Below are 125,567 nucleotides of genomic sequence, written 5' to 3' on the forward strand. Positions count from 1 at the left end.
CGGGGGAGGGGGCGGCCGTGGGGTGACACAGCTGGACGGCGCTGTGGCCGTCGGGGGAGGGGGCGGCCGTGGGGATGACACAGCTGGAAGGCGCTGTGGCCGTTGGAGGAGGGGGAAGCCCTGGGGGTGACACAGCTGGACGGCGCTGTGGCCGTCGGGGGAGGGGGCGGCCGTGGGGTTGACACAGCTGGAAGGCGTTGTGGCCGTCGGGGGAGGGGGCGGCCGTGGGGTTGACACAGCTGGAAGGCGTTGTGGCCGTCGGGGGAGGGGGTGGCCGTGGGGTGACACAGCTGGAAGGCGTTGTGGCCGTCGGGGGAGGGGGCGGCCGTGGGGATGACACAGCTGGAAGGCGCTGTGGCCATCGGGGGAGGGGGCGGCCGTGGGGATGACACAGCTGGAAGGCGCTGTGGCCGTCGGGGGAGGGGGCGGCCGTGGGGTGACACAGCTGGACGGCTCTGTGGCCAGCAGGGGAGGGGGCGGCCGTGGGGTGACACAGCTGGAAGGCGCTGTGGCCGTCGGGGGAGGGGGCGGCCGTGGGGATGACACAGCTGGAAGGCGCTGTGGCCGTCGGGGGAGGGGGCGGCCGTGGGGTGACACAGCTGGACGGCGCTGTGGCCGTCGGGGGAGGGGGCGGCCGTGGGGATGACACAGCTGGACGGCGCTGTGGCCGTCGGGGGAGGGGGCGGCCGTGGGGATGACACAGCTGGAAGGCGCTGTGGCCGTCGGGGGAGGGGGCGGCCCTGGGGTGACACAGCTGGAAGGCGCTGTGGCCGTCGGGGGAGGGGGCGGCCGTGGGGTGACACAGCTGGACGGCGCTGTGGCCGTCGGGGGAGGTGGCGGCCGTTGGGTGACACAGCTGGACGGCGCTGTGGCCGTCGGGGGAGGGGGCGGCCGTGGGAATGACACAGCTGGACGGCGCTGTGGCCGTCGGGGGAGGGGGCGGCTGTGGGGATGACACAGCTGGAAGGCGCTGTGGCCGTCGGGGGAGGGGGCGGCCGTGGGGATGACACAGCTGGACGGCGCTGTGGCCGTCGGGGGAGGGGGCGGCCGTGGGGATGACACAGCTGGAAGGCGCTGTGGCCGTCGGGGGAGGGGCGGCCGTGGGGATGACACAGCTGGAAGGCGCTGTGGCCGTCGGGGGAGGGGGCGGCCGTGGGGTGACACAGCTGGACGGCGCTGTGGCCGTCGGGGGAGGGGGCGGCCGTGGGGATGACACAGCTGGAAGGCGCTGTGGCCGTTGGAGGAGGGGGAAGCCCTGGGGGTGACACAGCTGGAAGGCGTTGTGGCCGTCGGGGGAGGGGGCGGCCGTGGGGTGACACAGCTGGACGGCGCTGTGGCCGTCGGGGGAGGGGGCGGCCGTGGGGATGACACAGCTGGAAGGCGCTGTGGCCGTTGGAGGAGGGGGAAGCCCTGGGGGTGACACAGCTGGACGGCGCTGTGGCCGTCGGGGGAGGGGGCGGCCGTGGGGTTGACACAGCTGGAAGGCGTTGTGGCCGTCGGGGGAGGGGGCGGCCGTGGGGTTGACACAGCTGGAAGGCGTTGTGGCCGTCGGGGGAGGGGGTGGCCGTGGGGTGACACAGCTGGAAGGCGTTGTGGCCGTCGGGGGAGGGGGCGGCCGTGGGGATGACACAGCTGGAAGGCGCTGTGGCCATCGGGGGAGGGGGCGGCCGTGGGGATGACACAGCTGGAAGGCGCTGTGGCCGTCGGGGGAGGGGGCGGCCGTGGGGTGACACAGCTGGACGGCTCTGTGGCCAGCAGGGGAGGGGGCGGCCGTGGGGTGACACAGCTGGACGGCGTTGTGGCCGTCGGGGGAGGGGGCGGCCGTGGGGATGACACAGCTGGAAGGCGCTGTGGCCGTTGGAGGAGGGGGAAGCCCTGGGGGTGACACAGCTGGAAGGCGTTGTGGCCATCGGGGGAGGGGGCGGCCGTGGGGTGACACAGCTGGACGGCGTTGTGGCCGTTGGGGAAGGGGGCGGCCGTGGCGTGACACAGCTGGAAGGCGCTGTGGCCTTTGGTGGAGGGGCCGGCCCTGGGGATGACACAGCTGGAAGGCGCTGTGGCCGTTGGGGGAGGGGGAAACCCTGGGGATGACACAGCTGGACGGCTCTGTGGCCAGCAGGGGAGGGGGCGGCCGTGGAGTGACACAGCTGGACGGCGCTGTGGCCGTCGGGGGAGGGGGCGGCCGTGGGGATGACACAGCTGGAAGGCACTCTGGCCGTCGGGATACGGGGAAGCCCTGGGGATGACACAGCTGGACAGCTTTGTGGCTGTCGGGGGAGGGGGCGGCCGTGGGGTGACACAGCTGGAAGGCGATGTGGCAGTCAGGGGGATAGGGAGGGAAGGGGGCGGCAGTGGGGGTCGCACAGCCAGATGGTGCTACAGTCGTTGGGGGTGGCAGGAGGGAAGGAGGTGGCCACGGGGATGACCCAGGAAGCACTTTGTGCCCACTGGCAGGGGGCACAAGGGAGGCATAAATTTGTACAGGGATCCCCATGGTCAGGTAAATACATATTAGCCCAACAAACGGTGGCATGTGAAGTATCTATTGGGAGCCAGTAGTCATCATAATCATTCAAAAATGTACGCTAAGATGGTCATTTCTGTATCTGTACTGGCAATGATGTTCTTAAAGCCAAGGAGATAAGGCAGGACACCCAGAGGTGACATCTCCCTCGCTGGGCCTTATGTTCACTTCAGAAATGTGGTTTGTTCGCATTACGGAGCTTGATACCCGGCATAAGGTTGTGAGTTCTGCAAGAGAGAAAACTTACAAGAAAAACAGTGGGGATGCTGTTTGACTAAGATGAAAAGACTAGTCGTGTATATTTGGGAATGCCAAGGTGCCCCCTGGATCCATTACCTTGTGGAAAAGCTGGCAGCATATTTCATTCCATGAGAAATGCATGGCCCAGCAGAACAATGCTGGAAGGCCTTTGTGCTGAGTTGTGCTCCAAAAGACATGAAAGTATCTAGTTAAATAAGTCTAGGCCAGGGGCAGTCAGTTATTTTTTCTCCAGGTCCACATTTCTTGGGAAAGGTATAGTCCAGGTCCGGGTTCGAGAAAAACATTTTTCACGCTGCAAATGCTTCTATTCAATGAACACATACAATGCTGTGTAATATACCCAGGGTAGTCAATAGGTGGACTGCAGGCAGTGGGCAGTTAGTGCTAGGGGGTGGGGGCTAGTGCGGGTAGAGCAGTGACGGGCCAGGTGCTGGCAGGCTTGGAGGAGCTGGCACCCGGAGCTGACATAAATCAGGGTGGCAGATTTACCCCCTGCCCTTCCTAAATGGATCTCCACCCCTGAGGGACTGACAGTGGGACCCCTAGCAGGCACCAGGGCTGACTTGTAACTCGGGGTGGGGCAGGTGTCCCCGCAGTCCTCCCTAAATGGAGCCCTGTCAGGTGCGGGGAGCACAGGGGCTCGGGGCTTCACCTCCGCGGAGCACACCGGAGCTTGGGGCTTCAGCCCCATGGAGGTCGGTGGGGCCTGGGGCTTCAGCCCCTACCAGGCATGCCTGGACTCAGGGCTTCAGCCCTGACACCAGCATGCCTGGCAGTGGCTGAAGCCCCAAGCCCCAGCACCTTTGGCATGCCTTGCAGGACAGCCAGGGCTCCATTTAGGGAGGGCTGAGGGGACACCTTCCCCCCCAGTTATTAGTTAGCCCCAGGCACCAGCTTCCCCAAGCCTGTCAGCATGCAGCCAATCACTCCTCTACCCACACTAGACCCCACAGCCCATTCACAGGCGCTGCCCCCACAACTCCCATTGGCTACGGTTCCCAGCCTATGGGAGCTGCGGAGCTGGTGTTGCGAGGGGGAGGGGGCAGGGCAACACGCCCTTGGCCACCCCTGTGCCTAGGAGCCAGAGGGACATGCCGGTTGCTGCTAGGAGCTGGCCGCTGCAGCCAACCAGACTTTTAAGAGCCCGGTCGGCGGTGCTGACCGGAGCCACCAGGGTCCCTTTGCAACCAGGCGTTAGGGTCGAAAACCGGACACCTGGCAACCCTAGCTGTTCTCTGCGGTCACTCAGCCCATTTCAATAAAAAGGCCTGGTTTGATTCCTTGTTTGTGGGTGTAACCCAAAAGCTTTGCCTTTGAATGGCTGCTGCTGGGGGGTTGCCCAGGAGCCAAGTAAAACCAGGGGCTCAATTTGAAACAAGCCCCCTCAGTCCCCCCGGCTGTGTAACACTGGCGAGGGAGAGAGTTTCCAAACCCCTTGGACCCTCTAGGCCTGAGAGACCATCAGCAGCAGTGTTTGGGAGGACAGGCTGAGGGTGGGGCAGGGCAGGGGGAGGATGGGGGTTTGAGGGGAGATGGTCTGAGGCTGGGGCAGGGGGGTGGGGTGATTAGATGGGAGATGGGGGGGGACAATGAATGGAGAGGGAATGGGATGGGGGATCTCCACACTCACAGAGTCGGGGTCGGCAGATGGGGTGTGGGGGGTATTTGTTTTCCTGCCAAAATTCTGGCTGAGCTGGGGCACCTCTGGCTGGCTGGGGGTGGGAGAACGAAGGGCAGGTGCAGCCCCCCAGCACCAACCATGGCCATGGGGCAGATTCACCCTGAAAAGCTCATGAGGAGGGAACCCAGGTGCTCCCCGACCGCTTGGGGCAGCTTTCGTTGTGCCCCCTTCACTCTCCCCCCCCTGCACTGCTCTGCCCACCCAGCTCCTAACACCTCAACCCCCCTGGCCCTCAATGTTTCTCCCATATTCTTCCCCCCCCCCCCCCCGGTATTCCCCTGCCCCCCACACTGCCCCCCTCCAGCCCAGGTGGCCGCCATTTCCCAGAGGGCAGCCTGGTGCCAAGCCCATTGGGGACACTGGGAGATGGTGGCCATCTTAACTGAGGGGGGGATGGGCATTTGAGGGGAAATGGGGCTGGGGGTCAGGTGATGGGGTTGTGAGGGGGGATGAGTGGGGGATGGGCGGTGGTGGTAGGGAGGGTTTCAGGGGGTCCAGTCCAGCAGACCCCTCCTTCCAGCTGATCACCCTATATCACCTTCCCCAACAGGCCCTCCCTGGGCAGCGCGTGAACCCCCCCCTTCAGGGAGGTCAGCCCCACCATCCCCCCCTTCTGCCTGAGGCCCCTCCACCCTCCTTACCCACTGGAGTCCAAGCGTCTCCCCCCAGAACCCCACTGTGGCCGGAGAAGCACCGGCCCACCCACCCCAGCTGCCCTGACCCCCAGGCCAGCCCAAGCACTGGCCTGAGCTGAGCCCCCGCTGGCCTCGGGGGAGACAGGGAGTATGGGCTGAGCCCCAGGGCGGAGCGTGGGCAGGGCCACAGGCTGCGTTAGGGAGGCTTAGCCTCCCCTGGCCTATTTAACCCTCCGCCCCCTGAGCCCCTCCCCCGTCCTTTGTTCCCCCACTGGCTGGTCAGGCCACCGGGGTCCTCTCTCCTCAGCCCTTTGTCCTCCCACTGGTCAGAACCGGCTGCCTGCCAAGCTGGGTGGGGGGCCTCCCAGTCACCAGGTCGTTGTCCGGGGTCCCAGCTCCTAGGCGAGCTCACACCTGGTCTCTGCAACAACAAACCCTCTCCCACCACCTCCTCCCAAGCACAGCACACAGGGGAAACTGAGGCACACACTGTAGTCATGCAAACCATTAAGAAAATCTCCCCTCCCTTCGTCACATGGGGTGACTCTGCTAGGCAGCAAATCTGCTGCTGGTCCCCCTCCTGCTCCATGCAGCTGGAAGCAACCTAGGGGGAACGCTCCAGAGTGGTTCTGGAGTAGCTGGTGAGAAGTGGGGTCAGGGATTTAAGAAGGTCCATCGGGACCATCCAGCCAGACGGCTGAAGCACCTTTAATGCTGCCCACAAGTCACACTGCCCCTGGTGTTATCCAGTGCTGTGTTCCCCCCCCCCATGCTCTAACCACTAGAATGCACTCCCCTCCCCAGGCTAGGAATAGAGTCCCCTGATCCACAACTTTCTATTGCCCTCTATCCCAGTGGTTTTCAAACTGCAGGTCACGACCCAGTACTGAATCGCGGTGCCTCTGGTCCGTATCGCCGATCAGGATGTTGAAAGTCCCATCTGTGATGCTGCCCAGCTAAGGCAAGCTCGTTCCTATCTGTTCTGACACCCCGCTATGCACCGGAAATGGCCAGCAGCAGGTCCGGCTCCTAGGCAGGAGGGCCACGGGGCTCCGAGCGCTGCACCCGTCCTGAGCACCAGCTCCGTACTCCCATTGGCCGTGTGCCCGTGTGGGGAGGGATCTGAGACCAGGGCATGTGTCCATGTGGGGAGGGATCTGAGACCAGGGCGTGTGTCCATGGGGGGATCTAAGACCAGGGCGTGTGTCCATGTGGGGAGGGATATGAGACCAGGGCCTGTGTCCATGGGGGGATCTGAGACCAGGGAGTGTGTCCATGGAGGGATCTGAGACCAGGGCGTGTGTCCATGGGGGGATCTGAGACCAGGGTGTAGGATCCAGTTGCTCTAGGATCTGGTCCCCAATGAGTCATTTCCTTTCCAGGCTGCTGGCTGGCTGGGTGAAGCAGGGTGTCAGGCTGTGAATGTCTGTGGGACTGGGGAAACTTTACTGTTAAGGACAGGGTAGGTGGGGAGGAGGAGGGGAAAAGAAGCACTGAGCCCTGAATCTTCACCCCAAAATTCACTTCAGCCTCCTGGTATTGCCCTCAGTGCAGTCAGGGGTGACTCCGGAGTGACCCCGGGGGCTGAGATCAGAACCGAGCCCACAGGTTCCCTGTGGATGCAGTGAGGTGTCTGTTAGTCCCGGCGCTGTCCCTGGAGCTGGGCACTAAGGGCAGGTTACAGACACACAGGGAGGGGTTTGTGTCTCTCTTTCTCACTCCTGTTTGTGTGTGAATGCAGTGCTCCCTGCACCCAGACCCTCCATCTCCATCAGCCCCAGCAGTGTGGGGGGAGCTGTTACCCTCCGCTGTCAGTACCAGTGCGAGGCCAGGAGGTTATTTCTGTATAAAGATGGAATCCAAATCTGGGGACCTGGATGCTGCTGGGGACGGGGGTGAATTCACCATCCCCAGCGCCACATGGGCAGACGCAAGGTTCTACGACTGCTGATCTCGCTCCAGATCGGAGCCGCCCAACTGGTCGGATCCCAATGATTCTGTGGAGATCATTGTAGAAGATTTGGGGCCCGGCTCAGCATCCCTGCTCCCAGCCCCACACCCAGCCAGACCCACAGAGGGTCTTCATTCCAATGGGACGCTCAGAGCCAGGCTCTGCCCTGAGCCCTAGGCCCAGCAGAGGAACAGGGATGGAGCCACTGGGGGGTTCCCAGCTGCTGGAGATTCAGGGCCGAGGGGAAGGGATCCCTGCCCCCAGGGGACCTTGGGGTGTCACTTAACCTGCCTGTGTCTCCATTTCCCCTTGTATGAAGGGTGGATAATCATACTCCCTTGAGTCTGGTTAGAGAGTCAGGGTTGGCTTTAAGCCGTCAGCTTTTTCTCACCGTGTCTGTGCAGCACCCAGCACTCTCACTCCCAGCCCCCGTCCCCACGCTCTAACCACTAGACCCCAGTCCCATCCCAGAGCCAGAGACAGAACCCAGTAATCCTGGCTCCCAGGCTGTGGTGCCTCATTAAATGGATAGATGGGTACAGAGTGCTGTGGATTTACGTCCTCGGGCAGTTTCAGTCGTAGCTCCCAGGAATCTCTGGGATCTCGGAGAGGTTCCTCTGGCTGGGTTTTCTCCCAGGGGCCCCGTGTCTGGGACCATGCGGTGAGGACAGGGCACAGTGACTGTGCCGGGGTCTGTCCCACGGCCTGTCTCCTCATTACAGAGCTCAGCTACCCCAAACCATGCCAGGGTATTGCTTTGGGGTACACAGTCACAACCCCCCATTCCTGGGGTATCAGGATTGTCTGCTCAGGGGATCCCCACCCAAGGAGCAGGGGATGGGGGTTCTGGACCCAGTAAAACCCAATCTGCCTTGCAGGCTGCCAGCTGGGAGCCAGGCTTGACGAGATGCTGCCCGTGGGGACCCAGCACCTCCAGGGACGATGTGAAACCCCCGACGCACAGATAGAGATGGGAGACCCAGACGCATGGACAGAGACGTGAGGCTCCAGGATGCTCAGAAGCTTTATTGGCGGCAATCGCACATCAGAGAATCAGCAAAAAGCATCACCTGCAGACTGGAACAACCCCAAAGCAGCCCCCCACTGACGGAGCCCCATGCTCCGAGATCCCCACTGCCCCACTCTGGCTATGGCTCATACCCAGGAATCCCCCCACCACCACCTGTGTAAGGGGCTTCCCCCTCTAATCCAGCCCCATCATACTGTCACCAGGCACAGTGTGCCCTGCTCCCATCCACTGCCCCCTCCCCCGGGCCTTGTGCAGGGATGGAGGCTGGGTTCTAGATCAGAGTTCTGGGCTCACTGGGTGAATGTGGGTTCTAGACTGCAGCTCAGAGACACCCAGGGATGGGGGCCATGTTCTCGACTGGAGCTTGACGCACTGTGGGGGATGAAGGTTTAGAACAGAGCTTGAGGCCCACTGTGGGGGTGGCAATTCTGGGTTGGTGCACACTTGGGGCGAGGGACGGGCTTCTAGATCACAGATTGGAGCACACCCAGGGATGGAGTTCTACGCTGGAGCATAACCAGAGATGGGAATGGGGTACTGCATTGGAGCACACCCAGCAATGGGGCTCTAAATGGCTGATTTTAGCACATCCATGCATGGGGTTCTAGATGGGAACACACTCTGGAAGGGGTTCTAGGTTGGCACATACCTGTGAATCACGTTCTATACCAGTGCATGCCTGGGAATAGGGTTCTAGATTGGAGCACTCCTGTGGGTTGGGGTTCTAGATTGGAGAACACATTGGAATGGGGTTCTGGATTGCAGCTTAGTGCCCGGTTGGGACGTGTTTCTGTTACGCTCAGCGAGCCAGAAGCGCATGGGCAGCGAGGGAGGCCAGTGGCACAAAGAGCCACATGCGACTCCCGGCTCCGCTCTGTCATCTACCTCTTCCCAGCCAGGCAGGGGTTGTTTCGGGGGTCCACCGGAGCACAGTCCTGGCAGCCGTTGTTGTCGCAGCGCAGCAGGGGCACATCGCACAGCCGGTGCCAGGCCTGCAGCAGGTCCTGGCGGGTCACGACAGGCCTCAAGTCATGATGAAAGATCTTCTGGAACACGAAGGCCTTGTAGTTGTTGTCGATGGCCGAGAAGGCAGCACTGGTCATCCCCACGATGTTGGAGCGCCCGGCCTCACGCAGACACTTGGTGGAGCAGGGCGAGTTGAAGGTGAATAAGATCAGGCAGCTGTTCTGGCCGTAGGTCCTGGCCGTGAGCTGGGCCACAAGGCTGTTTGGGCCGGAGAGAAGACGCCACTCGCTGTGCTCCGTGTATTTCCTACTCTGTGTAATCACTTCCTTTGGCCGGGCGGCCACGATGTTCCCGCTGGGCGGGTTATACAAGGCACCAAAAGGTCCAATCGTCTCTCTCATGTCTGCTAGCTGGGTCATGGGCAGATAGGTGGCCACGTCGTGGGGGTTGCTGCAGGTGGCATGGGGCAGAGTGGCGGCAAAGGCGTATTGCCTGTTGACTCCGCCGTTACTGAAAGAGGGCAGGAGACAGAGGGGTCAGGGGGCACCAGGCTCCTGGGACTGAGCCAAGAGATGCCAAGTGAAAGGGAGAGAAAGGGGAATAGGCCTGAAAAACCAACCCAGCTCTGGACTCCACCTACCCCGGAAGCCCCAGAATCGCCCCTCCCAGCTGTGGGCTCCGTCACCCCCCTTGCCCCCAGAATCGCCCCTAGCATCGACCCGGTGTGTGATCTAATGCAGGGGTCAGTGCATCCCTGGCATGCTGGGTGCTCTCTGCCCTCAGTTCGGTGTCTCTAGTGCCTGGCACAATAGCAGACCCCGGCTCTCAGGTGGGGTCTGGGCAGAGCCGGGCCCACTGGGGCCCCCCGACCTGCTGGGTGTCCCTACGAACCGGTGGGATTGAACCAGGGCCATTCTCTGCTGCCCTTCGCAGCTGGGCTACAGAGGCAGGGAAGGACAGAGACAAACCCCAGGCTGGTCACTCACTTGTTCACATGATCCACGATTTTTTTGAGCACGGCCGGGTCAATGCTCCTGGCGGTCTCTGGCCCGAAGCAGAGGAGAAGGGGCAGCAGCAGGAGTCCAGCCCTGGGCATCTGTCCCTGCACCTGAACAGAACCCCACAGCGTCAGCACCCCCGAGCCCTGGGCACAACCCAGAGCCCCTTGACCCACATCCACTAGCCCCTGCTGGGCTACTGACAGGAGAGGGGGCAAGGGATACCCCCATGGGGCTCAATAGGTCAGTAAACAGTGGGGCTCGGGGGGAGTCATCAGGGTTTCCATGGGCAGGAGAAGGTGGGGGGAGGGAGGACTCCCCTGGGGCTTCATGGGGCAGGGAAGGTGGGTAGCAGAGGAGACTCCCCCGGGGCTCTATGGGGCAGGAGTGTTGGAGGAAGGGGGTGCTCATCTGGGGGTCCAAGGGGAAGGGGTAGTTAGAGGGCAGAGGGGGGACTCCCCTGAGGCTCCATGGGCTGGGGTAGGTGTGGGTCAGGGGGCTCCCCTGGGCTCTATGGGACAGGGGTGATGGGGGAAAGGTGGGGCTCACCTGGGGCTCCATGGTAGGCGGTGAAGGGTCCGTGTCTCTGCTGACAGATGCTCACACCCGCTCCCGGTGCGACAGGCTCCCAGCCCTGCTCTGTTTGGCCCCTGGCAGACCAGGAGGGGCTGTAGGGCGGGAGCTGCTGGCCACAGACACTGGGATCTGGGGGCAGAGAACAGGGTGGGGAGCTGAACAGGGGCTTTGAGAACTTCCTCCTGCTCCCGGCCAGACAGCAGTGTGGGGCAGGTGAGTCACTGCTCGGCTCAAACCTGGGCAAGTTACCTCCCTGGACTGGCACGTCTCACACCACCCTGAGGAAACTTTAAGAGGTCTCTGCGGTCAGTGCCCAGATAAATACATGTCCCCATCAAGGAAATGTGGGGCCAGACCCCCACATGGTGTAAAGCAGGATCGCTGCATTGCAGTCAGTTGGCCCTGCTCTATTGGAGAGGGAATTTTGGTAATATGTGTAGGCATTCCTCAGTTTCCCTCTTTGCTTTATATTGCTCTGTAATGTACACGGCCTATAAACAGTTCTTGGGGCAGAGCCAGAGACTCGGGGTGTCAGGTCATGCCGCTGTCTGGGATGGAACCAATGGGTCAGTAAAAGCCTGGCTGAAACCGACCCAGATCAATGAAGAAGCTGGAAAGACAACGGGCTAGCAACCAACAAGCAAGAGGAAGTGGATTTTTTCCCATGTCTCTGCAGGGAAGTTGGGCAAAGGCCCCACCTGGAGAACCGAGGGGAAAGGTGCCAGCTGGCTGGGTGAAGAACCGGCCTTTGCAGAGAGAGACACACGCACCGGGAACTCAGGGCAAAGGGACAGAGACAGAGCCAAGGTGGTTTCTAGGGTCACATGGTTCAAAGCAGGGTTGGCCAGGCAGAACTCTCCCTTATCTCTGCCTCTGACAGCCTGAACAGTGATTACACTGACCGGGTTGTGTATTGGGGGGTGACCTGCCCCTATCACAAATGGCAGGTCCTTGTCCTGGGCGGCTACTTTATAGTTTCAGAGTAACAGCCATGTTAGTCTGTATCCGCAAAAAGAACAGGAGTCCTTGTGGCACCTTAGAGACTAACCAGTTTATTAGAGCATAAACTTTCGTGGGCTACAGCCCTCTTTATCGGACGCATAGAATGGAACATATAGTAAGAAGATATATATATATACACATACAGAGAAGGTGGAAGTTGCCATACAAACTGTAAGAGGTTTCAGAGTAGCAGCCGTGTTAGTCTGTATTCGCAAAAAGAACATTAGTCCTTGTGGCACCTTAGAGACTAACCAATTTATTAGAGAATAAGCTTCTCTGTATACAGAGAAGGTGGAAGTTGCCATACATAAAAAAAAAAACTTTTGTAGTGATAATCAAGTTGGCTACAGAAGTTTTTTTCTCCTGCTGATAACAGCTCATCTTAATTAGCCTCTTGCATCCGATGAAGTGAGCCGCAGCCCACGAAAGCTCATGCTCAAATAAATTTGTAGGTCTCTAAGGTGCCACAAGGACTAATGTTCTTTTTGCGAATACAGACTAACACGGCTGCTACTCTGAAACCTCTTACAGTTTGTATGGCAACTTCCACCTTCTCTGTATGTGTATATATGTATGTATCTTCTTGCTATATGTTCCATTCTATGCATCCGATGAAGTAGCTGTAGCCCACGAAAGCTTATGCTCAAATAAATTTGTTAGTTTCTAAGGTGCCACAAGGACTCCTGTTCTTCTTACTTTACAGTTAACTGAGAAGATGGCAGCTGGTGAAACACACCCAGAAACGGTATTTAATACACACAATATCCTGGGCAAGGATCTATACACAGAACGGTTAGAATAAGCACAGTAAAGTAGGTTCTGGCATGGCTCATACTTCCCGTCCTGCATTGCGCATACTTACAGCTTACGGGGACCGCTGGAAGCAGAGATGGAAGGGGAAGAAAGCGGTGCCAACCAGAAGGAAGGTCCTGATTCCGTTTACACTGTCTCTGGGATCTGACGAAGCCAAAGAAATGGGAAGTGGGGGTGGTATTTTATACCCTTCCCTGTGGTAACAGCATGGCTATGAACCATATTTGATCCTTAACCCTGATTATAATAAGGTCATTAGGTGACTTGATCCATATGAAGCTTTTGCGAAGTCCACAATATTAAGCGTTAATATTCATGATTTGCATCACATATTTCTTAATTCCTGTATGTAAATGCGGTCTAACCGCTTAGCCATTGCATGGCAACTTAATTGCTAAAGGCCCCCAACACTCCCGTCTTGCAGAATCCTGTGGTGTACTGGAGCACTTCATGGTTATCTGCTGGTAGATGATGAGGAGAGTGCAAAATATCTGACCTAGGACAGGTCATCTCCTTAGATTTACAGTATTCAGCTACCTCCCAGCCTTCAGCATAACTTCCCTTCCCTCCCCCGCCCCGCCCCTCCCCCTCCCCGCCGCCACCGGGCCTTGTGCTAACATGACAAGCCTTTAATCCTAGCAAGCTTAAGAACCATTTCCTTAAATCAGCCCCCGCGCCAGGATCCTCTTGTGCTCAGCACTGTACATTAGGCTCTAGAACAGGGGAAGGCAAAGTATTTGGCCCAAGGGCCATGAATGCTCACGAAATTGGGGTTGGGGTGTGGGAGGGGTGAGGTCTCTGGCTAGGGGTGCAGGCTCTGGGGTGGGGCCAGAAATGAGGAGTTCAGGGTGCAGGAGGGGGCTCCGGGCTTGGGCAGGGGCTTGGGGGCAGGAGATGGATCAGGGCTGGGGCAGGGGGTTGGGTCACAGGAGGGGGTCAGGGGTGCAGGCTCCAGGCGGCGCTTACCTCAAGCAGCTCCTGGAAGCAGCGGCATGTCCTTCCTCCGGCTCCTACGCAGGGGTGCAGTCAGGCGGCTCTGTGCACTGCCCTGTCCGCAGGGACCACCCCTGCAGCTCCCAGCCAAAGGTCAGACGACAGGACACTGGGCTAGATGGACTGTTAGTCTCACCCGGTATGGCTGTTCTTATGTTCTTATAAATAGACTAGTGAATAATAGTAAGGTATGAGTTGTTGACTGAGAGATAGTTACTTTGTATATTTTGACATGTGATGTTGATAACTTGTCTTTTAATGGTTTCTAAAGCATTAACTTTTTGAATCTCAGCATGTACTGATGTTAAGTAATAGTCTGACTCTCTCCCCCACCCCCACCCCATCATAATTTCCTGCAACTCTGAACATTCAAACAAATAAAAATCTAAAACTAGTTTAAAATAAACATGGATCTCTGTCAAAACTGTAACCAAAAAAATCAAATGGTTTGGGGCATCTCTAGCCAACCCCAATAGTAGCCCGTCTTGTGTGTTACCTTTTAGGACATTGATCCTCTCACCAGGTTTCAGTATCCAGCTGGTGAGGCGCAGAATTTCCTGCTTACTTCTGTGTCTGTCCCTTGTTGCTTTAAAGCAGTCCATGAGTCAGTCCTTTGGGCACCTCCCTGAGAGCCACCTCTCCCCTGCCCTGTTTTTCCTGAAAGGCTGTATGGTTTGTGACCAGGGAAATGGCATCTGATTAACTGAGACAGGATCAGATTTGGTTTTAGGCTGTTTGAAACCTTGGATTGTTTTTCACTAAACACTCATTTAACTCAAACACCTGAGCCACCATAGGGAGAAAAGATGTCTTTGTTAAAGGTTCTTTGTAAAGCTTTAACTTGCAGATCCCCCAGCCCTTGCTCCTTGGCTGAAGGGCTAAGAAAATATCTGCTTCCGTAGCTCTTCCAAGGGCGGCTTCAAGAAAAGCAAGGAAGAAAAGACCCATTAAGCCTGATATTTCTAAAACAAAACCAAGCTGTGAAATGGTCATGCTCTCTGTAACCTAAGCCCTCCTGCAGGGCGGAGAGTCCAGCACTCATTCTGCGGGCATTGCTCCGGGCGCAGGGACACACACACACTCTGATCTCATTCATGGAGACTCAGCTTTGGGTCTCGCTTAGTTTATCCTTTCTTTTCCTGCAAGGCACAGTGCTTCACCGAGCATCTCCATTGCTGCAGTGGAGGCCAAGGAATACTGGGACAGCACAGAACTTGGAAGCACTGTGACGGGTTGGGTCACAGAGATGCCCTTGTGACTGCCACCTGATGTGCTGGGACTACCTCTGAGCCCGTTTTCCCTGCCAGCTTGGGACTTCAGTACCTTGCCTTGTTGAGCCAGACACAGTAGCCTGGTACAAACACAGACCCAGGTCTGAACCACGTCTCCCACAAGCTGCAGGCTTAACTGAAAACAGCTTAAGGAGTGTTCCTGTCTCCAGCGCTCAAATACACAGCTCCCCATGGGGTCCAAACACCAAATAAATCTGTTTTACTCTGTATAAAGCTTATACAGGGTAAACTCATAAATTGTTCACCCTCTATAACACTGATAGAGAGATATGCACAGCTGTTCACTCCCCCAGATATTAATATTTGCTCCGGGTTAATTAATAAGTAAAAAGTGATTTTATTAAGTATATCAAGAGTAGGATTTAAGTGGTTCCAAGTAATAACAGACAGAACAAAGTAAATTACCAAGCAAAATAAAACAAAAACACGCAAGTCTAAGCCTAATACAGTAGGAAACTAAATGCAGGTAAATCTCACCATCAGAGATGTTCCAATAAACTTCTTTGACAGACTAGCCTCCTTCCTAGTCTGGGTCCAGCAATCACTCACAACCCCGTAGATACTGTCCTTTGTTCCAGTTTCTTTCAGGCATCTCTTTGGGGTGGAGAGGCTATCTCTTGAACGAGCTGAAGACAAAATGGAGGGGTTTCCAGGGGCTTATATAGTCTCTCTCTTGTGGGTGGAAACCCCTCTCTTCTCCTGTGTAAAATCTCATCAACAAGATGGAGTTTTGCAGTCACCTGGGCAAGTCACATGTCTATGAATGATTCAGCTTTTTGCAGGCCAATGCCATTGTTTCATGTTAGTTTGAGCGTTCCCAGGAAAGCTCAGATGTGGATTGGCCTCTCCCAAGGTCCATTGTTAGCTAAGTACTCCCCATTACTTGAATAAGCCTTCACAAGCTGTTAACCAAATCTGCCTTATGTGCTTCCTACAGCAAACACTTTAAATGCAAGCATAGATCTCATAACTTCAGATATAAAAATGATCCATGCGTACGAATAGGATGGATACAGTCAGGAGAACATAACCTTTGCAAAGATATGTTACATGGCATGTCTAGCATAAAACATATTCCAGTTATGTCATATTTGCACTCATAAGCATATTTCTATAAAGCATTATGGGGTGCAACGTCACAAGCACCATCTAGGACAGGGGTCTCAAACTCAAATGACCACGAGGGCAACATGAGGACTAGTACATTGGCCTGAGGGCCGCATCACTGACCCCCCGCCCCCACTGCCCTGGCCCTGCCCCATTCCAACCCCTTCCCCGAAATCCCCACCCCAACTCCACCCCCTCCCTGCCCCCAGGGGTGCAGGGTGCAGCAGGGGGCTCAGGGCAGCGGGTTGGGGTGCAGGAGGGGTGCGGGGTGCAGCAGGGGGTCGGGGTGCGGGGTGTGGCAGGGGGTTCAGGGCAGGGGGTCGGGGTGCAGGAGGGGTGCGGGGTGTGGCAGGGGGTCGGGGTGCAGGAGGGGTGCAGGGTGCAGCAGGGGGCTCAGGGCAGGGGGTTGGGGTGCAGGAGGGCTGTGGGGTGCGACAGGGTATCAGGTTGCAGGAGGGGTGCAGCAGGGGGCTCAGGGCAGGAGGTTCGGGGGGTGGGCTCCGGCCTGGCGCACACCAGGGGCAGGGCAGGCTCCCCACTTGCCTGCCCTGCCCCCGCGCCACTCCGGGAAGTGGCTGGAACGGGGGGGGGGGGGGTCTATGTGTTAGAATCATAGAATCATAGAATATCAGGGTTGGAAGGGACCTCAGGAGGTCATCTAGTCCAACCCCCTGCTCAAAGCCGGACCAATCCCCATTTAAATCATCCCAGCCAGGGCTTTGTCAAGCCTGACCTTAAAAACTTCTAAGGAAGGAGATTCTACCACCTCCCTAGGTAACGCATTCCAGTGTTTCACCACCCTCTTGGTGAAAAAGTTTTTCCTAATATCCAACCTAAACCTCCCCCACTGCAACTTGAGACCATTACTTCTTGTCTTGTCCTCTTCTACCACTGAGAATAGTCTAGAACCATCCTCTCTGGAACCACCTCTCAGGTAGTTGAAAGTAGCTATCAAATCCCCCCTCATTCTTCTCTTCTGCAGACTAAACAATCCCAGTTCCCTCAGCCTCTCCTCATAAGTCATGTGTTCCAGACCCCTAATCATTTTTGTTGCCCTTCGCTGGACTCTCTCCAATTTATCCACATCCTTCTTGTAGTGTGGGGCCCAAAACTGGACACAGTACTCCAGATGAGGCCTCACCAATGTTCAATAGAGAGGAACGATCACGTCCCTCGATCTGCTCGCTATGCCCCTACTTATACATCCCAAAATGCCATTGGCCTTCTTGGCAACAAGGGCACACTGCTGACTCATATCCAGCTTCTCGTCCACTGTCACCCCTAGGTCCTTTTCCGCAGAACTGCTGCCTAGCCATTTGGTCCCTAGTCTGTAGCGGTGCATTGGGTTCTTCCGTCCTAAGTGCAGGACCCTGCACTTATCCTTATTGAACCTCATCAGATTTCTTTTGGCCCAATCCTCCAATTTGTCTAGGTCCCTCTGTATCCTATCCCTGCCCTCCAGCGTATCTACCACTCCTCCTAGTTTAGTATCATCCGCAAATTTGCTGAGGGTGCAATCCACACCATCCTCCAGATCATTTATGAAGATATTGAACAAAACCGGCCCCAGGACCGACCCCTGGGGCACTCCACTTGACACCGGCTGCCAACTAGACATGGAGCCATTGATCACTACCCGTTGAGCCCGACAATCTAGCCAACTTTCTACCCACCTTATAGTGCATTCATCCAGCCCATACTTCTTTAACTTGCTGACAAGAATACTGTGGGAGACCGTGTCAAAAGCTTTGCTAAAGTCAAGAAACAATACATCCACTGCTTTCCCTTCATCCACAGAACCAGTAATCTCATCATAGAAGGCGATTAGATTAGTCAGGCATGACCTTCCCTTGGTGAATCCATGCTGACTGTTCCTGATCACTTTCTTCTCATGTAAGTGCTTCAAGATTGATTCTTTGAGGACCTGCTCCATGATTTTTCCGGGGACTGAGGTGAGGCTGACTGGCCTGTAGTTCCCAGGATCCTCCTTCTTCCCTTTTTTAAAGATGAGCACTATGTTTGCCTTTTTCCAATCGTCTGGGACCTCCCCTGATCGCCACGAGTTTTCAAAGATAATGGCCAATGGCTCTGCAATCACAGCCGCCAATTCCTTTAGCACTCTCAGATGCAACTTGTCCGGCCCCATGGACTTGTGCACGTCCAGCTTTTCTAAATAGTCCCTAACCACCTCTTTCTCCCCTGAGGGCTGGCCATCTACTCCCCATGCTGTGATGCCCAGCGCAGCAGTCTGGGAGCTGACCTTGTTCGTGAAGACAGAGGCAAAAAAAGCATTGAGTACATTAGCTTTTTCCACATCCTCTGTCGCTAGGTTGCCTCCCTCATTCAGTAAGGGGCCCACACTTTCCTTGGCTTTCTTCTTGTTGCCAACATACCTGAAGAAACCCTTCTTGTTACTCTTAACATCTCTTGCTAGCTGCAGCTCCAGGTGCGATTTGGCCCTCCTGATTTCATTCCTACATGCCCGAGCAATATTTTTATACTCATCCCTGGTCATATGTCCAACCTTCCACTTCTTGTAGGCTTCTTTTTTATGTTTAAGATCCGCTAGGATTTCACTGTTAAGCCAAGCTGGTCGCCTGCCATATTTACTATTCTTTCGACTCATCGGGATGGTTTGTCCCTGTAACCTCAACAGGGATTCCTTGAAATACAGCTAGCTCTCCTGGACTCCTTTCCCCTTCATGTTAGTCCCCCAGGGGATCCTACCCATCCGTTCCCTGAGGGAGTCGAAGACTGCTTTCCTGAAGTCCAGGGTCCGTATCCTGCTGCTTACCTTTCTTCCCTGTGTCAGGATCCTGAACTCAACCAGCTCATGGTCACTGCCCCCCAGATTCCCATCCACTTTTACTTCCCCCACTAATTCTTCCCGGTTTGTGAGCAGCAGGTCAAGAAAAGCTCCCCCCCAGTTGGCTCCTCTAGCACTTGCACCAGGAAATTGTCCCCTACACTTTCCAAAAATTCCAAGCACCGCCCCCGCAGCTCCCATTGGCTGGGAACAGGGAACCGCGGCCAATGGGAGCTTCAGGGGAGGTACCTGGAGGCACGGCCAGGGCAACACACAGACCCCTGTGCCCCTCCCTCCCCCAGGTTCTGGCCGCTTTCCGGTGCGGGGGCAGGGCAGGCAGGCAGGGAGCCTGCCCTGCCCCTGGTGCACACCAGGCTGGAGCTGCTCTAGGTAAGCACTAGGGGGGGGCGGGGGGGCCGCGGGGAGCTGGCGTGCCACAGAAAATAACCCCATGGGCCACATGTTTGAGACCCCTGATCTAGGACCTCAGGAGGCCTGTAAATTTACTGGTGTCCATTTTCTGGGGCCTAGCCCCATCCGCGCGCACAGCAGGACAGTCGTTTCCCTAGCTTTATCTTGGAGATCTGTAGAGTTTAAGGCTAAAAGGAACCATTAGCCCATCCAGTCTGACTTCCTGTATAGCACAGGATCATTCCCCTGCGTTCAGCCCAATCACTTGTGATTGACTAAAGATAGAGACTTCACCACGGCCCTTGGGAGTTTGCTCCGATGGTCAATTACCTGCTAAAAAATTTCTTCCTAAGTCGAATTTGTCTGGCTTCAGCTTCCAGCCATTGGTCGCTTTTCTCTGCTAGCTTCAAGAGCCAGTTAGCCCCTGGGATTTTCCTCCAGTGCTTATCCACCGTACTCACAGCCCCTCTCGAGCTTTCTGATCAGCGACACTGAGTGAGCCCTGTAAATCCAATGGGAGTTGGGTACCTCTGAGGATCGGTGCCTCACAGTCTTTGTAACAGGATGGCTGCTACCTGAGCACCTTCTCTCGGCAGGATCCCCCCGTTTTTCCTCTCCTCAGGTCCCTTTAAAACCCCCAGAGGCTTTCCCTGGTGAACAATACCCCAGCCGGGGGCTGGTTTAATATCGGGACCAGCTTAGGAGAACCCAGAGTCCCAAGCTCAATCCATGCCAATGACACAAAAAGTCCACGCTTAGCTCTGGCATTGGCTTCTTCCACACCAGCATCCGTTGTCCATTTCCCACCTTCCCCAAACCCCCAGGGGTTCTGTGTGTCCCATCCTCCCCATTCACACCTCACCCGGACCTGGCTCTCCCAGCCTCCATGGCCCAGTGGCTGACGCTGCCACTCGTCGTGGAACAACCCTGGAGGGAGGTCGACCCCCTCGCTCCACATTTGGGCCAATCAAAATGTTTCCTTCTGATTTCGACCCTTTTAAAGAGTGTGTTTAAAACTCCAGTTAAAGCTTCAAGTGAAACGTTGCTGGCGAGCGGCCCGGCCGACGTTAGCCTTTGGAACACGCCCCCAGGCCCCATTTCCACCCAAAAGTTGTTTTAAAAGGCTTCCAGTTGAGAAAGGGGCCGAACCCGCCGCGTTCCTGGCGAAGGCTCCGCTTTCCCCGTGGTGCCGGTTCCCCGTTTAAAAACGGTTAGTTGGGAAAATGACCAGCCCCTCCCCCAGCCTTGACATAGACTCACAGACTTTAAGGCCAGAAGGGTCCATGGTGATCACCCAGTCTGACCTCCTGCATCGTCGCAGGCCACAGAACCTCACCCACTCACTCCTGTAACAGACCTCACCTCTGGCTGAGTTACCGAAGTCCTCAAATCAGGGTTTAAAGACGTCAAGTTACAGAGAATCCACCATTTGCACTCATTTAAAGCGCCTCTTCCCAGTCCTGCTCCTGTTCTGGGAAGGGAAGCCTGCTGAGGCTGGGGCAGCTGGGACATGGGGTAGCTGGGGCTGCCCAGTGGTGGTGGTGGTGGGGGGGGCTCTTGGCACTGGGGCCACGCTGCCCAGTGCTCCCAGGCAGGGGGGACTGCGAGCTACCAGCCACTCCAGTGCTGGGAAGGGAGAGTGTCATAAATATAAAGGGAAGGGTAAACCCTTTAAAATCCCTCCTGGCCAGGGGAAAAATCCTCTCACCTGTAAAGGGTTAAGAAGCTAAAGGTAACCTCCCTGGCACCTGACCAAAATGACCAATGAAGGGACAAGATACTTTCAAAAGCTGGGAGGAGGGAGAAAAACAAAGGGTCTGTGTCTGTCTGTGTGATGCTTTGGCCGGGGACAGAACAGGAATGGAGTCTTAGAACTTAGTAAGTAATCTAGCTAGTTATGCGTTAGATTATGATTTCTTTAAATGGCTGAGAAAATAGCTGTGCTGAATAGAATGAATATTCCTGTCTGTGTGTCTTTTTTGTAACTTAAGGTTTTGCCTAGAGGGATTCTCTATGTTTTGAATCTAATTACCCTGTAAGGTGTCTACCATCCATTTAAGATTAAACTTAATAAGTTTATGGAGGAGATGGTATAATGGGATAACATGGTTTTGGTAATTAAATATTCATGGTAAATAGGCCCAATGGCCTGTGATGTGATATTAGATGGGATGGGATCTGAGTTACCCAGGAAAGAATTTTCTGTAGTATCTGGCTGATGAATCTTGCCCACATGCTCAGGGTTTAGCTGATCGCCATATTTGGGGTCGGGAAGGAATTTTCCTCCAGGGCAGATTGGAAGAGGCCCTGGAGGTTTTTCGCCTTCCTCTGTAGCACGGGGCACGGGTCACTTGCTGGAGGATTCTCTGCTCCTTGAAGTCTTTAAACCACGATTTGAGGACTTCAATAGCACAGACATAGGTGAGAGGTTTTTTGCAGGAGTGGTGGGTGAAATTCTGTGGCCTGCGTTGTGCAGGAGGTCAGACTAGATGATCATAATGGTCCCTTCTGACCTTAATATCTATGAATCCTGATTTTACAGAGGTGATTCCTTTTTACTTCTATTAAAAGTCTTCTTGTAAGGAAATTGAATGCTTTTTCATTGTTCTAAGATCCAAGGGTTTGGGTCTGTGGTCACCTATGCAAATTGGTGAGGATTTTTACCAAACTTTCCCCAGGAAGTGGGGTGCAAGGGTTGGGAGGATTTTGGGGGGAAAGACGTTTCCAAACTATGTTTTTTCAGGAACCCAGAAAAAGTTCGGTGGTGGCAGTGGAAGTCCAAGGGCAAAGGGTAAAATAGTTTGTACCTTGGGGAAGTTTTAACCTAAGCTGGTAAAAGTAAGCTGAGGAGGTTTTCATGCAGGTCCCCACATCTGTACCCTAGAGTTCAGAGTGGGGAAGGAACCTTGACAGAGGGTCTGCGTGCCACCCGCCTGCCTGCCCTGTGCTCTGCGGCTGAGGGCCACATGCCTGCCCGATGCTCTGAGGAGCGGGGGAAGGCCACGCGCTGCCCACGAGCCCAGTGCTGCAGGGGGCCGCCCGCCCGGTGCTCTGGGGTTGGGGGCGGGGGGCTGGCTGCTGCGCGGGAGTCGGGGTTTGGAGGGGAAGGGTGTGGGAGGGGCAGCACCTCAGCAGGAAGGGGTGGACCAGGCCTGGGACTAGCCTCCCCAAGCCAGTGGTTCACCCACCGCCTGTGTCCCACCACTTACTGTACGCCACTGAACATCTGATCGCGGCGGGCAGGAGGCGCTGGGGGGAGCGGGGGAGGAGCTGATTGGCAGGTGGAAGGAGCTGGGAGGGAAGGGGAGGAGCTGATCGGGGGTGGGAGGAGCTGGGAAGGAGTGGGAGGAATTGATCGGTGGGCGGGAGGCACGGGGGGAGGGGGAGGAGCTGATCGGCGGGTGAGAGGAGCTGGGAGGGAAGGGGAGGAGCTGATCGGTGGGTGGGAGGCACTGGGAGGGAAGGGGAGGAGCTGATAGGGGGTGGGAGGAGCTGGGAGGGAGTGGGAGGGGCTGATCAGTGGGTGGGAGGCACTGGGAGGGAAGGGGAGGAGCTGATCTGTGGGTGGGAGGGGCTGATCAGTGGGTGGGAGGCACTGGGAGGGAAGGGAAGAAGCTGATAGAGGGTGGGAGGAGCTGGGAGGGGGTGGGAGGGGCTGATCAGTGGGTGGGAAGAGCTGGGAGGGAGGGGAAGGAGCTCATCGGCAGGTAAGAGGAGCTGGGAGTGGGAGGGGCTGATAGGTGGGCGGGAGGCACTGGGAGGGAAGAGGAGGAGCTGATAGGGGGTGGGAGAAGCTGGGAGGGAAGGGGAGGAGCTGATCGGTGCAGCTGCTGGTGGGTGCTGAGCACCCACTATTTTTTCCCCGTGGGAGCTCCAGCCTCAGAGCACTGAGGGGGTCGGTGCCTGTGACCTGTGCCCCAGTCAGGAGGCTTTCTTGGCACCACCCAGTGAGGTGTTGGTAGCAAACTTAGTTAATAGTCCCAAGAAAACATAAACAAAAGTTCTTTTCCCTTTCCTGGGCTCCAGGGTCAGTTCTTTCCCACTCTCCTACAGAGGCCGCTGACTCTCGGGGCTTTTCCCCTCTGGGACTCTCCCTTCTTCAAGGGCCAGTCACAGGGGCCAGCGGGACTCCCTGCCCTCTACTCAGTCCTCCTCTGGACCATCTGCCAGGGAGTTCCCCTTCTCCAGTCTACCAGAGAAACAAGACCATCTGGTTCCTAGTCGATCACCTGGGAGGGCCCCTGATCTGTCACAGGGCCCAAGTCCTCAAGGGTTAGCTAGCCTGTGACAAGCTCCCATAGGTCTTCTCCGTGTGGTTTTGGTTTCGAGTTCTCTGTGATGCCTGATCTCAGTTGGATAAAACACGAGAGGTTCTGTGTAACTGGACATGTGACCCAGCTGTGCAGCGTGACTTTCTGGCCCTCTCCGGAGGTCTGGTCAGAGGTGGCAGACGCTGCACTGAAGAAGTTAGCCCCGTCGGTCGTGCACTAGCAGGTTGTGCTTTTAGACCTGGGGAGCACCAGGGTTCGATCCTGCAGCCAGCATTGGTGGTTGTGCGGAAGGAGTGAGAGCAGAAGGACCGGGTGGGGCCTCTGCTCGGTCTGTGACACTATGGACAATGCCTCTCGGTAACCTGTAGCTTTCGAGCTTTGCTCTCAGAGACCCCTCATGGGTGCTGCCTGCCAGCTCCCAGGCTCTTTGGCTTCTTGATTCAATCTTGCCACGGGAGTGGGGGTAGCAGGAGGAGACAGCAGACATGGGGGAGATTGTGTAAATGCCGGGGCGGGGAGGAGATGAAGGAAGCAGGAGGCCAAGGGAAGAGACAATTATTACTTGTATTACAGAGCCCCAATCCTTGATCAGGACCCCGGGATGCTAGGCACTGTACTTTATTAGGTGTATTACAGTAGTGTGAGGTGCCCCACTCATGGCCCAGGAGCAGGGGCGCCGGAACCAGGAGGCTGGGACGGGGCAGGGTGAACCCTCCATTGTGGGTTGACGAAGCCAAGCCCCCTTTGCTCTATTGGGCATGCTCCAGGTGCACTGGTATAAAAGGGAGCAGCTCAGCTCAGTTGGGGCTGACCGCCGGGGAGGAAGGACGTGCTCTGTTGGCTCCAGATCAGCCCAAGCCCGAGGCCATGGAAAATGGAGACACTGTAACCCAAGCAGACGCTAAGGTTCCCCCGAGACCCTGCTGCGTCAGGAGTCGCCAGGGACAGCACAGACTGGGGAACCCGCAGACAGCAGAGACGGGAAATACCGTAGGAAGAAGCCCAAAGGAATTAGACAGTGGCCTGGTTAGGGAACCGGAGTTTGGAGTCAGGGTGTTTCAATCGGAACTGCCTCCCCGCTGACTCAGCAGCAGGGGCCTATGCCCCTACCAGGGTCCTGGGCTGGGGTCCAGTGGAGAGGGAGAGCCTGGACCGCCCCCTACCAGGGCTGCCACCCCTTCCTTGTGTGTGGCAGCCCCCGTCCCGACTGACTTCGGCCACTAGGCCTCACTGCCCTGCCAAGAAGGGCGAATCTGCGGACTCTGGCTGCTAGGCCTCACTGTCTTGTCATCCTGGGCGAACACACTGATTGGGGCTACGAGGCCTTACTCCACTGCTAACAGGGACGAATCTATTGATGCTGGCCATTGGGCCGTATTACCCTGTCTCACTGGAGTGAACTTACGGACTGTAGCCACTGGGCCTTACTGCCCTGCCGGCTGGGGCCCATTTATTGACTCTGGCCATTGGGCCACACTCCCCTACTAAGAAGGGAAAGCATATAGACTGGGGTCAGGAGCGTGATGGGGTGCACTCGCCCTGCACTGGACGGGGCTTTACCCAACCCTGTCACAGAGGGCCACATGCGCCCGCTGTTCTACTTGGGTGTAGAAGCCTCCGGCAGGGGCTGCGCTTTGTGGTGGGGGAGCTGGCTGATCAGGTGATCAGCTCCCCCATTGTGAAGTGCAGCCCCTGCCAGCGGTGCCAGGCTTTTCCCAGTGGAGGGTGGCTGAGGTGGCCCTTAGCCCCCCTTTGCCATGGGGCCCCACCCCTTGGCCAAGCCGGAAGCCAGAGCTGGGCTGTGGTAAGAGTGGTCCTGGGAGCCCTGGACCATCCACCTGCCCTGGGGGGCAGGCTGGGAGCTGCTCTCGGGCCCCCTGGTCCCCCATCCCAGGGAAGCTGGAGGGTCCAGTGCTCCCTAGAGCACCCTGGACATCCTGGGTGGCTCTAACCATGACCTGGCTCTAGCTTCTGGCCTGACCAGGGGGCAGGGCCTCAGGGGGAGAGGTGGAGTGGGGGTGGAATCACGGTTCCAGCACCGGTGGCCCCCCCACTTCTACACAGGTTCTGGCGCTCCTGCCCAGGACCCAGATGTGCTAGGTACAGTACAAACACAGAACAAAGAGATGGTCCCTGCCCCAAAAAGCCGACAATCTGAGTATAAGCCAAGAGACACCAGGTGGAGACAGGCAGACGGGAGGGACAGGGAGACAATATTGGTCCGCGTGGCGGGCAGGGGTCTCAGCTCATCAGCCCCCTACCTGGTGTTGAATTATCTGTCGACACAGCAGCAAAGGGGAGTTTTAGGGTGGGGTTGGGCGGCGGATAATGAGGCGGCTTTGTGGGGGTTCAGGGAGAGCTCCTCCCAAGTGTGATGGGCAGTGGGGAGACAGCACCCCAGGGGGGGAGCGCCCCTAGTGACCCCTGGAGTGGTGCTGCCATGGCGCGGTGCGCTCCCCTACGGGTACTGCTAGGGGAAAAACTTCCGGCACCGGTGCACGTGGCGAACACGCACACCTATTCTGGAATGGACATGAGCAACACATCTCAAAGAACACCAGTTACGGAAAAGGTAACTGTCTTATCCCCACCCGAGCGACCCTCTCTCATTTCCTATCGAGATGTCGGCTCCCGCCTCCAGCCGGCCTGTGATCCCAGCCTGCATCACCCCCTTGGCACCTTTCTTCTTTGAGTGATTGCTCATGTGTATTCCACAAAGGTGATTTCAAGCTATATCTGTTGGAGGTGGGTAGGAGTTCACAGACTCTCTGGACGGAGCACAGCCCTGCCGAACCCGGCGTCCTCCCTGGTCTGGGAGACGGTCGCATAGCATGAGGTGAACGTGAGAACCGAAGACCATGTGGCAGCCCTACAAATGTCCTGGATAGGGACATGGGCTACAAACGCAGCCGACGAGGCTTGCGCCCTAGTAGAGTGCACCCTCACAATTGGCAGGGGGGGACTCCCGCCAGGTCGTAACAGGTACAAATACACAAGGTGATCCAATTGGAGAGCCGCCAAGCAGAGATCAGCCGACCTCTCGTGCTCGGCTGAGGCGATGAACAGCTGCAAAGACTGCCTGAATGGCTTAGTACCGTCCAGATAAAAGGTCAGAGCTCGTCTCACATCCAGCATGTGGAGACGGCGCTCCTCACTGGACCCACTGGGTGTGGGACAGAGCACCGGCAGGAAAATGTCCTGACCCATGTGGTAGGCAGAGACCACTTTGGGGAGGAACAAAGGATGTGGTTGGAGCTGGACCTTATCCTTATGGAATATCGTGTACGGGGACTCAGAGGTCAAGGCCTGGAGCTCCGAGACCCGCCTCGCCAACGTGATCGCCACCAGGAAGGCTACCTTCCATGAGAGGTGCGACCAGGAGCATGTAGCTAGCGGCTCAAACTGGGGGCCCATCAACCTGGTCAGCACCAAGTTCAGGTCCCACTGAAGGACTGGGGGCCTAACGTATAGGAAGAGACTATCCAATCCCTTAAGGAATCAGCCAGTCATAGCATGGGAGAACACTGTGCGGCCCTGCACCGGCGGGTGGAAGGCTGATATGGCCGCCAAGTGCACCTTGGCGGACGAGGGTGCTAGGCCTTGGGCTCTAAGGTGAAGGAGGTAGTCTAAAATTAGCTGAATTGGAGAAGCCACAGGCGAAACGCCCCGATCAGCCGCCCAGCCAGAAAACCGAGATCACTTAGCCAGATAGGCCCGACGTGTGGAGGGGCATCTACTTTCCACCAGGATACGCTGAACCCCTTCCGAGCACGTCCTTTCCTCCTGACCTAACCACTGAGCAGCCACTCTGTGAGTTGGAGTGCCGCTAGGTTGGGGTGGAGGAGGCAGCCCTGCTCCTGGAAAAGCAGGTCTGGGTGGGACGGTAACAGCCATGGCAGGGCAACTGCCAGGCTCGTCAGAGTCCCGTACTAATGTTGCCTGGGCCATGCCGGGCCAATCAGGAGGATCTGGGCCCTGTCTGTTTTTATCTTCTCCGAGACCTTGCCGATCAGCGGGATCGGGGGAAAGGCATAGAGCACCTGGCCCTACCAGGGTAGGAGGAAGGCATCAGAGATGGCGCCCACGCCCAATGCCCCCCTGGAGCAGAAGCAGGGACACTGGCAGTTCTGCCGTGTCGCGAACAGGTCCACCTGGGGAGTGCCCCACTTTTGGGAAATCCACCTCTGGGTGTAGTGACCACTCGGGCTGAGAGGAGAAGGCACCCGGTAAGTGGTGGTAAATGTCGTGGGCTATGCAGAAGTCCCACAGCCTAAGGGCTTCCTGGCAGAGGGCTGAGGAACGGGCCCCGCCCTGCCTGTCGATGTAGAACAGCGAGGCCGTGTTGTCCGTGAGAATTCTGACCACCCAGCCCTCCAGGTGTGAGCGGAAGGCCATGCATGCCAGCCGTACCGCCTGAGCTCCTAGGTGTTTATATGCAGGGCAAGTTCCTATACGGACCACAGACCTTGAGTCTGAACGTCTCCTATATGGGCTCCCCACCCCAGGTCCGAAGCATCGGACACCAGCTCCATGGATGGGGGCCTGCCCCTGAATGGGACCCCATGGAGCATGTTCCCCAGGGAGGACCACCATCACAGAGAGGACTTTGTCCATCCGGTCTCTGGACTGGGAGAATACCGAGGCCAACCAGAGCTGGAGGGGCCGCATCCTGAGTCTGGTGTGACGAACCACATATGTGCACGCCTACATATGACCCAGGAGCTGGAGGCATGCTCTGGCTGTGGTCATGGGGAACCTTGTGACTGTGCTGATGAGCTCCCTCAGGGTCTCGAACCTGTCTGGTGGGAGGGACGCCCTGGCCCATACCGTGTCCAGAACTGCCCCGATAAACTCTATGCACTGCACGGGGACTAACGGGGACTTGGTGGTGTTTACCAACAGGCCCAGAGTGGTGCACATGGACAGAAGGAGTGCCACATAGTCCTGCACCTGCAACCTGAAGCTGCCCTTGACCAGCCAGTCATCAAGATAGGGGAAGATCTGGACCCCCACCCCCCCGACATCTGAGGTAAGCTGCCACCACAGACATACACTTTGTGAATACCCTGGGAGCCGCGGACAGGCCAAACGGGAGGACTGTAAACTGGTGTTCCTGCCCAACAGTGAAACGGATGAAACGTCTGTGTCCCTCGAATATATGAATATGGAAGTACGCATCCTGCAGATTGAGGGCGGCGTACCAGTCCCTGGGATCCAGGGAGAGGATGTTGGAGGCCAGAGAGACCATGCGAAACTTGAGCTTTAAAGTGTACTGGTTCAGGCCTCGCAGGTCCAGGATGGTCCTGAGCCCCCCCTTTGGCCTTCGGGATAAGGAGGTAGCGGGAGTAGAAACCCTTCTGTCTGAACTCCACTGGTACCACCTCCACCGCTCCTAAGCGTTTCTTATAGGCCCTTGACTTTTTATAAGGGGGCTCATATTTGGAGTGGGTGACTTTGGTGGGAGCCTGCTGAGGCTAAAACTTCGTCCTGGCCAGGGCTGGGACATAGAGGCCGAGGGTCTTTAGCATTGTACGGGAATCTTTCAGGCTGTGCAATTTCACATCCGTCTGTTCCGCAAACAGGGCCTTGCCCTCAGACGGAAGGTCCTGTAACGAGTTCTGCGCCTCGCTGAACAACCCAGACAGCAGGAGCTACGATGCCCTCCTCATGGATACTGCAGAGGCCATGGACCTTGCAGCCGAATCTGCAGCATTGGAGGCTGCCTGAAGGGCTGCCCTGGCAGCAGCCGTACCCTCTTCCACCACAGCCCTGAACTCCTTTTTGTCATGCTCTTGGAGGGAGTCCTCAAATTTGGGCAGACAGCCCCACAAACTGAACTCATACCTCCCCAGGAGGGCCTGGTGGTTTGCCACCCTTAATTGGAAATTGGAGGATGAATAAACTTTTCTGCCAAATAGATCCAGCCTCCGTGTGTCCTTATTTTTGGGAGTAGGGGCTGGTTGCCCTTGCCTCTCCCTGTGGTTGACCAACTCCACCACTAGGGAGCGGTGCCGCGGTGGGGACCTCAAGTGAAGGGGACAGTATCTATGCCAGTACCGCGATGGGCTACAGTAGCCTCTAGGAGATGAGAACCTCCAGTGCCGACTGTCCCGGTGTCGACGGGACATGTTCTTCTCGTGAGGTCTATGGTCCCTTGAGGCAGAGTGATGCTTGGAACCCCTGCCAGTTGGTACTCAGCCAGACAACCTGGTGGGGGTTGACAGTGACAGGCGCGAACTGTACACGGGGTGGTTGCTGAGCGGGGAATGGCATCAGGAACCTTCCCTAGACCGTGACCGGTACTGTCCAGATGGCGACTGTGGGGATCCAAGCAGCGGCTTACCTCTGGACCAGGGAGCCAACGGTGGCGGTGCCTCTGGTACCGGCAGAGACATAAAGTCCCAGGCCGCCTGCAGGGCCTCCAGCATGGAGGGCATCCGGCCGGCCGGGGAGGCAGGCTCGGAGTGGGCCGGGCTACTCCGCTCAACTTGAGTCAGAGGCTGGGAGGCCGATGGAGACCTAGAACTGCCCAACGCGGGCCTAGTCTCTCCCCTAGTCTTGCTCTGGTGTCTTGGCGGAGACTATTTCTTCTTAGCCTTCTTGGAGCGTCCCGTGGACAGGGAGCAGTGCCGGCTGGTGGAGGGCACCGAAGGGTTGCCGCGCACTGACGCTGCGGTGCTCGGTGCCAACTCGGAGCGGCGCAATGGTGCCGGGGTCAAGGCCGACTCCATCAAAATGACTCAGAGCCGAATGCCCCTTTTGGTCCGAGGCTTGAAGGATCTGCAAATCTTGCAGCGATCGCTGAGATGGGTCTCTCCCAGACAGCGAAAACAGTCTGCGGGCGGATTACTCACTGGCATCAGCTGCTTGCAAGTGTCACACGACTTAAAGCTTGGGGCACGGGGCTGCCCCGACCCGGGTGCACTAACTAAAACTACACCTACTACTAGCTATGAACTAACAAAGCCCAAGAGGGAAGCTACAGCAAAGCTGGAGCAGAGCAGTTCCGATTCACCTTCACTAACAGCAAGAAGGAACCGAGGGTGGGGGGAGCACAGCCCCTCCTTATACCGCGCCACGGTGGTGCCACTCCTGGGGGGGCTCCCCCCTATGGGTACTGCTAGGGGAAAAACTTCCCGCAGTGGTGCACGTGGCGAGCACGCACACCTATTGTGGAATACACATGAGCAATCACTTGAAGATCTTAGGGGAGCTGATATGGGGGGTGCCGGCCCACCCTGGTTCCAAGCCCCCACCAGCTCGCTCCAACAGGCTGCTCTTCCTGCAAGCAGTGGACAAAGCAGGCGGCTGCCTGACAAGTTATAAGGGAGCATGGTGCAACTTTAAATGAGCCTGTTCCCTAATTGATCAGCAACGTAACAATGAAACATTAACCGAATGATGTTTTAAGTGAGGAGTTACTGTATCAGGTCCATTATGGTAGTTCTAGGCCCCCTCCTCTCACTCATGGCACTAGACCCCATTGTGCTAGGCTAGAGCAAAGAGACAGGTGGTCAGCTCTTTGGGGGCAGGGACTAAGCGCAAGGAGAAAGGACTCCCTGGTCCTTCCTGTTGAGCTAGACATCTCTGTCACCAGCACCCCACAGAGCCCTGGCAACCAGGGGGTGCAGCCAGCAGCATGGGGAGCCCACTGTGGCCAAAGGAAACATCCCAGATTGCTCTACCCTGAGAAATCTAGTGTTTGGCTAATTACCTACTCATGGTTGTGACACTGCTTCCCGTATTTTTCATAGTAATATTATAATATGATTGTGTCAATCAATGTCTTTTATGCAAGATGAGTCATGTGAGGTATCATTGAAATGGTTATGAGTTGCTGGATTTGATTATCCTATTCATACGCATGTATCATTTTTGCATCTAAAGTTAGGAATATTAACTATACATCTGTACTGCAAGCATTTGCACTTGGGGAACGCCCACCAGACAGAATGCAATCAGACTAACTGGGAACCATCAATGGACCATTTGGGAGAATAGGTCTTTGAAGATGCTAATCTCTCAGCTTCCTGTGGATGCTGCAAATAAACTTTTCAGTTATGGTTGCAGGGTCATGTGATCAAGTCCCCTGGTACTGGAATCCATATTGGAATACCAGTGTTTTTCCATTGACTGGCATGGGAACTAAGTTTGAAAACAAAAGGTTCCTGCCCCATGCAAAACCTATTTAAGGCTGGGGAGTGACATAATCAGGATCATTCTTCACTGAATCCCCACCCAGGATGACTGGAAAAATCAGAAACAAAGACTGGGGGGAGGAGAAGATAAAGAGCTGAGCCCAGGCTGGAAGGGCATCAGGTCTGTGAAAGAAATATGTGGAGTTTTAAGCTGCAAGCAAGAGCAGCTCGCTTCCAAGAATCTGCAATCTGCCTAAAACAGCATTTAGGATGAGAATTTGCTACGTGTATCGCTTTCTGTAGTACCTTGAGCTTAGTTTACGTGTTTTATTTGCTCCGTAATCGACTTGGATTTGTTTACTATCCCTTTATTACAATGTACAATCTAGCTTGTGTAGCTGTTAAACTTTTTGTTTTCTCAAACAGGTTGTAGAATTCATAACTGGGGCACAAAGCTGTGTATATCTTCCTCCACCTTGAGGGAGGAGGAAAATTTCATATGCTTACGCTGTAGTTCTCTGTGCACCACAAGACAATACAATTTTGGGTTTACACTCCATGGAAGGGGTGCACTTGAGCGCTGGCCAATTGCTTAGCTGAGCACTCCCACGCAGAGCTGATCTTAGCATCTGTGTGAAACTGCAACTGGGCGTGTCCCTACCTGTGTGTGCGCTAGAAGGCTGGTGAGTCGGGGGAGCTCAGTGGTACCCCAGTTTTAAGTGGCAGCCTAGGGGGAACCCATCACAATGGTCTCTGGGGCTCAGAGAGCCACACTGGGTAAAAGAGGGAGCCAGCCATGCAGCAGGATGCTTGTTCCAAGCCAAGGCCTGGATGAACATGTAACCACAGAAAAACTCCCTGGTGGGGGTTGGGGGACTGACCACCCCAGACAGAGCCCTTGCTGATCTCTAGTAAGAGGTCCGGTTGTAGGTTCTTTGGTTTAAAATGTTTTGTGCAATGCTTTCACCTTAAGAATAAATATATTTGCTTAGAAAGAGCTGGGCGGTAGCTAACTGCTTTCTCCTCAGAGGCTATAAACACAAAGTGCAGGCACTGGGCCGTTAGGCCATCCGACTTGCTGGGGAATTCACAGTGGAGCCCGGTAACTGTGCAGCCTAGAAATACTCTGGCCAGGAGGGAGAGACCGCATGGTCTGGTGAAGAGCAGGGAGCCTGACAGGAGCAGCAGGCCTGAACCAATACACACCCTTGTAAGCTCTCTGGAGAAGGCTCCAGTTCTTTGCTATACAGACAGCACCAAGTCGTGGGGGACTGCAGTACAGCTGATTACAGCCCCAAAGCCCAATTTGAAGTTCTGGCCTAAAGCATGAATATGGTGTCCTGCCTTTCCCATCACCAGCAGGGGGCATCCACTGAGCCCACTTATGGCAGCTGTAGGAAATCACCATTAAACCTGCACAGATTGGAGCTAGACATTTACACTCTCCATTGTACCATCAGCCACCCTGACACCAGAGTATCATGCAACTGGTAGGGGTAGATGCAGGCAAAGTAGAGACAGCTGCTATGAGGGGGAAAGTGGTGAAGGGGAAATTGGGGCCCATGGCAGGATCATTCATGCCCCAAGACCCAGAACTATGCCAGGGTGAGGGGAGCATGGCAGACGCTCCAGAGCTCTACTTAGACATTCACAGAGGGGATCATTGAATTCAGGGGACCATGCTCTTAAGAGGAGCCAGTTTAAATCCTCTTCAAAATCCTGTCTGCATTTGTCCTTTCTGCTACCTGTAACTCCTAAAACTAAAATCCCTAAGTTACCTATTTCTACACCAGCACGCTCTTAATTTCACTCTTTCCCTGCTACAGAATTACTCATTTTGGGAAGGTCTGTCCAGCAGCAGCTTAGGGGTTTGAAACATTTCAACAGATTAGAGCCAGCATGCTTCCCCAGCACCATGGCCTGTTTACACAGCATAGCTTTGGCCATGGCTGGTGTGCACACCGACCCTGTTTAGGAGGGATTTCAATCCTTCACACACTGCATTATGGCAGAGCTGGCTGCAAAATTAAAAAATCCTCCCCTCTATTTCTGTCAATGTCTAAAATTCCCATGGAGAAAGTTTTAGTGTGGTAGCCATTAGTCTGTATCAGCAAAGACAACGGGGAGTCCTTGTGGCACCTTAAAGACTAACAAATTTATTTGGGCATAAGCTTTTGTGGGCTAGAATCCACTTCATCAGATGCATGGCGTGGAAAATACAAGAGCAGGTATGAAAATAGGAGAGTTGCCTTACCAAATTGAGGTCAGTCTAACTAGACAATTAACAGCAGGATACCAAGGGAGGAAAAACAACTTTTGAAGTGGTAATGAGAGTGGCCCATTACAGACAGTTAACAAGAAGGAGAGAGTAACAGCAGGGAGAAATTAGTACTGGGGAAATTAGGTTTAGGTTTTGTAATGACCCAACCACTCCGTGTCTTTATTCAGGCCTAATCTGATGGTGTCCAGTTTGCAAATTAATTCCAGTTCTGCAGTTTCACATTGGGTCTGTTTTTGAAGTTTTTTTGTTGAAGAATTTCCTGATGTCAGATGTGTGTCTACTTAGTCTTTTGTGTAGAGACTGTCCGGTTTGGCCAACGTACATGGCAGAGGGGCATTGCATACGTGCTCCTGTATTTTCCACTCCATGTATCTGATGAAGTGGGTTCTAGCCCACGAAAGCTTATGCCCGAATAAATTTGTTAGTCTCTAGGGTGCCACAAGGACTTTTTTTTTAGCAAATTGTTTCAGCAGAAGATTGGACTCTGGGACACTCACCCCCAGACCCAGATGGGAGTTGTAGATCAGTTGGCATTTTCCACTACACTTCTGTTCTGAGGTGACTGAAGTTCTGGACACTTCACAACCACAGCGGTTTCAACAGAATATTGTGGACCAGTTTCAGCTGCTGCACAACTTGTGGGGGGGGGGGGAGGGAAAGTGTTTCAGAGGAGTGGGTTTAAAAATGGTATTTGGGTGCCTCAACTCCAGCCCCAGAGCACCCAACAATTACTAGTTCTTTGCAGCCAATCTGAGCACTTGACCAAGGTCCTCACTGCACAGCTGGGGAAACTGAGGCAGGGGGCTGGACACTCAGCAGGTAAAGAACAGGCCCCACCATTCTACCACTAGACCAACTGCCCCCCTCCCCCAGCTATGGTTGGGAGCCAGGGCCACAGTTGGGGCCAGGAGTAGAGCTGCAGCTATGGGTGGGACTGGGAGTAGAGCCACTGTTGGGGGCCCAAGGCCGGGGGCAGGACAAAAAGTGGAGCCACAGCCAGGGGCTGGGGCAGAGGAGGGCTGGATGGGGCTCCCTCCTCTGCACCCCATGTGGGCTGGCCCAGGCTCCTCCATGCTCCCCTAGGGGGCACACACCAACATTTTGGGGGCCACTGCACTAGGTCACACTGCCTCACTGGGCACACCCGCAATACAAGTGTTCTGTTTGCGGTACAGCCCTTGGGGGAAAGGACAGGGGATGGTACCTTGTCAGCAGGGAGCATGTACAAGCCATGGGCCAGCCCCGGGAAGGATGAGGCATCAGGCAGAACAGTACATAAAACAAGATTTATTCCGTTCTCAGAGAAACAAGTTTCCATCGCACAGGTTGCAAACAGTTATCGGGGACATGAAAGAAGCCATCTAAAATATACAAGCAAAGCCCAGCCTGGGATCCCGTTGCACGCTGGAGAGAGACAAAGAACCAGGCCAGAAAGCGGCTGCCCTGCAGGACAAATAGAGGAGTCGGAATGGCCCCGCCTCGGGCATCAGTTACAAAACCACTGAACCGCAGCTTCCCCTGGCATGGGTGAGGGGAGGGAGCACACCGGCATTGCAAGCAGGGGGACAGGAGAGAAGGGACACAGCTAGAGCGCTGACAGTGGCTTGGAATAGCTTTGAAGGGAAAGGCTTGTGCAGGGGATGTTGAGATGAACATGGGGGCAAACCCAGGGAGCTTCCCAACAGGACAAACTGTTGGGAACCAACGCCGCCAGCCTTTTCCTCACTGAGCCACCTGCCCCCACAGAGCCCAGAGAGCCCCCCTACAATTGCCCCAAGATCCCATGCGCATGGCAGCAGAGAGCAGCACCTCTGCCAAGGACCCCACAATCAGGGCAGGCGAGCCCTGGCGCTGGGCTAGGTCCCCAGCGCGGGCAGGAATGAGGGCCCAATGCCTAGCGCTCCACTAAACCCAGTCAAGACACCCTGGCCTGACCCTGCCTGCAGACAGCTCCCCCCACCCACCCTGGACTGAAAGAGGAAAGATGGGGGAGCCTCTGCACACGCCGCCCACCTGCAGTCAAGGCAGAGGGCAGCGCCGGAGCAGGAGGTGTGTGTGTGACCCTCAATGCAAACCGTGTGTGAAGACTTCGTGGCAAAGAGGAACGGGCATGGGGAGCAGAGGGCTCCCCATCAACAAAACAATTTCAACTGGAGTGGGGGGCAGGACATCCCGCTGCCGCCATGCGACCAGGGGCAATGGGCGAGTCCCAGGCGCTTTTGGTCATTGCCTGTGGGACGCCGGGCGGCTGCTCTGGTCAATGCAGGCCAGCCCCTCACTCCTCCTCCCCAGCGCCTGCCGAGGCAGCAGGGGCCTCGCCCAGGGAGCCGGCAGGGGAGCTGCGGTGGGTGAAGCTGCTGCCGCTCTCACTCCGCTGCTCATCCAGCGGGATGGGCTCCACCAGCGCAGAGGAGAACTTCCGGTCACCGAAGGAGGCGCTCCACTTGGCCTCAAAGAAGCGCTGCAGCCCGATGATGGACTGGACATCTTCCTTGTCCTGGTGGAGGGGAGCACAGAGAGGCTGGGGGTCAAGAACCACAGCTGGAGACACCCACCATCACCTCCAGATCTGGGATATGGCCCCCATTATCCAAAATGGCCTGTGGCCAGTCTCCCCCAGAACCAGGACACTCCTCTACTGTGACCCAGGAACTGGCTAGTGCTAACTAGCAGAGAGCAGAGTTTGACAGGATCCCCTGGGGCACAGGCACAACAATTCACCCATGGGTGGGGTCTCTACCAAGAGGCAGTAGCCCCAGCAGCCTGCTGGCCCCTGGTCACAGTGAAATGTATATATGGGGTTGTGTCTACGGTGGAAACTGTGCACTCAAGGTTTGGGGGTGAAGGTAGGTCACCAGAAGGGGGTGAACATGCTCCCCTCAGGTAGGAGAGGAGAGATGCTGCTTCTCTCCTGCCCACCAGCTGGCCGCGTGCTTCACTGCTGAGGCCCAGCTACCATCTGGGCTGAAAGCCAATGGAGACGGGGAAAGTTACAGGAAGAAATAAAACAGCAGGAAGGGAGGCCGTTTCGGGGTAAAGGTGAAGGATTGTAGTGCACCCTCACTCCCCACTTGCAGGGGGCATGAACAGAAGATCACAGCCAAGCCAGGCTGTAATACACTCGAAGGACTTTGGAGGAGAGACTTGCTCTTATAAGAATGGACAGGAACTAGTTGAGTCCAGGCTCTACTAGGAAACACTGTTCCCAACATTTTCACCTGCTCTCATTTGAAGCCCTTCTCTGTCCATGATCCTGGCAGCCTTGTGGTGTGCAACAAACCGGAGGGTGATCTGTGGCTGGCTGGGGGTGCCAGCGGCAGATCTGAGAACCATGGGTATTCAGGGGGACACTGGCCTGAAGAGAGCTAGCAGGGCCCACATAGGCAGAGAGAGGAGAGCTGGGGTGGCCTGTGGAGTTGGGGAGCTGAGCCACACTCAGGTACACACTAAGCACAGGTGGTAGCAAGGTGCCCAGCTCTGGCCACCCCCGGGGTGCACCTCATACCCACCCTGCCCGATGCTTTACGATCAGGGCGTACCCCTGCCTGCCCCCTGGCCCAGCCTGAGAAGGGACATGCCTCTCCCCCCACTGCCAACAGGGGAAGGAGGGTCCCAGGTCACCCCTCACCTCCGTCAGCTTGTTGAACTGCTTGATCATCCGCCAGACATCCTGGGCAAACTCCTCAGAGGAGCTGTAGGGTGGGGAGAGCTTCTCCTGCAGCTTGGCTCGGATCAGGGTCAGGTCGATGGTGTCCTGACCCTCCTGGGGGAAAAACGGCAGGGGTCAGGCCTGGCCCCACCAGCCAGAGGCCCCTGCCTTCCCTGAGCCCCACCCTGTCTCCCATGGACCCTCTCCCCGCCAGCCTCCATGCCAGAAACCTTCTCCCCAGAACAGGGTCCCAGCACTCAAGTACTAGTGAGACTGCCTCATGCCTGGGGTTCTCCACAACCCATGCATCAAGGGAAGCTCCTCACCTTCAGCACCTCCCACATGCCTCATGAAGTGAGCATACCCAAACACAGCATCAAGTGCCCCTCCAACCCCCAGTGAATCAAGCACAGCCCCCCACCCCGACTCACCGTGGCGGTCGAAAGCCGGTGGAGAGGCCGACACGGCTCATGGCACAGCAGCTCCAGAAGGACACGCTCACACTTCTGCCAGGTGAGGGGGACACAGCAGAGTTAGGAGCAGAGACCCCATGACCTCCCCTCCCACTCAGGCCAGGCCAGATGTCCCCCAGCACCCCAACCCTGGCTGTGGCTCCATGGAATCAAACAAGAGCAAGGCCTGGCCCAGCCATGTGACCCCACAGACAGCACAGGGCTGGCCAGCTCAGAGAGCAGAGGATGAGCGCTCTGCCCATATGCCTGCACCCTGCATGGTGCTCTGAGGAAGGGAGAGACACTCTCCCCAAACAAATCCCTGTCACTTGGACCCCAGCCCGACACACAAACCCTCTGCTCCAAGGGGGAGAGTTTATTGGGGCCCTCGTCATCTTCCGAGGTGGAGAAGTTGGTGCCGTCCTCCTCACCAGGCGCCGGCAGTTCCTGGCACAGCAGGCACTTCCACTCCTGACTGGGGAACAAATGAGAGTGAGCACTGCCCCCCACACTCCCAGCCAGACAGCAGGTGACTCCAGTTCCGAGAGGACATCTGCTCTCTCAGTACATCAATAGTAGAGCTGGGGACAGAACCCCGGAGTCCTGGCTCCCAGCCCCTCCCTTCCCCAACCACTAGACCTCACTCCTCTTCCAGGGCTGGGGAAGTGGATAGGTACCTGGGGATCTCCTGCAGCACTGGGAGGTGGCAGTCCAAATGGTAGCACTGCTCACACTGGTTACACATCACAACAGAGCCCGCCTTCCGGCACACTCTGCAGTGGGCAGCATTGGCTGACTCCAGCGCCCCCTCCTGGCTCTGGCCTGGCGTCACATCCAGACTGGAGCCAATGCTGCCACTGGGGGAGATGAGGCGGGACACGGAGCCCTCGGCGGCCAGGACATCCTGGGGCAGGATAATGGGCTTGGTGTCTCTGGGCTCCTCTGCTGGATAGTCGATCGCTGCCTCCATCTGCTCCTCCTGGGGGGACAGCAGGGTTTAGCGTTAGCTCCCAGCAGCCCGGCCACACACTCCCAGTGGGACAGGGACACCCCCAGGGCTGGTGTCCATATGGCCAGGAGCGCAGCACCACCCACCAGGACATTGCCCCACCCTGGCCCCCTAGAGCAGGCCGACCGGGTACCCCAAAGCAGCACCTACCTTGACTATGGCTCCGGGCAGGGTGGTGCTGGGGGGCTGGGCAGCAGCCTGCTGGGCCCCACGCTCAATGACGATCAGGTTGTAGTCCTCGTTACTGTTGCCGGGGAAGACCTTGAAGACAGGTGGCTGGCTGTCGGCCGTCAGGTCCAGGTCCAGCCGCTCCAGGCTCACCCGCGGCACCTTGCGCATGACGTTGCCGTCCGAAGGCCTGGGCCTGCAATGCAGCACAGTGGGCTCCAGGTATGACCACTGCCCCACACCTGGGTGGAGCGGGTCACAGCAACAGAGGATCCACAGGAAGAGGGACAGACAGCATGCAGCAGGCTGACAAATACAGCCCCACTCCCCCAGTCATGACAAGGACCCCACTCCTTCCCCAGACACCAGGGCAAGGACTCAGCTGACTTACCTCTTCATTCCCGATACGTGGGCCTCAGTGCTGTCTGCTGAGGAGAGAAAAGCCAGACATGAGTCAGGCAGCCTCTCCCCCCAGCCTGGTGCCCCCCCATCTCCCGGGGGGGTGGATGCCCATATCCAGCCATGCTGCCAAGGGAAATCCCAAAGGATCCAGAAGAGGCAGCCTGTTTCTAGCCCTGGCATGGGTGGAAAGGCAGCCTTCCAGCAGCATGCCACCTGCCTGAGTCTGCAGAGAATGATGGCTGGTGGGTTTCTCCAATGCTCAGCCCTGATGAGCATCACTTTAACCGCATCCCTGTGGAGGGTGTGGGCCACTGGAAGGGCAACAGGACTGGCAGCTGCCTGTGGGGGAGCTACTCCCACGATGCCATGCCACACCCTCTGACGAGCCCCCAGCACCTTGCTCTAGGGCCAGCCAGGAGATCCAAGGGCAGGGTGATACTCTGCTCCCCCCATCTCCCCCCCAAGCACTCCCTGGCCCTGGGCTTCCCAGAGCCTCTTACCCAGGTCTCCAATGCCTTCCTCCTGGGTGTCCATGGGCTGCAAAGGAATGAAAAGGGGGACACGTCAAGGGGAACTCAACCAGACCCCCCCCCACCCTGGGAGACCCCCAATCCCCCCCATTCCCAGCTGCCGGCCCGCCTCTACCCAGAGGCGCTTAATGCCAACTGACAAGGAGGTGCAGAGGGGTGGTGTGAGTCTGGTGCATGCATCTGAGGTCTCAAATGAAAAATGGTGTCAGCACTGGTGCTCAATATCTCAGTGAACAAATGCACAAGTACTATGAATGCCTGCTGAAAATATATTCCTGAAGTCTGCACGGAGATATCAGTCTGCAGAAAAAAGTGACAAACAGGTTGTCTCAGTCAAGTAGTATATCTAGCTGTCTGTTTAAATGTAAATTAAGTATTGTGTATTTCACAACAGTCTGGACTGGATGCAAGTGAAGGCTTGTGAGAATTCCAAAGAGAAACTAAACAGGAAGCAAGCAGCTGCCAGGGTTTCCCCTGTCTACAGGCGTACATCAAAAGTTTGTGATCTCTGGGAGGCAGAGAAGACACTTCCAAGAGGCGGGTAGCTACAACAGCAGAAGCCCTCCCATAGCACCCTGTTGATATGGAGGGGTTAGGTTGGTATAACTACATCACTCAGTTGTGTGTATTTTTCACACCCGAGTAACGTAGTTATATGGATACAGATCTGTAGTGTAGACCCGGCCTACATGCCATGATGGTAAACAAAGGGCTGGCCCTGAGAGCTGCATCTTACAAGCTGGTGGATGGTACTAGCAGGCCTGGTGATTTGATGAGTGTTCAGTGGATAAAGGGCTGAACATGCCCAGCGTCTGGGAGTTGGTGTGAGCCCATCGCTATCTGGATAGCAGTAGGTTACCAAAGGCTAGTGGTTACAGGGCGTGATCTATAGCAAGCACAGAAAACTCCCTCACTCTTGACAAGTAGTGCCAAGGGGCCACACAACCCTGGGTACTGGCATATACCCATCTTCAGCACCCCACAGGGAGTGGACAAGTTACAGGAATCTCCTGGGTCTGGTATCTATACACTATCTTGCCAGAGTCATGTCAGGTTAATACTGGGAGCCTGTCTCCCAGTGCTCAACTTGTCGTATGCAGTGCTGCTATAGCAGTGTTGGTGTCCCAGGATATCAGAAACTCAAGCTGGGTGAGGTCATATCTGATTGGACAAACTTGTTAGAGAAACAGACCAGCTTACAAGCAGCGTTGTTTATTGGACAAGAGATTATCTCTATCATCTTGTCTCATCTTAAATGAGATGATAGCTATATGCACATGTGAAGAGTTGTCTGTAGACTGAAATTACTCCCTGTGGGAAATTATGCACATCTGAGGATGCACAGAATTAATGTGTCTTGCATAATTGTGATTTTCCCACCTAAAATTTTTTGCCTAAGTGCTGCAGTTCCACCTTTTGCCCATCAGAGGCCGATGTGGCGCCAGACCAGCCAGTGCATTCATGCCAGCTGTACTAACACTACAGTGGCCTCTGGTGAGCAAAAGGCAGAACTGCAGCCCTTAGGCAAAAAATTTTATGCGGGAAAATACAAAATTCTATGCCCAGCGCCGCAGAATTCCCCAGCAGTAAAAGTTCATCCCAGCACCCTGCCCATGAAGCCAGTTTAGGACAGAGTGGGCAAGACAGGGCTGCTTGGGGGTGTCAGACTGGGGTTCAGAATGGATAGTGGGGGGGACAGACGGGAGCATGGTCTCAGGAGTTAGTGGGGTGACAGCGTTGAGCCTGGGGATGAGGGCTGCAGAGACCCATGGGGAAGAGGGGTACAGGGACAGGGGCAGACGTGCCTGACAATGGGAGAGGCTTGGGTCAACCAGGGACTGCCTGGGGGAGGTCTCCCAACACCCTAACAATCCCCCTTCTTCCCACAAGAAAAACCTCCCACCCACCCCCAACACCTTCCAGGTTCACTCCTAGGCTCCTTCCCTCTCTCAGCTCCTGTCACCCCTGCCCCCCCAAGCCCTTACACTGCTTCTGACAGGTGCAGGAAGAGGTTACTCACCTTGTGCAGTAATTGAGGTTCGAGATGGCTGTCCCTGTGGGTGCTCCACTTTAGGTGTTTGTGCGCCCCTGGACTTCTAGTCGGAGATTTGTAGCAGCAGTGTCCCGGTAGGCCGTGTACACGCAGCCGCCATCTCACACCGCTCAGAACAGCTACCCCGCACGCACAGCCACCCACCCCCCAGTTCCTTCTCTACCCGAGAGGATTGAAGAGAAACTCAAAACGCACAGGGGAGGAGAAGGGTAGTGGAGCACCCACAAGAACAACAATCTTGAAGAACCTCAGTTACTGCACAAGGTGAGTAACCTTTTCTTCTTCGAGGAGCGTCCCTGTGAGACTTCCACTTTAGGTGACGTAGAGCGGTGCCCCTCTTTGGAGGGGAGGGGCTTCAGAGTTACTGAATGTTAAAGCGAGCATCAGCAGGTGAATGTTGCTCTAAAGCGTAACGTTTGGTAAATGTTCTGGGACTGATGCCCAGGTAGCTGCTTTACAAATGTCAATGATAGGTATGTCTTTGAGAAAAGCTATTGATGTGGATATAGCTCTGGTAGAGAGTGTGCGCGTGAAGTCCGGAAGGAGGTTCCAGATCGTGTTTTTGATAGGATAATCTGATACAGTCAGAAATCCAAGAGTCGCTGTCTGGAAACGGTTTGGCCTTGGGAACGTTCTGTTGTGGATATAAATTGGGATGATTTTCTGAATGTCTGTTCTTTCTATATAAAACGCAAGCGCTCTACGAACATCCAGCGTGTGAAGGAACACTTCCCTGTTGTCGGCGTGCGGCTTTGGGAAGAATACAGATAAGTAGATGGGTTGGTCGAGACGAAACAAGGTGGCAACCTTGATATAAATTATAGATGTGGACCTAAGATTACCTTGTCTGTGAGGAATATGGTATGGGTGGGTTTACCATTAGGGCACCCAGCTCTCCCACCCTTCTTGCCAACGTGATTGCCACTAGTAAGACGACCTTCATGGATAAGTGTAACAGTGAACAATTAGCTAGTGGCTCGAAGGGTTTGCCCATGAGAGTATGGAACACACAGTTTAGGTCCCACATGGAGGGACGGGGGAAATCTTAGTGTGGGCTAAGTATTCTGTATGCCTTTGAGAAAGCGTTTAGTTAGAGGGTGGGCAAAGACAGTGAGTTCATCTGTTTTAAGAGAGTGGTAAGTGGTAATGGCAAATAAGTGCACTCTGAGGCCTTGTCTACACTTACCGGAGGATTGATGCTGCGGCGATCGATGCATTGGTGGTCGATTTAGCGGGTCTAGTGAAGACCCACTAAATTGATCGGCAATCACTCTCCAGTATTCCACCGGATCAAGAAGAGTAAGGGGAGTTGACAGGAGAGCGTCTCCCGTTGATGTTGCGTAGTGTGGACCCCTCAGTAAGTAGATCTAAGCTACGTCCATTTAAGTTATGCTATTCACGTAACTCAAAATTGCGTAGCTTAGATACACTTTTCCTTTTAGTTGAGACAAAGGCCTGAGTGAACTAATGGAAAGCATCAGCATGTATTCGATATTGTGGGTAGTAGTGCTGATTGTGGGGAAACTTGTTTTTCCCTATTGTGCAGGGACATACGTTTCCACTTGTGCCCGTATGTTTTCCGTGTAGAGAGTCATCAGCTGTTCAGTAAGATATCCTGTATTTCCCTGGTTTGTCATCCATGAATTAGCCACAACTTGAGATGGAGAATCTGAATATTGGGGTGGCGGAGGCATCCCATGTCCTGTGTCAGCAGGTGAGGCACAAGGGGGAAGGGTCAATGAGTCTTGTGGCCATCTGATTCAGGTATGGGAATCACGTTTGTGGCGCCAGTTGGTGCAGTTAGGATTAGTCTGGATTTGTCCTTTATCTTGAGAAGTATGTGGCTCAATAGCAGAGTTGTGGGGGGAAGGCATACATCAAGGGGGCTTCCCATTTCATGACGAAGGCATCCCTCAGGGAACTGTGTCCATGTCCTGCCCGGGAGCAGTACTGTGGCCATTTGGCATTGTAATATGTTGCAAGGTGGTCTATTGAGGGAAAACCCCATAGGAGGAATACACTTTTCAGGATTCCTGGGGCCAGTTCCCATTTGTGTATTTGCGAGAAGTGTCTGCTTAGGTTGTCTGCTGTGACATTCTGGCTTCTTGGTAAGTAGGCTGCAATGAGATCTATGTTGTTGGAGATGCACCATTCCCAAAGGTGAAATGCTTCTGCGCCAAGCGGGTAAGACTGGGCCCTGCCTTGGCGATTTATGTAGAACACAGTGGCCAAGTTGTCCATGAGGATCTGGACGGTCTTGTTGCGCATCAGTGGCAGCAAGCATTTCAAGACACCTTGAATTCCAATAAATGTATGTGGAGGGTGGATTCCGCAAGGGATCACCGGCCTTGGATAGTATTCTTGGACAAGAGTGCTCCCCCATCCCACGAGGGAGGCGTCCGTGGTGATCATTACCAATGGGGTGTGTCATTGGAACAGAACATCTATACAAATGTTCGTTTTGTCCACCATGTGAGTGAGTCTTTTACCTTGCTGAGCACTGTCAGTCTGTGTATGGAGTGCTTGTGGGGGAGTTTAGACAGTAAGAAGCCAGGTTTGTAGACCTCATACGAAGCCTGGCATGCTTCACAACAAACGTGGTGGCCCGGCACGTGCCCTAGGAGTTGTAGGCACATTCTGGAGGATGTTTGTGGACTGTTTTTTACCATTGTAATAAGGTTCGTTAGGGCAACAAAGCATTGTTGAGGCAGTCGTGCTGATGTTGTGGTGCAGTCTAGGTGAGTGCCTACAAAGTCCAACTGTTGGGTTCAAATTAGGGTAGATTTCTGAATGTTTATTTGTAATCCTAAATTTACAAACAGGGTTGTGATGTGAAGGACATTGACTGCAGCTTGGTATGTGGAAGCTTTTAGGAAGCAGTCTCAGTAGGGAAATATCACACCATCTGCAAAGACAGCGAGGACCTTGGAGAATACCCATGGGCCTGTGGATAATCTGAATGGGAGCACTCTGTACTGGTAGTGGAGGTTCCCAAGCGTGAATTGGAGGAAAATTCTGTGCACCAGATGAATAGTGAGGGGAAAATAGGCATCTTGTAGGTCAAGGGCCGACAGCCAATCTCCTTTCTCCAATGCTGGAATTATGGTTGCTAGGGTTATCTTCTTGAAGCACTGTGTTCTGACAAATTGTTTAGCTTGCACAAATCCAAGATGGCCTCCATCCACCGGTTTTCTTCTGGGTGAGAAAGTGTGAATGTAACCTGCTCCCCCGGTGCTTGACAAGTACAGGTCCTACAGCACCTAGCTGCAGGAGGTCGTTTACCTCCTGCTTTAACAGGTGCTCGTGAGATGGGTCCCTGAAGGGGGTGGGTAGGTGGGATAGAGGTAAAAGGGATAGAATAGCCCTTGCATATAGTTTCCAGAACCCAACTGTCTGATGTAATGGTTGCCCAGAAGGGTAGAAGGGTGTTGGGTGGTCCCCAAATGGGCAGGAGATTATGAGGGACTTTGGCAGTGGAGTATGTGGGGCTCTCGTGCAGTTGACCAATACGTCAAGATGCTTGTCTGGATGTGGATGGTTGAGACATCGCTGACTGCTCTGGGGCTTGTCAGCATCTCGTCTAACGTTGTTTGTGGTGCTGGCATAATGTCTCTGAGGTTGGGCATACGGGGCAGTGCAGAAGCATTGGGTATAAAATCTGCCCTGTTTCTTTTTGTTCACAGGGGCATCTATTCCTAGGGTTTTCAATGTGGCACAGGAATCCTGAGAGTGTAAGGATGCATCTGTGCCTTCTGTGAACAGTTTTTGACCTCGGAAAGGTTAAGTCCTCTACTGCCACCTGAATTTCCTTGGGGAAGCCTGAAAGGTGGAGCCAGGACACCCTCTGCATGACTATGGAGGTGGCGATGGAGCGGGCCACCATGTCAGCGGAGTCCAGGGACGCCTGTAAGGCCATTCTGGCAATGAGGGAGACTTCTGTTAGGTTAGCTTTATACTGTTCTTTATCTGTTGGAAGATGTTCAATAAAAATGGTCATTTGTGCAAAAAATGTTGTGTGTACATGGCCAGCAATGCAGAATGGTTTGACTCTGTGAAACTGGAGGGTCGCCGAGGAACAGGCCTTTCTGCCAAAGAGGTCTAGACGCTTCCAATCTTTATCATAAAGGGTGGTCCTAGCCAGATGTTGCTCTCCCCTTTGATTAACTGCCTCTATCACCAATCAATAAGGGGTGGAGGAAGCAGGGGTGAACAAAAACTTGGCTCCCTTAGCTGGGACATAGTACTTCTTGTCTGATCTTTTACAAGAAGGTGGAGCTGTAGCTGGTGTCTGCCAGACCATTTTTGCCAAGGTCCATGATGGCAGCATTGATGGGTAGTGCAATCTTGGCAGTAGGAGAGGTATGGAGAATATCTGCCAGCTTATGCTGTGCCTGCCAAGGAAATGTTGAGGGAGTCAGCCACTCATTTAAATAATTCCTGGAAGGATTTAATGTCATCGCCTGATGTGGGAGGAGGCAGCAGTACTGTTGCGTCAAGAGACAAAGAGGAGATGTGGGTGGATAGGATGGCGCCACACTGTGGTGGCTCTTCAATTGCTTCTGCTTCCTCCTCAAGAGCTGGGGGGGGGGGGGGGGTAACGCCAGTACCGAAGAGAGGCGCTCCTTGGGTGGACGTGATGTGAAGAGGTCTCCCTGACTAAAACGTCTCCAGCATGGGCAAGCTTGGTGCTGACGGAGGAAGCAGGCTTTGATTAGAAATCATTGTGATTGCAGCCAGTGCTGCAGACCTGCTGAAATGTATTGGTGCAGCAGGTGGCGCCATCGCGCTGCTCCGTGGCTCTTGGTGCTGCTGGTACCAGGGCAGATTTGGAGGTCGGAGATGGCCTTTGCTGAGGCGATGAGTGAAACCACTTTTTTGTGGCTTTCTGCGGGACTGGGTCCTCAGCAGCTGTTTTGAAAGAGGATCCCATGTCTGATGCCACCGCAGGTGAGTGCTGGCAGGGAGGGGTCCTGTGCTCAGGATGAGAAGCAAGTCGAAGGGATTTCTCCAGCACCGTAAGTTTTAATTGGAGATCCCTAGCTTTTCTAGTTCTCACTGTCAGCTTTCTGCAGTGGTGGCACTTCTGTACAATGTGTCTCTCTCCCAGACAACGGACACACTGCGAGTGACCATCTGAGACAGGTATTGACAATCGACAGGTCAGACAGCATTTAAAACAGGGAGAACCAGCCAAGTCAGAGAAGCTGTTCACAAAGAAGGAATAGTCCTCTACAAATTTCTGACTAGAAGCACAGGGGTGCACAAACACCTAAAGTGGAGCATCCACAGGGACACTGCTCAAAGTTCTGTATTGTAATTTAAATGAATTACATAAAATTCTGTATTAATATGCCTGGTAAGGAATCTATTTGTCAAAAAACATTTCCTGAATCTTTGTCTGTATTACAGACATACTCGCTCGGATATTTTGAAATAAATTACCAAAATAATTGTAACTGGTATGATTATATTGTGTTATTTTGACAAAATATGCAGAATTTTGCAGACTTTTCAAAGATTGTGTGCATAATCTTAATTTTTTGGTGCACATTTTCCCCACAAGTAAAATTATGGTCTTAAGGTCTAAGTTAATAAGCTGAAAATGTCTCTCTCCATCTGCCTACACATAAGTTAACTGTTCCACACTTCACAATGAATGCTTATTTACCATCTGAGCAAAATGTTAATGACTGCAAACCTGGGGAGAGATTTTAGACAGGAAAATACAAGCAGCTGGGGTTACCCTGTTTGCAAGGGAGGACAATGGATTTTTGTACCAAAAGACTCACTTTGCATTCTTCACCTAGGAAGTACGCAAGCCCACTGCCAGCTTCTGGGAAAACAAAGATCACAGCACCAAGCTGTTAAATACTGGGAGAAGAACTTGGGTGAGAGACCCTCCTGTCTAATAAACTTCATCTTGTTAGTTAAGTTTAGGCCCCAGAATGTGTTTTGTGACTTAACTTCATATGTAACCCTTCATTTTCCACAGTTCTCTAGCATTTGAATCACTTGTGTTAAATGAACTGGTACTTGCTTTCTCTAAAGCACAAATTTAGTTGCTGTGTGTTAAGCGGAGCTGCCTTCGAAGGTGGAACCAGTAAGTTGTGGTGTACTGTGCCTTTGGGAATAGAGGATCCAGGAATTCTGTGAGTGTTCCATAGACAGGGGGCAGAACACCAAAGGGGAACCCTCTGGGTATGTCTACACAGACAGGAAAAACCCACAGCTGGCCAGGGCCAGCAGACTTGGGCTCTCAGGGCTGTTTCTTGCAGTGTAGATGTGCAGGCTTGGACTGGAGCCTGAGCTTTGGGACCCTCCCAATCCACAAGGTTCTAGAACCTAGGCTCCAGCCCAAACCTGAAAGTCTACACAGCAATGAAACAGCCCTGCAGCCCAAGCTGGCTGGCACGGGCCAGTTACGGGGTTTACCGTCTAGACACCCTCCAAGAACCTTGGGGGGTTGGAATGTGCTTAGCACAAGCCTGCACAGTGACGACACCAGGTAGGCACCAGGCCCTGGCACACCCCTTGCTGTGCCGGTCTGGCTTCTCCTGGCCCTGCTCACCTGCACAGTGGAGGATGCTGGGGCGCTACCCTCACTGATGAAGCAGTCTGCCTGGCTGTTGGGAGAGACCATCGGCTGCAGCAGGGCTCCTGGGGCCAGCTGTCCCTTGCTGACGACGGTGGACTGCACCGAGACTTGTTGCACGCCCTACAGGGAGAGGGAGAAGTGCCTGTTACCCCCATGGAAAGGGCGGAGCCTGGTGCATGGGCCACCCCACTGCTGCTACCATCGGAGAGAGGCTCCCCCACCATCTGCCAGGTAGCCGCCGGAGCATGGCACCCACCTGAGTCCCATTGACCTGAGGCAGGAGTACCAGCTGGCCCATGACTTGCTGCTGGCCGTTCATCTGTAGGAGACCACGGGGCTGCACCAACTGGAGCTGCATGGGCTGTACGTAGGTGCTGCCGGCACCACTCTTAACCACGGGGGCCGTGAGGATCCGGGTGGGCTGCACTGGCGGCTGCAGAGGCGGAGGCTGGCTCTGGGAGACAGCAGCCTCGGGCCGGTTCGGGACCATGGGAGGGACATTCGTAAGAGGAGCCAGTACCTGGGGAGTGCCGGAGACCTGTTTCACCCCTCCTCCTGCCGCCGCCGGGCCGGTGGCGTTGGCACGCTGGATCTGCGCGTTGGGGGCTGCGGCCTGCAGGGTGCCGCTCCGCTCTGAGACAATTGTTCCTGGAGAGAGGATGGGCATGTTAGGGTGCATTTAAACAGAAGCACCTGATAAGGGAACAGGGAACCCAGGCCTGAGTTAGGTCCATCCCTGGGTTTCCACAGCCCTTTGCGTACCCAGTCCCAGCCCCCAGCCACATACGTCTAAACTACAACAAGCAGGGTGTGTCCCATGACAGCTCCTGGAAATACAGATGGCACAAGGAGTTGCTGAGGCAGGCTGGCCATTTGGGATCTGCTCCCATGGCACAGTGGGGTGCCCTGTGCACTGGCTTAATGCCCACATCCCACTACAGCACTCCCCACCCTTGGTTGGTCCTGCTGGGGACAGTGGGGGGGGGGAGTGCAGATTTCAGGTAGATCCCAATGCTCAGAAAGCAGCTGCAGGACTGGGCCCTGCAGTCCAGCTACAAGGAGCCTGACTCCCCTCCACACAGGATCCACTCAGCTGTGCCCAACAAGGCAGGGGTCATTTGGTTGGCAAAGCGAGGGCAGTACCTGGGTGTTGGCTGAACCCGGATGTCAGGCTACCCAGGTGCAGTGACACCTCCCTGACATCTGCAGTCAGCCAGCCACTTCTGCACCATCCCTGGCTCTGACATTATGGGACAGGAAGGCTCATGTCACTAGGCTTGTGACCTGTGTACAGAGTGGTCCCCTACTGTCCTGCCACAAGCCACTCACTGGTCAAGACCCAGCCCCTGGGGAGGAGGGACAGCCAGAACACTGGGCTCCCAGCACAGACAGCATATGACTCTTATGCCCCATGCAGCACGGGGGAGGAATACAGAGGCCAACATTGTCTGGGATCTCTGCAATCCCCTTCCCTCCACGACACATACCCGCATCTTCTCAAAGCCAGTGACTCTCCCAGACACCCCCAGCCCCACAGCTCACCGAAGGTCTCCGCACTCTTGGTCCAGGCGTTAAGATCCCACTGGAACTTCATGTCCCCTTGGGGCTCCACGGGGTCTACGATCATCTTGAGGGCACGATGCAGCTGGAAGTAGATCTTTGGGGGGGGGGGGGGAGGGGAGAAGGAGAGGAACAGACGGTCACACCCAGGGTAACGATGCTGCTGAAACCCAGGAACCTGGATCCACTCATCCTGTCCTCCCCTCCCATGTAACCCTGGTGTGGCCAGGAAACCCAGACACCTCAAAGCAACTGGACTCTGGATCTCCATGCAGTAGAATCCACCCTCGCAAGCTTCTGGGGGGGGGGGGGGGGGGGGTGGCACAATGCTCGTCCCAGGCTCCCACTCATAGTCACAGGTTGGTGCACCAATGAGACAGTGCTATGGAAACAGGGAAGCTTCAATGGTGTTTGTTTTGTGAATGTTGTGTGTATGTTTACAGACTGGCCAGCGATTGTGTTCTCGGTGAATGGGTCAGATAGGGATGTTTCCTCCCGTAGGAGTCAAAAAAAGAGCAATTAATGCCACCCCCACCCCTGCCAACACCACAAGTAACAGCTCTGCTTGGTCTGACCTGGCTCAGAACTGCATCAACTATCAGCTCTGTGCTGGGGAGAGGATGGGTTACTCACTTAATCCAAGCACTGACAGAAGACTGACAGGCTAGGGTGCATTTAAACAGAAGCACCCAAAACAGCCACCCCCGCAGCCGGGAGCTCCAGGGCCACTGCCCCAGCAGCTGAAGCAGAAAATGTCAGGTTTCTGTAAGTCCCAGTTTCCATGCCTTCCATGACCTCTGACACAATCTTAGCCTTAGTCATGAGCTTCAAAAGGGCTCTTAATGTAAATCCCCCTCCTGCAGTTATGCAAATACCCAGTCTTCTGAACAAAAGAGGGGCCAGATCAAGGGTCCATCTAGCCCAGTATCCTGCCTTCTGCCAGTGATCCAGAATGAACAGAACAGGCAATTAATGAGTGATCATCTACTATCATCCAGTCCCAGTTTCCGGCAATCGGAGACTAGGGGCACCCAGTGCATGGGGTTGTGTCCCTGACCATCTTGGCTAATAGTCATTGATGGACCTATTCTACATGAACTTAGAATCATAGGGCTGGAAGGGGCGAGAGGTCATCTAGTCCAGTCCCCTGCACTCATGGCAGGATTAAATATTATCTATCCTAGAGCACCCCTGACATGGGTTTGTCTAACCTGCTCTTAAAAATCTCCAATGATGGAGATTCCACAACCTCCCTAGGCAATTTATTCCAGTGCTTTAATCACCCTGACAACTTATCTAGCTATGCCCTGAGGAAAGTACAAGTCTACTGATTGTCTGCTCAGAGAATCTCAGCAGAAATGGTTATGAACTTGTAACCCCAGAAAAACCCCTTTGCTGGGGTTCGAAGGACTGATCACCAGCAAGCACCCTTCCCAGATGATCTCTACTAAGCTTAATCAGCACACCTGCAGGTTTTTGTATTACTTTCACATGTTTTCTACAATGCCTTCACCTTAGGAATAACTGCTTCCTCAGAGCTGAGTGCTAACGAACCAGGGACAACCACACCGAGGATAAAAGTGCAGGCATTGGCCTGTTTAGGGCATTTGACTTGCCAGGGCGATTTACAGTGTAGGCTGGCTGTGCAGCCTAGCAATATCCCGGGCAGGAGGAGAGACATGGGTCTTCGCCCAAAAGAGTAGACAGCTGTGGAGCCTGGAGTGAGTGTCCCCGCTGGACCACGGAGGAGGAATGCAGGTGCAGTGACCCTGAGCTGTGACATGTTGCCCGACACCTGCAAGAGCCTCACCCCTTTCAGAAAGCCAAGTGGAGAGAAGATCTCCAGCAGAACCGAGCCTGGAGAGCACCCTGCAGCAAGTATAGCTGAGCCAGAGATCAGGGTCTGTGACCTGGCACTAGATGGGCCCCATTGTGCTGCACCCCCTACCCAGCTAGTCACTCACCAGTTTCTTGGAAAGCAGCAGGGCAGTGTTGTTGTCACTCTCCAGGGCCCAGGAGGCGAAACGCAGGATGTGCTCCTGATGGCGCTGCAACTTGGTCATGGCCCAGTGCTGGCGCTCCAGCTTCTCCTGCTGCCCCTCGGTCACTTTCTGCAACACAGCCAGGTGCCAGCACCCCATCAGTAACTGCACAGAGACCTGCCCTTCCCCCCGCCCCGCCAGATGCTGCCACATGCCCCGCTGCAGTGCAGACTGTGTGGACAAGTGGGAACTGCCTAATATTTTAACGAATGATATGCACGGCTGTGAACTGAGTAGGGATTGGTGCCAGTGCAGGACAGACTCCTGCTTGGAAACTTCTCAGCTGGATGCGCATGGCACAGCTCATGGGGTGGGCCAGAGGGCAAGAGTCAGATACCTTGGGGGCTGGCACACGGGAAGCGTTCCTCCAAAGGACTGTTTAAGAGCGGAGATGGAGCCACAATAGGGGAAGCCAAGGGGGACAGCTCCCTTACTCCCTAGGAGTAGGGAGACAGCAGGTTTCAGTGCTAAGATCCACATGTGCTCAGAGGAATTCCTTGCACATCTGTTTTCAAGGCTCCTGCCAGGACAGTAGGAGGGCAAGTCAGTGGTTTGCTCCACAGGTGGGTTGGGAGGGCCCCCCCACAATATGCACTCACCTGTGCGTCATTGACCAGCACCTTGCCCCGTTTGTTGAGCTCCTTCATGATTTGCAGGATGGCCATCTTCACATCCACCTGCACCCGCTTCTGCACATCCGTCACCTGCCGGATCCTGCGTAGCCAGCCAGAGCCACATGCTGAGTATACCAAACACCCACACCCACTGCCCTCCCCAGGGCTTTCTGCATCTCAGCCAGCCAAGGCGCGAGGCTGGGAGAGGTTCTGCAATAGCACAGCTCCCCTGTCCCATCCCTTGGGCTGGTTAGACACAGATGTGATCCCGTGCAGCTGTTGCTAAGGCAGGAGTGCTTCTGACATGGGCCTTGGCCCAAGCCCAAACTTCTGCCAACCCCAACTGCTTCCTCCTCAGCTAACAGCAGCCCTGGAGGCCTCTGTCTTGACCGTGCCTGCCAGTTCGGACCCCCTCTTTGGCTCATGGGGAATACAGAAAGCCAACAGGAGTCTGTTCGGCGACGCAGGCATGGACACTGGTGGCAAACATACTCTGGTCTTAGGCACATGCGTACCCACAGTGGAACACATAGGGACCAGCACTCAAAGAAAAGATCTCAATGCCGTCCTGCTCCCCCATCAAAAGAAAGGGCTTCCCTGTGCATCTTTGGGGGTGAGGGAAATCCCTCCTTGGGGCTCAGCAGCATGGACAGGGACCCCCCATGGTTGGGATGCTCAGCAGGGCTACATACGAGGTGCGCACTTCCTTGGTGGATTTCTGCAGGTTGGCGTGCTTGTCCCCCAGGCGCTTCACCAGCGCAGCCAGCATCTTGCGCTGATTCCTGACAGCATCCTCCAAGAACTGGTATCTGTGGAGATGGAAGTGGAGAGTGACACTCAGAGCTGGCCAGGCAGAGAACAGGTGCAGGAGCTGCCAGCAGATCAAGGGACGTGATCATTCCCCTCTATTCGACATTGGTGAGGCCTCATCTGGAGTACTGTGTCCAGTTTTGGGCCCCACACTACAAGAAGGAGTGGAGAAATTGGAGAGAGTCCAGCGAAGGGCAACAAAAATGATTAGGGGACTGGAACACATGAGTTATGAGGAGAGGCTGAGGGAACTGGGATTGTTTAGTCTACGGAAGAGAAGAATGAGGGGGGATTTGATAGCTGCTTTTAACTACCTGAAAGGTGGATCCAAAGAGGATGGATCTAGACTACTCTCAGTGATAGTAGATGACAGGACAAGGAGTAATGGTCTCAAGTTGTAGTGGGGGAGGTTTAGGTTGGATATTAGGAAAAACTTTTTCACTAGGAGGGTGGTGAAACACTGGAATGCGTTACCTAGGGAGGTGGTGGAATCCCCTTCCTTAGAAGTTTTTAAGGTGAGGCTTGACAAAGGCCGGGCTGGGATGATTTAGTTGGGACTGGTCCTGCTCTGGGCAGGGGGCTGGACTAGATGGCCTCCAGAAGTCCCTTCCAACTCTGTTATTCTATGATTCTATGACCCATGAACCCCTCAATGCCAGCTGGCCAAGGGGTTGCAATGATCTCCTGGTTCTGGTGTTCACATTTTGGCTCACCTAAGTACATCATGGAAAGTCTCAAACAAAAGCCAGGGCCACACTGGTTATTAATGTTGTTGTGAAACGTACACACACAATATATATTCTTATTCTGTATCACAGCAGCGAAACAGGTTTCCTGTTTTCCCCCAGAAAAGGGACTTTAATTGACTGCCTCTTAACCAACAAGTAAATTAAGCACTGTAAGCGAAAAACACAGGCATGCTTACATTGAATCATAGAATATCAGGGTTGGAAGGGACCTCAGGAGGTCATCTAGTCCAACCCCCTGCTCAAGGCAGGGCCAATCCCCAACTAAATAGGCAGTCAACAGGGAAGAATACAGAGCAAGGGAAGGGAACCTCATACATCAAAAGGTTTGCTGGACTACATTTGGGGAACAGAAGACAACCCTGGTTCTGGGAAGACAAGATGGGGGAAGTACGCGAGCACTGTGTTCACTTCCATGAAAACGGACGCCCAGCCCACCTCGGTCGGAATGGACATCTGGGGTGAGATGAACTTTAGACAGGAAGTTAGCAGTCTCTAGAAAGCATGTTCGTATTTTGCTGGGTGTGTAACCTTGTGTGTTCATTTCTTCACTATCTCCTGACTCAGATAATAAATTTGTTTTCACTAGAAACATCTCAGGGGTGCAGAACCATGTAAGGCACTGATCCTGAGTTGAATCACATAAGCTGGGGTACCCCTTATTGCACTAAGTGCAGGTGTGTACAGCCCAGAGGAGATTGCTTGGGTGGCTGACAGGCTAGTGGTAACAGAGATGAGGCAGGAGTGTAAAATTACTCAGTTCTGGCTACTCTGAGAACCATCACAGGGGCCCAGGTGAGAACAGGTCAAGGAACACCAGGACCCAACCTACCCACAGCACAAAGTGCTGGTCTAGCTGCCTCAACTCCACCAGCAGCCAGGAAACATGGCAGAGGCCAGCAGTGCCTAGCGGAGAGGTCTGGCACAGCCGACCCAGCCATGCCATCCAGGAGAAAAGATGCACAGGCTAGCAGAGAGGTCTGCTACAGCCGTCCCATCTGGAAGAAAGTACGGCACAGACTGGCAGTGGGTGGCCACATCTCCAGCCCAGTGTGGGAGAGAGCGCAAGCCTGGCCCAGGCCAGCCACACCATTAGGAACCCAGGCAGAAGTAGGGGCAGCACAGCCCTGCTCCAGAACGGACAGGGAAGCTCGCAGCAGAGTACAGCCAGCGGGTGTGCATGCTTACTGGTGATCCTTGTGGGCATTGAGCTGGCAGTCCCGACAGGTCAGAGTGTCACAGGTATCACAGAACAGCACCAGGGGCTCATGCTTGTGCACGGAGCAGTAGACTGTGCGCTCACCCTCTTTTGACTTCGAAGGGCCTAGAACAGAATGTGAGCATTACCCTTCTCCTCCAGCCAGAGCCCCAGGGGCACCCCAACCACAGCAGCCAGCCACCAGCCTAGAGTGGCCTGCAGGTCGGGAGTGAGGGACACTGGCAGAGCCGGGGGGGGGGGGGGGGGGATAGACAGGGCTGGGACTGAGGGATAATGGCAGAGCTCTGTATTGGGGTGGATCCAGAGGGGCTGTAGGTCTGGGTTATGGGGCACGGGCAAAGCTGAAGGAGAAGCCTGCTCAGCTGTCATGTGCAACATGCCCAACTACAGCCTGCATGTCCAGATCTGTTTCCCAGATCCCCTCTTCAAGGCTTCCAGTGCTGGCCATGGGCAGCAGAGCCCATGCTACCAGAAAGTGGGCATTGCATGGAGCCTCAGACCGAAGTCCTCTCCCTCACCAGTTGGGACCTAGCTTTCTGCCTCTGGAGCCTTGTCTACATGAAAAAGTTGCATCCTGCCCAAAGGGAAGAATTCAAACTGATTCAGTTAAGCAGTACAACCCCAGATGGATGCTCTCATTCCATTTGGAGTGGACGGTATCACCCAGAAGAGGTTAAGTTGAACAGAATATAGATAGCACAAACAGGGGTTTGCACTGATTTAGCCAAATTGGTTTAAACCAGCTCTCTTGTGTAGATACCCAAGTGAAGCACTCTGGGTGGGCAAGGAGAAGTGGTTACACTCCATGACCCCAGCCCCCACCCTACCCCTCTTCAAGGGGCAGGTGGTACCAGGCTAGCTCAGCATTCCCCTGCCAGGCGTGGGGCAGGGTGGTGGGGCACTGACCTGTGGATCTGACCGTGTGGTCTTTGGTGTACTTCACCCTCTGGTGGGCTTCCACACATGTCTCGCACAGCGGCTCTGAGCACTCCACACAGTAGCTGGTAGCAGGGGCGTTGTCATCACAGCTGGTGCAGCACTGGGGGACAGGAGAAAGGGTGAGCACCAAGGAACACACCAGCCCCACAACAATCTCAGCCTAGTGCCTCAAATTACACCAAGACCTTGTAGAGACAAGTCTAGGCACAGGGCAAGGACAGACACCAGGGCTAGTTTCCAAGGGTGTCCAGCGTCCCTGGCTCCCAGTGCAGTTATGGGCACCCGTGGTATTGCACGGAGCAGATGACCCTGGGAGCACAACACTGAGGTCCTCCAACTCAGACTGAACAGAAGGAGATGGGCTGCAGATGTGCAATAGTCTTAAGGCAGAGAATAAGTTATAGTACAGGCTAGCTCCAAACCTGTCTACACTACATCATTTATAGAGGTGCAGCTGCACCAATGCCACGGTAGTGCTTCTGATGAAGACACTTTAAGCTCACAGAGCTCTTTCCCATCTGCAAGAGGCTGAGATAGCACGGTCTACACTGGCCCTTAGGTTGGTATAACTTATTTCACTCGGGGATGTGGACATTTGTAGTGTAGACCGCTTAGAGGGTGACACAAGGACTTCATTCAAGCAGACAGGCCTTGTAATGAGAGAACTGAACGTGACCTAACTGCAGCCATTTTGTGTGTCCTGCCACCTTTAGTTGAAAGCAAATACACTAGATAGGACTTTGAGAGGCAAGGCCAAACAGCTGCATGTTTGCAGTTTTGCTCAGCAGAACGGGAGGATGGAACAGAGTTAATGGACTATGAGAATGGAAGGGGGTGTGTGAATAGCCAACCTCGGTTTTGAGTGCCCGACACAAGTTTTATTATGACTAGCAATGCTTTGCTGATAAGGGATAATGAGCAACTTACTGAAGCTAGGAGAATTGGTGACCCACTAGGGGTTATTATGGTGACTCAATAGGAGTCACTGAGTTATGTGCTTTGTTTAAGTTAGCAGCTATAGAAGATTTAGTAAAAGAACACTTTGGAGTAGTTTGAGGGAGCTTTTATTTGAGCAGCAACTACTATCTTCTCCCCAGCAGCTGGAGTAGGGTTGCCAACCCTTCAGGATTGTCCTGGAGTCTCCAAGAATTAAAGATTAATCTTTAAATTAAAGAGATCAGGTGATGAAACCTCCAGGAATATGTCCAACCAAAACTGGCAACCCTAAAGCTGGATGGAAGGAGGGACCCCAGAACCCCAGCTACTGATCACTCAAAACCATCTCAGACTTTGGGTAAACTACTTGGGTGTGCTCTAAAACTATTGCTATGGCATGTGTGCGCCTGAGACTCAAAAAGGGAGCTTTGGATGAAAGCAGTCGTTTGTCCCCATTGATTTAATCCTGACACCGCCTGGAGAAAACCAATTAAGTTACCACAGTTTTGAGTTCTGAAATCCCTGGGTAATGGCCTGACAACTGCTCCAGAAAACACCTAGGCTATTTACTTTCAAGTTCTGGTTTCCACCACCTGAGGAGCTGGCCAAGCTGACCGAACAGCCTTCGGCTGGATAAAAAGACAGGCCCTCAATGATGGGGCAGACAGGCCCTCAGATGGCAGAGGTCAGGGTAAGACAGGCCTCACCTGAGCTTTTATTTGAGACAGACATGTACCTAATGGCTAGTCTACACTGGCAGCACTTTAAGGTGCTTTGTGTGGTCACGGTGCAGCTCTCCCAGCTCTCTAAAAACACCACTTCAACAAGGGGCATAGCTCCCAGCAGTGGTGCCCTGTCTACACTGGTGCTTTACAGTGCTGAAACTTACTGCACTCAGGGGGGTGTTTTTTCACACCCCTGAATGAGAAAGTTTCAGCACTGTAAATTGCCAGTGTAGACAGCCTTAAAACAGCCTCTCTTATGCTTTGCTGTGTTCCCACTGCTGCACTTAGTTCTAAAGCGGCTGTTTTCTTTGGGTCACTATTTGCTGCACAAACAGAAGAACCGCAGGCACTGGTCTGTTTGGACCTGCTGGGTAAGCACAGCTGGTACACAGGGAGACGGGTCTAAGAGTGTGGAAGTCGGGGAGATGAGGCCTGAGGTCGGACGCCCGAGGGGATGCTCTCAGATAGGGGACCCAGGGGCAGCTAGACAGGTAACAGTGATTAGCATGACACATGGGTCATCTTAGAAAGAGCAAGTGTCAAAAAATCAAGGCCCAGGACCAAGTCCTGCTGTGACACATCAAGAGTCTTGTCCCATCCCCTCCCTACTCCCGTCTGGTCTATTTATAATTAATCGCTGAGGTCCAAGCTTGCGTCTTTACTGTGTTTGCACAGCACCCAGCACAGCAGAGCCTATGGGTGCTACCGTAACAAATCACCACCTCCGAAAGGGGCCTGACAAAGCACCCATGAGTGCACTGCCTGCCCTGGGCAGGGCATACCCTGGGGGTGCCTCAACATCCCCAATACAGCCCCATCCGACCTCAGCAGCCAGGTTCAGTGTGGAGCACGGTGTCAGGAAAGGAAGGGCCAGGTGCTCTGCACTGCTTCCTTTTACCAGGAGAACTGAGCTGATCTATGGCAGGAGGGACTGCAAGCCACCCCCTTCAAAGCCCAGCCTGCATGGCGAGCTGGGAATAATAGGGTGGGGAGCAGAACTGTATTCTGCTGAGGGGTCAATCAGAGCCCTTCTGGGGAGGAAGGGATAGGAAGGTTACACCCCTACCTGGTTGGCATCCTTGCTGTCTGTGGCTGCCTCCGCCCCGCTGTCTCTCAGGAAGTAGTTCTCCACTATGTCCTTGAGGTAACACTGGTGTTTGCACACAGGGCAGTCCACCACTGCAAGGGAAAAGGAGCAGAAGAGAGCATCATGCACACAGGAAGCAGCAGCAGATATGTAACTAATCCTTGGGGGGCCACCTCGGTGTAGTTAATCCTCCTCCCTGAGAAGCGGGGGGAGAAGCCCTCCTGTCAACATAGCTCTGTCTACACTGGGAGTTTGGTTGGTAGAACTGTCAGTCACCCCTGAGCAATCTAGTTTTTTCAACACACATCTGTAGACCGGGGCTAAGATACTGAAACTTAGCACCATCTCTGAATGGCCACTGCAGGTATGGATGTGGGATGCAAGGGCTGTCTGGTAGGGTCTCTGCAACATGCACTGAAAATCTTCTGCAGCTGCTCACGCTCCACAAGCGGAACAGTCAGTGGGCTCTCCCTTGTCCAGTTAGGTCCCTCCAGCCTAAAAGGACCACAACATTAGGGGGCCTCCATACTCAAACACCAGCCACAGGGACCCTACACATCTTACAGCAAGAGTATGGGGAGATGGAGCAATTTCCCTCCCCCCAAAACAGTCTGCCATGTCAGAGGGCACAGTCTGTGCCCACAGCACCTGAGCAGAAGACAGCAGGGCAGCACAATGTGACAGGTAGAGAGGCAGGCCAGCCTCCTTTCAAGTGCCCAGAACTCAGCAGAATTTCCCCCAGTGAGCAGGAAGACCCCACATGTGTGTCTGCCTCCTGGGGGAGCAGCCATTAAAATGGAGAGGTTATAGGGTTACTCATGAGGAACTGGAGAGCTGGTTCTGCCTGGAGTTTGGGCTCATGGAACATCAAGGTGCTTCTGTATTGAGAGCTCTGTTTATTAACTGAAGATCAATCAGCACAGCACAGAAAGTTGACTACATTACCAATCTGGGAAACAGTCTTGCAACTGTTACATCCTCACTGTTGCTCATTTATATTCCCCTTGCTTACAGCACATTAAATTCCATAACCCTTACACACCTTCTCTGATCTCTGCAGAAAACATTCCAGATATTAGCAGACCAGAGACATCTACTGAGTGCACAGCACGCTTGGCAAACCTCACAAGAATATACATCTGATATATTCTGCATGTACAGAACAGGTTACAGCAATTTAATTACTAGTAAGTTTCCACAATGTTTAGCATGAGTACAAAGCATGATCAGCAATTTAGATGCATGGAGGTAAGTAAGCCCGTTTTTAAAACTGCAGAGAAGCACAAAAAACCCCATGTCTACACTATGCCATTGGTTTTCCACAGCACCCATCATCACAGCATCTAAGCACCTGTCATGTGTTATGAACAGTGTTGACCCGCTTATTGGAATGTTTATGGTACAAAGATGTTTAATATAATGGGGGATGTCAGGAAAAACAAGCAGGAACATGCTAGCTGAACCATACTCCCAGGATGACTTGCATTTATGCAAACAGATTTCCCACAATACAAACACTCTCAACCTCTACAGGTTTGCAGTCTAAGCAGGTGCTAATCCCTTTTAGCTAGGAGATCCTGCATCTTTCAAATGTGGGCTGAAAAAACAGCTCTCAACACCTCCACCACACTCCAACGGGCCACCTGGCCAGACCCCTCTGCCTAACAAAGTATTTAAGAGCCATGCTCTTTGCATAGTTAAGTCAGTCACAAGATTCTAATCTCAGCCATTTCCATTGACTGCATCCACATAGCAAGCCAAGTGGCCCAGGCAGGTTTCCATGGGAACAGGCAGACATAGCCTAACTGCTCCTATGCCTGGATCTATAGTACGGGCCACTCCACAACCAACCCCAGCCTGCTACACAGCCAATCCCCCAAGCAGCAGTTCTGCTACTTTGCCTGGGAAAGGCTCCAAAGCTTCAAGAGTCTAGAGTCTACACATTTCATCACAGTGCAGGCTTAGCCTGTGTTAAAAGGCACCAAGCCTCAACTTTGCACCTTGTCCTATAATGGAAGCTCCTCCACTGAGCAGCATAACTTTCCCCCTTAGGGGAGATGACAGGAAGGCAGTGCCAAGATTATGGAGAAAGTAGTGGCAAGTACTACCCAACTGCAGTGGCACGTCCGTTACAACTATTTTCCAGCCTGTGCGTTATCCTGCTTGGCTCTGCTGCCTAGCCAGCCTGGTGTTGGTGGCTGAATTGGATGCAGAACGAACAGCTCATCTGCCACAATCAACTCAGTAACTGACATGAATCTTATGCCTTGGGAAGTACCCATCCAGAACACTCAGTTCCTAGTTTATCTAGGAAAGTGCCCCGATGGGAAAGGACACTGGGAAGAAGAGCCACCAAATAAAGAGATGCTGAAAGACGGAGTTCTTCCGTGCATTCATGTTGAAACTGTGAAGGCTACAGGTGCTGTGTAACCCAGTCACAGCAATTGGAGTATACAATATAAGGTACTCTGGCTAATCCTTACCCCATTTTATCTAGCTACCAAGCAGAAGGATAATTTCAGCCTGGTACAGCCTGAGTGGGATGGGCAACTTCCAGGCATCATCATCATAGCATCTAAGCAAAACAAACAATGCTGTAGCCACCTGGGCATGAGCTGTGGATGTGGCAGCCATGGAGACGCAGCTCCAGAGAAATTCAGGTGGGAAGAAGGCCTTAAATTCAGTCTCTACATTCTGAAGGGAAGGATTTCTGCTGAGAACAGCAGTAGTCATGCCAACCAGGAACAAGACAAACCCTTCAGAGTGGCCAAAGCACCTGAAGTGGTCATCACTTTGTCCCACAATAGTCATAGCAAGCCAGAAACAGAGTGAATGCAGCAATTTGTACAGGATCCTTTGCAAGCAGTGCAACCCAAAAAGCTTCCTTTTCCTTACAAAGTTACATTCAAAAGGGTGGGCAGGTGTTAAAGCTGAAACATCTCCCCCAGCATGGACTTGGAAGTTCCCATTTCAAGACACTTCGAACTAAGTACGAAACTAGAGCAGAAAATCTATACACAGGACTTCTGACAAAGCAATTTGACGATAAGTTTGTCAGCATCCCAGTCCCAAGTCTGGGAGCTAGCTGCCAGTGGTAACATGCCCAACTCCCACTCTGAAACACAGCATTCCACTTTTTAGATTGTTGAGCATGGAACCAAAGCAAGTGCCATTCAGCTTTTCCACGATTTTAGTTTGATTTTTCATATATGTCAGAACCAGTGGAAGTTTTATCCCCTGCTCATACAAGGAGCTGCCCCTACCTTTGAGTTTACTCTTCAGATCACTAGAGCTTAGGATCGCATGAGGTCTGTGTGTGAAAAGCAAACAAACTCATTAACTTGCTAAAGATTATAATGGCATAAGAGGAATTCAACCGCTCTTTTTAAAACCTGAATCCTCAAACTTGTACAATGCTACATGAGTGTTTAGCCCCTAACCAAGTTTGATGCAGTGTTGTAGCCATGTGGGCCCTAGGATGTTGAGACACAGTGGGTGAGGTAACATCTTTTATTGGACCAACTTCTAGGGGTGACACACAAGCTTTGGAGCTTACTGAAGAAGAGCTGTGTAAGCTCATAAGCTTGTCTCACCCACAGAAGTTAGTTCAACAACAGCTATAACCGTCACCCACCTTGGGTCTCTAATAATCACATGAAAGTCAGCTGCCAGTACCACAGTAGCAAGGCTAGCTGCACCCAATCCTTTCATTCATTCAGATTCCAAGGCCAGAAGGAACCTGACACCCTGGCACCCCAATATTCCCCACTGTCATGTAATTAGGATAGGTTTTGTATAAAGTATGCCTTGTGAAGTATTCTAAAAGTCTTTATTTGCTTGACATTAATATCTTGGATTGTATGCGCTATCGTTGTATGAAGTTTAGCTGTGTGCGCGCGTTACTGAAACATGTTGTAGGATGAAAACAACCACAAGCAGCCTTTCAGGTACAACAATTAAAAGGCCTAACAATGTTAATGGCTTATTGGAGGAAATGCACACAAGCACAAGGACTACCCTGCGAACTGTGTACCATAGCACTACACAATGGGAACTATATGACCCAAGTCACAGTGGCAAAAGAGCTTTCGAGCAAGTGGGAAGAAGATATAAAAGGGGGGGAAATGACATCATGAGGGGACCTCACTCTCCCTGCAACATCACACCTGGAAACACCTGAGGAATAAAGACTGAACAGGGGAAAGTGATGGTCCCAGGCTAAGGGATTGCTAGCCTGTGTATGAAAACCTGAGAAACCCAAGCTGCAAAGCCAAGGCAGCTTGTGCCTTAAGAATCTGCTAGCCTGTTTATCACTCAGGTTGAGAATTTGCTAATTCATATCCTACCTCTCTAGTATGTTAAGATCAGTTTGAGATTGTGTTTATTAACTAGGTAATCTGCTTTCATCTGTTTGCTATTATTTATAATCACTTAAAAAAATCTATCCTTTTGTACTTAAACTTTTGTTTTAATCCAAACCAGTGTGCATTTGACTACGGCTGTCAAATATAAAGGGAAGGGTGAACACCTTTAAAATCTGTCCTGGTCAGAGGAAAAACCCTTTCACCTGTAAAGGGTTAAGAAGCTAGGATAACCTTGCTGGCACCTGACCAAAATGACCAAGGAGGAGACAAGATACTTTCAAAAGCTGGGGGGAGGGAGAAACAGCCTCTCTCCATCTGTGTGAAGCTTTTTGCCGAAGACAGAACAGGAATAGAGTCTTAGAATTTAGTAAGTAATCTAGCTAGATATGCGTTAGATTCTGATTTCTTTAAATGGCTGAGAAAATAAGCTGTGCTGAATGGAATGTAGATTCCTGTTTGTGTCTTTTTGTAACATAAGGTTGTGCCTAGAGGGATTCTCTATGTTTTGAATCAGATTACCCTGCAAGGCATTCACCATCCTGATTTTACAGAGGTGATTCTTTTTACTTCTATTAAAATTCTTTAAGAATCTGAATGCTTTTTCATTGTTCTTAAGATCCAAGGGTTTGGGTCTGTGTTCACCTATGCAAATTGGTGAGGATTTTTATCAAACCTTCTCCAAGAAGGGGGGTGTAAGATTTGTGTGTGTGTGTGGGGGGGGGGGGGGGGAAGAGAAGACGTTTCCAAACAGGCTCTTTCCCAGTTATATCCCTGTTAGATGTTTGGTGGTGGCAGCAATAAAGTCCAAGGGCAAAAGGTAAAATAGGTTAAAAACTTCCCCAAGGTACAAACTAAGCTGATAAAAATAAGCTTAGGAAGTTTTCATTCAGGTCCCCACATCTGTACCTTAGAGTTCAGAGTGGGGAAGGAACCTTGACAAAGGCCTCTAGGGAAAATCTCAGTTTGGTTACTGTAAGTGTGTATGGTCCTCTTCACATTGAGGGAGAGGCAGACCAGGTGTTAAACCCATATACTGGCCAGATTTGAAAGGCAGGACAGTACTGTTCTGGGGCCCTAGACTGGTGGTTAGAGAGCCTGCATGTGACTGCAGCTGGGTGTGTCCCTACCTACATGAATGCTGGTGAAAGTGCAAGCTTGGAGGGCTTTGTAACTTGTCACAGCAGCACAGTGTGAGGGTGGGTCAGAGGGCTCAATGGTACCCCAGTTTCAGGTGGCACCCCGGGGGGAACCAGTCACGGAACCATTGTGATCATCTAGCCTGACACCCTGTATGATACCAGACATAGAACTTCCCCAAAATAATTCCTAGAGCAGATCCTTCTGGCCTCATGCCTTTATCTCCTCTGGAGTGGGATTCCACAATTCTACCACTCAGTCCCTAGGCCACCACATCCTATACATCAACCATGCTTACCGCAGGTCCAACTGGGCTTGGACATCTGTACTACTTCTATTCTGTACACAGTGAACAACAGCATCCAGTGAAGAAACATACCAAATGTTCATTTTAATAGCAGGAACTTCAGAGCAAGACTATTAAAAAAAACCCAGCAGCCTTACCCCAAATCCTACTAATCCTGCCATCCTGAGCTAGGCAGGCCTAACCTCTTCAGTCACTCCCAGGAGATCCTGCTTGCCAGTCGAGTCTCCTCAAACTTCCCTCCCTCTCCAGTGTGTTGCTTTTTCCAAACTGCTGCAGCCTTTTGGATTTTCCAGGCTTGACATCAAGTGTTTCCTGAGACATGGTTTATCTAGAGCAATTCTTCCCTTCCTGCTTGTTATTGACAATTCCTGCATTAAACTTCCCCCAAACTACACTATGCAGCCTAGGAGCTAACATCAGCACTCCTGGGGACAGCTGCCAAAAGATTATACAAGTTAGAGGATACACTCAGCTACAGGTGTCCACATGACTGGACTTCTCTCCTCCAAAAGACCTGTCCCTCCTAAATCCCTCTCAGAAGAGGATGCTGCTCTAGCCCATTAGCAAGACTGTTCCATGGCATGGCTAAGCCAGATGCCAGGACTCTGCTTGTATCTGGAAGTCCCCCTCACTGCAGGGGAAGAGGAGGTGTTGAGGCCCAGCAGCAAATGGGAAAGAGCTGGCTTGAAATGCACTCCCCCTCCTCAGGCCTTAAGCCTTGTCTATAATCAGTGCTGCATCAGTTTGATGACACTGGTGGTTTTAAACAGATTTACTCACACAAGCCAGCACAGACCATGGTGTAGACACTTAATCCTATTTCAATCAGGCCTGTATTGAGTTAGTTTAAGTAGGTCCTGAAGCTAAATCAATATAAATAGGTTTAAATCAGATTAAGAGTACCTATAGTGCTTTAAACCAGTTTAACTAAATTGGTTTAGAATCAACCCTTTAGTTAACCAGCAGAACGGTAAATGACGATAAGGCCTTAGGCCAGCCTTCTACTTACCCCAACAATACCAATTCATTCCAAAACCCAACACAAGGAAGCAGTCACAAAAGCCAGCCCGAAAAGCTCTGAGTGCTAGAGAGTCATTGCATTTAACAGATCTTTAGTGCACAAAGCACCTTAAAACAGCCTCCAGCCTCTCAGCAAGAACTCAGTATGTCCCAAGACTCTTCCAGTTTCAACACCACAAAACTATTTCCATCCCTGTAGGTAGCTAGATGAGCACCTATTACCCACTCCAACCTGAAAAAACTGACACTAAGCCAGGCTGAAAACCCATGTAGCATTTAGCTTCCAGACTTTCCCACAAGGAAATGAATCCAAGTAACAGCAGAGTACAGCTCAGGGCATTGATGTAACTGCACTAGAACAAACCCCCTCTCATGCACATGTGCAGCACCAGTGCAACGAGTGACTCAACCCACAGTAAGCTGCACAGGCGCACGCCTTTTACACTGAGGCACTATGTTTAAATGAAGGGTTTCCACTAGTGCAGTTACAATGGTGCAATAAACAAACCCAGTGCAACAAGCCCTTATATTTAAGTTGCAGTAGGAAACCTGGGGCAACCCACACCAAACCCCAGAAAGAGCCATACATGCAGTGTTCAGTTTGGCTGTCTAGAGCTGGAGGGCTGCACCTCATCTGCAAACTCATTTATACAGATTAATCCACAACTGCAGGTGTTGGTGCCTCTCACTCACAGCTTAGTCAACTCCACCAGCAACTCACCTTATCACCCAGCAGCCATCACCTGGCTGCTGACCTGCTCATCAGCTGACCTCAGGGAGTCACATGACTTGGCAGTTCTTTACCCCTATCCCGCAGAGCACTTAACTTTCCCTGAGTATAGGCATGCCCTAAGTAGTCCAAGCAAAGAAACAGTGCCCAGGCTACATTCGTGGAGTTAAAGCATAGGGAAGGACCTAGGCCAGTGATACTCAGACTGAGGCTCACAAGCTGCAAATGTCTCTAATGTACTGCAGCAATTTGCAGCACATCTAAAAAACACTGATTTAATTAACAAATGTAAGTTAATAGCAATATTGATCATTTTGCTGTGATCATATATAAATATTTCCCATCATGCTATTTAAATATAAAGTACTATAATAAATGAAACCATTAATTCATACAACTGTGGCTCTTTTGTGTAATGCTAATTTGGCTCCTGAACCACTGAGGTCTGAGAATCAACTGATCTAGGCTATAACTTAACCATCCAAAATAGATGCCAGGTAACTGTGCCCACACTGATATTTAATGGGATTTTCAATCAAGTTAACACACACACACACCCCTCCCCCCTTTCCTAGTATACACAAGTTCTAAGAGATTCAATCTAGTCAATCACAAGTTACTGGGCTCAAAACCACTGAGAGGTTCTCCAGCCTGTTATGCAAGAGATCAGGCTAAGGCCAATTCTGTACTACAGACCTGTGTCAGTATGTTACTCAGAGGTGTGAAAACTCCACACCTGATTTACGTATTAACCCCATGTAGACAGTAGTATGGCAACAGGAGAACTCCTCCCATTGACAAACCTACCACCTCTCAGGGACATTGATTAAGGGGCTCTCCCCCAATGGCACAGGAGCATATTCATTTAAGCACTACAACAGCTGATACAGCCTTTTAAGTGTAGACTTGCCCTAAATGACAGTGGTCCTTCCTTTCTGGCCTTGACATTGCCTTTTTGCATCCACATTTAAAATCTAGATGTTCCCTGCTCCATGTGACTCATTTGGTGCCTACACCTAAGTCACTGTGACAGTCTGTACCACTATGTTCACCGGGGTTACAAGACTGAAATTTTGTACAAAGGATGCCTTGAGGTATAATTTGAAAACTCAATTTGCTGATTGTCCTGATAACGTGTGGTAACACTAAAGTTACAATAAAATTCTACTGTATGACATTGCTGAGATGTTCCAAGTTTAAAAATCAGGCACAAACCAGTTCCTCAGAGACAAAAGGCAAACTGAGGCCTCAGGTAGGTGTAAAAAAAAAAAATCAAACGGATTATCACTTGGTTAAGCAGCTGTTCTTTGGTAGAAAAAAAAAGGGCATGAGCTAGACACCTACATTTTGGCAAAGAAAAAGTGGAGATTCCCAACCCCCCCAGACTTGCAGTCTCTGGAACCTCAGCTGGAAATGATTTTCAAAGAAAAAAAACTAAGAAAAGGGAACAGACACCCCAAAAGATCTCTCCCGTCATCTCTACTTACAGCACTGACAACACCTGAAGGATAAAAACGTATTACTGGACTAGGGAGGGATCCTGGCAGAAAGGAATTCATCCAGTAAGACTGCTAAAACATGTGGTGAGAGACTTTTGCTTTGAAATCACAGCTTGGTAAGTTAGATGTTGGTTACAAAGAAAAAAAAGTAAAATGCAGCTAATTCTGACTTCTGTACCTCATTACTTGTAATCACCAAATCTATTTTCTGTAGTTAAACTTGTTTAATCTAAACCAGTGTGCTTGGACTGAAGTGTTTGGGAAACTCCATTTGGGATAAACAAGATTTGTGAATATCATTTTCTATTAAGAAAACGACAGACTTCATCTGAGCTTGTGTTGTCCGGGAGAGGGCTGGGCAGTACAAGATACACATTCCTGGGGGAAAGTCTGGGACTGGGAATTTGCTGGTGTTGCTCTGCAATGTAATTCAAGAGTGGCTGGCCACAGCACTCAAAGTACAGCTGGGAATCCTTTACATGCTGGAGGCTGAGAGCGCAGACCAGGAGCTGTTACTCTCACAGCACTGTAAAAGGCACCCCAGGTTGGAGAACTATGGGGACACAGCTGTTCAGTCCAGATTTCATTCTAAAATCCAGTTGCAACCAATAATTTTGTTCAATACTACTGGTGATCATAACTGCATGCAGGTATTTCATAGCTACATATAAACAAAAATGAAACCTATGCTCATGTGATTTAAGCAGTGAAAATTTGGATATAAAGTAATTTCATTTTGAATTTAAGGGTCACCCATCAGTTGCAACTCTTAGAGCAATACAGTGGGACTGGGATCCCACAGGTCCTGCTGCCATATGAACAGGAGCAGGTAAAACTCACTTTGTTGTGGTATGGATTGGGTGGACCAAAAAAAACCCAGACTGCAGTACTTGTGGGAAAACAAAATCTCTCAAATTTATCAGGGAAACTGCTATTTATTATTTATTTCATAGTTTAAGCAAGATTTGTCTTATTTTTAGTGGTAAAAATTGTGCCTGAATTCCATTTATATATAAAATATACTAACCAACCTTTTTGTTTTTTAGTAGCATGGGGGAATCTGTTGCGGTATCTAAAGTTTTTGTGGGTGGGAGTAGGATAAAAATGGAAGAAACAATGTAGGAGCGGGTACTGTGGGGCGGGATAGGAGCAGGTTAAAAATAGTTCCCGGGCAGGGCTCTAAGTGAAGTGTTTTATATGCTGTTCGCAGAGAGTCGAGCAGACATCAAAGTGAAAAGGGAAGATTTGCAACAGCACGACAACAGTTGTTTGCAGTGTTGGTCCCATGAAATGAGAGAGAAAAGGTGGGTGAGGTAACATCTTTTACTGGACCAACCTCTGTTGGTGAGAGAAGTTTTAGAGCTTACATAGAGCTCTTCTTCAGGTCTAGGAATGGTACTTGGGAGCACCACAGCTAAAACACAAAGTAGAACAAATTGTTACACCTCTGCAGTTGTAGGACAGTTAGTGGTTCTCAACCAGGGATGTGTGTACCCCTTGGGGTACATCAACTCATCTAGATAGATGCCTACTTTTCAACAGGCTACATAAAATACTAGAGAAGTCAGTACAAAGTCTTCTTTATACTTTTCTGTATACTATACACTGACAAGTACAATATTTATATTCCAATCCATTTGTTTTATAATTATATGGTAATGAGAAAGTCAGCAATTTTTCAGTAATAGTGTGCTGACAATATCAGAAATAGAAAAATAAGCAAGTAGTTTTTCAGTGAAGTGAAACTTTGGTGTATGCAAGACTAATCAGACTCCTGAAAGGGGTACTGTAGTCTGGAAAGGTTGAGAGCCACTGGAATAGTGGGTTATAGATTGTTGTACTGAGCCATAAATCCAGAGTCTTTAAGTTCATGATTTTTAGGGTCTAACAAAGTTAACAAAGTTACGAATTTAAGCTCCCAGGTTTGTCTTCTGAAGGTGTTGTGCGGGTTTTTCCTTTGAGCAGGATACAGATGTTATGCTTGTGGGGAAGTAGGGCATATAGTTGCTCAGTGCCCTAATGTGGATGAGCCCATGCAATGCGACCGGGGGGGGGCGGGGGGGGGGGGGATGATCATGAAGGTCTTTGTGGCTTGATAAACCTTGTGGGAGTCACAATGGCTCCATAGATACACATGGCCAGTTAGGATGAATGACATCAGACCATTATTGCATTACTGGACTCCAGAAGTGCCATCACGCTGGTCTCAGGGAAACTAGTTGGGTGGGACCAGCTGTAGCGCACCTGTGTGCATGGTGCTGTCTATTATCTGACCTTCCCTGTACAAACTGAGGTCCGGGGGAATACCACAAGGGTGACAGCAGAGATGGTTCTGAAACTCCCATATCCAGTCCTTATAAAACGAGACTTCCCAGGGTTTGAAGGCCTACTCCCCAGAGGAGGGTAACAACCCTGGGATTGATACAATCACCCCAGGAATTAGCCCTCTCCTGGTCTTCTGTGAATTAGCCCAGGACTTGTTCTCTACACCTGGGAAGCCCTGGAAGACTAGGCGAGAAAGGAGGGCAGACAAGATGATGGGAACCAGGATTTTGGTCCAGAACCAAAAGGCTACACTTGTAGGGAAGAAAGTGTGTCCAGCTGGCAGGGGAACGATGCAGAGGGTTGATGAACCAGAAGCTGGACCCAGTTCCACAGAGACTAACCCTTAGAGGGAAGCAGAAGTAGGTCCCTTTGAGTTTGGGCATACTGAAGCCTCATTTGAGAATTTTGGGCAGGATCAGGCCAGTGATCTGCTATATGATAATAGATAAAAAGGGACCTATTATATAGAGTAGTTCAAATGCAAGAGCAAAAAGTGGAGCAACTCTTGGTACCTCGAAGGCACCACCAAAGGGCAGTGTTGGACCTAGATCACAGTCATTTGTATGGAGTACACCTAGGGATAGATAAGACCCTCCATCAAATCCTACAGATGTTCGTTTGGCCAGGAGTTTATATGGAGGTCCGACGATATTGTGCCTCCTGCCAGAGTGCCAATTACATGGCCCAACCATGCTTAAGGGTCCCTTTAGTACCTCTGCCAATTATTGAAGTCCCATTGGAGAGGATAGTCATGAACCTACTGAAGCCCTGGCAAGACAGGGAGGTTCATCTGATAACACTGGAGATGCCACCCCAAGAAAATAAACATCAGGGACAGGTCAGAATATCCCCTGAATTGACCCCTGAACAACGAGCAGAAGGTATCAATATGATTGAACGGAACCCCAATGTGTTCTCAGAGAAGCCAAGCAGGATCACAGAAGTCGATCATCATATCATCACAGATCCTGGAGTAAAGGCGAACATTAAGCCCTACCGGATCCCAGCAGCAAGAAGAGGAGATCAGGACTAAAGTTAGGAGAATGTTAGGAGTCATTGAGGAATCCCATAGTCAATGGTCCAAGTCCAACCATCCTCGTACCTAAATGAGATGGCAGCATGAGGTTCTGCAATGACTTCAGAAAATTAAACAAGGTGTCCCAGTTCGATACCTCGGGCAGACAAGCTAATCGACCAATTGGAAAAGGCTGATTTTTGTCCACCCTTGACCTGACCAAAGGTTATTGGCAAATCCCTCTGGCCAAGGAAGCCAAAGAAGACTGCATTTTCTACACCAGAAGGATTGTACCAGTACACGGTCCTCCTCCCTTTTGGGCTACATGGGGCTCCTGCAACCTTCCAGCGGCTCATGGATAACCTGTTGCATCCACATGGCAAGTATGTGGCTGCTTACCTGGATGATGTCATCATGCATAGCCCAGACTGGGAGACGCACCTAGAAAAGGTGGAAGCAGTACTGGATACCCTGAGGAAGGCAGGTCTCACTGTGAATCCCTCCAAATGTGCAATAGGGCTAGCAGAAGCCAAATACATCAGGTACATCGTGGGGAGGGGTGTAGTGAAGCTCCAACTGAACAAGTTAGAGGCGATAGAAAGTTGGCCCAACTGATCCAGAAGAAACAGCTCAGAGCATTCCTGGGGATAACTGGGTACTGTAGATGATTCATTCCCTGTTTTGCTACCAGAGCATACCTATTGATGGATCCGATAAAAACTCAGGGCCCAGACATAGTGAAATGCACCGGCGCAGCTGAAGCAGCTTTTACAGACCTGAGGACCACCCTCTGCAGTAACCCAGTACTAGTAGCCCCAGACTTTAAGAGTTTATACTGCAAACCGATGCCACCGAGGTAGGGTTGGGAGCTGTGCTCTCTCAAATGGTAGGAGAGGAAGGACACCCAATCCTATTCCTCAGTAGGAAACTCCTGCCCATAGAACAAAAGTATACCGTGGTAGAGAAAGAATGCCTTGCGGTAAAGTAGGCCATGGAAACCCTCCATTACAACCTTCTCTGACAGAGGTTTACCCTCATCACTGATCATGCCCCCCTGAAATAGATGCACTGGAACAAAGAAAAATGCAAGGGTAACGAGATGGTTCCTGTCATTAGAACCCTTCCACTTCAGAATGCAACAGGTCAGGGACCAGACATGGCAACACTGATTGCCTGTCAAGGGTGCACTATTTTTCAACCCAAGTAGCCCAACCCCATGGTGTTAAGCAGGAAAGGAGGATATGTGACAAAATCAGGCCAGATGGCTGCAAGAGGGTCCTGGAAGGCCGATATATTAGCCCTAGAATGTTAAAGGCAGGGCTTTGGAGCGGAGTCCGGACCTGGAGCAGCTCCAGAGCAGTGGAGCTGTGGGTTTTTGCCTGGAGCTGGAGTGGAGCCGGAGCACAGCTCCAAAGCCCTGGTTAAAGGCCCTTTTTCCTACAAGCTGAGAAGAGGTTATGTCAGGTCAATTAAGGATACCTGAATTCAATTAAGGGCTGCCTGAGGCCTTAAAAAACCCCTCCCCTGGGGAGAGCAAAGGAGAGAGAGAGAGAAGCTGCTGCCAGGCTAGTGGCAGCAAGGAAATAGGCTGTTCCAGGCTGAGAGACTGTTTCTTCTCATAGGAGCAACAGCCAAACCTGAGTGCCTGCTAGGGGAAGGACTGACACTCCAGGACAACCAACTGGATGACACCTTGCCCCAGTGAGGGGGGCAGCGAAAGGTACCCCCCATGGGTTTGTTTGGTGGAGGATCACTCCTTAGGCCAACCCTCAGGCCTACCCAGAAAATATGACCAAGGGAGCACAGGCAGGGTTTGCCTTCCCCCTTCTGAGTGGGGCTGATTACCGCAGGCCCGCCCTCACCAGAGGGGGAAACACTAAGTCTGGTGAGAGAATACAGGTGCCTTGCCACAGTATGTTTACACTGCAATTAGATACCCACAGCTGGCCTGTGCCAGCTGACCCGAGCTCTGGGACTTTAATTGCAGTGTAGATGTTTGGGCTCAAGAGCTCTGGGACCCTCCTACCTCGCCAGTTCCTAGAGCCCAGCTCCAGGCCAAGCCTGAATATCTACACCTTAAACAGCCCTTTTGCCCAAGTCAGCTGGCACATGCCAACTGCAGTGTAGATATACCTTTTGAGCACCTTTCCCAGGCTTGAATTCTGTGTAAGCTCGAAAACATCTTTCACCAGAAGTTGATCCAATAGAGAGATATTACCTCACTCACCTTGTCTGTCTAAAGATGAAAGTTGAGATTTTCAGGCCTTCTGCCCTTAATGCAAAAGTAAGTTTGCAAGTTTAACATTTTTGCCTAAGTATTTAAGGGAGGAATCCAATTGCACACTGCTGAGATATCACATGTATCTATTTCAGTGGAAGATGATGTAGGGGCAGAGCTGAGACTGCACTACTGGAATAAGCAGATATTTACTATGATTTTTTTTAGTATAGAATTGCAGTCCATGTATCTGGAAGTCTGTTCAATGACAAAGGAAGACCTCCATTATAGCGTCTCTGGGTGACCGCACGCATGAGGCCAGTGACCTCTCTCCAATGCCAAACCCACTTGGCCTATATAAGCTGTAATTTTTAGCTACTTCCAGTCAGGAACCTTCCACACACATTACAGCAGCAGCTACAGGAAAGCCATTGTTAGGTGCAATGCAGAATCCTAGAGCTCTTGAGGCCAAAAACGTAAGGCAAGGTTCAGGAGGGAGTGGACATCTATGCCCTGGTCTACACTGGGGGGAAAAATCGATCTAAGTTACGCAACTTCAGCTATGTGAATAACATTGCTGAAGTCAATGTACTTAGATCGACTAACCATGGTATCTTCACCGTGGGGAGTCGACTGCTGCAGCTCCCCCCATCAACTCTGCCTGCGTCTCTCACAGCAGTGGAGTAGAGGAGTCAACGGGAGAGCGCTCAGGGGTCGATTTATCGTGTTTAGACGTGATAAATCGATCCCTGCTGGATTGAGCGCTGCCCACCGATCCAGTGGGTAGTGTAGACATACCCTGTATGATTAAGAATACCCAGTTAGATTAACATTTGTGAAGAGATATTAAGCCTCATGCTTCAAGGTTTAAACTCATTTAACTATCAAGGTTTAGAAGGTTTCACACCTTCCTCTGAAACATCTTCTGCCAGCCACTGTCAGAAACAGGAACTTGACAAAACGGACCATGGATCTGATCCAATCCGGCACTTCCTATGATCATAGCGAGTTTTCAAACTAGACCAATGCCTAGATTTTCTTCCCAAACTCACCAAAGTGCACATTCCTTATTAAAAGGAAAGGCGCAAATGTGGATTGGATGTGGATACACATTTTTGTATCAGCGCAGGGCTCTATACATCTAGATCAGTGTTTAGAATTTTCCCCACCAGCAACTGAAAAAAGACACCCTGGTTTTCTCATGGCAATTCACCCTAAGCCCATAATATTTCAAGGGCACAAAGGTGTGTCATCATGGTAGGACATCACAGGTAATTTCAGGATGATGGGAGATGGTGGTCTGAGTTTGGTACTGCCCATAGACAGGACAGCTTCCCTTAGCACACCCATCTTGTCTCTCATATCACAGTTCAGGCTCTGCAGCAGCGGTGCATGAGGACACCAAAACAAGCTCTACAGCACAGATTATCCCCCAGAGCTCTGCAGGCAGGCAGAGCTTGCAGAGACATATTGCTCCTTTCCCAGCTCAGTACAACTGCATTTTCTTCCCCTACACCCATGGGACAACACAGCCAGTGCCCCCTTACAGGCCACCGTTGAGAAACGCTGCTCTAGGGTAGTCACCAGAACAGCTAATTTACACAGTTACAAAGCAAGTCACAATCCTAATTTGGATCTATTAGTGACCAGAATACACATTGATGCTTGCAGCCAGACAAGCAATTACATGCCAACATACAAGATCTTTAAAACTTATTCCACAACTGCTACAGACTTGAGGGAAAGAGGTTCACATGTCACAAAACAGGACTAAATGACTTTCCACCAAGTATAGCCCTTCCATGTTCCACTTCATGCAGGGGACCTTTGTCCTTCCCTCCTCCCCTACCTGCCACAAAATACAAATCAGGGGATTTCCTCTGCAACTTGATCAGACTGACCATTTTTCACTACTTGTTACAAGAAACATTTCTATTTACCAGGACTGGAAAGTTGGGAAAATGCAATACTTTCCTATTCTTCCCACTGTGTAGAAACTTTCAGAGCTTCCCATTTGAGGGACTGTCAAACAGCAACAAAGGGAACAAGAAACATTTTTAACAGGCAAGTTTGATTTTTTTTTTTTTGGTGACTGAAATCACCAAGGGAGCTCAGAGGCCTTATTTTGTATTCAAAGTTAAACCCATCTAATTAACCCAATGAAAATGGGACCAAAACACCTCCTAAATCAATTTAAGCTTGGCTTGCATTGATTGCTCTCAACTCATGGCTAAATCAACGGAAAGCCAGGTTTAAGTCAAATCAGAGATTTGCATTGTTTTAACGAAGGCCTCGTCTACACAATTTTCACCCCAGTTTAACTGTTTGGGTGTGATTTTCCTGCCAGTAAAATCTTTATAGCCCTTAGTGTGGATGCAGGTGTATCTGTATACGGGTGCCTTATTCCCCGTAGAGGTTAGTCTCTTTCCTTAAAGGTGTAGCTATACCAGAATACTGTGCCTTTATGCGGATATAACTGCATTCACATTAGGACGGTTGAGAAACAGGTATGGTAATTTCCTGGACATGCCTTACTGAATTCAGTTTAAGGGCATGTCCACACTTAAAACACTGCATGGACGCAGTCGCTGAAGTGCTTTTATGAAGACACTCTAAGCCAATGCCCACCTACAGGCCTGATCTTTTTACTCTGTGGAAGCCTTTGTCTACAAATTACCTACTCTCAAGATCAAAAGGCCCGAACAGCATAAGGAGCAGCTCTCAGATTCATGGGAGGTTCTTGTACTGAACAAAAAAAAGAATTCACACTTTATGGACTTGTAAACACAAACTGGTGGAGTTTGAAGGACTGCTCACCAGCCAGAGCCCTTGCTGGAATCAAACTTTACAATCTCTAAAAAGAAAAGGAGTACTTGTGGCACCTTAGAGACTAACCAATTTATTTGAGCATGAGCTGTAGCTCACTTCATCCACAAAAGCTCATGCTCAAATAAACTGGTTAGTCTCTAAGGTGCCACAAGTACTCCTTTTCTTTTTGCGAATACAGACTAACACGGCTGTTACTCTGAAACCTTTACAATCTCTAGCTCATTGGTTCCCAAACTGGGGGCATGAAGAAATTCCAAGGGGGGAGAGAGGCTGCCTGGCCCTTGAGCTCCTGGCCCAGGAGGCTAGTCCCTGGCCCCTCCCCTGCACAGGCAGCACAGCTTGCGCCCACCCACCTCCCAGGCTTTCCAATAATCCAGTCCTGCTGCTCTGAGCAGGGGAGGTTGGATAAGTGGCAGCAGGTCTGGGGGTGGTCAGGAGACAGGGAGCAGGGGGGTTGGATGATGGTAAAGGAGAGGTGGGGGCATGAGGGTTTCTTGAAAATTAAAAAGGGGGCATGATGCCAAAAAATTTGGCAACCACTGCTCTAGCTATTTTCCAGCTCGGAGTGGGAAGCCGACAGTTTCAATCTAAAGCACCCCTTTTGAAGGAGGGTGGACACGGTTGCTAAACACTTCAAAAGAGGATTGTTAACTCTTCTTATCTTAGCCCATTCCACTCTGCCAGGTACAATCAATCAGCCACTATCTCCTCCCCTCTACATCTCCAAAAACAGAGGAGCGATTAGCAGGAGACATCGGCTCCCAAGTGAGGAATGAAGCCGGCCTCTCCTCCATAGAGCCCACAGGATATCAGAAGGGTTGGTTTGGGGACCTTGGAGGAATTGCATCACAGCCCAGGAGAGGCAGTCTATTAATCTCCTCTGTATAACCAAAATATGCTTGTTTCTCTCTTATCTAGCTGTACCCAAGAAGCACATGCAGCACTGCCAGGAACTGCTGAATGTGAGCACAATCAAGTCACTGGGACATGGTCAAATTCTGTTTTTCTTGTCTAGCTGAGCACTACACATCCCCTTACAGGGAACAAAGACAGCAGGGTACTGTAAATAAAAGTAGTTGTAACCCAGCAACAGTTTACTACTACTCCCTTTGCTCTGCCAGACCCTCAACTCCCCCTCCTCCACAAGCCCCCCACCCCACCCCAACACTTTAAAAGGTGACAAAAATGGTTTTATGATGCACAAAGGCCTCAAGGTGTTTTATTTTGAGTGTTTAGCCTACTTGTTCTTTGTTAGAAATAGCCAAGCTTCCCCAGTCACGGATTCCTCAAGTTAGGCTCCTAAAACACAAAAAGAAAAGGAGTACTTGTGGCACCTTATGACTAACAAATTTATTAGTCTCTAAGGTGCCACAAGTACCCCTTTTCTTTTTGCAAATACAGACTAACACGGCTGCTACTCTAAAACACAAAAGAAATCTGAAATGCAAGAGACCATACCTCCTCCTGAAGCAGAAAGCTGAAGATGCTCAGCACCTCAGGGAAAGGGGGCGGACAAACCAGGCCACTTCTATCTAGCCACAAGAATATAGTTTTAAAACATTAAAAATTCACATTTTGAAAAAGTGTTGGGCATCAGGAATAAGGCCTGATATGGCGCTTCCTGAGCAGAGAGATTCCATGAACCATTTGCTCATTGTTTACATTAAAAAGGCAGAAAACGAAAAGTTGGGAAGTTTAAGGGCTTTATTCACACAGAAGTCCTATTGGTTTAGGTTAAACAGGTTTAAATCCTGACTCAGTTAAAACAGTGCCATCTGCTGTGAGGACAACTGTATGGTTGTAGTTTACCAAAACAAGCTAAACCATGTCTGAATAGATTTAAGCATCCACATAGTTACACAGGTTTAACTAAATTGATTTAAACATGCCTTTAGTTCACAGGTTCTCAAACTGGGAGTTGTGACCCCTTACAGGCCCATGAGATTATTATATGGGGCTCACGAGCTCTCAGCCTCCACCTCCAAACCCTGCTTTGCCTCCAGCATTTATAACAGTGTTAAATATAAAAATGTTTTTAATTTATATGGGGGGGGTCACACTCAGAGGCTTGCTGTGTGAAAGGGGTCACCAATACAAAAGTTTGAGAACTGCTTTAGTTATACTGGTGCTGGCCTTGAACAAATAGAAAGATCAGGGCTTTACTAGATCTAAATAGTGAGACAAAAGTAGACAAGATACCTGAATTTGTAGGGTGTTTTTTTTTTAAATGCATTCAAGGATATTTTAATAAGAAACAGAGCACAGCCATCCCAGTTTTCTTGGCATATATCAGCTTTAAAAAATGGTGCCACTGTACTTAACTCCATGTGCCCATATGCCCCCATCCCCTTCAACGTTCACTCACAGCCCCCGTGTTCTTCAGTTTATGTTGCAAAAGCCACTCCATGCACTAAAGCCACATTTCTCTAACTTCTCAAGCCATTCTTTCTGCCTTATCTCCCTCAAGATTTCAACATGATCTTCACCCCACCAAAAAACATTTCCTTTTGGCAAGTTTGAAGTCACTCAAATTCTCATCTCAGATAGCTTTAACCATGTTTAAAAGTTTCAAAAAAACTCCACATGCTGGACAACTGCAGGAATGTAATCAGAAACAGACAGTATTTTAGTAGCAGTACCACCTCAGAGAGCTGCCAGGAGTAGAGAAAGACTCCCTGAGTCTGCACAATTCCCCTGTGAATCAAAGCAATATCCTGTTACCTTATCTCCTTTCTCCAAGCTTCTTTTGCTACTCTCATAGCTGTGATCTTCGAAACAAAGCAACCACTTCCTAAACATGATCACTATTCTTTCCTGTTAGCCCAAGGTTTGGATTTTCCACCATAACTGTCTTAAATCTTGGATTAGACTTGATATGATTACACCCTACTGGCCTCTTCTTAGGAAGGAGACCGCTATTCCATCTGACCACTGGATGGAAGAAGGAAGAAATATGGACCAACCTCTGACTATTACAGGACATCTCTGAACATGTCCTGCTCAGACTGACCCTCCCAGTATTAACCTTGAGACTTTTTTCCATGTAAAGCATGACCTCTGTGCAGTAATGAAGAATGGCCCATCATCATCCCCACCTAGGGTGACCAGATAACAAGGGTGAAAAATCACAGGGGGGGGGGGGGAGATTGAGAATTGACACCTATATAAGACAAAGCCCCAAATATCAGGACCATCCCATAAAATCAGGAGATCTGTTGACACTATCCCCCACCTGCCTTCAGTAGAGAATGGAGGACTCAGATAGCTCACCATTACATTACACAGCTGCTTCTTCCCCCCCCCCAAGCAATCCTTCCTTTACAGCCACTTTCGGGTAGCGTTTACATTTGTGCCGGAGATCCCATTATGAAGCCTTGTAACTTGCACAGGAAGCTCCAGTAAAACACGTCACCAATTTGCATTTGCCTCTTGTTCACCACATTTTGAGGGGAGAATCTTGGCAGACCAGTACATAAATAACGCTTCAAACCCTGCCAATGGGATGCTACCAGTAGCTTACCTGGTCTGCGCAGCAGCACGTGAATACTACAGGTAGGGTGAAAGTTGCACTAGTGAAGCTTCCCCTACACAAAAAAAAAAACTGTACCAGACATGAATGGGACGTTTAGGCATGAATCAGTCAACACCAGTCACAGGACCCACACCAGCTATTTCTCAGAACCACTAACCGCCACCTCTCAACTAAACTAACACCTTGTCTTTGCACAAATGCCTAAGAGGGCCTTTTGTTGAATTAATGCATAGTTGGAAACTCCACTTGCTATTCAGTATATGTCCTTTGACAATAACCACTCACCATTGGGCTGTAAATATAGTTTAAAAAGGAACCCGTTTAAACTATTAAAATTATATCCTGGGCTTTGGAGCTCTGCTCCGGCACCGCTCCAGCTCCAGGCAAAAACTTGCAGCTCCACTGCTCCGGAGCTGCTCCGCGCTCCAGCGCCGGGCTCCACTCCAAAGCCCTGATTATATCTGTTAACCGTTTAATTGTTAACGCGACACAGGTCCTGTTCAGGGCTGCTGCCAATCTGTTTTCAACATTAACTGCAATACATTAACGGTAAGACTAATACTTATTGGTTAACCAGTTAATATTTTATATCCCTACTCACCACCCAAGCAGTGATCAAGAAGGATACATGCCATCAGATATAAGGAAGAGTTAAGATAACGTCATCCTTTATACAGTACAGAGAAAGAAGCCCTAATATTGTTGGTTTTGACCTAACAAAATATCCACAAACCAATTCACCTTCAAAGGACTCCATCCAGACCCTGTTACAATAAACACCCACTTACTGTATACCTAGGACTTGAAACCTGCAAAGAAAACCAGCTAAAAGCAGCTACAGAAGAGAATAAAAACTATTACTGAGTACTCCACTCAGCATCTGGATATGCACATGCCAATACTCAGGCATATGCACTGCTCACCTGTGTTAAATGGAGGGAGGAAATAGGTAAATGACCCCAAAACGGTTCAGTAAAAGAATGGTTTCAGAGTAACAGCCGTGTTAGTCTGTATTCGTAAAAAGAAAAAAGAAAAGGAGTACTTGTGGCACCTTAGAGACTAACCAGTTTATTTGAGCATGAGCTTTCGTGAGCTACAGCTCACTTCATCGGATGCATAGCATATTGTGGAAACTGCAGAAGATTTGTACTTTAGAAAGGCCACTTAAAGCCTGCATTTTCAAAAGCATGATGCCCAGGTGCTCCTTTGGACACTTTAAAGGAGGCCTATTTTTCAGAAAGCCCTCACCCACCCTCTGGAAACCAGGCATCTTCAGAAATGTGTCATCAAGTTAGGCACTCAAGATTTTAAAACATTTAAACTACTATTTTGCTTGGGAAAGCCTAGGCCTTAGGCACCCAAATACAGACTTTGGAGGCTAATCTATGGTCAAAAATGGATGCCTAGGGGTATCTAAGATCAAGGCTTCATCTACACACAAGAGTGGTGCTGCTTTAGCTATTTGATGGACATGGAGCTGCTCTGTAATTATTTATATACAGTGTATGCTAGACTGGTTACTAGGACGCTTTCTGAATGACTACATTAGTTTAACTCAACAAGAGTGTCTGGAAGCAGGAAAGAAAAGAAATGCTCAAGATAAGCATTTGCTGAGAGGTGGCTTAAGAGCTGTTAAGGGACAATGCCAGAACAATTAGCTTTGATGATTTTGCTGCCAGCCAACCTACAAAACTGGCTTTAAAAAAGCCCACCTAAGCTTTGCTGACTCCTGGTATATTATGTTAAACTGGTAAGAACTGGAACCTTGAGTACTCTGGAAGGAGTGTTCTACCAGTATGACACACACAGATTTTGTGCTCTCATTTTGGGACAGACTGAACACTTAGATGAGAAACAAGGTAGGTGAGGTAATATATTTTATTGGACCAACTTTTGTTGCAAGACAAACTTTTGAGCTGACAAGAGTATAAGCTCGAAATTTTTTATTGGACCAGCTTCTGTTGGTGACAGAGAAAAGCTAATACCTCACTTTGTGTCTCCAATATCCAGGGACCAACATGACTACAACACTGCATGAATGCTTATATGACCGTCTTCCAGGCTGGTTGGTAATGTACTGGCCTTTCTGTATTGTGCTGATCTCCGATTAATAAACTAATTGAGCTTGGACTACCTAAACTTATCAATAAAATTAACTGAACCCTAATAAGGGTAAGAATGGTAGACACACACAAGGTTACTGTAGCCCAGGACCCAATCCAGGAGGGGAGCATTGCAAAAATTCCATTCCAAGATAAGTAACCTAAAGGAGGTGTTGTAATAATTGGGGTCTCACAGACCTACCCCTAAGTGTGAGCCTGACAGTGGAAAGTAGAAATAGCTAATTGTAAGTTCATAAAATGTTCCAACAAATGTTGATCGGAAAAGGCACTAAAGGGAGACACTCTGTCTACTGCTGTAATTCAAAGACTGTGTTAAAGATCACCTCTGATAAACTAGTATGGGACTGGAAATCAGACCAAAACTGGCATGTTGGAAATCAGGCCTAACTAGTGACAAAAGAGAAGATAAGGATATTACATCCGTCGCTCCATTTTGGGGTCCTTAAAAAAAGGATTTGGAGGGAAAAGTCAGCTAGCTAGCTGAAAGACAGAATGGAAGGGGCAAACTTTACCATCACAGCTGCTACTCCCACAGTGTCTCCTAGGCCCCAGAATCCACTCTGATACCATTGGGCCTTCAATGTCCTCACAAGACCAGGCCAGAGAATGTGACCAAAATGACATCCCCACCTCCAACTATTTCAACCCAAGCATCATTTGAGTTGTAAGCCTGGTTATTGCTCTCCCTCCATTCCCACTCTTGTTCTTTTCGTTCCCCACCTTATTTCCTTCTCTTTCTTTTTGCCTTCTGTTTTAGTAAGTCTGGCTTAGCCAAGGCTACATATTTGCAACACTGCTGTACGCCTGTGACCAGAGAGGCAGCCAAAAGCAATGCCATGTCCTAACTAACTAGTCTGATTCTCATACAAGTTTGCCAGTTCTCAAAGTGGCTGATCAGACAGCAGAGTGAGCTTGTGTTTCTCCAGCAGTGAGGTTGCAAATAAAAGTCAGTCCAAAGAGAAGCTGAATTTTCTATCTTTGCTGTTCTTTTCTCTCCCATGCATTTATCTTGTCTTAAAGGAAGCAGGATCAGACTTTACCAACAGCTCCAACCTAGCAAATAACTGCCCCCCAAGGACAGTTACCATCTAAAAGATGTTTTTTGTTATAAAAACTCTACAACTTAAGGGAACAAGGAATTTTGTTAGTACAGACTTAGTACTTTACATTTCAAATGCTTTAGCAGTTTCCTCCTCCTGCTTCAAAATAATTTAATGGAGTGTTTGCCATAGAAATAAGCAGTCCCAGGGTCTCTGTATATAAGCATGCAAACCACATTTACTGTTGGACAGTGATATGATCATTTTAATACCTTTAAATGATCTTTAACACCTAGAGTCCATTTATTCTGTCCAAATACAACAGGTGCACTCAGATGCTAAAAAGGAGCCAGAGATGCTGTAACCATGACATGATACCACTACAATCCCCCATAGTGTGGATGCAGTTATACCCAGAAGATGCTTTATACAAGCACAGCTTATTCCCATCCATGACAGTGAATACACTGTGGCAGGATAAGGCACCATTATACTGGTATAACTGGATCCAGACTAGGGAATCGTACCACTTATTTATTTCAGAAAAACCACCCCCACGCCCCCCAAGTTACCCTGATACAAAACATGTGCATATATCAGACCCAAATCACCTCTTCTCATTTTTACAGGTAATCTCCTTGGAAAACAGATACAAAGAAAAGGTGTTGAACTTTTCCTTTCCACTATCTACAGCAGAGTGGCTAGCACATTTTGGGTGCAATCTCCAATCCCACTGAGGCCAGGTCCACAGTAGAAACCTTTTCCATATAGTATAGTATATATAGTATAGTAATGATTGTTAGGGGAGTATGATTTCTGTACTGGCAAAACTCCTGGTGCAGTTATATAATTATAATGGGTATCAACTGCACCCACATTAGTAGGGTTTGCCAGTACCATAGAACCTCAGCATTACAAACACCAGTCAATCACACACCTCATTTGGAACCAGAAGTATGCAATCAGGCAGCAGAGACCAAAAAAAGCAAATACACAGTGTTAAATGTAAACTACCAAAAAAATAAAGGGAAAGTTTTAAAGAAGATTGGACAAGGTAAGGAAACTGTTTGTGCTTAATTTAAATTAAGATGGTTAAAATCAGCATTTTTCTTCTGCATAGGAAAGTTTCAAAGCTGTATTAAGTCAATGTTCAGTTGTAAACTTTTGAAAGAACTATAACTGTTTTGTTCAGAGTTAGGAATAATCTCCATTCCCCAGGTGTTCGTAACCAAGGTTCCACTGTATAGCTATACCAGCCAACCCTTCCCAGTGTAGACTAGGCCTGAAAACCTATGGGATTTGAGCTTCTAAATCTTTCTGGCATTTTGGAAAACTCCTCCCTCCTTCATGGAAATCTACCTCAGTCACTGTGTGCTACTGGGAGAAGTTCTCAGAGCACAAGGGGCAGGGCAAGCCCTGGCTCCATCCCCAAAAGCAGACATGTGTGAACCCCCCTGGTGCTCTACTTTTTTCACCCAGCACTTATCAGGGCCCCTGTGCCCAAATGCCATGGCCCAGCCACTGACCATCCCCCCACATCCTTGCCCCACTCTGTCTCTAGTCCGAATCCTGTAAGCACTGGGATAACGGGGACACAAGTGGGACATAGGGGGAACAGGGCTAGGGAGGTCCAGAAGCAACCATGCACAGGCAAAAGGGTGGTGGAGCTGAGGGCCAGTCTGGGAGCACTGAGGAGGTGACTGGGAGGCAGGGCCACAGTTCAAGGGCACTGAGAGTCAGTGTGGGGTCACTGAGGGAACAGGTTCGGGGGCACTCCTCTGAGCACTGAGAGGGCAGGCTGGGGGCACTGTTATAAGGCCCTACGGGGGGGGGGGGGGCTGGCTGTAGTCAGTGTGGGGAGGGCAGTTTGGGGGTGAGGCTGGGGAAAGAATAAGGGCACTTGCTGGGGGCCTGTTCAAGCAATGGTTTGAGGGAAGATGCTGTCCTGGAGAGGGAAATGAAAGAGCAGCTGGGTGAGGCTGCCACAGGCAGGGCCCCTCTGGCAGGCCTCCCCTTCCCCCACCCAGCTCACTCCAGGGGCCTCCCTAGGCTGGAGGGAAGTGCCACACTTCCACCTCCTACACAGGTCTCCTGCCCCCACACCATCCCCCCCAGCCTGGACTCCCACACTCTCGCATGGGCTCCACACAGCCTAGGCCTTGCCCCCACTGCACAGCCCCCTCCCTCCCCACTGCACATCCAACCTGGCCACCTCGTGTACAAAACTGGTTCTGCTCTCCACAGCACCCCGCCCCACTTCGCCTACACCCGTGGGCCCGAGCGCCCCTCCTACCTGAGCCTGGCACGTCCTCCTCTCCACCCCTCACCCCACTGCACAGCCCCCCATACCGAGTCCCACCGGCCCGGCAGCCCCCGCCATTGCCCGGCACCCCCCACACCCAGTGCCGCCGGCCCGGCAGCCCCCCTCGACCAAGGCATCCCATGCACGCCCCCGCTTACCTTGTCCCTCTTTGTTGTTGGCGGCCTCCCCGTCGGCGGCGGCGGCCGGCTCGGCCCGCAGGCACTCCCGGCAGACGGAGTGGAGGCAGGGCAGCAGGCGGGGCTCCCGCTCGGCCCGCAGCCGCTCGCGGCACACGCCGCACTTCTCCAGCAGCTCCAGCGCCTCGGGCCGCTTCTCCCCGCCGGGGCCGCCCGCCTCGGCCGAGGCCGCCGAGCCCGACATGGCGGCCGCTCCCCCCTTCGCGCTCCTCGCTTCTCCCGGCTCCAGCTGCACGCGGGGCCCGCGCGCCGCTGGTGTAACGTTCCCCGGGAGGGCCGCGCGCGCCGCTGGGGACGGAACGTTCACCGGGAGGGCCGCGCGCGCGCCGCCGCTGCTGCTGCTAACGGCAATGGAGCGTTCAGGCCCCGCTGCACAATGCCTGAGAGACAAGGGGAGCTGCGCGCGCACAAGCACGCTGCGAGAGAGAGTTAGAGAGGGACAAGGCCCCCCCTCAGCTGCGCTTCCTTCGCCGTCGATTCTCCTCCGGGGGGGCGGGGAAACTGCTACGGCAGCCGAGCCAATCAGCGCTCAGATAATCCCCGTGGGCGGGCCTGGGACGGGGAGGATCAGACAAACCGGCCAATCCACCCGCTTTGGGGGGAGGGGGGGGAGGACGTCATCTTATGTTTCTGTGTAGGGCGGGAGAAAGGACGATCGACTGGGGGTTGCGCCAATCGCGGGACTCGGAGCGCAGGTGGAGCGGGAAGGGGAGGCGTGGAGAATGACAGGAAGGCAGGCCAATCCGCTCCCTCGTTTGCCCGATGCCGGCGGGATAGGCAGAGACTGACAAGGAGATGAGAGCGAATCCGCTTTCGGCGGGGCATGCCCGTTTGTGTAGAGTATGAAAGGCGCTTGAGAATGATCCGTTAAAAAGGTTCCGCCCCTCCGCATGGCAACGGAAACATCAGTGATTGACGGGTCTGGAGGCCAATCATCCACCGAAGCTATCCCCAAGGGCGGGAACTTATTTGATTAACATAGGGCAGGCCCTGTAGGTTTCCAAACTCCGAGAGGAGGCGTGAAGGATGCTGGGACGGACAGGAGAGAGAACCAATCATCTCATGAATTACCTCAGCATATACTCAATGACTGGCAGGAGATGAAGCCAATTACCTTCTCCTAAATTCCCGCGGCCCTGCTCCTTTCTCCTCCTGGAGGGGGGAGGGGCTGCATCCCCCTCTCCCAAAATACTTGAGGCCTTCCTTGCTTGCTGTCTGTAACAGAAAGCTAAACCCAGTTCCCTCACCGGGAGGTGGAGGCAAATGATGAGTCAATCCGGAGTGACTCCAGGGCATTCTAATGAATCTGCTGAGCTCAATGAAGTCACTCCAGATTCACTCTGGACTGACCCAGAGCAGGTTCAGCCCTACGGAGCTCATTGGAATCGCTCTGGCTTCACTCTGGACTGACCCAACACAGGGTCCCACCCCGCTGAGCTTAGTGGAGTTGCTCCAGAATCACTCCAATCTGACCCAACACAGAGTCCCACCCTACTGAGCTCAGTGGAGACGTTCCGGGTTCACTCTGGTTTGACCCAGAGCAGGATTCAGCCCCACTGAGCTTAGTGGAGTCACTCCGGATTCACTCCAGATTCAGCCAGAGCAAAGTCTGCCCCCCTGCCCCTGAATTCAACACTCTCCCCAAAACTAGAACTTTGATTTACAAATAATGACAGGGCGGCTGTGAAGCAGACCATTGGCAATCATTTAAAAAAAGCCACTAGAACAATTCTAGGTCTTTAAAACCTGTCTTACTGTGAGAGATTAAAGATGCTTTATCTATTTAACTAACTTTAGGGAAGGGTACCAGGTGAGGGTGACTTGATCATGGCCTATAAGTACTTACCAGTGTTGCCAACTCTCATGATTTTGTCATGAGTCTCATGACAATGATTGTTTTCCTTAAAGTCCCAGCTCCTAGAGTCAAGTGGAGACGTGATGATTTCAGACTTCATTCTTAAAGAAAAATGAAGTATCTAGCCCTCATGGTGGTAGAGAAAGCTTCAAAATGTGACCCCAGTGCACCCTAAAGGCTCAAAAAGCAGAAGGCAAATTAAAAGAACACCAATATTTATTATTTGTACATAATCTCATGATTTTAAAGCCAATCTCATGGCTTTTGGTGAGCCTGACTCATGATTTTTGAACGTTTTGGGTTGGCAATACGGCCTACCTGGGAGATTTCTGGCTCTTCAGTCTGGCCCACAAAAGTTTAACAAGATCCAACAGCTGGAAGAGAAAGCTAGATAAACTGAGACAAGGAGTAATGCTTGGGTTTTTAACAGTGAGTGTCATTAACCACAGAAACATCTCACAAGGGGGTGAGCGTCCCTGTCCGTTGAGAGATGGGGTCTCCATCACTTGGAGTCTCTAAACCCAGACCAGGTGTCTCTTTCTAACAGGTCTGCTCTAGCTTAGCCAGAAAGCATGTGCTGGATGCAGGCACCACTGATGTGCTATACTGGAAGTCAAACTAGATGATCAGAATGGTCCCCTCTGGCCTTGAAATCTAGGAGCAATCATATTTTTCAAAACAAAACTCTGTCCCTGGGTTCCCCTGCAATTATTAAAGCTAATGGGGCTTTTTAAAATCTTGGTGATCCACCACCACACACACCTCATTTCTGCCCTTTAATTTCTGTACAATGCAAAAAGATGAGTCAGTTTAACCCGTTTCACTCCCTGACTCCCAGGGTACATCTACACGGCAATAAAAGACACAGAACGGGCCCAGGTCAGCTGACTCGGCCTGCAAGGCTATAAAATTGCTGTGTAACTGTAGACAGTGGGGTTGGTCTGGGGTAGGGCTCCTCACTCTGAACATTTACATTGCAATTTTATAGCCCTGCAGCCCCAGATGCAAGCCTGAATCAGCTGACTTGGACTCAGGTTTTTTTATCGCAGTGTAGACATACTGCCAGCATCCAGGCTCTTAATACTGTAGGGGATGGTTAAATCCAAACAAAGGCATCCCACCTGCTAACACTAGTAGTGTCACAAATGCCAAACATTGAAAAATCAGGAGTCAGGCCTCAAAGAAGTCACGGGACTTAAACTCATGATTTAAAAAAAAAAAAAATCAGTTTAGGGCTCATATTATTTGCCTTCTGGTTTGAGCCCTTAGTGGGCACTTTGGGTCACGTTCTTAAGCCTTCCTCAGCAACTCTAAGGGTAAAAAAATTGCTTTCTAAAAAATTCAGATTGAGTTTGACCTAATCCCAGGACACCAGGTGCTGGAGCTTTCAGAAAAATATCCAGGGTGAGGGTCACTTATGCACATGCTTAATTTAATCTCTCTCACACACACATACACAGAGAGAGTAGTAAAATTAAGCATATTTCTCCAGGATTAGGGGCCTTGTGCTTTGTTTTTAATGTTCTGGCATGGAAGGTAGAAATGGGGGACCCTAGTAATGGGGGAATGAGAGGCACACACAGCTACTGCCATGGGAGAAGAATGGGCGACCCTGGTAGGGGAAACAAGGGAAATGGGGGGCATACATAGCCATTGGAGGGTGGGGCGAACGGGGGGGACGCTGGAATGGGAGAAGAGGGGAATAAGGGGGCAAACACAACCCCTGCCATGGGAGGAGAATGGGAGAGACTGCTGCAGATAAGGGAAATGGGGGACACACAGAGCCCCTGGTAGGTGGGGACAATGGGGGATGCTGGTATGGGGAATTAGGGGGTACACACAGCCCCTGCCATTGAGGGAGAATGGGGGACCCTGGTATGGGGGGAATGAGGCAGCATGTAGAGCCCACAGGTGGTGAGGGAAAGGTGGGAATGGGGGGCACACAGGGCTACTGGCAAGGGGTAGGTGGGATGCAGAGGGTCCCTGAAATCCAGGGAGCTGGAGATGGGGTGAGGGGGGAGGATGGAGGGATGCAAGAAGCCATTGGGTCTACAAGGAGCTTGGCCTGCACGAGCTATGAAGCATGTGACTCCTGTTGTATGTGAAAGCCCCAGGCCCTGGGGCCCAGACTCCCCTGGCTTCCAACTCAAGGTGCAGTGCATCCAAAGCTCCTTAAAGTCAATGGGAGTTTCCCCATTGATTCCCAGACTCCCATTGACTACTGGGGTGGGGTTGGGTCATCCCAGACCTATAGGGAACAATGGGGCCCATCCAGCTGAGAGAAATGCTAAGGGCACAGCCCATTTGGATGCTAAAGCAGTTAAGTGGAGCAATCCCAGACAAAGGCACTCATCTTTCTCTCCACCCCAACCCCCCTTCCCTCTCCACTGTGCTATGGCCCCAGGGTCCCTGGCCTGGCGTCCCTCTGCTCCTGCACCCCTCCCTGTCCACCTCTCTCCCTAGCCTGTGTAAACTCTCCTCTGAGGAAGGGAGGAGAGCAATCAGAAGTGTTGTTTGCTATTATAAACAGTCAGAGATAAGAGGGAAGGTCCCCTCATGGATCAGTAACTGGTTAAAAAACAGGAAGCAAAGGGTAAGAATAAATGTTCATTTTTCACAGGGGAGAGAGGTAAATAGCGGAGTCCCCCAGGGATCTGTACTGGGGGACCAGTGCTGTTCAACATATTCATCCACGGTCTGGGAAAAGGGGTAAATAGTGAGGTGGCAAAGTTTCCAGATGATACAAAATTAGTGTCAGGACAGCTAAGTCCAAAGCAGACTGCAAAGAGTTACAAAGGGATCTCACAAAACTGGGTGACTGAGCAACAAAATGGCCGATGAAATTCAATGTTGATAAATGGAAAGCAATGCACATTGGAAAACACAATCCCAACTATACCTACAAAATGATGGGGTCTAAATTAGGTGTTACCACACAAGAAGGAGATCTTGGAGTCATTGTGGATAGTTCTCTGAAAACATCCATTCAATCTGCAGTAACAGTCAAAAAAGCTCACAAAATATCATAATGCCACTATATAAATCCATGGTATGCTCACATCGTGAATACTGATGTGGTTGCCCCATCTTAAAAAAGATATATTAGAATTGGAAAAGGTACAGAGAAGGGCAGCAAAAATTATTAGGGGTATGGAACAGCATGTTTATAAGGAGAGATTAATAAGACTGGGACTTTTCAGCTTGGAAAAGAGATGAATAAGGGGGTATATGATGGAGGTCTATAAAATCATGACTGGTGTGGAGAAAGTGAATAAGGAAGTGTTATTTACTCCTTCACATAACACAAGAACCAGGGGTCACCCAATGAAATTAATAGGCAGCAGGTTTAAAACAAACAAAAGGAAATACTTCTTCACATAATGCACAGTCAACCTGTGGAACTCATTGCCAGGCGATGTTTTGAAGGCCAAAATTATAACGGGGTTCACAAAAGAATTAGATAGGTTCATGGAGGATAGGTCCATCAATAGCTATTAGCCAAGATGGACAGGGTACAACCCATTGCTCTGGGTGTCCCTAAAGCTCTGATGGCCAGAAGCCAGGACTGGACAACAGGGATGAATCACTGGATAATTGCCCTGTTCTGTTCATTTCCTCTGAAGCACCTGGCACTGGCCACTGTCAGAAAACAGGATACTGAGCTAGACGGACCATTGGTCTGACCCAGTGTGGCCATTTTTATGTTCGTGCTGCCGCCCCCAACAGCCCGGCTGGAATGTTCCAAAGGACTCAGCGTATTTTGGTAGAATCTCCTTCCTTAGAGGTTTTTAAGGTCAGGCTTGACAAAGCCCTGGCTGGGATGATTTAACTGGGAATTGGTCCTGCTTCGAGCAGGGGGTTGGACTAGATGACCTTCTGGGGTCCCTTCCAACCCTGATATTCTATGATTCTATGATTCTATGAATTTGCACAGTGGCCCAGAATGCTGAGTGCAGAGCAATCTAGACCATCCGTCTCGAAGTCTCTGTCCACCCCCTTCCCTATCCACCCCCACCCTGTCCATCCATCCCCCAATTCCCATCCCCTCCTCTGCCCACCCCCTATCCCCACCTCCTCCCTCCATCCATCCCCACCCTGCTTCATCCACTCTCTTATCTCCACCCCCTCAATCCCCACGCATATCTATCTACCTACCTGCCATCTACTCCCACACATATCTATCCACCAGACATCCATTCAGACATCCCTCTGCACACGCACCCCTCCATCCATCCCCCCATCCCCACACATATTTGTTTACCTCCCTATCTTAGCATCATTTCCTGCCACTCACCACTGTAACATCTGAGCATCTCCCATGTAAAAATCGCTAGCATCAGCAAAATGCCTAGTTGACTTCATGGAGCATCCAGCCTCAAGGGTGCTGAGCACTTGAAAGCCAGGCTGCATGGGTCTCATTTTCCAAATGGCTCAGCTCCCATTCAGGCCTGCTCTACATGGGAAAGTGTTTTTTGGTATAACCTGTGGGTGAATTTAAACTGATGCAATAATCCCTTTTGTTGGACCATCTTCTGTGGGTGAAGGAGACAAGCTGACACTGAGAACCTTTCCTGGACTTGAAGACAAGTTCTGTGTAAGCTTGAAAGCTTGTCTCTCTCACCCACAGAAGTTGGTCCAATAAAAATATATTACCTCACCCGCCTTGTCTCTCTCATACCCTGGGATTGACATGGCTACAGCAACACACTGCAAATAATAACTCCTAGCTCTCATCATCGGTAGATCTCAAAGCATTTCACAAGGCAGCTCAGTCTCATGATCGCCATTGCATAGCTGGAGAAACTGAGGCAAGCAGATGGGATCGGACTCACCCAAGGTCACACAGCAGCAGATCCAGGATGAGAACTCCAGCCTCCTGAGTCTGGTCCTCTATTCGCTAGGCAACACTTCTCTAGTCAGCGCTCTAGTCTTGCTCCAGGGATCTGCAGCTGTGCCAGCACACCAGGGTGCACTACTGGGAAGCTTTAGGGTAAGGGTGGGAACATCAGTCAACTGGATGGTGAAGTGGGTCAAGTGTAGGCCAGGCATAGCCAGCTGGGGTTCCCTAAGCCAATTCTAGAAGCCACTGTATTTTAGTAACGACATGGTCTGACATTGTCTCCTGTTGGGCTAACTCAGCACCCTCTCCACCAGTACCGATTCACTGGGACCGCATTTGTCAGACAGTTGGAGAGGAGGCCAGTTAACGGAGGGGAGATACAGTGAGTGGGGGGTTATCCCCAGCCGCTAGGATTGTGTAAGCAAACAGGAAGGAAGTGCTGGGGAGCGGGGGAAGAGTAGGGAGTCAGAAGGAGAGCAGCTGCAGGCAGGGCCTACTGCAGCCTTCCCCAGACGCCAGTTGGGCTGGGAAGCTGGCTACAGACTGTAAATATAACGTCTGATAAAGCAGGGTGTGGAGTGGGTGTTGTCGAGGACTCGAACCCCAGACGGCACGGTTCGTTGTCTGACCGGAGAGAGACAGGCAACACCAGCAAGGTCCGAACTCAAAGCTCTTTATTGAAGAGTGCACACAACAATAGAGAGCAGCCCGTCTCCAAAGAGAACCAGCCAGCCTCTAAGTAAAACTCATAGGTTTTTATAGACAGTCCTGTCGCGTCACAGATTTATTCATAAAGCAGCCCCCCGCATATTAGTTAAAATCCTCTTTCTCTATATGCATGCACATCTACCCCCCTTATTGTAGACAACTTTTAGCAAATCGTAGTGCTTCACTAACTTTCTTATCGGTATGGGTGTCAACCAGGAGACAAGGAGTTAAAACAGACAAAACACAAGAGCAGGGAGTGGAAAACAGCGCCTCTGTATCTCAAGGACTGTTCCCAGCACATCTGGTACAAAAATGCAGGAATGCAGGCCTCCCCTTTTTTCTCACTCTCTGTAACTTAAACACATATTCCTTCATTCTACTTTCAGAGACTTTCCCAGCAGCCTCTCTTAGCCTGACTTTGGTTCGGTTGGCATAACTGCCTCCTGTTTAGCTTTTCACACCTAACAGTCCCCCCTTTGTCCCCAGAGTGCCATAGGGGAACTCTTGGGACATACTGGTCTCTGTGTGGAGTGACTTAAAAATATTCACTGGTTGGTAGGGCACAGCTTGGTACCCATCTAACAGCCACATCTTAACATAACATACAAAACTATTAGGCCACAAACAATTACAACGGCACTGCGAAGTAAGTTATGTAACGAGCCACCTATATCTGGAACCCAATTGAACAAATTGCCCCACCATGAGTTGACTTGCTCTCCTCCATGGTCTTTTGCAACTTGCATAAGGTGGTTTGCTCTTTCCCAGATGGCGTTTAAACATCCGGAACATATACACAACATTCTTGCCCAATTAATGCACATGTTCCTCCCTGAGAGGCCAGCAAAATATCTAATGCCAAGCGGTTTTGAAGAACCATCTGCCTTAGTTTTTTTTGTTCGGTTGCCAAGTCTACCAAGGCATCGGTAGTAGTATTTGCCATCATCTCCAACACTCCCTGAATTCTCATGACTCCTTCCCCAATATGCCAAGTGGCACCTCCACAGGCGAAGACAAATCCTGCACAAGCACCCGTCCAGTCATTTAGGGCGCGCCAAGTAAGGGGGCGAGAGTCATTTGCATCTTCCTCAGCCCCTCTTACATTTCTGATTTTCCCTTTAGGGAGACGTGTGTGATATACTACAGTTGGTTCTAACCAAGCCAAGTAGCAGGATCCACTCCAGGAAGGAGGGAGGGCTAGGTATGCCTTGTTACCACACACCCAGTATACTCCAAAAAGGGTAAGAGTGACTTTGGACCAGGTATTATTAATACGTTCGTACCATCCGGTCCAAGATGGGAGGAGGGAGAATTTAGCCGCGGAGGCATTAGAGGAACATAAACACATAGTATGAGTTGGCAGGTTATACCCAAGCGTACAATTTATAACGTAATGCTCAATCAACTTATGTCCTTCATACAAAAAATGTTTTTCCCCATGCAGACTGCACTTGTTACCCATGAATCTATACCACGCGGTGGTGCAAGAGGTTGCCCCATCCAGGAGAGAGATATTAGGACCGCTTTTACTCCCAAAATGAGTGCCATTAAAGTAGGCTGTGCACTCACTATTACCCAAAGCTATTTTCCCTTCTCTTAAGAGGCACCATTGACCAACTCACTTCCAAACTATTAGATACCTGCGTTCAGAGATGCCGGTATCAGCCCAGGTAATATTTCAATTGCCTGAAGAATTCTTCCAGGACGGAGTCCAGGTCATATTCATTGCACTAAGGCGAATAGGAACCATGGGAAGACCTTTTTGGCTATGTGCTGGTATTAGTGAGCACACCCAGCATGAAGTGTTTTGTAAGTCTGGCATACGAGATTTCATTTCATGGGCAAGACGTATAAATGTGTTAGAACTGTGTGATTCTATAGTCCCAACCCCCCGTACAGATCAACAACACAAGAACCCAGCTTAGAGAACGGGGCCATCCTTCCCTGAGAGGACACCACCAACTCAAGGTTTTTTTAGCTGCAGCCAGAGCTTCAGGTTGCCCAAAGGAGTGGCAGTCCATTTGTCTTGAGCACAGATGTCGTCTGCTTCTGATTCACCCGGTTTACAGTGGGGTGAACATGCGTAGCTCCCTCGAAGTCCGAAGCCGTCTGCTTCTGGGGAACCTTTTTCCAGGTCAGGTTCCCTAGCAGTGCAATACAGGTTAGCTCTGTCAGTGGACAAGGGAGAGGTTACTAGCACTTCACCTTGTCCTTTCCCCTGCTGTCCAAAAGGAGGAAAGACAAAAACCCAGAAGGAGGGACAGGCTGATCAGTAGTCGAAGTGAAGTCATCTTGAGGTGGAGGGGTCTTTTTGCAGTAAGAAGCCTGGGTCCAGGCAGTCAGTCCTTGGCACTTCACAGCGGTGTGGGTAGTTAGCAGGACTTAATAAGGGCCTTTCCAGCATGGGGCCAGAGTAGTCTTTCGTTGTTGGACCTTTATGTAGACCCAGTCACCTGGTTTTAACAAATGGCAGGTTTGCTCAGGATCCTTGGAGCAGGACTTCTTTCACCTGTAAATACAGAGACCTAACACATTTCATTAATGTCTGGCAGTGTTTTGCAGATCTCAAAGCTGCTTGGGCACATTCAAGCCCCCTTCTTTCTTGGCTGTCAGCCAAATCCTAGCTGTGAGTGGTGTCCTTGGGCAGGCCAGCGTCTTATCTTTGGACCGAGCCTGCCAGCTACAGCGTTGAATTAGCTCATCCTCCGTTCTTTTTCTTCTCCCCTTCTTGGCTTCTATTAACCTGCAAAGGAAACTTTCACTTGCCACTCACACACCTTTGTTCAAAAATGTACACATATACATTGCCCATTATGACAGGTTTCAGAGTAACAGCCATGTTAGTCTGTATTCGCAAAAAGAAAAGGAGTACTTGTGGCATCTTAGCCCTGGTCTACGCTAGGACTTTAGGTCGAATTTAGCAGCGTTAAATCAATGTAAACCTGCACCTGTCCACACGATGAAGCCCTTTATTTCGACTTAAAGGGCTCTTAAAATCGATTTCCTTACTCCACCCCTGACAAGTGGATTAGCGCTTAAATCGGCCTTGCCAGGTCGAATTTGGGGTACTGTGGACACAATTCGACGGTATTGGCCTCCGGGAGCTATCCCAGAGTGCTCCATTGTGACTGCTCTGGACAGCACTCTCAACTCAGATGCACGATTGTCTGCCGTTGCTCTGACACAGGGAGGGGCGACTGACGACACGGCTTACAGGGTTGGCTTACAGGGAGTTAAAATCAACAAAGGCGGTGGCTTTACATCAAGGTGTATTTCAGGCAGGACTTCACGGAGAGTTCCAATAAGAAATGGTGCACCTAAGTTATTGTTCTTATTGGAACAAGGAGGTTAGTCTGGCCTCTGACTGATACATGGCTAGATTTACCTCGCTGCACCTTCTCTGTGAGTGACTGCAGTGTGACCTAGAGGAATGAGTCCCCTAGATGGGGGGCGGGGGGAGGTTTGCAAATGTGTACAAAACAAATCTGGTCTATTTCTTGTTTTGATCCACTCCATCTATCTTTTACATCTTTGGCTGGCAGCAGACGGTGCAGAAGGACTGCATGCCATCCACATCTCATGGATGCTCGGCAGAAGATGGTACAATAGGACTGCTAGCCATCCTCATCTCTTGCCTGCCCGGCAGAAGATGATGCAATAGGACTGCTAGCAATCTGTATCACCTGCCTGCTCACCATAAGATGGTTCAATAGGACTGACTGCAGGACTAAAGAGAATGACCTGGTCAAGTCACTCCAAATTTAGTCCCTGCGCCCATGTCTGCCCAGGCGCTCCTGATCGACCTCACACAGGCGACCAGGAGCACCTCAGACATGACGATGACGGCTACCAGTCCTATTGCACCGTCTGCTGCCACAAGGCAATGAGTTGCTGCTGCTGTGTAAAAAGAAAAAAGAAAAGGAGTACTTGTGGCACCTTAGAGACTAACCAGTTTATTTGAGCATGAGCTTTCGTGAGCTACAGCTCTGTGTAGCAATGCAGTACCATGTCTGCCAGCACCCAGGAGACATACGGTGACAGTGAGCTGAGCGGGCTCCATGCTTGCCGTGGTATGGCGTCTGCACAGGTAACTCAGGAAAAAAGGCGCGAAACGATTGTCTGCCCTTGCCTTCACGGAGGGAGGGAGGGAACGGGGGCCTGACGATATGTACCCAGAACCACCCGCGACAATGTTTTAGCCCCATCAGGCATTGGGATCTCAACCCAGAATTCCAATGGGCAGCGGAGACTGCGGGAACTGTGGGATAGCTACCCACAGTGCAACGCTCCGGAAGTCAACTCTAGCCTCGGTACTGTGGAAGCACTCCGCCGAGTTAATGCACTTAATGCACTTAGAGCATTTTCTGTGGGGACACACACACTCGAATATATAAAACCGATTTCTAAAAAACCGACTTCTATAAATTCGACCTAATTTCATAGTGTAGACATACCCATAGAGACTAACCAATTTATTTGAGCATAAGCTTTCGTGAGCTACAGCTCACTTCATCGGATGCATACTGTGGAAAGTACAGAAAATCTTTTTATACACACAAACCATGAAAAAATGGGTGTTTACCACTACAAAAGGTTTTCTCTCCCCCCACCCCACTCTCCTGCTGGTAATAGCTTATCTAATGTGATCACTCTCCTTACAATGTGTATGATAATCAAGTTGCACCATTTCCAGCGCAAATCCAGGTTTTCTCCCCCCCCCAACAAACCCACTCTCCTGTTGGTAATAACTTATCTAAAGTGATCACTCTCCTTACAATGTGTATGATAATCAAGGTGGGCCATTTCCAGCACAAATCCAGGGTTTAACAAGAATGTCTTGGGGGGCGGGGGGTAGCTATTACCAACAGGAGAGTGGGTTTGTTGAGGGGGGGTGGGGAGAAAACCTGGATTTGTGCTGGAAATGGCCCAACTTGATTATCATACACATTGTAAGGAGTGTGATCCCTTTAGATAAGCTATTACCAGCAGGAGAGTGGGGTGGGGGGAGAGAAAATCTTTTGTAGTGGTAAACACCCATTTTTTCATGGTTTGTGTGTATAAAAAGATCTTCTGTACTTTCCACAGTATGCATCCGATGAAGTGAGCTGTAGCTCACGAAAGCTTATGCTCATATAAATTGGTTAGTCTCTAAGGTGCCACAAGTACTCCTTTTCTTTTTGCGAATACAGACTAACACGGCTGTTACTCTGAAACCAGTAAATTGATGATATGTTGAATTGCTTTTCATCTGGCATCAGTTTTCTCTGATTTTCTGAAAGACAAAAAGAACATAGATCTACCCCTTCTGGGCAGTCAGTCATTGCTTAAAATATTTCCTTTTTATATAAATACCCTTGTTAATTGCAGGCAAAACAGAGGAATTACCCATATTTTCTTGTATTTGTTTCATAGGCAGCCCAGGTTTCAGTGGCTTTTACCTTATCAGTTAGGTAATTTACATTAAAACAAATGCTTTTCGGCTTGCTTTTGGATCCACAACTTAAAGATTTTTACTTTAAAAAGGGCACAATAAACTTTACCAGACTTTTAATTGCCTTTTACTTTTAACTCCTGTTTTCACAACACACAACTCTAAAAAGGAAAACACCAACTATTGTAGACCCTTAGAGTCTAATAGGATCTTAATTAAGTAGCATTATATATTTACATTCCTTTATACATTTGGGCGGTTAAGTTCCAATAAAACCCCTTATGTTCTTTTAGCTAATTTGACTAAATTTTTCATAACCAAATGATTTCAATCACATAGTCTCTTTGCCTGGATTTATTTACAGACATTTCTTTGAAAAAAAGGCCCATTTTCCCTTCAGAATGGCTGCCAAGAAACCAAAAATTCTTTTTCTTTAGCATAATTCCCTCCAGCAACTACAGAGTTAACGTCTCACTTTCTTTCCTTAAATCCCTTGTTTATTTTCCAAAACGACACCCGAATCAACTCAGATTTTACCATTCCAAGTATTATTCCAGGATTTAAGTTTCCCATTCCTATAATTATTTACTCCTTTTCTTTCACTATGCCCTCCAAGTTTCCAGCCTGTTTTCCAATCTCTCTATCTGTTGCCTGCTCTCTTGGGCCCGATCCTGTTTTTCTCTCTGAACTGTCCCTTCCATGAGCACCAGCATTGTTCCACTACCAATTTCACAAGGAGGGTGGGCTTCTTAACTAGCCCCCAGCCCTCCTGGTCTCTTCTCTTAAATATTCTCACTCACAAGGGCTACCCGAGTCCTCCCCCATGAGGCTTGTCACCTGGACAGAACGCACAGCCAATTGGTGGTTTAACTATTTAATTTCCTCTTATGGCAGACACACTGTTGTTACAGCATATGCTGAGCACAAATGGTTAAATTTTGACAAGTCTCTGAAGGACTGGTACTTGCTTAGCCAGTGCTTCCTTTTCTGCCTGGAAGTCCTGTCTTAAGGCTTGCAGCTGGTCCTGGGCATAGGTCAGAAAGCCGAGGGTAAGCCAGAGAAGGGGCAGAAGCAGGCATTGCACAGGGGGCTGGAGACCCCTGAGATGAATAAGAAAAGGAGGAGGAAAGAGGACTTCCTTGACTCTTCCATACAAACAGCTTTGAAAGCCATACGTCCTTCTTTTGGCTTTTAAGTATACCATACAAACAAATAATCCATTTGTCCCGGTCTAAGATCGACCAAAATATCTCTTAAGGAATCCATCCTGTCTGCGGAAAAAATTCCACAGGCTGGCCAATCTTGTGCAGGAGGTCAGACTAGATGATCATAATGGTCCCTTCTGACCTTAGTATCTATGAATCTAGTCAGGGACAAATGAGTGGTGAAAGCTGGCCATTGAACCTGACATAAATTATTCATTTTTGATTTAGTTAACCCAGTAGTTCCAGAGATTCCCTTCCAATCTCTGAGTATCAGAGACAACGGGGCGTCCCCCGGGCATTTACTGCCAAATTGTCCCATCCTAGGTAGAAAGGGGACTCAAACCCACAATCTCCAACTCTTAGTATCAAGCGATCGCTTACCTCTCCAGGGACTCGAACCCCGAAGACCCTCTCCAGGGATTCAAACCCCGAAGACCTGGATCTGGAGCCTACTCAACGGGTAGGTGGATGTTGCTGGATTTCTACAGGCTTCAGCTGGTTCACAGAACATGCCTGATCGCCGACACAGGAATCAGATCATTGGCAAGGCTCCTTGAAGCCGGAGGATGCGCGCTGCGTTGCTTTTAGAGTCTGATCCTACGCCGGAGAGTCAGATGGGTCCCGGCGGAGTTGCCAAATTGTCAAGGACTCGAACCCCAGACGGCACGGTTCGTTGTCTGACCGGAGAGAGACAGGCAACACCAGCAAGGTCCAAACTCAAAGCTCTTTATTGAAGAGTGCACACAACAATAGAGAGCAGCCCGTCTCCAAAGAGAACCAGCCAGCCTCTAAGTAAAACTCATAGGTTTTTATAGACAGTCCCGTCGCGTCACAGATTTATTCATAAAGCAGCCCCCCCCATATTAGTTAAAATCCTCTTTCTCTATATGCATGCACATCTACCCCCCTTATTGTAGATAACTTTTAGCAAATCGTAGTGCTTCACTAACTTTCTTATCGGTATGGGTGTCAACCAGGAGACGAGGAGTTAAAACAGACAAAACACAAGAGCAGGGAGTGGAAAACAGCGCCTCTGTATCTCAAGGACTGTTCCCAGCACATCTAGTACAAAAATGCAGGAATGCAGGCCTCCCCTCTTTTCTCACTCTCTGTAACTTAAACACATATTCCTTCATTCTACTTTCAGAGACTTTCCCAGCAGCCTCTCTTAGCCTGACTTTGGTTCGGTTGGCATAACTGCCTCCTGTTTAGCTTTTGTCACCTAACAGTGTGATCAGTTATTGAGGTTGGAAAGGATCTCGGGACCACCCAGTGTCACATCCCATGTGCTGTGTCTCCCCCCTCAGCTTGGGTGGGAGGGATAGCTCAGTGGTTTGAGCATTGGCCTGCTAAACCCAGGGTTGTGAGTTCAATCCTTGAGCGGGCCATTTGGGGCAAAAATTGGGGATTGGTCCTGCTTTGAGCCAGGGGGTTGGACTAGATGACCTCCTGAGGTCCCTTGCAACCCTGATATTTTATGATTCCCATGTCACCAGGAAGGGTAGAGGGCTGTGATGTCTGTCAGGGGCAGGCTGGGATACCATTCAAAGAGGGCAGAGTTCAGGCTATGGGGCAGGGCCAGCAGACTTCTTAGCTGTGCATTTCCTAGCCTTCAGTGCACTTTACCATAGCTCTGCCTGTCCTGAACTGCATGGTTTTACAGGCCCAGACCCTCGACCGGTATTTAGACTGCTAATTTCCATTGATTTCAGCCTCTGAGGATCTGGGTCATAGAGTTTAAGGCCAGAAGGGACTATATGATCATGCACCTCACAGGCTATTAAACTTGACCCCAGATACCCCTATATTAAGCCCAGGAATCGAGGTGCACTCGCTATTCTGGAAGGACACGGGGGCCCTGCTGCTAGCACTTAACTGCAATAACAAAGTTTTGGGGCAGTGAATTTCCATTGTTTTTGGAGGAAGCGTTTGGCAGTGGGGGGAGGCGCAAGGAGGGTTCCTGGGAATATCTCAGCACCACTAAGCTACCATCTGTGCCCTCCTCTTCGCTCCTCCTGCCCCAGGTTGGGCTGATCCTCTATCCAGGAGGCAACATTTCTAGAATAGAGGTGGTAACCAAAGGGCTGTGAGCAGCACATCTGGAAGGCAGAATTAGCATGGGGGAAGGGGCTCTGCTTCATTGGAGGAAGGCAGAGGTGTGAAGTGGCCCATTCAGCTCAATGTGATGTTCTCAGCTGAATGAGAACACCCCATATACAGCCTGACACAGGAGCTAAGAGGTGTGTGAACTGCTCCATTCCTCTCTGTGAGTGCTCTCCTCCCCTAGTCTCTACTCCACACCTCGGGCAGCCCACTAGATTTCATGGCAGTCTGCCTGAGACCCTGGGGTTGAGAGCAATTTAAAAATTAAAATCAGGTCCGTAGCGGGATCTGAGGAGCCCTTGACCAACTAACTTGGTCAGAAACTTGGCAGAAAAGGTGGGGGAGTAGCACTGTATGTAAGGGAGCAGTATGACTGCTCAGAGCTCCGGTACAAAACTGCAGAAAAACCTGAGTGTCTCTGGATTAAGTTTAGAAGTGTGAGCAACAAGAGTGATGTAGTGGTCGGAGTCTGCTATAGACCACCGGACCGGGGGATGAGGTGGATGAGGCTTTCTTCCGGCAACTCGCAGAAGCTACTAGATCGCACGCCCTGGTTCTCATGGGTGACTTTAATTCTACTGATATCTGCTGGGAGAGCAATACAGCGGTGCATAGACAATCCAGGAAGTTTTTGGAAAGCGTAGGGGACAATTTCCTGGTGCAAGTGCTAGAGGAGCCAACTGTGGGGGAGCTTTTCTTGACCTGCTGCTCACAAACCAGGAAGAATTAGTGGGGGAAGCAAAAGTGGATGGGAATCTGGGAGGCAGTGACCATGAGTTGGTTGAGTTCAGGATCCTGACACAGGGAAGAAAGGTAAGCAGCAGGATATGGACCCTGGACTTCAGGAAAGCAGACTTCGACTCCCTCAGGGAACGGATGGGTAGGATCCCCTGGGGGACTAACATGAAAGGGAAAGGAGTCCAGGAGAGCTGGCTGTATTTCAAGGAATCCCTGTTGAGGTTACAGGGACAAACCATCCCGATGAGTCGAAAGAATAGTAAATATGGCAGGCGACCAGCTGCAATTTCCACAGTATGCATCTGATGAAGTGAGCTGTAGCTCACGAAAGCTCATGCTCAAATAAATTGGTTAGTCTCTAAGGTGCCACAAGTACTCCTTTTCTTTTTGGTGAAATCCTAGCGGATCTTAAACATAAAAAAGAAGCTTACAAGAAGTGGAAGGTTGGACATATGACTAGGGAAGAGTATAAACATGCTCGGGCATGTAGGAATGAAATCAGGAGGGCCAAATCGCACCTGGAGCTGCAGCTAGTAAGAGATGTCAAGAGTAACAAGAAGGGTTTCTTCAGGTATGTTGGCAACAAGAAGAAAGCCAAGGAAAGTGTGGGCCCCTTACTGAATGAGGGAGGCAACCTAGTGACAGAGGATGTGGAAAAAGCTAATGTACTCAATGCTTTTTTTGCCTCTGTCTTCACTAACAAGGTCAGCTCCCAGACTGCTGCGCTGGGCACCACAGCATGGGGAGTAGATGGCCAGCCCTCTGTGGAGAAAGAGGTGGTTAGCAACTATTTAGAAAAGCTGGATGTGCACAAGTCCATGGGGCTGGACGAGTTGCATCCGAGAGTGCTAAAGGAATTGGCAGCTGTGATTGCAGAGCCATTGGCCATTATCTTTGAAAACTTGTGGCAAACAGGGGAAGTCCCAGATGACTGGAAAAAGGCTAATATAGTGCCAATCTTTAAAAAAGGGAAGAAGGAGGATCCTGGGAACTACAGGCTAGTCAGCCTCACCTCAGTCCCCGGAAAAATCATGGAGCAGGTCCTCAAAGAATCAATCCTGAAGCACTTGCATGAGAGGAAAGTGATCAGGAACAGTCAGCATGGATTCACCAAGGGAAGGTCATGCCTGACTAATCTAATCACCTTCTATGATGAGATTACTGGTTCTGTGGATGAAGGGAAAGCAGTGGATGTATTGTTTCTTGACTTTAGCAAAGCTTTTGACACGGTCTCCCACAGTATTCTTGTCAGCAAGTTAAAGAAGTATGGGCTGGATGAATGCACTATAAGGTGGGTAGGAAGTTGACTAGATTGTCGGGCTCAACGGGTAGTGATCAATGGCTCCATGTCTAGTTGGCAGCCGGTGTCAAGTGGAGTGCCCCAGGGGTCGGTCCTGGGGCCGGTTTTGTTCAATATCTTCATAAATGATCTGGAGGATGGTGTGGATTGCACCCTCAGCAAATTTGCGGATGATACTAAACTAGGAGGAGTGGTAGATACGCTGGAGGGCAGGGATAGGATACAGAGGGACCTAGACAAATTGGAGGATTGGGCCAAAAGAAATCTGATGAGGTTCAATAAGGATAAGTGCAGGGTCCTGCACTTAGGACGGAAGAACCCAATGCACCGCTACAGACTAGGGACCGAATGGCTAGGCAGCAGTTCTGCGGAAAAGGACCTAGGGGTGACAGTGGACGAGAAGCTGGATATGAGTCAGCAGTGTGCCCTTGTTGCCAAGAAGGCCAATGGCATTTTGGGATGTATAAGTAGGGGCATAGCGAGCAGATCAAGGGACATGATCGTTCCCCTCTATTCGACATTGGTGAGGCCTCATCTGGAGTACTGTGTCCAGTTTTGGGCCCCACACTACAAGAAGGATGTGGATAAATTGGAGAGAGTCCAGCGAAGGGCAACAAAAATGATTAGGGGTCTGGAACACATGACTTATGTGGAGTGGCTGAGGGAACTGGGATTGTTTAGTCTGCAGAAGAGAAGAATGAGGGGGGATTTGATAGCTGCTTTCAACTACCTGAGAGGTGGTTCCAGAGAGGATGGTTCTAGACTATTCTCAGTGGTAGAAGAGGACAGGACAAGGAGTAATGGTCTCAAGTTGCAGTGGGGGAGGTTTAGGTTGGATATTAGGAAAAACTTTTTCACCAGGAGGGTTGTGAAACACTGGAATGCGTTACCTAGGGAGGTGGTAGAATCTCCTTCCTTAGAAGTTTTTAAGGTCAGTCTTGACAAAGCCCTGGCTGGGATGATTTAATTGGGGATTGGTCCTGCTTAGAGCAGGGGGTTGGACTAGATGACCTCCTGAGGTCCCTTCCAACCCTGATATTCTATTCTATTCTATTCTATTCTAACTTCATGGTGGCCCCAAGAAGTCTCCCCCAGCCCCTATTGTGGTATGCCAACATTCAAGAGAATCCCACTAGGCCCCTGGATTTTCAGGATTGCTCATAACACAGCAGGCTATGTAGTGAGAACCCCTTGATCGAGCAACCCCAAATTGAAACCACGAACTCTGCCCAGCCCTTCTTATGCTGTACCAGTTTGCAAGGCAACCTGCCTCCATACAAACGCGAGGTGTTGTTTTGACTGAGTCCTTAAGTAACTGGAATCAGTCATCTTCCCTCAGATGGGGAAACTGAGGCACGGGGAAAGGCAGCCTCTTGGCCAGTGGCAGGAATTGAGCCTGTTACCCAGCTCGCTGAGTGGCCTGTCCCCCCAGCCCAGGCAAGTGTGACACCTCATCTTGAGGCTGGGTCGTACCCTTTTTCTCAGAGCTTCAGCTTTATTTCCTCCATCTGGCATAAAATCAGCGCATCAACCCTCTCTTCCCCCAACCTGGAGTCTTCTGTTCTCTACAGATCCCGCTGCTACAGGCCACTAGCCCTGGAGTGACCCTGTTTCCTGCAGCTCTCCCCTTGACCCAGGACCTCTCTGTTGCTGACAGCTCTCTGCCCCAACTCAGCCACCGGGTGTGCTCACTGCATGGAAGAAGGCAAGGACCCGTGGGATGGGTTTTAACCAGGCCGTGATTTTATTACTCAAAGGACATCCCAGGGTCCCATCGAGGACGATGACACAGCCCAATGCAGTCACTCACACCCCCTTGATCCTTTGTTCTTGGGGGGCTCCCATGGCAGGGGGGAACCAATCATCACATTGGGAGGTTCTCCGGGCACCTCTGCCCACCTGCCTTCTGGGGGTTGAGGTGAGAGTGGGCTTCGACCCCCAGCCAGCACTGCTATCAGATGCGTTGGCAGAGCAGTCCCCCTGGATAGAGCTCTAAATGGATACAAAACTGATATCCACAGATGCAGATATCCGCAGATAGAAAGCAGATGTCCACGGAGCCGCAGGGCTCTGCCGGGAGCTGCAGCTGTGAAAGCAGCAGCATGGCAGGCCGCTGCTTGCAGGAGCCAGCGCCCCCCACAGGCAGCTCCTCCAGCGTGGCTGTACCACCCCCAGCCCCACCCACTGGGGTTGGCCCCAGGCTCACCAGCAGCTGTCCATGGTTGCACTACCATGTGCAAGGAGCTCACACGCTCCCAGACAGGAGTCCTTTCCATGAAGCACTCTGCATCTTCCATCTGGGAGCATGCAAGCCACTTGCACACAATATCAATTTTGTATCCATGTAGGGCTCTACCTCTGGGGTAGTGTCCTGCCCCATTTGCCTCCAGCGAGGTTAGACATGATGCCCCATCTCTTAAAGGGAAGCCTGCTATGCTACCTTTTTTGGGTCTCAGGATCAGTGAGATCCTGCTCTAGGCATCTGCCACAAGGATGGGTCAACATCAGCCCAGCTGCCTCCAACCCACCCTGCATGGGCTATGTAGGAGTTTGGCCAGCCCCCTACTGAGACCCTTCAGGACCAAAGCAGCACCTAGATCAGAGAGCTGCACTCCGTCCTCTTTATAAAGTTCAGCCTTCCAAATTAGCTCAAGCCCAGAGCACATCCCCAGGTATTTCCCCTGCTAGGTGGATAACAACCATGCCTGGTGTGCACTCTTGGGGTGCCAGCCCTGGCAAAAGCAGGGCATGAGCTGCCCCTAGTGCCCGCCCCGTCTGCTGTGCCAAGGCAAAATCACATCCCACCCTGAGCCCAGCTGCAAGCCCCTGACTGAAGTAGATGCTGTCTTGCAAGCCCAAAGCATGATGCTGAGCCCGCAAATCCACATCCCCAGCCGTGGGCATGCTCTAATGCATTCCGTATAGACATGGAGATAGGTGTCGTGTTTAAAACCTGCAGTGCTTATGGCCCACCACCTGCGACATCTCTCCTCAGGTGGCTCCACGTACCACTTATAGGCCCTGGATCACCTGCGTCCTGTCGCCTAGACCTCTGACTTCCCCAGACCAGCTGGGTGGCCATGAGCGGGAGCCATGTTCTCCTTGTGGCTAGCGTGAGTGACAGCCCCTTCCTAAGCACTGCCAGAAACTGGAATTTGGTTAGGAAGGAACGGTCCCTGAGCAGGAACAGGGGACCCTCACGTACCTGTGATGCCCGTTCAGGACACGGGTCCATCTCACCGGAGCAGAGCATGTCATATAGTTCCAGTGCCTGCCCCAAAGAGCCCCCTGGGCTAAAGACACAAGCTCACTGACCCAGAAGAAAGCCAAGAGAAAGGCTGCCTTGAAGAGAACAGCTTCACCCTGACAAATGGCAGATCTGAGGAAGAACCTTGGCTAATTGCCTGTGGATCTGCCAAGTCACTGGCTTCCTGTCCCAGCAGCTTGGGTCTGACCCTCCAGCATCCTGCCGACCATGAATCCCTGACCCGGGTCCGGATAACCCTCAGACCTGGAGTAAAAGGCCACCCCGCATAACCCATTAGCTATTGTCATCTTCCATTAGGCTTTACGGAGCCCTGGCTCTCCCCCCGGTGCAACCTACAGGGTTAACTGACCTAACTTAACCCGCTCGGCCTTCTTTGGGGTGGACACCCCATACCAAAGAGACAGATAGAAGAGGCTCCGTTGGGAGCACAACGCGCAGCTCCCATGAAGCACGGCCCATTTGGGGCAAGTCGGACCCATGGAGTGGGCTGCGCACCCCCATGCCCATGGAAACCCCCAAGTGGAGCCATCTCCCCCAGTGCAGCAGTCTGGTAATGAGAGTTCAGTTCATCCAGCAAGCGATGGGCGCATTCGCGCTGGAGCCGGCCAGGAAACACCCAGCTGGCTGGAAGGATTCTGTCCTGGCCCTGATGTGCGTGAGCCCAGCTGGTGTGCAGCGAGGTGCGTACACGGAAAGCCGTTCCTGGCAGAGGCTAGTAATCCAGGCGCTGCCCGGGTTGAAGCCCCTGGGATTCAGGCCCCCCATCGAACATGGGGTTCAGGAGAGCTGCCGTCCAATTCCCCGTTTACACTAAAACCAGAGCTGAAGGCTGTGTCGTGCTTTGGGAACATGGCGCCGTCTCGTGAGTGCTAGGGAGAGAGGGACACGAGGCCCCAGGGTGATCCAACTCTGGGCATGGCAGAAATTTGAGCAGGAGAGCAGCTTCAGCTCTATAAAAGAGGGGTCACTGAGGGGCGGGGGAAGGGCTCTGCTGAGGCACGCCCAGCAGAAATAAGATATCACACCCAGATCAGTTCTGCTCCTGCACAGCCTGGGATACACAAGTTTGCACACCACCCACCCCCATCCCAGTGTTTGCACAATGCCAGAGCTGGGCCTGGCTTGTCTTTTCAACAAGCACCTTTCACAGGAGGACCCCTGCACTCCATGGGGAGGAGCAGACATAAAGAGGAGACACTATTTTGTCAGGGGAGAAAGCAGCTTTTATTACCTGTCCCCTGTAAACGTGCTGGGTCTGTGGGACTTTTGAGCAGGGACAGCCAAGATCTCCAGAACTCAGTGGGAAGTTATGAACACAGCATGCTTAGGGGTGGAAATGTCCCCATCTTAGATTCATAGGACCATGGTGTGAGAAGTGACTGCATGGGTCACCTAGTCTAACCCCCTGCCGAAAGGCGGGATGGCTCCAACCTCCTTTAGAAAACCTCCAGGGAAGGAGCTTCCAGGATCTCCCTAGGCCAGCTGTTCCATTGTCCTACTGCTCTTGCAATTTGGAAGTTTTTCCTGAGATTTAATCTCAGTCTGGTAGGTTGTAGTTTAAGCCCATTGCCTCTTGTCCTGCCCTCTGTGGCAAGAGAGACCAACTTTTCTCCATCTTTTTTGTGGCAGCCTTTCAAGTATTTGAAGACAGTTCTCGTGTCCCCCCTCAATCACCTCTATTCCAAGTTAAACATACCCAGTTCCTTTGCTCCTATGGCTGGCATTCCATCCCTTTAATCATCTTTGTCGCTTGCCTCTGGATCCTTCCCAGTTTCGCTACATCCTTTCTGTACACTGGTGACCAAAATTGGACACAGTCCTCCAGCTGAGGCCTACCCAGCGCCAAGTAGAGGGGTACTATCACCTCCCATGACTCGCATGCTATGCCTCTGTGAACACAACTCAAAACTGCATTTGCTTTTGTGGTATTGCCAACCCCAAAGGTTCAAAACTCATGAGTCAGGGTCCCCAAAAATCAAGTGATTGGCTTTAAAAGAATGAGATGATGTAAAAATAATAGACGTGGTGTTCTTTTTATTTGCCTTCTGCTTTTTGAGCCTTTTGGATGCACGGGGGTCTCATTTTAAAGCTTTCCCCACATCCACAAAGGCTAGAACCCCCATTTTTCTTTAAGAATGAAGGCTGAAATCAGCACAGATCCACTTGACTCCAGGAGCTGGGGCTTTAAGGAAAACAATTATTATCATGAGACTCATGACAAAATCATGAGAGTTGCCAACAGCACCGCATTGCTGACTCATGTTGAGGCTGGGATCCACCACATCTCCCAGATCCTTCTCAGCCGTGCTGCTGCCAGGCCAGTGATCCTCCATTCAGGGTGGGATAGATGCGAGAGGGTCTCCGCAGTCTAAGGTCCTAACTCAGCAGCTCCCAAACGGTGGGTCATGGCAAAACAGCATCCTCCACACCCCATGACCTCGCCTGCACCATACATGCGAGGTCGCGCTGTGTGGAGCATCCTCTGTGCTGTCTGGAGTCGCAGGAAATGGGGTCAAGCCGGAAAAAAGTTTGGGGACCACTGTCCTAACTACAGGTTTCAGAGTAACAGCTATGTTAGTCTGTATTCGCAAAAAGAAAAGGAGTACTTGTGGCACCTTAGAGACTAACCAATTTATTTGAGCATAAGCTTTCGTGAGCTACAGCTCACTTCATCCGATGAAGTGAGCTGTAGCTCACGAAAGCTTATGCTCAAATAAATTGGTTAGTCTCTAAGGTGCCACAAGTACTCCTTTTCTTTTTGTCCTAACTACGTTGAGGATGTCTGCACTAATGTAACTATGTAAATTTGCAAACTCCCAGCTAAAGTGGCATCAGGCTGAAGCAGGATTTTAACCCATCTCACTGCTGGAGGAAAGGATCCAGGGTCTATACTTGGCCTGGAAAGCTCATTCAGTCTTGCTCACATCTTAGAGGGACAAAAGTCACCTCCAGCATCAGCCCCAGATGTGCGACCCATTGCCAGCATAGGCGCAGGAAATAAGGGTGTGGGGGGTGCTGCAGCACCCTCGGGCTCTCAGCTGCCAGCCCCATGCCCAGGGTCCCAGCTGCCACCCTGCACCTGGGGTCCTGTCTACCACCCTGCGCCCAGGGCTTTGATCCTGGCCTCAGCTCTGAGGGGGGAGGGATGGATAGGAATAAGGGGGCTGGTTTTCAGCACCCCCACTATTAAAAATGTTCCAGTGCCACTGATTGTCAGTGCCCGGGGGGTTCCATTTTCACTTCCCAAAGTGCCAGTTTCCATGCCATGCCAGCACCGCAGCTCCCCGTCTCATCCCAGAGGAAGCCAGATTAGGGATGACGGCCATGAGGACCAGTGAAGCATTGTCCAAAGGCAACAGACTGAGAGCACCCCAAGAGACACTCGCCCCAGTGTGGTTTGGGGAGGAAGCCTAAAGAAATTGACTTCAATCCTCCACTTGAGAGGAAGTTTTGAACCCCGCCAGCAGCATGGGGGGCCCTGGGGCAGAAGGGGCGGGGCCAGCAGGCTAGTCTCCCCAAAGGGGTGGTTCACCCGCTGCCCATGCCTTTGATGTAAGCAAACCATCTTCTCTGTTAGAAAAAAGGCATTTTTTCTCTCCCAGCAGTGGCAAAGGGGCAGGTAGAGCTGGGTGGGAAGACTGTGATTTCCCTGCCCCCGTCAGAGGCAGGACTGGAAGCCCGGTCGAGTTGGGAGTACCGCAGTCCCCAGTCCTGGGCCTGCAAGGTGTGGCACTGGGAAGGGAGGTACTGACGGCTGGGAGAATGAAGCCTCCAGCTTTACACTGCCACAAAACTCTCGGGCTGCGGGGCAATGAAATTGCAGGGTAGATATTAGGGCTCGGGTTGGACGGGGACGGTCCCAGAGCCCCAGCTCCAGCCTGAGCCCAACTGTCTACGTTGCAGTTTTGTAGCCCCACAGCCCGAGCCTGAATCAGCTGGCACGGGCCAGCCACGGGGGTTTCGTTGCAGTGTAGGCACCTGCAGAGGCCAGCTGATACCCAGAGGCAGCTTTTCCCAGGCGGAGGCCCTCATGCCCTGTTCAGTTCCGGGTCCTTCCCTGAGGTCCCCTGGAATGGTTACTTCTCCCTCTGGTTCTGAGGGAAGGGGCGTCCTAGGTTACATGCCAGGCCCTGGTCCTCTGCAGGCCATGTTGGGACTCATTGGGAATTTTCCCTTGCAATTGGATGGGAGGGGGGGATGAAAAAAATAGGTTGACAACTCTACAAATATTTCCCGGGCCAGTGGCTCCTCTCCTGGAAAAGTTTGCTTTTTGCTGGAAAACTGAAAATTGGAAGCGGGGAAAAAATCAGTTTTTGGTTTAAAAGAATCAGTTTTCAGCAGGTTTCCTTCCCCCCCCACCCCCCCGCGCCTCTTCAAAAAAAGAAAAAAAGGCAGTTTTGAGTGGGCGTGAACTTGTTGGTTGTAGTTATTCAACAGAAAGTCAACATTTTCTGCTGAAAATTCACACCAAAAAACTCCCCCACCAACAAACCCTAGACATTCTCTGCCTTTTCATTGTTATCAACTCCTCTGACTTTGTTACGAGTCTTGCCAGATTTAGCATTTTCCTTTAGCCCCCAGCTGCTGCAATCGTGAGAGAATCCACTTTCATTTAAAAAGAAATGTCTAGCCCTCAGGTCTGCAGGGAATAGCTTAAGAGGTGACCTGGTTATAACCCTAAAGGCAAAGAACCCAGCATTTATTAGGAAAAAAACGCATGCGGTTTTTATGGGCCTTTCTTTCGGAACTGGTTTCCAAGCACATGGGGTTGCGCATCGTGCTGGACTACAACTCCCAGCATGCCCTGCTCTCTGGGTTTGGGGAGAGAGAGATTTCAGAGTAACAGCCGTGTTAGTCTGTATTCGCAAAAAGAAAAGGAGTGCTTGTGGCACCTTAGAGACTAACCAATTTATTTGAGCATGAGCTTTCGTGAGCTACAGCTCACTTCATCGGCAGGGTGCTGGTTTTGATGCCTTAGCAGGGCGCGGGGGGAGGCAGGGGGGTTGTTCCAGGCCAGGCTGCCTATGGGTCCTGCATGGAGAAGCAGCCCCAGACATTCCTGTCTCCCAATGATCCCCCCTCTGTCTGACAGGCAGGGCTTTGGAGCACCCCCACCAGTGCTCATTCTCAGCATCTGGCATTGCTGCTCGTGCTCAGCCCAGCTTGGGGGCTGCTTCCATGTTGCGGTTGCGAGGCCGAGTTGTGCGGTTGGGACTGTCAAAAGGTGCACACAAGAATCATAGGGTTGCCCACCCTCCAGGATTGTCCTAGAGTCTGGCTCTGGGAATTAAAGATGAATCTTTAATTCAAGACTATGTCATGTGATGAAACCTCCAGGAATACATCCAACTAAAATTGGCAACCCTAAGGAATCAGGCATTGAGCTTTGTGGAAGTCACGTATCTCAAAATCTCTCTCCCGGTAGTAGGACTAGATAATTCCAATGCCGCTCTGTGCCTCAGGTTCCCCCTTCCGTATAACAGGGATAACAAAACTGATCTTCTTTGTAAAGCACTTTCAATCTACGGATGACAAGTGCTCTGGAAGAGTGAAAGAAGTAATGTTATTATAGTTAGGGCTTGTCTGCGCTTGGAAATTTACCCAAATAGTTCTTCTGGAATAGTTATATGCACCGGAATAAAAGCGTCCACATAGGGGGCTTGTACCAAAATAACTATTTTGAAATAGCTGTTTTGGTATATTCCCAAGCAAAGAAGGGCCCTAAATGAACTTCTTTCTCCCAATACTCCGTGCTGATTAGGCCTCAACTGGAGTATTGTGTCCTGTTCTGAGCGCCACATTTCAGGAAAGATGTGGACAAATTGGAGAAAGTCCAGAGAAGAGCAACAAAAATGATTAGCGGTCTAGAAAACATGACCTATGAGGGAAGATTGAAAAAAATGGGTTTGTCTAGTCTGGAGAAGAGACGACTGAAAGGAGACACGATAACAGTTTTCAAGTACATAAAAGGTTGTTACAAAGAGGAGGGAGAAAAATTGTTCTCATTAACCTCTAAGGATAGGACAAGAAGCAATGGGCTTAAATTGCAGCAAGGCTGATTAGGCTGGACATTAGGAAAAATTACCTAACTTTCATGGTGGTTAAGCACCTGAATAACTTGCCTTGGGAGGTTGTGGAATCTCTATCACTAGAGATTTTTAAGACCAGGTTAGATAAACACCTGTCAGGAATGGTCTAGATAATAGAATCATAGAATCATAGAATATCAGGGTTGGAAGGGACCTCAGGAGGTCATCTAGTCCAACCCCCTGCTCAAAGCAGGACCAATCCCCAGTTAAATCATCCCAGCCAGGGTTTTGTCAAGCCTGACCTTAAAAACTTCTAAGGAAGGAGATTCCACCACCTCCCTAGGTAACGCATTTCAGTGTTTCACCACCCTCCTAGTGAAAAAGTTTTTCCTAATATCCAACCTAAATCTCCCCCACTGCAACTTGAGACCATTACTCCTTGTTCTGTCATCTGCTACCACTGAGAACAGTCTAGAGCCATCCTCTTTGGAGCCCCCTTTCAGGTAGTTGAAAGCAGCTATCAAATCCCCCCTCATTCTTCTCTTCCGTAGACTAAACATCCCCAGTTCCCTCAGCCTCTCCTCATAAGTCATGTGTTCCAGTCCCCTAATCATTTTTGTTGCCCTCCGCTGGACTCTTTCCAATTTTTCCACATCCTTCTTGTAGTGTGGGGCCCAAAACTGGACACAGTACTCCAGATGAGGCCTCACCAATGTCCAATAGAGGGGAACGATCACATCCCTCGATCTGCTGGCAATGCCCCTACTTATACATCCCAAAATGCCATTGGCCTTCTTGGCAACAAGGGCACACTGTTGACTCATATCCAGCTTCTCATCCACTGTCACCCCTAGGTCCTTTTCTGCAGAACTGCTGCTGAGCCATTCGGTCCCTAGTCTGTAGCGGTGCATTGGATTCTTCCGTCCTAAGTGCAGGACTCTGCACTTGTCCTTGTTGAACCTCATCAGATTTCTTTTGGCCCAATCCTCCAATTTATCTAGGGCCCTCTGTATCCTAACCCTACCCTCCAGCCATGAGTGCAGGGGACTGGACTAGATGACCTCTCGAGGTCCCTTCCAGGCCTACGATTCTATGAATCTATGAGTCAGAGGAGACGATTTTGACCCTTTTAAAATAATTTAGAATTAAGAAAAACTAAAAGGGAAGGAAATTTTTAGACAAAAAGCCTCTTTGAAGCAAAAAAATTGTAAATGCTTTGATTTTCTCTGGATTTTTTTAAGGTTTTGATTTACTGGCCGGATGCGCCCATGGGTCTGATCCCATGGGGCAGGGATGGGGAGGGGGGACATTGGTAGATAGACAGGTACAGAGGGGTGCCCTTGGTTTAGGTCCTCAGGCAGTTTCGATCATAGCTCCCAGGAGTTTCTGGGATCTCGGGGAGGTTCCTCTGGCCGGGTTTTCTCCCGGGGCCCCATCTCTGGGACCGTTTGATGAGGACGGGGCGCAGTGACCATGCTGAAATCTGTCTCACGGCCTGTCTCCTTCTCCCTGCAGAGCTCAGTTACCCCAAACCCTCCATCTCCCTGTGTCCCAGCGGGGGGGTGGGGTGGGTGTCACTCTGTGGGGAGCCGTGACCATCCAATGTCAGGGTTGGCACCAGAACATGAGGTTCCTTCTGTACAAAGTTGGAAACCAGAACATGCTGCAGGACGTGGCTGAGAACGTGGGGACGTGGCTGAGTTTCCCATTTGCAACCTGAGCCGGAGAGAGCGAGCGAGCTACAGCTGCCAATATAGCACCAAATCAGACCCGCCCGTCTGGTCAGAGCCCAGTGACCCCATGGAGCTGGTGGTAGCAAGTGAGGGGCCCAGCTCAGTGTCCCTGCTCCCAGCCCCACACCCAGCCAGACCCTTGGGGAGGCTCTGCATCAATGGGATGCTCAGAGCCAGGCTCTGCCGTGAGCCCTGGGGCCCAGCAGAGGAGACACCCAGCCAGGGAGAGGGGACAGAGTCACCCAGCCGCTTGAGATTCGAGGCAGAGGGAAGGGGGATCCCTGTCCCCAGGGGGAGCTGCAGAGCAGGGGGCCTTTCCCAGGGGGATGCTCCCCCAGGCTGCCCTTGCTCTGGGGATGCACAGACCAGTCAGGGCCCAGGGGTTGCCCAGCCAGCACCGCCCCCCAACCACAAGAACCCCCCCCCCCCGTCCCGGGAATGACAGTGATGATCGATGCTGAATTGTGGGAGGGGCCAATCACTGAGTTGCTGTTCAGATCCCCCCGCAAGAGCACATGCCCTGGTCTCAGATCGCATCCCCATGGCACATGCCTTGGTCTCAGATCCCCCCAATAGGCACACGCCCTGGTCTCAGATCCACCCCCATGGGAACATGCCCTGGTCTCAGATCCGCCCCCATGAGCACACGCCCTGGTCTCAGATCCGCCCCATGGGCACACACCCTGGTCTCAGATCCCCACACATGCACACATGCCCTGGTCTCAGATCCCCCCACCCCACCCATAGGTACACACCCTGGCTTTCTCACCGAGGAAGAGGACAGTGAGAGCAGATGCCATGATGGGGGCAGCAAGGGACCCCTTAGCGCTGCCACCAACGCCCTGATGCCCAGCTCCACTGAGCCCCAAATGAGGCACTGAGCCTGGGGCTGCACCTACCAGAAGCTGGCAATGGCTCATCTCTTCCTGTGTCCATCACACATTGTCTAATTTGCCGGCCAAATCTAATGCCACCAAAGTAAGCAGAGGGTCCCTGAAACACCCAGGAAACCTGGTCACTGTCAGACTGGCCAAGCATCATGCAGCTTGCAGTTTGTCTATGTCTCTGTGGGGATGGAGGACAGGTCACCCTCAATGTACTCTGCACGCTTGGGGATGGTGCACCAGGCTGGGCGTCAGGAGACCCACAGGGTCTGGTCTTCAATCCTCGACTGACCACTATTTTCACGCAGATTAGTCTCCTCCTTGTTTTAAATGCTGGGTTCAAACCAGGCTGGGAGCCATGTAGGTAAAATTAATACGTGACTATGCAATTAAAGGATGGTGTTGTAATGCACATGCACAAGCGGGCAGAGTTAAGGGTGTTTGGGAAACCGTAAATATGGCATTTTCCGGTGCTGAAGGGTTTGACTCTGCAGCCTTCCCTCTCAGCCTGCAAACCTGCCCACGTGTGACACGAGCCGTGTCACCACATGAGGTGCAGGCGCAACGGGGAATACCTGGGTTTGCTGCCCCTTGCACCATAGCTGAGCGGTGATGGCTTTACACTGTAATACCTGGTTCAAAGGGTCTTTTCTCAGCATGTGAATTAAATAAACCAGGTTCAAAAGAAAATTGGAAAAAGAGAAATTCCATCCCGTGCCCACAACAGGGCACTAGCCGGGAGAGACCCAGGGACCTTCTAATGCTCCTGCAGGGACCCTGCCCCTAAGCTGGAGGAGACACTGTCAGTGGTTATGTGGCCAGGCCCCTAGAGACAGAGGTGACACAGGCTTTGTTTATACAGCCATTGGCTAGAGTGCAGAAGAAAGCTGAGGATCAGGAAGCTTTGACTCTGTTCCCGGCTCTCAGAGGGGAGTGGGGTCTAGAGGTTACAGTAGGGGGCAATGGGAGCTGTGGTGAAGTAGGAATTTCTGTAACTTATTTTATCTCTGACCTTGGCTTGGTAAACGCTGACACCACCCAAATGCAAAAAACCGGAACCCAGGGAGGAGCACTTGGGAATTCCTCCCTGTGGGGTACCCTCAAGCCCTTTCACACACCCCCCCCCAAAGAGCTGAGAAAGAAAACAAAGGAAATTAGCTGTGACTATCAGCTAATCAAACAACATGCACAAACCTCTTAGGACACCAAAAATCCAATTCTGTTCTTAAAAAAGGTAAATTTTATTAAAAACAAAAAGAGAAAAAATACATCTGGAACTTAGGCTTTTTGCTAGATCTTAAAAGGAACAATTACAAAAATAAAGCACCCAAAACAGCATTCTTGGGGGTTCAGCTTAAAGGTTACAAGAAAACAAAAGCAACAGGGATTACCACAGAAGAGATCCACAAGCCTTAAAAGATAAACAGAAATTAACCCGATCGCATCTAGCTAAACATTTTGATTTACTTACACCTTGGAGTTGTTAAAAGTAGTTCTAGATATGATCTGATGATTTTCATATCTGGTTCAAACTTTACACAGCATTCCTGCTGCCCTGTCTCTTCAGCCCAGAGAGCAACAAAGGGAAAGTTTCTTTCCCCATTTTAAAAAGTTCTAGCCTTCCCATTGGCTCTTTTGGTCAGGTACCCACTTTTTTTTTCTTTACCTGGGGGACTTTTTAACCCCTTACAGGTAAAGCAAGTAAAGAACAGCTACCAAGGGGGATTTTACAGCTAACTGGCTGGCTGGGTGTCCATTGTGAAAGTAGAATGAATTATATTGAAATTATAATTCATTAAAGAAATGCTGCTTGAAGGGTTTGTTGAAATATAGTTGTCAGGAAGAGAAACATTAAGGAGTGTGAGACAATGGGTCCTCAAACTAATTAACTTAGAGCTCCTACTGAGCTAGGAGATTGGTAAACGTTAGTATGCAAATAAGATATGTATGTATATTTGTCAGTTTCTGCTTCCTTTTGTCTCTTATGTTAAACTGGCTTTGGCTTAGCTGTATAAATAAGTTAGCTTGAGCCTCAGAGAGAGGCTCACATATCTGGGTGCATTGGCAAAGCGCTTTGCTAATAAACAGAGTGGTCTGATAAATTTTGTGAGTCTTGAATCTGACTTTGACACCATCAAAGGGAGCTATTCCCCCACTTTATTTATCACAGAAGCCTATGTGTGCCTCAGTTTACCCTATGTGCTGCAGCATTATGTTGGGGGCAGAGGGGGCTGTTTGCTCTCTGCAGAGGCCCAGAGACTCAGCTGTCTAGGGCTAGGCCAGTGGTTCTCAACTCTGGTCCACTGCTTGTTCAGGAAAGCCCCTGGAGCGCCGGGTCGGTTTGTTTACCTGCTGCGTCCGCAGGTTCGGCCGATTGCAGCTCCCACTGGCCGCGGTTCGCCACTCCATGCCAATGGGGGCTGTGGGAAGGGCAGCCAGCATGTCCCTCGGCCCATGCCACTTTCTGCAGGGGGTGAGGATCAGGTGATCAGGAACAGTCAGCATGGATTCACCAAGGGAAGGTCATGCCTGACTAATCTAATCGCCTTCTATGATGAGATTACTGGTTCTGTGGATGAAGGGAAAGCAGTGGATGTATTGTTTCTTGACTTTAGCAAAGCTTTTGACACGGTCTCCCACAGTATTCTTGTCAGCAAGTTAAAGAAGTATGGGCTGGATGAATGCACTATAAGGTGGGTAGAAAGTTGGCTAGATTGTCGGGCTCAACGGGTATTGATCAATGGCTTCATGTCTAGTTGGCAGCCGGTGTCAAGTGGAGTGCCCCAGGGGTCGGTCCTGGGGCCGGTTTTGTTCAATATCTTCATAAATGATCTGGAGGATGGTGTGGATTGCACCCTCAGCAAATTTGCGGATGATACTAAACTAGTAGATACGCTGGAGGGCAGGGATAGGATACAGAGGGACCTGGACAAATTGGAGGATTGGGCCAAAAGAAATCTGATGAGGTTCAATAAGGATAAGTGCAGGGTCCTGCACTTAGGACGGAAGAACCCAATGCATCGCTACAGACTAGGGACCGAATGGCTAGGTAGCAGTTCTGCGGAAAAGGACCTAGGGGTGACAGTGGACGAGAAGCTGGATATGAGTCAGCAGTGTGCCCTTGTTGCCAAGAAGGCCAATGGCATTTTGGGATGTATAAGTAGGGGCATAGCGAGCAGATCGAGGGACGTGATCGTTCCCCTCTATTGGACATTGGTGAGGCCTCATCTGGAGTACTGTGTCCAGTTTTGGGCCCCACACTACAAGAAGGATGTGGATAAACTGGAGAGAGTCCAGCGAAGGGCAACAAAAATGATTAGGGGTCTGGAACACATGACTTATGAGGAGAGGCTGAGGGAACTGGGATTGTTTAGTCTGCAGAAGAGAAGAATGAGGGGGGATTTGATAGCTACTTTCAACTACCTGAGAGGTGGTTCCAGAGAGGATGGTTCTAGACTATTCTCAGTGGTAGAAGAGGACAGGACAAGGAGTAATGGTCTCAAGTTGCAGTGGGGGAGGTTTAGGTTGGATATTAGGAAAAACTTTTTCACTAGGAGGGTGGTGAAACACTGGAATGCGTTACCTAGGGAGGTGGTAGAATCTCCTTCCTTAGAAGTTTTTAAGGTCAGGCTTGACAAAGCCCTGGCTGGGATGATTTAATTCGGGATTGGTCCTGCTTAGAGCAGGGGGTTGGACTAGATGACCTCCTGAGGTCCCTTCCAACCCTGATATTCTATGATTCTATGAGGGATAGCTCAGTGGTTTGAGCATTGGCCTGATTAAACCCAGGGTTGTGAGTTCAATCCTTGAGGGGGCCATTTAGGGATCTGGGGCAAAAATTGGGGATTGATCCCCCTTTGAGCAGGGGGTTGGACTAGATGACCTCCTGAGGTCCCTTGTAACCCTAATATTCTGTGATTCTATGATTCTATGGCCAATGTAGTAGGAAGAGAGCCTGAAACATAAGTTCCCGTATCAGAGGCCTGGTACGAGGCAGGCCCTGCTCACAGAATCTGGCAAAAACGGGGCTAATAATGCAGAAATACACATTCCTAAGAAGTGCTAGTCACAGAGTGCTCATGCAAACACATCCCGACGATATCAAGTGGTACCAGAACATCCCGATATCAAAAATGGTACAAAAACATTCCCCAAGGTTAACAGGAACACACTGAGCCCTCCTGAAAAATAAGGTCAGAATGACAGTACGTAATAAAGATGTTTTAATCAAACCAACATGTACAAGGTAACGGGTAATAACTAGCCACATCATTGCCCTTCCCATCATTGCCCTTCCCTCACGCTGGGGCTGCCAGGCTGGAGTGGGGGGAGGATACTTGCGGGGGGGGTCACCTCACCTAGCCTCTGCCCCTCCTCCATCTGTGGGCAGCCTCAGCCAGGATCAGCACCAAGGCCAGCAGGACCCCAATGCCCAGGGCCAGAGGGATGATGTTGCCCCAGGTGTAATCTGGGGGTGACAAAGAAGGAGTGGGGCATCAGCAGCTGATCTCAGGGGGTGGGGTAAGGAGTCACCCTCCAGCTAGAGCCACAGGGACACCCACCCCTTTTCTGCCCCCCAAAGCAGAAAACCACCATGGCCCCGTATGCCCATCCACCCCCTCTGATCCAAGCTGACCAGTCCCAGGCTCCTCCAGTATCTCTCTGTCTGTTTCTTACATGGGTAACCGGTTAGAGCTCAAGTGACCTTAAAACAGCTCGGTGAGGGGATGTGCTGACCCCACGTGGCCCTGGGAAGGGCCAATCAACCCTGACACCTGTTGTGGGTGCTAGGCTGGAATGGGGGAGGCTAAAAGAGGGAGCACCCGCTCTGTAGGGGGCTGGCTCAGGGGAAGCACAGAGTAAGCTGGGGGCGAGCAGCTGCTTGGGAGTCTAGGTGAGGAAGACTGCTCCCTGGTCAAGCCTCCATGGAGGGAAAATAGACAGGGAACCTGCGGATGGTCTCAAGCAGTGGGTACCCAAGAACCCCAGAGGGGCTAAGGATTAAGCCCAGCTGAGGCAAATATTCCTTTCTGTAGTGTTTTGGGCTGTGACTTTGGTCTCTGCTACCCCACAAGGGGATTAGACTTTTATAATGACCTTCCCGGGGGGTGAGGGGGGAGCCACATCAGGCATCACGGAAGGCCGGAACACAGTTGGGGAAACCGAGGCAGAGTGTCTCTCGCCACAAGCAGGCACACAGAGGGCAGGGCGGAGCTTATCACAATCTAGTCGCATAACAATGGGCTTTGGAAGTTATGATATTAGGCTTGCACCGAGATACAAAATATTTGTAAATAAACATCACATGCTTAAGGAATATTCAGAGTGACACAGACAGAGGAAACAGGAGTTGGTTAGAAGCTAACCAACATCTTCTACAAAACACTTACCCTTCCAGCAATCCACCTTCTTCTTAATGTTTCAAGAACAAAGACTTCAGAGTGTTTGTAGAAGAAAATATTTCCAGTAAGAATATTTCTAGCAGCTTTTGAATAGGTTTAAACCAGAGGCTTTTTCTTGCAAAGAGGGTAGAATGAAACTATTTTACAACTGAGTTTATGGCTCTGGTAGCATTCATAGCATCGCTCCTTATTGCATATTTACATTCTTCTAAAGGTAAGACTTTTCTAAAACAAACATTTTGCAAAGGCTGTTGCTTGAGATAAAACCTTGATAGCTTATCACAGGCAGCTGTGTTGTGGGTTTTGCTAAAACCAACTTGTTGGTCTTTTTTTTTATTTTAACCATTCTGCCCTAAATTACAAACTTTACAACTTGCAATTACAACATCATCCGTTAACTATGTTCTACAAAGCGCAGATTGCAATAACCGATGCTTTTATACAGCTTTCAAACCGCTCAGAGTAAAAGAAAACAGTATAGAAAGTTGGATGAAGAGAGAAGTTATAAAGACTGCATTTAATGCTCTGAGGTTTTATGGCTCAGGAAGGTTTATCCTCTTTTGACACTAGTTGAAAGAAGGTAGATTTCTTAAGAATCACCTTAGCTTGAACATTTCATATAATTATGAAGCAACTGAAAACCTGTGTGGTTGTTGTGAGGAAGTGGGGGGTTTTCTTGGTTTTTTCAATGGTTTGCATGCAGAGGTGGGGTAGGATGCAGTTTCCCTGGGTGTTACTGGTTTAACAAGGTGGTGGGAGAGGGAGCTTGTTGTTACAGAGGGCCATCAATGGAACTTGGGACCCCAGCCAATGGCCTGGAGAATGGATACCCCAATGACTGGTGACCTGATGGCCCAGCTCGGGAATCACAGCCAGTTCTGGCCAGTGGGAGGACAATGGGCTGCGGAGAGAGGACCTGGGTGACCTAACCAGCTGGTTCCAGCCAGAGGGGTACAAAGGATGGCTGAGAGGAGAGGAGGCCCAGGCGACCCTGTTTACCTAGATAGAAAACAATGGACAGAGGTGGGGCTTGGGGCCAGTGATATCAGATGCCGAGCTAGGAAGCAGGGGGGCTCAGGACTGGAGAGAGAGAGCAGGCAGAGCCCACCTGGATGCAGAGGAGACTTGGATGTGCTGTGCTGAGGGAGGCCAGGCCTGAGGGCCCAGAGCGTTTCCCATGCTGTGTTCAGATGCTCAATAAACCCTCCTGTTTTACACTGGCTGAGAGTCGCTCCGGTCTAGAGATCAGGGTGGCATTATTCCCTCTGGGAGTGGAGGCCCCAGGAGTCCAGAGCAAGTGGACTCCCTGAGGGGGCCCACAGCGAGAGACAGGAGTGCTAAGGCTCAGAGAGGTGCGGTTCCAGGAGGTGGAGGGGCTTAACCCCCGAGAGAGAGTGGACCCCTGAGAAGGGCTGTCACACTGAAGGGGGTTCCCCCCAGGGACTGTACGGGCCAAGAGTGAGCACAACCTGTGAGTCCGTGGCAGTTATATCCTCCAAGCATTGTTGATATAAAAATAATTGTAGGTATCTCTTAAAATGAAGGCTCCGGCATGTTTGGAATGGCCTAACATCAGAATAAATTATAATAATTGCATGAACAACCATTTCGGTATCAATACCAAGGTCTAGCGCCTACAAGTGTCCATTTGGATGTGTCTATCTGCAAAAGGCATTTATCTGTCACACAAAGGGAATTGGTGGATTCGCCAGCCCTTGAAATCTTTAACTCAGGACTGGATGTCTTTCAACCACAAGTTCTTGCACTGGATGAAGACCACATTGTGGGAGGTTCTCAGGCCTCTGTTATACAGAGGATAAAACTAGATCAGTTGTGCTCGACCTTTTCCAGCTACTGGACCCCTTTCAGGAGGCTGATTGGTCTTGTGTACCCCCAAATTTCACCTCCCTTAAAAACTACTTGCTTCCAAAATCAGACATAAAAATACAAATGTGTCACAGCTCACTAGTACTGACAAATTGTCTGTATGAAATGTTAGTTTGTCCTGACTTTGCTAGGGCTTTTTATGTGGCCTGTTGTAAAACGAGGCAAATATCTAGATGGGTTGATGTACCCCCTGGAAGACCCTGGACTAGATAATCACAGTGGTCCCTTCTGGCCTGGGAATCTATGAATCTAAGAAAGGAATCCTGTTTGGTTGATGTGTTGAAGTTCCTTGTGAAAATCCTCTGCTTGATGTCTGCTGCATAAGTATATAAGAGCAGCCATACTGGGTCAGACCAATGATCCTTCCAGCCCAGTATCCTGCCTTCTGACAGGGGCCAATGCCAGCTGCTTCACAGGGACTGAACAGAATAGGGTGATTATTGAGTGATCCATCCTCTGTTGTCCACGCCTTGCTTCTGGCTAGGGTGACCAGAGAGCAACTGTGAAAAAATGGGATGGGGGTGGGGGGTAATAGACGCCTATATAAGAAAAAGTACCCAAAAACGGGACTGTCCCTTTAAAAATGGGACATCTGGTCACCCTACTTCTGGCAGTCAGCATGGGGTTCCATCCCTGACCAGCTTGGCTAATAGCCACTGATGGGCCTATCCTCCATGAACTTATCTAATTTATTTTTTAACCCCATTATATTTTTGGCCTTCACAACATCCCCAGGCAAGGAGTTCCACAGGTTGCCTGTGCGTTGGGTGAAGAAATACTTCCTTGTGTTTGTTTTAAACCTGCTGCCTATTAATTTCATCAGGTGACCCTTAGTTCTTGTGTTAGGAGAAGGAGTAAATAACACTTCCTTATTCACTTTCTTCACACCAGTCATGATTTTATAGACCTTGATCATATCCCCTCATAGTCATCTCTTTTCCAAGCTGAGCAGTCTCAGTCTTATAAATCTCTCCTCATACGTAAGCCTTTCCATGCCCTAATCATTTTTGTTGCCCTTCTCTGTACCTTTTCCAGTTCCAATATATCTTTTTTGAGATGGGGCGACCACATCTGCACGCAGTATTCATGATGTAGTCGTACCATGGATTTATATAGTGGCATTATGACATTTTCTGTCTTATCATCTACCCCTTTCCTAATGGTTCCTTACACTCTGTTAGGTTTCTGACTGCCGCTGCACATTGAGAGGATGTTTTCAGAGAACTAGCCACAGTGACTGCAGATAGTTGAGGCTTGTAACAGCTAATATCTTCCGTGGCTCTGGACAGAAAGCCTGGAATCAACCACGGAAAACTTGTCTCTGGGCCTCTCATCCTTTCATGCGCCCCCTTGTGGGCAGGCATTGTGCCGCAGGTGAGTCTGGCTCGATTTCCCCCTCACTTGGCATATATAAAGATCCAAGCAGGCTTTCTGGTATTAAAGAGCACCCTGCTGTGGAGGGGCTCATTTATTAACGGAAAAGGCCAACAGAAAATATCAGCAAAAGCTGCCTCCCAGCATCCCAGCTGGGAGAGCAAGCCAGTCTCATTCCATCCGTCCCTCGTCTGAGTCCACAGCTTGCCTGCGTCCAGACTCTTCACCAGGGTTCTCTCGACTCTTGGGGTCAGGTCTCTGGCTGCTACCTGGTTAGAATCCTGCCCCAGAGTCCATGGAGATCAGTCCCGTTCCTGTCAGGCTGGGCTTCCTGCCACTGTCTGCGAAAGCCCCTGCTGAGACCTGGCCCGGCTGGATATCTGCCCTCTGAGCTCCTTGCTCTAGGACAGTGGCTCTCAATCTTTCCAGGCTACTGTACCCCTGTCAGGAGTCTGATTTGTCTTGCGTACCCCCAAGTTTCACCTCACTTGGAGACATGGGGCCTTGCAGTGTGGGGAAATTGGGAGAAAGGTCTGCGATGAGCGGTAACTGCCCCCCATAGGGATCCCCTGTGCCCCCAGCCCGAGGGCCCTGACAGGCCCCAGGGGATTGGGGGGGATCCCTTCTCCTGCAGGCTGGGGGGATGGGGAGTCTCCTTCCTGAGGACGTCTCTCTAACCCCAGAAATTCCCTCCCTTGCCCAGAGACAAGGACCTGGAGGCCAGAGCTGCCAGAGTCAGGTGAACTGGAGACCAGTGGGGAGGGAGTGGGCTTTGATTCTGAAACAGACTGCAGACAGATAGATAGATTATATGGGGTATATGGGGATGGATAGATAGAGAGGTGACTCGGCCAAGCACAGAGCCCTGACACACTCAGTGGTTTGAACAGGGAAGGGGCT

The 125,567-nt window shown here is 51.1% G+C and overlaps 2 protein-coding genes across 2 annotated transcripts; both read right to left on the bottom strand.

Moving 5' to 3' along the window:
• Positions 1-8,351: 8,351 nt before the first annotated feature.
• On the bottom strand, positions 8,352-15,323 carry LOC141976256 (uncharacterized). Its single transcript, XM_074937148.1, has 6 exons — positions 15,200-15,323; positions 13,404-13,600; positions 12,487-12,581; positions 10,596-10,751; positions 10,035-10,156; positions 8,352-9,558 (listed from the first exon to the last, which is right to left on the bottom strand). The coding sequence occupies exons 4-6, from the start codon at positions 10,605-10,607 to the stop codon at positions 8,964-8,966; spliced, it is 729 nt and encodes a 242-aa protein (XP_074793249.1). The 5' UTR covers positions 10,608-10,751; positions 12,487-12,581; positions 13,404-13,600; positions 15,200-15,323; the 3' UTR covers positions 8,352-8,963.
• A 19,708-nt stretch (positions 15,324-35,031) lies between these two features.
• Positions 35,032-86,094, bottom strand: TRIM28 (tripartite motif containing 28). The gene is made up of 18 exons (XM_074937107.1): positions 85,872-86,094; positions 59,252-59,364; positions 56,492-56,624; positions 55,555-55,690; positions 53,503-53,619; positions 52,796-52,910; positions 52,119-52,265; positions 50,137-50,251; positions 48,851-49,242; positions 48,568-48,714; positions 39,917-39,953; positions 39,406-39,439; positions 38,997-39,210; positions 38,515-38,816; positions 38,192-38,312; positions 37,817-37,891; positions 37,365-37,499; positions 35,032-36,233 (listed from the first exon to the last, which is right to left on the bottom strand). Exons 1-18 carry the CDS (start codon positions 86,092-86,094, stop codon positions 36,012-36,014), a joined length of 2,778 nt encoding a protein of 925 aa, XP_074793208.1. The 3' UTR covers positions 35,032-36,011.
• Positions 86,095-125,567: the final 39,473 nt, after the last annotated feature.

The sequence above is a fragment of the Natator depressus genome, chromosome 23, assembly GCF_965152275.1.
Source record: "Natator depressus isolate rNatDep1 chromosome 23, rNatDep2.hap1, whole genome shotgun sequence".
NCBI lineage: Eukaryota > Metazoa > Chordata > Testudines > Cheloniidae > Natator > Natator depressus.

What these genes read in the sequence shown, in the direction of transcription:
- LOC141976256 (XM_074937148.1), bottom strand. An exon ending in ATCGTGGATCATGTGAACAA is followed by an intron (nt 9,559 to 10,034) that starts GTGAGTGACCAG and finishes GCCCTCTTTCAG; the next exon opens with TAACGGCGGAGTCAACAGGC.
- TRIM28 (XM_074937107.1), bottom strand. Translation starts at nt 86,094, where the DNA reads ATGTCGGGCTCGGCGGCCTCGGCCGAGGCGGGCGGCCCCGGCGGGGAG. An exon ending in ACAGCAAGGATGCCAACCAG is followed by an intron (nt 56,625 to 59,251) that starts GTAGGGGTGTAA and finishes CCTGTCCCCCAG; the next exon opens with TGCTGCACCAGCTGTGATGA. An exon ending in TGCTGGTCAATGACGCACAG is followed by an intron (nt 52,266 to 52,795) that starts GTGAGTGCATAT and finishes GCTGTGTTGCAG; the next exon opens with AAAGTGACCGAGGGGCAGCA.